The 144,179-nt window shown below is 41.8% G+C and overlaps 2 protein-coding genes across 8 annotated transcripts; one reads left to right on the forward strand and one right to left on the reverse strand.

Moving 5' to 3' along the window:
• The first annotated feature begins 2,810 nt into the window (after nt 1-2,810).
• CLTA (clathrin light chain A) lies at nt 2,811-22,579 on the forward strand. 4 transcript variants are annotated; one of them, XM_020791358.3, is made up of 7 exons: nt 2,811-3,251; nt 13,588-13,625; nt 14,903-15,020; nt 16,297-16,408; nt 19,335-19,388; nt 20,972-21,007; nt 22,118-22,579. In XM_020791358.3, exons 1-7 carry the CDS (start codon nt 3,032-3,034, stop codon nt 22,287-22,289), a joined length of 750 nt encoding a protein of 249 aa, XP_020647017.3. In that variant the 5' UTR covers nt 2,811-3,031; the 3' UTR covers nt 22,290-22,579. The 4 variants fall into 4 exon arrangements, with proteins under 4 accessions (XP_020647017.3, XP_020647018.3, XP_020647020.3 ...); XM_020791359.3 differs by lacking the exon at nt 20,972-21,007 and having other exon boundaries at nt 2,885-3,251; XM_020791361.3 differs by lacking the exon at nt 19,335-19,388 and having other exon boundaries at nt 2,885-3,251.
• Nucleotides 22,580-31,967: 9,388 nt separating this feature from the next.
• GNE (glucosamine (UDP-N-acetyl)-2-epimerase/N-acetylmannosamine kinase) lies at nt 31,968-78,106 on the reverse strand. 4 transcript variants are annotated; one of them, XM_078384818.1, is made up of 12 exons: nt 77,939-78,106; nt 53,660-53,868; nt 50,892-51,343; nt 49,800-49,952; nt 48,933-49,145; nt 43,530-43,617; nt 39,997-40,207; nt 38,569-38,698; nt 37,406-37,627; nt 36,258-36,440; nt 34,737-34,853; nt 31,968-32,699 (listed from the first exon to the last, which is right to left on the reverse strand). In XM_078384818.1, the coding sequence occupies exons 2-12, from the start codon at nt 53,821-53,823 to the stop codon at nt 32,464-32,466; spliced, it is 2,169 nt and encodes a 722-aa protein (XP_078240944.1). In that variant the 5' UTR covers nt 53,824-53,868; nt 77,939-78,106; the 3' UTR covers nt 31,968-32,463. The 4 variants fall into 4 exon arrangements, with proteins under 4 accessions (XP_078240944.1, XP_072848021.1, XP_072848022.1 ...); XM_072991920.2 differs by lacking the exon at nt 77,939-78,106 and adding an exon at nt 77,789-77,932; XM_072991921.2 differs by lacking the exon at nt 77,939-78,106 and adding an exon at nt 67,898-68,026.
• Between the last annotated feature and the right edge of the window lie 66,073 nt (nt 78,107-144,179).

Here is a 144,179-nt window from a genome sequence, read left to right on the forward strand (position 1 = left end):
GCATCTCTCTCTCTCTCTCTCTCTCTCTCTCTCTTTCTGTCATGTTCTAGCACAAAACTGTGGCTAAAGTTTTGTGCTAGAACATGATTACCAAAGTGGGGCTCATGTATCCATAATATACTTGCACAAAGTAATGACATCTACATGTATCTTGGTACTGAGGCATCCTCCCTGCTGCTCCATGTATTAATCTGAAGGTGAACAAGATTCATTCACATATTTATGTAAGATTTCTTCCAAACTCTGTCCAAACATGTAAAGTCATAACATGAAACAGCAGATGCTGCCTGTTCCCTGCCTTCTCCTCTGTCCACCCACTTCAAGAAAAGTATTTAAAAGGGACATGTCCACAGGATAGAATGGATGTGTGCTGAAATAGCTGTACAACATTATTTCCAGGTTTCTCTGTAAATTACAATGTATTTTTGTATATATATTTTGTATATATATTTGTATATATTTCTTTGTAAATTTATTTATTTATTTATTTAATTTATACCCCGCCTATCTGGCCCACCGGACCAGTGGATCAAGGTACAAGAGAGCTTGATGGTAAAGGAGTAAATTATGCCATATGATCTTTTATATCAAAAGACACACCATAATCAGAAAAGTGGCAAATCAGAGAAAAGCTTCCTGTGTTAATTTTCTGATTGCAGGAAAGTATATATTTCTTTTTATACAATCAGCAATGTTATCACCTATCTGCAAAAGAAGCCGAGTCTGTTGCAAGAGTGGAGAGCTTACAGCCCATAAAATGTCTTGGACTGCAGCACAAGTAATCCCTCACAATTAGTCATGCTGACTGAGGCTTCCGGGAACTGAAGTTCAACATGTGGAGATACAAGGTGTTTATCATTGCTCTGTTCTGGCCACTCCAAGACCTTAGCATATCATTAGACTGAATGGGCAGTTCTAACCTAAGCAGAAAGAAACTGTTTGGGTGTATAAATATGTATTTAAATTGTTCAATTTCTTTTTCCGCAGGAACTTGACAGCATTTGTAGTCTAAAAATAATAATAAAGCTACCTTTCCACACCAGTTTTTAAATACAGTATACTTTAGGATTACAAGTTGCAGCACATGTGAGGAAGTTATCACCTCACGTTCAACATTATCATGAATAGAATCAGAACAAAGAAAGGGGTTTCTAGGTCATGGTTCTGGAAGGAAACTGAGACACTTAAATTCCACATAAAGGACCTAACTCAAACAATGTAAAATAAACCAATCACAAACTTAACTGAATGCAAATACAGATGTATTTCATTACTTAAAAGTTAAGAAATTTGGAACTGCTTTTGGCTCCTTACCCTCAGAATTTTCCCCACCAGTTCAACTCTTTTGTCAGGAAATTCTTCAGTTTGTAGCTTTCACTCCATCACTCCATTTTTAAAGACCCAGAAGTCCTGCTATTTAGTTTTAAAAGAGAAAACCTATTTATGAAAAGCAGCAGTTGGGATTGTAATGCATACCCATTGATAATAATCACCTTTAATTACTGCAAGCCCCTAACTAGGTTGTGATTTGGTTTAATTAAGCCTGTGTATGGTGATTGCTTCTGATATCTGTAACAATGGGGGAAATAAAAAAATTCTCTAAGGCACCACTTGTTACAAAAGAACAGCTGCCAATGAAATTCATTTTTGCATACATGGTGTGATATTAAACACAGCATCTTTGTTCTTCCACTGTAGTTGAGAAAGTGGACTATGACACACAATAGCATGATAAATCTGACTTAAAAGTCATGATTGGGAAAGGGGAGGTTCTGGCTCCTTGACCCAAGGGGGGGACACCATCAAGTAAACCCAATCTGTGTCGTGCCTGCCTCCTCTTGCTCACAAGTGAGAGGGGGGGCAGGGCAGGAAATGAGCAGCAGCCTTAACATAGCTTCTCATTTTTCCCTCCCCTTCCCAATCGATAGGGGAGCTGGATCCCATTAAACGACATTATTTTACCCCCTGGGACCGATCCCATTCCCCTTCTAGTAAATGCTATATGCACTTGCATTAAGAACGGAAGGTGAGCTCCCCCCATAGCAAATAAAACACCCTGTTTCTTCGGATTGCTACCCATCATGAAACAACTGCCTGAAGAGAAGTCATAGCTCTATGGCAGAGCCAACGCTCTGGCTACAGAAGATGTGGCAGCTCTACCTAAAAGGATCAGTAGACATCACGGTCTGAGAAAAGAAGCCATTTATCTTCAGTTTATTTGTCCATCCTTCGTTTCGCAGTACATTTGTTAATGGAACGGGAATATATTGAAAGAGCAAGTAATGCAAATGCAATTCCATATATGTATCTCAGAAATATACAGTATTCAGCTCCTACAATGTCTGCTCACAAGTAGACGACACTGAAGGCTGGAAAGCAAGAGGTTTCATATGCCAAATCGCCTCCCTACTTTCAAGAACCTGTATTTAATGACTATACAGTTCAAACCCAGGCGCCTTCAGCATTCAAAAATAATTTAATATGAACGGTAATAGCTTAATGAGTTAAAATAAGTTAACAGGATTCCCACTCCGGGCCTTCAGCACCTGCCCGCCACCTCTCCGGCGGTTTCAGGCCCAAGCCACGCCTTCCTCGCGACGTCATCGTCCGACCAGAGCCGGGCGGGGGGGAAGCCGCTCGTTAACGAGGGGAAGGCAAGGAAAGGAATGCGCGCAGATTGCCCACATCGCCTTTCCGGAGGCGGAGGGAGAAAGGGGAGGTCACGTGGTGGGCAGCCCTACCTCCCGCCTTCGCGGCACGCTGATTGGGTTTCGCCTCTCCTCCCTTCTCAGTTCGTTGGCGGCGTGGGGCCGTCACTCCACGAGTTTTCCGGGTAAGGAGGGGGGTCCGGGAGGAGGAAGAGGCGAGGAGTCGTGCGGGCCGCTTGATTAAAGTACTTCGAGGGAGGCCGGAAGTTGTCGCTGCTCCCGAGCTCGTTCAACGACTGAGGCTGCCTCGAGCGCTCCCTGTCCTCCTTCTCCCTCGAGGCCGTTGCTTCCGTTGGCTCCTCCCCTTTTTCCTTTCCCCGCTCATGGCCGAGTTCGACCTCTTCGGCGCCCCTCAGCCGGCGGCGGGAAACGGGACGCTGGGCGGCGGCGGCGCTGGCGCTGGCGGCGAGGAAGATCCGGCCGCCGCCTTTCTGGCCCAGCAGGAGAACGAGATCGCGGGCATCGAGAATGACGAAGGCTACAACATTCTCGAGAACGGCGAGGTGCCGGCTGGGATGCAGGGCCAGGAGGGGCTGTTGGCCGGTAAGGGAGCTCCCGGGGACAGGAACCGGGCGGACGGAGGGAGGGAGGGGGGAGTGGAGGAGCCACACGTGGATGCGCCTCACGTGATGGCGGGCCCGTGTGAACGGGCTGTCGAGGGCACGACACCACGCCGGAGTTCTCGTCGTTTCTCTTCGTCCCGGCTGGCGGTTTAAGCCGTCAGTCAGCGAAAGACAAAGTGCCGCCGTGAACGAGCGGTTACGCTGCGAGCATTTCCATCCAGCGCCTTCCACGAGCTCCTGAAGTTAGGCTTCAGGAGGGCCCTCCGGTCTCCGGTAGCCCCTCATGTAGGGGAGGGGGTTCCTAGCCCTCTCTTCGGCCCGTTGCCCGAAGCATTGGGGGGCTGCGTTGTGAAACCTGTCCGGTTTTTATTCGTTTCCCGGACCTAAACAACCCTTTGGAAAGACTTTGTGTGCATGAACTGATCCAGAGACGGACCCAAGGAGTCGCCCCCCCCCCCGGCCTCGAGGAATCCGCTCCCTTTTGCTCTTTTCTCCTCCCCCGTTTAAGTAAAAAAGACCGAATCCTAGATATTTACGGCCTTCTAATGATACCCCCGAGAAGCGGCGCTTCGAGGGTAGCGAGAAGGGGCAGACTCAAAGGGAACCGGACTCAAACGTTCCCCTTCTTATTTCCATCATCATCCTCTCGGCCACATATCTTCCTTTAAACTCTTGTTATTTGGCTCACCTTGTAAAAAGATAAGCTCCCAATGGAAGAGGCGCTTCCTCTAATAAGTACAGTATTTCTAATATGGATCACACCGGAAGCGCAGTGCTGGCGAGCCAGGAGGCCTTAGGAGCTTGTATGATGATGGGCTTGATTTGTTGTGTGTGTATGCTCATTGGGTGCAGTGTTTCTGCACCGCCGTTGTATTTTTCACTTGGCCAATAACACCTGTTTTATAAGGCATTTTAAATATCTAAAGTGATTGCAGGCATTCTCAATCGATCTTGCACAAAAGCGACCAGAGATAACTGCATCAATGTGTATATAAAGTACAGTACCTTGGTATTTTGCTGTGTAGTGCATAAACAGGGCTCAAGCTATAAAGTGTGTGAGATTTTTCTTAGGATGAGGACTTTCTAGGATATTGTGTGAGTGGCCAGGGCTGTACAGTGTTACACATCTATGTTCACACACACTGATCCTTGAGATTAGGGAGGATTTAAAAATTCTGGCTTTTAGTTCATGTGCAGCAGTTCTGCAGAACATGAGAATGATTCCCAGCCACCTTTTTTTTATTGCAGCACTGGGCTCTCAGTCAATGCTCCATAATATACATTTTGATAGTGGTGGTTTTCAATATTAGGAGAAGATACGACATGGCTCAGGCTGCATAAATGTCCACAGAGAGGCCAGCGTAAGCTGTGTCATCTCTGCTTGTGCTTTAGGCACTTGTCGGTAGATGGCTATGAATTAGGCCTTTCCAGTTTATACTTGAGACAATTGCACAAGATCCTGTAAGGTCCTTGGTACTGTACTCTGTGTAATAAATGTCCCAAAGCCGGGTTCCTTTCCCTCATCTGGATCCTTAAAAACATTACAGATTTATATAATTTATGTTCTACAGTATGCTCAGGTCTTTCAGTTTGTTTTGTTCATATAATTCTCCTTAAAAATAATTGCAGAGCAATAATTCCACATGTCTTTTAGCTTTCTGTTCACTATCTTGGGGCACAAAGCTCAAACAAACAAGTGCCCTTTTGAAAGCAATGCAAGCTGAGCAGATCTAGGCTGGATTGTGCTTTACATAGGAGTGACAATCTGTCTGCTTCTGAGTACACAGCAGTGTTCTGTTGTGAATTATTCTTAACAGCTTTACTGTTGTGTGTTATCTGTCACCTTCAAAGCCCCTTTTTATTGATTGAATTGCTTATATACCCACATGTGAAAATGACTTAAATGCCTTAGGCAGTACTCCCCTGTGTTCTCACTGAATTTTTAAGGAATATATATTTACTATCCTGATATCCTAGCCAAGAGTATTCTGCCCTAGTAGTCTGGGCAGGGAAGGAGGAGAACAGATGGGGGGGGAGGGCTGGGAGTTACACCTACTGCCAACATATGGCCCTTGATAGATTAACCCTGAGAGAATGCAATCATTGTTGGTGCGTGTGTTCTCACTCTTGCCATAAGATAAGGTTGCTAGCCCTGTGCAAGGAATTTACATTGACTGGAATAGATCAATATTAAGGATAATTCCTTGGCAAGGGAGTGCCATTGCCTCTGGGCCCTTCACCAAGACCTCCACCCAAGCTTGCTTTTGATGCTCTGCTCCAACTGACAGAAGAATTGTGTTGGGGGCAGTAAGACCCAGGTGGAAAGGTTTTAGAGTTATTTCTTCTCTTAAACTGTGTTTTGCCCCATATCCTTTGTGTATTATACATTTAGGTTTTAGATATGCACAATTCAAATCCTCTAGGTAACAACCAAAAGACCACCAGTAGTGAATAGTTGGACAGTGTGACTTAGCCTGCGGTGCAGATGTTTGTGTTCTTAGTGGAGGATTTTTAGTGGGTGGGGAGTGTTTGGGGATTTTTCATGTGTGTGCATGTGGGTCTGGTCTCTGGGTGTCTTGTGAATTTCATTGTATGGGTGTACACTACTATGTATATACTTACAATAACAATAAATTTATTTAAAAAAAATAAAAATAAAAAAACAAATTTAAAAAGGCAAAACATGGTTAAAGACTGTTATATTTTAATATGAGCTTTCGTGGACAAGTACACTTCAGACATAATAAGAGAGATATTACATGGCAGATATTTATACATAGCATCAAAATAGAGAGATCATGGTTGGTTGGTAAGAGTCATTCAGTATTAGAGGGATAATAGCTGCTTTAATATGCAGGTGTATTCCATTGAAGCTTGTGCTGTAGGATGTAAGAACCTCTGTCATGAATAACTTGTAGAATTACATGAATGTTAATTATACTGAGGAGACTGGCCTTTTACATTTGTTAACAGCCTTTTCTTTATAGGAGGTTGTCAGGGTAATTAACACATCACAGTCCAAATCACTGCCCTACTGACAGCACTTTTTGCAAAATGCTACTGGAGTTTTGTTTATCAGGGGTTTGCTTTGGCTATTTTGTTAACAACTGAGTTTAAGAACTCATTTGTCACTTTAAAATCCAGATGGCAAAGTAACCTCCAAAGAGCTGTTGCATGTAATTCGAATTTTGAAACTGCACCCACATTTTTAGAACAAGTTTACATACATCCTGTAACACAGTTGATGAAATCATATTCTGTTAATGCAGGGAAATGTTGAGTCTTTCTAGCCTAGAGTGTATTTGAGTTCAAAGCACTAAGAAAGAAAAAAAGAGAAATGAAACCAAATGGCTTAAGAAATCCATTGTTCTTATTTTGCTACAGATACACTCTCCGAGCTAAAGCTATGGCTGTTAATTATGTAAAATGCTAGCTATTGTGGCAGTTGTCTTGTAAAGGGGGTTCAAGATGAAATGTGGAAAAGTGCACAAGAAAGGGGCATTCTTCTTTCTTACCCCCTGTAGGTTTCAGATTCTGTACTGGGGTTCTCTGGTGAGCTTGGTCCAGGCATCTCTGAAAAATAGTTTGCACATCTATGAGAGATTGTAGGCTTGGTTCAAAATTGAACTTCTGGTTAATGCAAAGGAACCTTTAGGCCTTATAGGCTTGGCTAGGGCCACTTGAAAACAGAGATGGTCCCAGTGTCTGCTGAAGTTTGTGGCAGATGTGCCAGGGTACCACAGCATGGAACTGGCTTTCTGAAGACAAAGCTTAGAAAACTACTGTCTTTTTCTCAACTGCAGCTTACAGAGTATTGAAATGTTAAATGTAAAGCGCCATCGCTTGCCTTTAAAAGCTTAAATCTTTAGCAGTAGGATTTTTTAAGGAACTCCTGCTTTTCATATGCTCCGTTCTTAAAGATGGGTGGGTAATATGTGGCCTGCACTTTGGCTCCTCAGGCTGTTTTGGTAGTCCCCAGTACATCCCCCACCTGCATTTGATGCATCTGCTGCCAAATTGCTGCTGCTGAAAATCATTAGGGAGCCTTACTCGTAAAAGTACCTTTCCCCCTTTCCTTCTGCAAGGGAAGGAGGTGCTTTGCCCTGCACTGTTAACAGGTGCTCTAGATCCTCTTTGGCCTCAGTGGTCATCACAACAGCTGCTGAATTTCAGCAGAAGCACAGCCTATCTGTGGTTTTGAGGGTTGGGATCCACTGCAGCCCCCATAGTCTTAGATTTTGTATTTTAAGATCAGCCAGGGAGACCCAGATGCTCCTAGTATGTATAAGTATGCAGAAAAGGCCTTTCTCTGTTGTGGCACTTTTAAGGGATGGAAGAACTCTGAATCCAAAAAGATTTATCAGCCCCCTCATTAGTCTAATTTCTCTTCTTGTTGAAATTTCTTCTCTTGTATAAATTGCATGAATTCTTCTCTTTTCGTTCCTGTTCTAGCAATCACCTTGACAGGAAAGTTTTTCTTCTGTCATCAGTGATTTTTCCAATTCAGTTTATTTAACCCAGAATATTACCATAGGAACAGTAATCTGCGCTATGCTGGGAAAATATTTTATGTACATTAGTGTCTGGTTTTAGTGGATGGAACTGCACTGTCAACTTGCCACTGTGACATTTATCCCAAATGTAACAATGATTTGAGAATATGTGGCCACATTTTCAGAAATGGGGTTGGTTTAAAACAAAGATTTCTGTCTTCAGCTGGTTCTATTTGATGACCAGGAAAAAAGATGTACTTCTAACAACAGAACTGCTGTTCTACACGCACACTTGGACATAAACCCTGGTTAGCTTCTGGGGAAACATGGATAGGATTAGTGGACTGTAAGTATTTTATTTTAAAACAAATGTTAGTGCTTTATGTAGTGGTTCTTTGTCTGCGTCAGATACAGGTAGACTTTTTAGAATATTGTAATATAGCATAAATTGGCATTCTAATATGTTTGCATCTGTAAATTGCCTTTCCACAAATACCCACACTGATCTTTAAAAGGATGGAGGAATGCAGTAAAGATAAGGTTCCCCTTGACATTTAGTCTAGTCATGTCCAACTCTAGGGCACGGTGCTCATCCCTGTCTCCAAACCGTAGAGCCAGCGTTTGTCCATAGACAGTTTCTATGGTCATGTGGCCAGCACAACTAGACATGGAACACCGTTACCTTCCCACCGTGGTGGTACCTGTTTATCTACTCCCATTTACATGCTTTCGAACTGCTAGGTTGGCAGGAGGTGGGACAAGCGATGGGCTTATGACTGCTGGTCTTCTGACCTTGCAGTACAGAGGCTTCTGCAGTTTAACCCGCAGCACCACCACGTCCCTTAGTAATGATAATAAAACACTAAAATTCTAGCCCCCAACATTTAGCATGTCCAATGAGGTGCTTTTCTAATTTGTTACGTACATGGAAATTAAAATTCTATAGAAATGTTGAGCTGTGGATTAAACTATTTTATATAAAGCTGCCCAATTTCTTTCCTAATGCACAGGAAAATTAACTAGTTGCATGTAGGCAAACTGCCTCTTTGCACCCTTGGTAATTTAAGCACTTAAGCAGGGAGAGCAGCTGGGGATTTGTGGATGGATTTACTTTTTATAACTCTCTGAACCATCTTATTCAATTTGATGTTCTTGAAATGTTTACCTTGTCACAAGCTCTGCCCTTGTCTGGAAGGAAATAGGGTGTTATGGGAGTAGTTGTGGCAGCCAGATGTCTACTTGGAGCTAAATACAGTGTGAGTAAAATACTATAGTAAAAATGACTGGTTTAGGCATGAGAATCTGTGATGAAGTGGCCTGGAATATCCACAGGAATCTGATGACTCACTCTCAATAACCTATCTGGATTACTCTGAATTGTTACATAAAAGCATCTCCACACATGTAAGGGGGGCTTTTCCAAGCATGATACTAGGTTATAGATTGCTCCCTCTCCAAGTATCCTTTTCAATGTTGTAAGGTAAGGTAAAGGTAAAGGTTCCCCTTGACAATTTTTGTCCAGTCGTGTTCAGCTCTAGGGGGCGGTGCTCATCCCCGTTTCCAAGCCATAGAGCCAGTGTTTTGTCCGAAGACAATCTTCCGTGGTCACATGGCCAGTGCGACTTAGACACAGAACGCTGTTACCTTCCCACCGAGGTGGTCCCTATTTATCTACTCGCATTTGCATGCTTTCGAACTGCTAGGTTGGCGGGAGCTGGGACAAGTGACAGGCGCTCACTCCATCACGTGGATTTGATCTTACAACTGCTTGGTCTTCTGACCCTGCAGCACAGGTTTCTGTGGTCTAGTCCACAGCGCCACCACGTCCCTTTTCAATGTTGAGCATTCTTTATCTTCAGTGTATTCAAACCTAGCTAAGCCAACAGATTGTCTGATTGAGCTGTCTAGAATAAATTATGCACCTCAGTCTGAGTAGATTATAAATCAGAGGTGGGGAATATGTGGCCCTCCATATGTTGTTGGACTACAGTTTCCAATATTGCTTCCTTTTTGGCCAGAGTAAATGGGAATTATACTAGAGCAACATCTATAGGACCACATGTTCCCCACTCCTGCTATAGATGCTAAAATTCACATATCTGTACATTGCCCTTTTATTTGTATTTTTTTTTTTGTTCAGATGAAGTCAGAACTAATTTGAACAGCTAGATGGAAGAAAGCTCTCATTTTTAGCCACAGCTATAATTAACACATTTTATCTTGTCTCCTATAGATGCTGACATTTTCCTGCCTCGTCTGACATGAGTTGCCTTGTACAACCCAAATACTGCCTGTTATACTTTTATTTGTTTTCTGTAATGGCATTCTAGGTTTTCCACTGCAGACACAGTTGAACAATGCTGCTTCTTTTTTCTTATTTCAATGAACCATTCAGGGGAACAATTTCTGCATAGGCAGATTCTTCTCTACTGTGTTATCAGCAATATGCAATTTGTATTATATTTGTATTTTTTTAAAGTTTGATGAATTCTCCTCAGTCGTGGAAAGTTGTTTTTCTTTGCTCAGTATTGAGTTTCTTCTGACTTACAATAGCCCTTATAGGATTTTTGAGATACGAGATGATCAAGGACTGGCTTACCTTTGCTATGCTCTTAATTGTCTGTGGCTAAAAAAGGGATTTGAACTCATACCTCTTGAATCCTATTCCAGCACTGTAGGCATGGTACCACACTGGTTCTCTTAAAAGGCAGTGGGCAGTTCTTTTTAGTACTAGATTACATTAGATATTTTGAATAAGAGAGCCATAATCTTATTGTAGGAAATTGAAGTTAACAGTTGTCAGAGTTTGGTAGAAAAAGCACCAGGGCCCAGTCCAGAGTAAGACCACAGGAACAAGGTAGAACCAACCCCACAGCCCAAGCAGAGACCAACCAGCTACCAGCTGGGGTTTTGAGTCCATACAGCAGCCGGGTGGAAGGATGATGCAAATCATGGTCAGACAGTCCAGGGGTCAAAGCCAGGAGGAACCGTAGCAAGACAGCAGGGTCCAGGGATGCAAGGAGAGGCAAGGCAAGAACCACCAGCCAGGCAAGGCAGGAATCACCAGGCAAGGCAGGAACAAGGAGGCTGGCTTGCAAGGCAGGAATATCAGCACAGCTGGAGAGCTTCATCACTGAAGCAAAGGCCTGTTCTAGTATAGCCCAGTCCTCTGCTTCCATAGGCGGCACTCCTGAGGAGCTGGGCAACAGCTGCAGGGAAAGGGCCCAGTCCTGCAATCTTTAGAGCAGTTCTTCCCAGGGAGATGGGGCCGATCCTGCCGGCATCTAAAGATGCAGAGTTCTGACAAGTCCTGACAAGTTTCCAATGATACAAGGAAATGATTTTTTTTTTTTGCCATTAATAACCTATTCTTTAAACATACAGAAACCCAAACAACAGGAGAATTACCGTGACCCTGTGTGGAGTTTTGCACATAGCATTTAAAGTCAGAATGCACATGAGCCTTGTTCTTCCACATGCTGCTCCTTCTAGTGTGCTATAGTTCAGTATTTGATGGGTTAACTCGCCACAGTTAGGTAGCAGTTTGCTGGTTACTTAAATTTGTCAGGTTGGAACCAAGACTGAAACAAAACTGGCCTTGAAATCAGGATTTGAAGCTAGTTTCACATCCTACAAAGGACACTTCCTTGTTTAGACACTAATTAAATCTTCAGGTTTGACCCAGTAGCAAGAAGAGGCATACACAGGGACAGTGCTCTTGATCCTCTTAAGTCATGGTGTCTCTGGATGTTGTAATTGTCAGAATTATTTAAGGGAAGATGAGGCTTCCAGATCTAGAATAAAGTGGCACATGGGCTTTTATGTTGTCGAATTTTAATGTTTTATAAAGTCTGAGATAGATATGCTGCTCGTCCCTGATAATATGAAAGGAGACTATCTCCGTCCTTTGAGCTTGTGCATCCCTCCCATTATTGCTCTCTTTCATCTTCCCAAAGCCATCTGTCAGCTTCAAGTAGACAAATGGTGGCTAGAGATGGGAAGGCCTGGAAAAAAAACTGGATCCCCCCCCCAAGCCATTTTATATGGCTTCAAAATTTCCTAACATTTTGCATCTTTACTTGGGACAGATGTGTGAAATGGTTGCTTTTTATAGGTAGACATGGATAGGTTGAGCCCTCTGCCCTGCCTCCCCATCCCAGTACACATAGCAGGCCACTAGTTAGTGTCTTTGCAGTTCCTGACAGTCCAGACTATCCGTTGCAAACACCATGTGCTTCTTGTATAATTATTAGACAGCATTTTAGGTATCTGGTTTCAGAGCCCAAGGTTGGGAGTTCAGTTCCCACTGTACCTTCTTAACAGGTGCTGGACATGTAGATCCATAGGGTTCCTTTCCAGCTCTGCAGTTCTAAGATGGTGATGATGATTAGCATTATTATTATTATTATATTGCTGAATTGTTGTTTGTACTGGCTTCATTTTGACATTCCAGTTCTCATAGTATTTTCCATAACAGGAAGACTAGATGACATTAACATTGGCATTTTGAAAGGTGATCAGTGATTGGTAGAAGCATTTGTTCCTTCTGGCCACTCTGACAGCTGCTAGCTTGTGCTTGCTGTTTGATGGTGAAAGTGAGTTGGGCAGGAAAATCTATATTTAACATATCTTTTCCTTAGAAAAAATTGAAGGCTGTATTCCTTCAGGGGCAGTGTCTTCCTTCTATGTCTCATGTCATGGCATTTTAGAAACATGATCAGCAATTGTTAGACTTGGAATACTAAATAATTAAGCACAAAGCCTCTGCCACTGAAATATATATGATGATAGGCTTTGTATTACTGTTTTGTTTTTCTACGTAATACAATTCTAAGTGGTCCATATATTTTTATACATTATAAACATGTACTTGAGCTCTACAGAGAGTGGTGTTTGAGCTTGATGAATAGCATTCATTAAGCTCTTTCTAAAATTGCAAAATAATATGACAAAATGTAAGACTGTATCCTTGTAAGATATTTATCAATCTTTATTGTTTTTGTAATACATTCATATCTTCACAGTACTGTAACTCCCAAAGCAAGACTGTGCTGTAATATATTCACTCCTTTTCTTGTTATACCCTAAAGGAGTGGTTTCCAACAGGGACCCTAGAAGTTCTGGAACTACATTTCCCAGAAATCCTGGCCACTACAGCTAGTGGTGAAAATTTATGGCCATTTTAGTTCAAAATATCCATGGACTCAGGGTTGGGAACCACTGTCCTATAGCTTTCATGGCTCATCCTTAACCAATGGGATTACTGTGTAGTTTACTGGGACTGAAGTTAGAGAAGAGAACTTCTGAAATTAATATTCATGTCAAACAATTTTGTGTGTTCCACAATCATGGTGGTTTTTACAGCTGATCTGAGAACACCACTGTCTGAATTACAGAGCTGAGCTTTATATAAATGCATGTTGCAAATCCCTATTGGTGTTGTGTCTTCGTTCTTGCCTTTCCTCTATCTTAAAATTGTATTAATTTTATTGTAAATTGTTGTTGCTGTAAGCCGCCTAGAGTGGTCCTATGTGATTCAGATAGGCGGGATATAAATTAAATAAATAAAATAAAATAAATAATAAATAACCTGTGAAAATATGCACACAAAAATGTTGTGGGTTCCCATTCTCTATCAGCCTAACTAGTTGAGTTATTTCTCACTTTCCCACTTGAGGAGTTCTGAGGCTGGTATACACATAGCTTGGCAATACCTTAGTTTTCCCATTCCCTTTTATGTATCCTTTGAACTGTGCTTATATCTGCAAAAATGCTTTCCTGCTTAAAAAACAAAGCTAACCATGATCCATTCTTCTTCTACAGATTCAGTAGATGGAGTAACGAATGGTGATGTCTACCAGGTAAATAGAAGTCAAGTGGTCTGTGTTGAAAAGGTCTAGTAGACTAGCCACTGGACGTCTTGTCAGACAATGAAATCCTCCATCCCCCACTATGTCCCAATCCTAACGTTCCACCACAGTTGGCAGTTGATTTTCAAAGCTGAAGAGCCAGGTGCAATATAGCCTTAACTCATAAGGCCTATGGAAGTTCTCTTTTTGCTGTGAATCTCAGCAGCCCCTCCTCATTTTCTGGAATTCCAGTTTACACATAAGAATGAGTAGCTGAGGTCCAGGGAGGGCACTCTTAAAAACTGTTTTTGCTCTGCTGAGGAGCTATTATCTTGCCTGTGACTCAGTTGAGGAGAAAAAAAAATAGAATGGATATGATTTGAATCAAATTGATTTAAATCATGATTAAATTTTTTAAAAATCAGTTTTTGGCACTAAAATTTGGTTTTATCCATCCTGGAAAAAAAAGAAGCTAACAGAAAGATACGGGTTTTGGAGAGTGAGGTTATCTGGGAGGCCCCATAGACCAGAATGGACTTTTTGGATACCAGTTGCCTGTTCCTGCCATAAAACACAGGGTGGTTACTACATACCTGTCCTATTTTAGGAAGCTATGGCTGACTTGTGGTATATTCTTGATTTATCAAATAGGTTGGTAATGAATATGCATGCATGATGGAAAAACAAGTCTTGTGGTACCTATAAAACTAACATGCTTTGTATGGCATAATTTTTTTATTGGACTGTAGTGCACTTTTTAATGGACTGTAAGTACCACAAGACTTTTTGTTCCTTTTGCTGCAACAGACTAACCCAGCAGTCTTTTTAAAAATGGGGTGGGGGGCAGAAGGTATCAGTCACATAATTAAATTGAATCATCCCTCAGCAATTAGGTGTCAGTTTTTGTAAGTTATGTTTTGTAACTACTTAAATGTAAATGAAATCAAACTGTCTTATTTAGTGAATAATTCCACTGCTTCTATTAATCACTTCATTATCTGGACTGGCTGTCAGGCAGGTCCTTTCCTTTTCTCCCTTTTCCCTTCCTGTCCCAAGACTTGACTGACACCATTTTCTTCTCCACTTATTTAAAATCTTGGTTGTTGTGAAGCAGAGATCTTAGAGGAGCCTCTCCATATTAGTGATCTCCTTCAGTCTTGGCCTACCCATCTTGTTTTTAATTTTTGATACTTTTTTGCTTTTAAGTTTCTCTGACAAAAATAACACTACCTTAGAACTATCTACCAAAGCCTTATTAAAATGCCTCCATCTTGGTTGGCCTCCTTCAGGAGAGCAATGGACCCACAGACTGTTATGCTGCTATTTCACAAGCTGATCGTCTGCAGACAGAGCCAGAGAGCATCCGCAAATGGAGAGAAGAACAACGGGAGCGTCTAGAAGTACTTGGTAAGGGGCACTGGTACATTTAGCAGCCTGAGTTGCTAATAAGGGTTGTGCTTTTAATTATGTCAAGATGGATCAGCAGTGTCACAGGCAAGAGTACCTTCCCTTGGTCAAGTGGCTGTAGCATCTCTAGATGCTTGAATGTGCTTTGCCTTCTTTTTTACTGTCTTCACTTACATGTGGAGCTGTTTTCTCAGAGCCTCTTTTGTAGTTCCTACTAGGGAGTAGAGAGCCAAAAGGATTCCCTTCTTGTAACTCACACAGGAGGTATTTTTCTAAACATCCTCAGGATCTCTGGCCTATAAAAGGCCAATTGTAAAAGCTCTGGTATGCTGTTTTATTCCCAAGGCTTTCATTTGGCTGTCACTTATGTGGGTCTTCATCCCTTAACAGTTGAGTTAATACCATGATTGTGAAGTGCATAGTCTTGGATTCAGGGAACCAGGCACTGGTGTTGGGCAACAGCTTTTCTTCAAGCTCTTGGTAGGCCCAATTGTAGCAGGCTTTATGTCGGAGCTCCATCCACAGTGCCGCCTGAGGGGGATTGCATAGTCTGCATAGAAGGAGGCCAAATCTCTTATGGCCCCAGTGTATAACTTTCTGTGGGCAGATTTGTTTTGAGAACAGTACATGAAGTCATAATTCTTAACCAGGATACATCAGCCTCAACAACCATGCAGATAAGCACAGTTACTTCTGTTTTGCATAGTTTTCTGTCTCTTTGTTATGTTGTGAAGATGGTAAAGAGCCATTTGGTGCCCTGAGTCGCTGTCCTTGGTGACTCTGGTCTGCTTTTGATATTTCAGTATGCATATGTTACTTCAAACATCTTCACAGTCATAAAGGCTGGAGGGTTTCCATTTCAAAAAAAGAAAAGAAAGCTGATTTGCTCAGGAAACAGGAGTTCCATGGCTAATATTGCAGCCTGTGCTTCTGTGGAATTACTCTTGAATTGGCTGTGCAGCTTGATTCCTGCCAGAAGTGGTGTGGAGGCCTAGAGGAATGGGTGAAAACTGATGACAGTGTCTGGCCATGGAGCTTTTGTTGGTGAATCAGCTCAGTGTGATCAAACTGCTCTTGCAGCTCCTCCTGATCTTGTGTTTTTATTAATTCCACCGGTGCACCGATAGAACTGTGGCTGCAAGCCCTATCCTTGCCCTCTACATCCTGTGTGCCTTCCAGAACCTGGCTCACTTGTAGCTTGGAGTATTAGGTATACTTAGCCTTTAAGAGAATGCTTGTATATAAGCCCCATTTTCATATCTGTACTTTTTTAAAGATGCCAACTCTCGAAAGCAAGAAGAGGAGTGGAAAGAGAAAGCAGTAAAAGAGTTGGAGGAGTGGTATGCAAGGCAAGATGAACAGCTACAGAAGACAAAAGTAAACAATAGGTAAGAAGAGTTTCCAGCGAGGAGGGTAACCCCGTTTGGGAGGAAGAAAACTGACTGCCCATCAGCTTTCACATTGTTGGCTTTCTCCATGGCTTGCAATGCTGCCATGGTGCAGGGTTTGTGCAAATTACAACTAGGAAATGAGGAGCCAGACACTGTAATACTCACACAGTCTTATCATAGGTGTCTAGTGTGAATCCTCTGCACACCTCTTCACTTCGTTTGCCTTCCATCATCAGTTTTAGCTTTGGCTTAGCGTAACATCTGCAGAGATGGCAAACATAGTTAAGGAGAAGAAATATTCTCTCCCACAAATCAGTTCTGGTTTTCTGGCAGAAATAAGTTGCTACCCAGATGTAATGCTAAGTTATGGATGAAAGAGGGAAGGTGAGATGGGGGGTGGTGGAGAAGCACCCCTTGCTGAACTTGGCTGCTGATTCGCTGGGAGTCGGCATGAGGGATCATGTGTTGATGAAATTCCCTCTTGTCAGAATTAGGCGAGTTGGTCAGGCAATCAGACCTTTGGCTGAGGTGATGTAGGCCGAATCAATATCATCCTTGTGGACTTACTGTATTTTGCAGAGAAAGGGAATTAGTTTGCATGCTGCTTGTATAGTCAAGGAGGGGGGAGGAGCTAGATTATCCTGCCAGGTGTCAAAATGGATAACAGTGTGCTTCTCCAGATAGCCATTATGAAAGCTGTATTTTTCCTAGTGGTTATTTTTCCTCACTTTATAATAAAAGAGCACTTATCAGTTGTGCCAGGGATTCTGAAAAAGGAAGAGGCAGCATGTGGCGTTTAGAATCCAGATCAGATGACCAGAATTTATCCTGCAGTCCAGTACTACCCCAAAAGACTTTTAAAAACAGTGTCCTATGTCACCTTTTTAAATACAAGCCTCTCCCAATGATTTCGTAGAAGTTATTTTTATCATACTCTTGAGCCAAAAAAGTTTTTCAGAATACTTGAACAGGGCGGGTTGTTTTTCCAAATGCGAGTTGAGAGGCTCAAGTCCCAGGGGATGTGGTCCGATCCTTCGGTTTGCTTAAAACAGCTGAGGGCCAGGATCCAAGGAGCTGCAACCATAACTGCTGATTAGACTTGTTGAATGCCAAGGTCACAGGGTTGCATTGTAGGTTTTGCTGCTAGTGGTATCAGCATTTAAAACATTTTGAGCAGCCTTTTCCACACATACTAAATGCCCTGAGCGTAATTTACAAGCCAGCCTCTAGTCCATTTCAGAGTGAAATGCATTTAAGGCCATTGATTTCAATAGACGTCAGTATAGTGGACAGAGTGGCAAACTAAGACTTAGAAGACCTGGATTCAAATCTTTGCTCAGTCATGGACATTCATTGAGAGATCGCAATGGTAAGCTGCTCCTTAAATGTCTCACATACTTTGAAAACCTTGCTAGGGTTGCCATAAGTCAGAATGGACTTGACAGCACTTAATATATAGCAGTCATTTAATATTTTCCCACCGGTTAGTTAATAATTGGGATATATGAGCAGGGTTTAGTGAAGAGGATGTACATGTTTTCAATTTTGAAAAATGCGAATTTTGATGTGTTAAACCAGCCCTTTGAAAATATGAAGTGCCATCCTGAAACTTTCAGGAGCTGTAATTCTCCCTTTTTTGTTGGAATAAGAGCAGGCTGGTGGAAGGCTTTGGAGGGCTGTACTTCAACCACCAATGTTTTACTGTATTTTTCGCTCCATAAGACTCACCTTTCCATAAGACGCACCAATTTTTTAGGAGAAGAAAACAGGAAAATATAAACTGATTTCTTCGCTCCATAAGACGCACAGACTTTCCACCCCCCTGTTTTGTGGGGAAAAAGTGTGTCTTATGGTGCGAAAAATACGGTATCTTATATTTAATTGCACTTGTTTGCCACCACAAGCACTTATTGAATGGAATGGCTGAATAAAAATGTAATCATAAATAAAAACGCACTAGATGTTGATGCTATAAAATCAGCAGGAAACGAAGTCTGTGGTGTGTCTTCTTATTACACTGAGCTGATCTCTGCTCCTGTCCTTTTTGTCTTTCCCAGTTTTAAATAGCAAACGGTGTTAACTCAGCGCTCACATTTGGGAAAAGGAAATAGCTGTTTCCCCCCCTCTTTTGAAAAGATATGAACTGAGTTCAAAAGAGAAACCTGTCATTTTTTCCTCAGAATTATTAATAGTGTGCATGAGATTACTTCTTCTGTCTTCACAACTGTGCTGTAGACACATTGGAAACTCAACCTGCTCCTCACTTGTTCATTTTTTGCTTTAGTTACAAAACTTTTCTACCTATGAAATGCTAAAAGGAGAACATGACTAGAGCACATAATGGCCACCTTTTAACTGGTCAGATCATGTGCCTGTTGCAGGTGAAAAGCTGATTCTTTACTACTCATGGCTTTTGGAGTAGGAACCAGCTTTGTTCTTTGTTGCATTTTCTTTCTAGAGCATCCTCTCCCCCCCTCCCCAATTAGAGCTTTAACCAAAGCACTAATGCAAGCCATAGCTAATGCAGACAGGTTTCCTTCATTAGCTGTGGTTTGCAAATCCACTGGAATTATTGATTGAGCAGGACCCTTCTGGTTTTGCCTTGGTAGACACATAATGCAAAAACTTTGTGCATGTCCTGGAAGGGATAGATAGGGTGGTTGTTTTCAGGAGGTTGGCTACCAAGGCCTGCAAATTATGGTTTGTGGGGAGCCGTTGTTTCTTGACTACGCTGCTTAGTGCTTAAAATAAGTGTTTTTCTTCCCTCTTACTTGGGCATGTCTCGGTATTTCCAAGGTTGGACTAATCTATTACATGTTTAACATATTAAACCTAATACAACTTCAGCTGTGTTTCTTTCTGCTTACTCTTCTCTTTTTCTCTCTTGCCTGCTTGCCTCTTCTACGGACAACTTGCCACCTAGGGTAGCAGATGAAGCTTTCTACAAACAACCCTTCGCTGACGTGATTGGTTATGTGTATGTTGCCTAACTACTGGCTCTTTGTCTGATCCATTATCCATCAGTTTCCGTTAATACTTCTAATCTCTGAGGCTTATTGCAGTCAAAGTAGCCCAAAACCAACCCACGATGGGCAGAGATGCATGTTCTGCTGCAAAGACATGCCTTGAGTTTTTAGGCTACAGGAGACACTTTAGTTCTCATACATGATGTGGGGAAGGCATGTGATTAAAAAGTAGGAGGTTATGTAGAAGCTCTGGGATGACTGGCTAGAATTTTGTCAGGCACTCGTGGCCTATGGAACAATGCATATGTCTCTTGAATTCTTGTGCTGACATTTAATCCAAGGTATAGTGGAGGTAAAGGTGAAACTACTAGTCAGAGTTTCAGACATTTGGGCAAGAGGTTCCTCAGTTGCTAGTCCAGTTCCCTTTAGAATATTGAATATAATCCTGAGGGATCTTTGTGTACAAGGTTGCTTAGAGTCTTGACAGCCCAAGATAGGATTTGGGTTAACACAGCAAAGTGTCCTTGATTCTTAGCCAGAAGAGCAGCCTAGAAAATAGGATAACCTGTGGAAATGGACTTTCTTTGCTGTAGGTATAGTTGTGCAGTACTTGCTGCCACATCACTGCTGGGCTGTGGCAGCTTTTTTTATGGAAAGTACTCCTGTCCAAAAGGAAGTTGACTAAGGTGTGTCGGCAAGTCGGTACTTAAAAACTAGAGTTGTGCTTCCCCATTGGGTTGAGTAAGTTGATATTTAGAATCGGAAGAACGGCGGCGCTCAATTCTTTTTGACGTCAATTAATGTCTTTGTTCAGAAAGAGTATGAAGGCAATAGGGGAGAGGAGAAAAGACTGGAATCAGACCCAATCTTTTACAAATTCTTGCCATGTATGAAGTACACAGGGTTCCAGTTGGTGCTAATGTAGATGCACTAAAAAGGGCATCATGGGGGGAGGGGTAGAGCAATCACCTCATCAAATAGTCATTGTCACAAAATAGTAAGAAGTGAGAAGAAGCAAGAGCAAACAGCAACTGTTTTCCTCTTACATTTGGGTGACAAGATCAGGAGACAGAGCATGCTTTGTCTCAACCTCTACTTTGCATGATATGGCACCATCTCTCTCCGAAGAGAGCTGATGCTGATCAAATTGCATTGGGACTGGAACCCTGACCCTCCACTCCTATACTACTTTGATCAGAGCCTCTCTGTGCTATTGGGAGTGTGTGTGGCAGCTTCTTCTTGGGCTCAAGTTAAATGTTGTGCTTGGCAGTGTGGTTGATTGATGATCTAGAATACAGTAATCTCAAACTTGTGAAATGCTGGATGTACAGGTGGTGTTTGCCTTTGCTCTTTGCAGATGGAATTGATGTGGAAAGACAGGTTCCTGTAGCCAGGCTTGTGGGGAGGAGGAGGAGGAAGAGGAAGACACCTGCAGGGCAATAACTGCAAACTGAAAGGGGCAGCATGTTTCCTGTTGACAGTACTGCAGAGTGCATGCCTGGCCAGCTTTATTTACCATCTGCATTATGCTCATTTTCATTTTCTATATCTGACTTAAACTCTCCTTTTTTTTTTGTTTCTCTTCACCTTTAAGCACAAACATAAACCATCCTTGCTACAGCCTAGAACAGTTAAGTAAACTCTTCACTGCCCCTTAAGTGTCTTGTCCCATGAAATAGCAGTGTTGTAGTGACCTTTGTCATTAGTGGTGTCTGTAAACTCCAGTCCATCCTTGTGATCTGTGCTGAACCTCATGAGATCATCTTCATTGCTTCCTCCCCCTCCCCATGGCTGATTGTTGGAGTAGGTGGGAGTCCTGCCCTTCCTCACTTCATAATGATAGTTGTTTTCTGCTTCTGCCATGTCAGGGTCTGAAGGCCTCACTGTCTGCTTTGCTTATGCATTGAAGAATAAAATTTCTTTTTAAGTTCAAGCAATCTAGCAGCATAACATTACTGAAAGGATAACACTAATTCTAAGGCTGATCCAAGTGTATGGGTAAAATGAGCAGGCCGAGTTATCCTTGAGCTGGCCTTTGTTGATCTCTTCTGCTGCAGTGGATGCCATTAAGTCTATAGCACTTGCAGTCATGAGGGCTATGCCTTTTTTCTTTGTTGCTTATCTCCTCTGCTTCTCAATAGAGTTTGGAATACAGACTTACACAATGATTTATGATACTTGGAGGATGCTTCCAAGTATTGAATGTGACATTTGCCCCAGTGCAGTGCTTTTACTTAAATTGTTAGCTTTTCTTATGCAGAACCTGAATGCATGTGTGGTTGGAGGCTGGGAGGTTCTTTACCTGCTGTAGTACACAATTCTGTGCATTGGAAGTACAGTAATGTTTGAGCTCAGCACTTTGGGCCTCCAGCTATACATCGTCTGTTTACTTGATTGGATGAGTAAAGCAAACCCCTTCATCACCCATAGTCCTCTGTATCTGCATAGGGTGCTCATGTTCTTAAGGTAACTCTAGAGTTAGCTGTGTATCTTATTCAGAGACTGAGACTTCATTGCTGTCTTGAAGCAGACACCTGTATTCCAACATTTTACATGGCACTGTTATGTTCCTCTGCACCAATTGCCCCTTCTGTTCTGGGGTGGAGGGGTTGGGAAGCCCTCAGGGTGCTACTGAGTCTGCTCTGCCAGCCTTTAGAATAAAAGGAAACAGGTTGCTTGTGGGAGAGAGGTTGGGAAATGGACACAGTTGAGATTAAACATGGCGTCGCATTGCTTCTAGGGCAGCGGAAGAAGCCTTTGTGAATGATGTCGACGAAGCGTCCCCAGGAACCGAGTGGGAACGTGTGGCTCGGCTCTGTGACTTTAACCCCAAGTCCAGTAAGCAGGCAAAGGATGTGTCCCGCATGCGCTCCGTGCTCATTTCACTCAAGCAGGCTCCGCTGGTTCGCTGAAGGGAAAGCACACACGCGACACTACAAATGCAATATCTTTAACTTTACTCAGAGAAGCTGTGTTTGCAGTAATTGGATTAATTATGTTTAAATGTTTTTGTTTTTTTGGACCAAACCTCATGATGTATTTCGAGTTTGATCATTGTTTTGTGATTGCATGTTCTTCCCTCCTTTGTGTCCTCTTGGTCTCCAAACTGGGAGGCAACTTCCAGAACTGTAGTCTCTGTGCTTCTCAGGCACTGAGATGCCACTCGCAGCTGTACTGATATTAAAGATCTGTTTAAACAGCATTCTTGTACTGAAACTTAAACATCCAAAAGGACTTCTTTATCGCTTTAGAAGGTACAGACAGAGCAGCTTGTGGTATGTATGACTACAATTGGTGCTAGGTTTAAAGAATCTGGCTCTTGCAGCATAAAAAGAAACCGAGATGTCTCTTTACTGTCACAAGTGGTGCAGAATCTCTTCTTTCCCACGTGTGGTTGTCTTTGCAAGAGGCTTGTTCCGGGAAGGTGGCTTAGGTGTTGTACTACGTCCACCCACTCTTCCACTGTTCTCCACCTACCACCTTAATTTAGAGAATTTGGGGTTTTATCTGTCAGTTTGTGGAAAGTGGTTAGTGGGGGAGAGTGGTTACCATTAGGGGGAGGGGAAAGCCTTAAACTCCTAGAAGAGGTGCTGAAGGGGGAAATTCCTTTAGTAGCAGAAGCTGCGTATGAGGCAGTATGATAGGAAACACTAAGTGGTCAGCTTCCCATTTCAGCTCTTAAGGAACTGGGGCTCCTGGAATCTGGCAACATTGATGTTGAATATGGTATAATGTTGTTAGTGTGTTCTCCATAAAAGCACACTTCTTCAGAGAAAGGCCTTCTGTCAGGTCAATCCCCTTCCTGGACTCCAGAGGCAAAGCTGATTAAACTCATTTCTGAAGTCAGGATTCCTCATCCCAGTTTTTCAGCATCTTCTATGGGACAGGTAAGCCACCAGCAAAACGAAGCTACTGTGCTCTGTTCTAAAGCAAAGAAAGCAATTTCTGGCTTTAGGCAACAGTTAAAACAGAGAAAGGACCTGTCCTGAATGTGGTTGACCAAAGCAAACAAGCTCCTCTCTATCTGGTCGTCTTTTATGTCTTCAAGCAGGGAAAGAGCTGTGCTAAGAAGGAGTACAAGGAGTGGCTCAGAGTACATGGATGAGGTAATTAAATGTCTCTGATACTCTCACAGAACTGAAAGGGACCTTGCAGGTCATTTAGTATAGCACTGCTCAATGCAGGAGGCAACTACAGTCTTGACTGGGGGCTTTTTTAATACAGCAGAAGACAATCTTGTGTTTTTCTCCACTGTTCTGTTGTAACACAGATCCTAACATCTAGCTCAGTAGTTCCCAACCTTGGGTCCCCAGATGTTCTTCTTCTGCTCCCAGAAATCCTGGTGAGCACAGCTGTTGGTGAAGATTTCTGGGAATGTTAGTTTAAGAACATCTGGGTAGCCAAGACTGGAAACCACCAATCTAGCTAAAGCCTACCACTTGCTTCTTTGTCTGCCTTCTGAAGCAATAGGGCAAACCTGCTCCTCCTTCTGTCCTTGAGATAAAGACAGCCATTTCCTTTCTTAACATCTCCAAGTGAAAAATTTTGAACTATTTCCAGATGTACAGGGCCTTGTAAATATAGCAGATGTCAGAGTATTTACATAGTGGTCTCTGTGGAATGGGATCCTTTGATTTAACTTTCAGCAGCTTCATGTCAGCCTTTGCAAAGTGCTTGCTTGTTTATAATACCTTTTCTCTGAAAATACCTAAGTAGAGATGTGTAAGTTTGGCCTCTGTCTCCTTAGATTTCTTTGGAAATCTAACCTAGCTATTTTGTTTTGCAAACAACTGTTTCTTGTCCACAATACAGGTTATGCATCAAAACAATAAAGTGCTCAGGCACACTCTTTCAGAACAACTCTAGTCAAAAATTTTGGTAGTTTATAAACCACAGACTGATCTTAAATTCTTTGGTGTGCTCCAGTAGCCAGTGGATATTTGCAATGTTATCTCAAAATCTCTTCCTTTTTAGAATGCAGCTTGACTCTCAGGCTTTTCTTGCACCATTGTAAGGTTGCATGACTTTGCTTTCACAAGAAATTAGAGCAATGGTTACAGCACCTCTTGGCATCTCATTTCTTGGAGACTTGAATGTATAATGAACGTTTCCCATCCCTGGGCCATTGTTTCATTTTTCCTATATGTTGACAGATTTTTGTTAGGATTTTAAAAGAGTCTGTGGCCTAAAATAGTTGGTGTTCCATCTAACTGGTGATTTATTTTTTCCTAGCATTTTCAGAGGAGCTTTCACTTCACTTTCTAGAACTGAGGCTTTTCACCATAAAGTGATCAGCCACAATATTAAAATCACCCATCTAATATTGGTCCCCGTCATGCTGCCAAAACAGCACTGTTGCATTGAGGCATGGACTCCACAAGACCTCTGAATATGACTTGTATCTGGCACCAAGACATTGGCAGTAGATTCCTTAAATGCTGCAAGTTGCAAGGCGGACCCTCTGTAGATCAGATTTGGTTCCAGCACATCCCACAGATGCTCAGTCAGATTGCGATCTGGGGAATTTGGAGGCCAAGGCAACACCTTGAACTTTTTGTCATGTTCTTCAAACCATTTCTGAACAATTTTTTCCAGTGTGGAAGGGTGCATTATCCTTCTGAAAGAGGGCACTACCATCAGGGAATATCATTGCCATGAAGGGGTGTATGTGGTCTAGGTAGGTGGTACAGTTTGAAGTAACATCCATATGAATGCCAGGACCCAAGGTTTCCCAGGATGTTACCCAGAGCATAACACTGCCTCCACTGGCTGGCCTTATTCCCATAGTACATCCTGCTGCCATCTCTTCTCCAGGTAAACGACACCCACCCACCTGGTCATCCACATGATCTAAAAGAAAATGTGATTCATCAGACCAGGCAACCTTCACCTTCTTGCTCCATGGTCCAGCTCTGATGCTCATGTCCCCATTTTAGGTGCTTTTGGCAGTGGACAGAGCTTATCATGGTTACTCTGGTCTGCAGCTATGTAACCTCATACTCCACAAACTGATGCACTGTGTGTTGTGACACTTTTCTGCCATGGCCAGTATTAAATTTTTCAACAATTTGAGCTACAGTAGCTCTTCTGTGAAAAAGCTGAGTTTGGGATTCTGACCCTATTTCTGTCACCTTTAACTTTTTGCTTCCTGCCTGTCCTTTACAACTTTTAAGTGTTTCTTCCATCATCTATCCAGGTTTTTATTTTCTTTTGATTACAGGAATTGTCTTTTTTTTTGTTTCATTCCACAGTTCTTCTGATTCACTATCAACTAACTTTTGTAATGTAAATCTGTCCCTCGTGTGAACTTTAAATTTATGTTGTTTATATTTTGGCATTAGGATTCTTTTAGTGTTCTTTTTCAGTTTTACTCTTGATTATCAGTACCACAGTCTGCTCCTGGTCCTGTGTTGGCAGAGAGCTGCTCTGTTTCCAATTATGTAGTCTATTTGATTTCTTATTGGCCATCTGATCACATCCATGTGTACAGTCATCTGTCTGGTTGCTTGAAGCATGTATTTGCAATAAATGGATTGTTGACTTCACAGAACTCTGGGTCATTCTCCTGATTCATTTCGGTCCCCTAAACCAAATTTTCCAATGTTTGGTTCTGCTTTACTATTTTTCCAGTCACCTATGATTACAAGTATATCTTGTTCTAGTGTGTGATCAGTTTCCTCCTCAATGCTTGCAGAAAAACTTTGAACCTCAGTATTTGACCCATTCCATTTCTTCTGAGTTTGTCATTTCCAGAGTAGAACACTTTGTAGTTTCAGACTGAAAATATCCCAATCCAATCCTTTAGTTCCCTGCCACCAAGCACTGCAGTGTTTATATGATCCATTTCTTGCTTTAGTTTCCAGTTTATTTCGATTTGTAGTTATCTTGTCCGATGGTCCAGTTTTATGTGTCGTGCTGCATTGGATTTTGCATTTACTTCTGTGCTATCAGCAAGTAAACATCCTTTTGGTATTAATCTAGTTGTGGCATTAGGGACAGTGCTGCTTGTGCTTGTCTTTTGCTCTTCCCTAGTGCTGATTGAATGCTTTCTGACCTGTGAGTCTCATCTCCCTGCACTGTCTCTTGTTTCATAGTGGGCTGTTTCATCATAGGGTTTTCATAGTAAGGAAAGTTCAGCAGTTTACCACTGCCACCTTCTGTATATTAACAAAACTTGAGTTTCACTGTCATTATCTCGTCCACCAGTGTCACTTTCAGCTACCACTGTTGCCCAGTAGCTGCTTCCTCCATCACCATTGGAACTCTCCATTATTTTATGCTGTTGTGGCTGTTACCCTCAAAGAAGGTGGATGCATCCTAGTCTGGTGTCTCCTCTGTGACCTGCCTTGGGTGACGCTCCTAGGTGTTCAGACTTATAGTAGAGTCTGGCCTCTTGACTGCATTGCTCTCGGCTTCACTTACACATTCAAACCCCTTCACCTTGTTAAGGTGTGTATCTGCTTAGAGGTTAAGAAACTTAGGACATCAATGATGACGGCAAAGTTATGCTCCAAATTTTAACTGTTATAATTGCATGTGATTGAGAAGTATACTGTACAATGAATTTAGTCTTTATTCTGAGGATAACTGTTTGTTCACAAATAATAATATATGCCAGCAGTGAGAGATATATCACTGTATCTTGCAAAATAATGATTGTTTACTGCATCTCTTGCTGACCTGATTAGGGCTTCAACATAATTTTGAGTTATCTCTAGAAGTAATAAATGGAAAAACTGTTATCCAGTTATTAGAAGAATTGTCTTTTGCAACAACACTTCAGTGCCACTTTAGCACTGGGAAATAAGGAACAAAGTGTAATATAATAGTTTTTTGCAAGTTCAGATTAGCACTATCAAACTGGACAGAAATTATGTTTTTCCCCCTTAAGCTTTGTATTTTAAAAATGGGAAGGGGGGTTATTACAGATTCAAAACTATTTTAAGTCTCAAAATTACTAAGGATATTTGAATAGGGTGATTAATTAAAATCTTTCGGCTAGTCATCTTTCTGAGTCAAAAAATTGCACATCTCCTTAAGGGCTTTCAAAGACAAATCAAAGCATACTGATAGTACGGCAGCCGAGTTATTATATAATTATTACTCCTAATGATGAACTTCAGTATCTCTGAGGCTTGCATTTGGAAGCATGCTGGGGCTCTGCACTTACTTTATATACAGTGGTGCCCCACATGACGATGATAATCCGTCTCATTGAAATCGCTCTTTAGCAAAATCGTCATGCGAAAACCCTTTTCCCATTGGAATGCATTGGAACCCGGTTAATGCATTCCAATGGGGAAAATACCTTGTCGCCCAACGATCGCCCATAGGGAAGCCATTTTGTGAGTGCCGATCAGCTGTAAAAATGGCTGCCCTGTGAAGCATGGGTCTAGAAAACACAGGACAGCCATTTTGCAAAGCCGATGATCAGTGGAAAAAATCGTTGTCTTGCAAACAAACGGTTTGCGAAGCAGGGACCTAATCCAACGTCGAGCGAAGATCCCCCATTGGAATGACTGTTTTGCGAATCGCTATAGCGATCGCAAAAAGTCATCATTATGTGGATTTGTCGTTTAGCAGGGTCGGCGTCTTGGGAGATACCACTGTACTGAACTTGAGGGACTTGTGCCCCTCAGTTTGCAGAAGAATACAGGCACTTGCACACAAAGGTAGCATTTTCACTTTCCATATATTTGTGGCTATATTCTATATATGAGCAGGTGACAGGAAATGTAATTTGTGTATTTATAAATACAAAAGCCACCCTCTAAAAAAAAACAAAAAACAGCCTGATGGATTATTGAGTATGCTGATCACTTCAGATATTCTTGGCACTTATCCTGGAGAAGGGTATGTGTGGCAGGGGATTTGGCAGGAAGGATAAGTGCTGAAGGAAATACAGTATACCACAAAAGCCACTCGAGCAACCTATATGCTTTTTATGACGTTTCCCACTCTGAAAACAAAACTTGGAGCAGAGAGTAGTAATTAGGAAGATAACATGTGCAGACAGCTGCTATGCAAAGTGCTCCTTTTGGGCTCAGAAACTCAATGTCAGATAATAAGGTGGCAGATCTTCACTTGTTCAAAAATAAAGCAAAATGTGCTGCTTATATATCACCCATAGTGCTTAAAGCTCTCTCTGGGCGGTTTATAATTATGTAGGCTACATATTGTGACCCCATCCCCCCAGTGAGCTGGGGATGTAATTTACTGACTTGTGAAGGATTGAAGGGTGGAGTCAACCTGAGCCTGGGATTGAACTCAGGTTGTGAGCAAAGTGTTTACTGCAGTACTGCAGTTTAACCACGATGCCACAAGGCCTCTCTTTAAGTCTTGCCAAAACAGCAACTGTTCCGGGATGAACAAGGAGTGACCCCATGCCATCCAGGTTCACTGTTATGCTGTCTTGTACCAACCTCTTCTGCTAGTCTCCTTCTCAACTTTTTTTAAAAATCCTTTGTAGTCTCAAGCAGGCAACCAAACCACAATGATTACTGAGACTGACAGATCCTGAAGCTGAGGGTCCAATACTTTGGCCATCTGATGAGAAGAGAAGACTCCCTGGAAAAGACCCTGATGTTGGGAAAGAGTGAAGACAAGAGGAGAAGGGGACGACAGAAAAGCTACCAACATGTATTTGACCCAACTCCGGGAGGCAGTAGAAGACAGGAGGGCCTGGTGTGCTCTGGTCCATGGGGTCACGAAGAGTTGGACACAACTAAACAACAACAAACAATGCTGGAATGTTTCAATGGCTTAAGTACTGCTGCATGCCATGAACTATGTGGTTGGAATGTATCCTGCATAATTTCATCTCTTTCCAAGTAATGAGAAGAGGGGGATGGGAAGAGATCATTTCCTGCTGGTTATAAGCATGCCTGGGACTGCAGAGAGACACATTAGATCCTAGCAGTAAAATACTGAAAACATGCTTTAAATGGCAGAGGGAACACTGTAAAAATCCTTCCTATGCTGTTTTTTAAGAGAACTTGTTTTTCAGACCCAGTATTATTAAAACTGAAGTCTAGTTATTTCTCAGTAGGCAAAAATCATCCATGAAAGATCATAAAACTACCCCAGGCAATTAATCTGTCTGATTAATGTTGTCTTTACAGCAGCTCACTATGGGTAATGAACTTCTGGCTCTAATTCATGTGTCAGAAGAGGAAGCAAACACTCAAAGTCAATACAAAATTCAAATATTCAAGTCAGAAGATCCAGTACACTTCTGTTTTATATTAGTACACTCTTAACAACTGTACCATTGCTCCTGTAGCTTTTAAGGCAGTAGTTTTCATGCACTCTAAATTTCATTTGTGTTCGTTCAGTTTTACTCTTCTTACACTGCATTTTAAAGAACATGCCTCCAAAATGAATTCTGAGGAACAAGACTTGCATCTTGACTTTTCCCTGCATGTCTTTTTGTATGTTTCCGCATTGACTTCAAAGTGTTAATGCTTACATATAAAGCCCTAAACGGTTTAGGACCTCAATACTTGGCAGAACGCCTACTCCCACCAAGATCTACCCGTGTCACTCGTGCGAGCCAGGAGGTGAGGCTGAGGAGCCTAACGCCGAGGGAGGCCCGGAAGGAAAGAACTAGAAACCGGGTCTTCTCGGCGGTGGCATCTCACCTCTGGAATAACCTACCTCCGGAGATTCGCACTGCACCCTTGCTGGGTACTTTTAAGAACCAACTAAAAACGTGGAAGTATAGGCAGGCCTTCCCTTCCAGTTAATTCCTGTCCTCTTTCCTTTTTTCTTCTTCTCTTTATTTGATTTATTTTGTATTTTTCCCATTGCAAAATCATTTAATTAATTACCGTATTTTTCGCACCATAAGACGCACCTTTCCATAAGACGCACCAATTTTTAAGAGAAGAAAACAGGAAAATATAATCTGTTTTCTTTGCTCCATAAGACGCACAGACTTTCCACCCCCCTGTTTTGTGGGAAAAAAGTGCATCTTATGGTGCAAAAAATACGGTAATTGTTATAAATTTTTCTTGAACTTGTTATGTTTTATGTTGTAAGCCGCCTAGAGTGGTCGAAATGACTAGATAGGCAGGGTATAAATACTATTATTATTATTATTATTATTATTATTATTATTATTATTATTATTATTATTATTATTATTATTATTATTATTATTATTATTAATAATAATAATAATAATAATAATAATAATAATAATAATAATAATAATAATAATAATAATAATAATAATAATAATAATAATAAAGCCCCTTGGAGTCTGGTAAGGCACAAAGCTGGTTCACACTTCAGGAGTTAAGTCTGGCTGTCTGAAATTATGAGCCCTTCCAAATGATAGTTTGGTCCTCAAACTCAATCATTAGTACAACGTCCAAACTCAGCCTGTCAAAATGGAAATTGAATAGGATCCTGCTGAAAAGCAGCAGTAGCTCTTTTCATTTCATAAGTTACTGCCACAGTCAGGTGGAGAACTGCATCCTCAGATAGACCCAAATGCCTCTCCCATGCCCCTTTCATTCTGAGGACATGTATCCAATATACCACGTACCCTACTAGGACTCAGGAGACCTAAGTGCATTCCTGCTCTGTCACGGAGACTCATGGGTGGAACTGCTAAAACCATTTCTTTAAACATCTCACCTTGAAAGCCCTGTTATGGTCACTGTAAATCAGGTTCAACTTGACAGCACATAACACAATCCCCATATACTCCCTGCCCCTTCCTGATGAGTGCAGTGTAAATATGAACTGTGCACTGGCACATGTAGTGATGTGAAAAGAAACGCTTAAGGAAATACAGCCTTCAGTAACCAACTTAAGTGAAGCTACTGGAGGGTGAATCACAAAGCAGCCAATCAAAAAACGTTATCTGTTCAGACCCATAATGAAAAGCATGTGTATTGGCACATGGAACTGTATGGTTAAAATTGCGTGACATCTGTGAAAGACATTTGCAGGCAAAATCCTGTTGCATAAAGTTACACCGACATGAACCAGAACCGGTGCCAAAAATAATTCAAATAAATTGGAAGGTTCCTATTCCTTGCTGTCAGGTTTCAAGGCTCTGTAGGACTCTCTTTTGCCCTGGGAAAGCCTTGGGGAGCCTCAGCATAGGAGAACGTTAACAGGAAAAAAAATCACTGCTGGTTTGCCATTGCTCAGATCTGGACTGATTTAAATCAAAAATTTAAACTAATTACTTCCAGCACCCGATCCAGTTTATACCAGTTTAACTTTATGCAGTAGGATTTTGTCCATTATATCAGATTTATTTCAACAGTAAACACAAAGCAGATATTTGCATATCAAACAGAAGTGGGAGGACCTGTCTTTCCAGCCAAATGCCTAGCAATCTGGATCAAGAAGCCTAAGGCGCCTAGGACACACATGGTGTTTGAAACTGACAGTATGGCCCCCTAAAAAGCAAGTGAAAGATTAAATGAAACCAAGAACAGGAAGTGTCCTTGATCTCCGTAGGAAGTGGGTTGCATTTAAAAGCAGAACCACAAGTGAATGAGAACAGCAAGTATTTTGATCCTCCTCTTCATTCTAATGTGAGGTGTATGCTGTCATACGTCACTGAACTCTTTGACCCAAAAACGATTTTTAATATTAATTTAACAAATAAATACATGGATCAGCATTACACATCACGAGACCTTCAACAATTAGAAGGCTGTAATCCCCTTCATCAAGTACAAAATCTAGGTACCCATTTTTGTCTCGGCAGCAGCAACAATAGTTACATATATCTCTAGAGAAAGACTCTGTTCATCAATAGTCCTCCATCAAAGGCCTTATATATCAGCTAAACCAGCAGCAAAATCCACAGAAGGATAAGTAAGAAAATGTAGATATTTCATCTTTATTTTTAGACAGCTGCTATATCAAACCCCTTAGTTTTAAGTTTGTCTTCCTGTGAGGCACCTTTCTAGTGTCTTGTGGCTTTCCAGCATACAAATAGGACAACATTTTAAAAAAAATGAGCAACAGCATATTTAGGGTAAAGAGGTTCCAAAGGATCTGTAGATCTACCTAAAATACCAACAAGAAATTTGTAACCATTTCTACTTTGCCGTATATTTAGTATATCCTGCGTGTTGTATAATCTAAAACCATGCTAGCAGCTCCAAGCAAGGCAGGATCTGTCAGGTCTGAGACAACCACATCCACCATCTGTGCAGAGAACAAAGCCCGCTGACGGATCACATCTTTGACAATGCTGACATAGTGACTTGCCAGGACACCGGAAAGTATCACAAGGGAAGGGTTAATAGTGTGCAGGATATTCACAACGCCAAGGCCCAGAGCTGTTCCTGCTGTGAGGGAAAAAGGAAAAAACAAACATGTTGGAATTTGTTACGAGGCATTTCTCTTACATAAAAATGGATGAAAAAGTTAATATGGTCTATACTTCTGTCTCACTGGTCCTGTCTGATCAAATAATTTGCACGGTTTAAAAAACTACAAAAGGTGCTTACCAAAAGCTACAGTAGAATGTGGGCCACGATGACGTTCCCACCTTTTCCAAAATTATTGCCAACTTTATTTTAAGAGAGGCATAGTCAACAGATCACACCTTAACATTAAGAACACTACTTAATATTGTGATTAAAGAAAAGAATTTTGTTTTATATGACATGCAATGATTCAGGAAACAACAATTCCTGCTTGGCATTATTCCATTTGTATAGAGAATACATTTAATATATTCAGCAGTGTCCTAGAGCAGGGATGGGCAGGCTTAAAGGATCTACATTTTAAGCAGAACTCTTGAGATCCACCCAAATTATTTCCAGGTGTATATGGTACTGCAGCCTACACCTCCTGATAACTTCATCTATTGTAAATCTAGGTGTATTGTAGGTTCTTAAGCATCTGTTTTAAAAAGCCAGGAAATTCAGTCCTTCAAAAGTTACCCTTCTGGTTTATGAAATGTGGCATGCTGCTTCTCTGTCCATATTCAAAGTGCTAGGAAATGGTCTGACACTGCCTTGCAATGTTGTGCCTGCACTGCAAGCAGGAAAAAGGATGCCAAGCTTCACACAGTAAAGACCAGCTTGAATGCTGATGGCGTCCGTATTAGTAGTCATTATGGTCTAGGAGAATTCTTCCCTACGTGCACTACCATTCACAAACAGACACCATGCAAGGGAAAATCACAGAACTTTTTTTCCCCATCAGTTAACCAAGTAGGACCCAAACATAAAGCAATGATCATGACTGTTCTTGGACAAGTTCTCTAGGTATTTATTGCTCGCCTGCAAAAAATCAACTGACTGATCATCAGGTGCTCTGATCAAATGTCTGCTTGCGGTCACTAAATCACAGTAGCTGATTCACCCAATGATGTGTATGTGTGAATTGGCCCTTGATCTGACTGCATGTTGGCGTGGAATAGGGGATGCTTTGACTCCAGATTTCAGTTTCCGGACTTTGTGACTTCAGAGAACAGAAGTGCTACTTCCTTGCATCTCTATGAAGAACCCTTCCTCCTATGAAGCTGACTATGGGTGGTGGCAGAACTTGAGTTTGGGAGGTGCTACTACTGCTCTCATTTTTGAATGTTGGTGGGATGGTGTAACAGCCAGAGGACTGAGCAAGGAACAAAAGAGGCAACAATAGGGATATGCTCCAAATTGCAATAGCCTCCCATCTGTGCAGGTAACATCCGCTGTCTGAAATATGTCTTTGCTACTTTGAAATGCAACCAACTTTTCAGATGACAAATATGCCTCAGCATTACTCTGCATCAACCATTCTCAACCTTTTTTTTTTTTTTTGGCCACGGCCATAAACACAATATAAAAAGCAATATAGTCTGGATCAGGATTGTATAAGTTGCATAACAAACTTTATAAGGTGGTATGTGAAGAACTGCTTTCCAATCTGTGCCCCCCTTCAAATGTGCCAGGGCCCTCTGGGAGGCCCCATTAAAAACTGCTGTTCTAGAGCAGTGGTTCTTAACCTTTGTTACTTGGATGCTTTTGAACTGCAACTCCCAGAAACCCCAGTCAGGACAGCTGGTGGTGAAGGCCTCTGGGAGTTGCAGTCCAAAACTCCTGAGTAACCCAAGGTTAAGAACCAGTGTTCTAGAGGATTCATGCTCGGGGGGGGGGGGGGAGGAGAAAAGGACTGGTATCCTTGTCCTCTCCAACTTTTCCTCTGTTCCTTCCAATTAAAAGTTAAAATGTAAAGGTTTTTTTTTGGGGGGGGGGGAGAAGACTCTATCTTCTTTGCTAATGTTACTAATGTTACAAAGATGGACAGCGCTACTCTGACTGTGACGAAGTCATCGTGTTTTGATTAACAGCCAGGATTCTAAGAAAGCTTTCTACCTTCATTTTTATCCTTACCTGTTCTAACAATATTGTCAGCTTTTGGGTTTCCCAGTTTAGCTGCTTGAATCAGATGTGCAGCAGTGACTGTTTCTTCCTTCTTTACTGACATCCCTCCCACTAACAATAAATCCGCTGTGCAAGAGAAAAAAGGGTGGGAGGGAAGAAGGCAGTAATGATTAAAGAGTGAAAAGTGGTTAGCTGTTTGCAGTAATTCACTAAACAAAATTTTTGAAAAAGTCAGAACATTACCTTTAGGTATAAAATCTGAGGTGGGCTGTTAATGACATAGGTCTTGTCACTGGCGTAACTGAGGGATGGGAAATATGCGGCTCCCCTTATGTTCTTGTACAGCAACCCATAGCAGCCTTAGTTTGCATAGCTAGTGGTGACGGATTTTGGAAGTTACAATCGAACAACATCTGGAGGACCAGAAGGCCCCCCCCCATCTACCCAAATGGAGTGAAATCTACTGTGTTGTTGCCCTTTGCTTTAAGTTACTATTTGTGTGAAAAATCCCACTGGCTTGCTTGTGAAATAATTTTATCTGCATATATATAGGAAAAAGTTGAATTCGCCCAACCAATTTTAAATTCCAGCTAATTTCCACATGATGTGAAGGTATGATCTTACACAATACAATGGATTAATTCTAACCAGTCAGATACTACTCTGGCCAGTACTCACATCCTTTGCTATTCTTTAGGAGAGAGATTGTCATTCTCTTCCTCATAAAGAGAACTACTTTTGATATCCTGCCTGGTTAGATTTATACCCCACCCATCTAGACCGAAGTTTACTCTGGGCGGCTAACAATAAATGGAATCAAAACAATATAATAAATAAAAACAACAACAATAGTAATGTGGCACAAGATGGGGAAAAGAAAAAAAATTCAAGTTTTTAAAAAGCAAACTGGTATTAGAATTTTAATCAAGTGATTTAAAGTGTTTTCAATTTTATTGTAAATTAATAAGGATTTATTTCAATTCAACTTCAACATCTGTAATTTTATTATGTTTTAATTTTCTGTTGTTTTTAATTCTTTTATAAGCCACCTCGTGTCCCAATTCTGAGAGAAAGGTGGCATCGCAACACATGCGTCTGCTTGCTGATCCCCACATACAGGCTTGCCTAAAATACCGTAGCTATTTTAAAATTATTTTGCCTTCACTACTAGGAGCAAAATTAAATTGGAAGAGACTGCTCTTGAAAAACGTATAATTTCTTCTTTCAAAATAGAGCATTCAGTGGTATATTGACACGGTAGTTATTTAAAATTGGACTGGGAGTATGTAGAAAATGAATGAATGAATGAATGAATGAATGAATGAATGAATGAATGAAAACAGATAGCCAGCACAGCCAGTGACAAGGGATGATGGAAGCTGAAGTCCAACAGTATCTGAAGGACCACCAGGGGTTTTTTTTTTGTTCCTGATTTAAACAAATCTGTTGTAGAAGAGCTTTTCCAGCAGCTTACTTGATAATCATCTAATGTAAATAAATATGAAAGAGCAGGTTCAACAGTGTACATACCATCATGCAATTTCTTTGCTTCTCTCTGTAAGGCAATTCCCGAAGCATACGCTTCTATACATCCATGGCTCCCACACAGGCACTCCGGTCCATCTAGAGCTACCACAATGTGCCCAAGCTCAGCAGCACAAAAAGAACTACCATGGATCAACTCGTTCTGATGAATGATTCCACCACCAATACCTGAAAATAATAGCAAAGGGACATCATGCAAACCTCCCAAAACTGTGTGCAAAATCATAACTTGCAAATGTTCTATCAATCAAAGCCACATAAAACAAAAATGATTTTCTTTTCTTTGCTACTTAATGCACAGAGACCAGCATGCATTTGTTTCCATCTGGGAAGTGTGACAAAATGACACTGTAGGGCCCTATTTCTACAAAAGCCAAGGTAAAGGTTCCCCTTGACATTTAGTCCAGTCACGTCCGACTCTAGGGGGCGGTGCTCATCCCCATTTCCAAGCTATAGAGCCAGCATTTGTCCGAAGACAGTTTCCGTGGTCATGTGGCCAGCGCGACTAGACACGGAACGCCGTTACCTTCCCACTGAGGTGGTCCCTATTTATCTACTCGCATTTTTACATGCTTTCGAACTGCTAGATTGGCAGGAGCTGGGACAAAGGATGGGAGCTCACTCCGTCGCGTGGATTTGATCTTACAACTGTTGGTCTTCTGACCTTGCAGCACAGAGGCTTCTGTGGTTTAATCCGCAGCAGCCCCATGTCCCCTAAAAGCCAAAGGGCACAGTAAAAACTAGCTTTTGGAAATGACAATGCCTGCAATTCCCTATTTCAAAACTGAACATTTTGAATATTTTCTATGGCATCTGATACATTCGTCACTATTTCAAAGTCATTTTCTTCCATTCGTAAGGAAGCAGAACACAGTGACTCTTCAGACAAAAGTACAGATCTAGACATCTGGTATTAAACCCAATAAACCACTATTCCACTATGAGATACAATCTGTGGCCTTCATATCATCCACTTCTGCAAGAATAATGCAGCTTGGAGGCAAAAGGATGGACTTGGAGAGGGACTCCACCACATCCTGCACTACTGAACCTCCTACTATTCCTCAGACAAGTGACCAATGATTTCAGTGGCCTGATTTTCCATTGGATTTTGCTTGTGAGCACAAAAATACCTGTTCCAGTGATGAGGGTGACGAAGTTTTCCACTCCTTTCCCATGCCCAAATTTTCTCTCTGCTAGAGCCGCACAGTTGCCGTCATTGTCCACCCACACTGGTAAATGCAGCGCGTCTGATATTGGCGTCCGTAGATCAACAGAGTTCCACTCCTGAATAAGTTTTGTGGAATGAAGTACAACACCTTCTCGGGGATTTACCCGCCCGCCTGTAGAAATGCCTATGCCCCCAAGGACATGTCAAGAAAGGAAAACAACAATACTCGAATGAGTTAATTTTGACTCGAAGTGTAGGAACAAAAGTAACATTTAAACAAGACACTTGTCAGCCTGCCATGCAGAAACAAAACAATCAGCTGGGTCTTTCTGAATTTTTGTCAACACGCATCAGTTGATCGCCTCAACTCAGGAAAGGACATGTGACGTTTGGTAGCTTACTAATGTATAATTTCTCTTTCATTTTGCTTGCTATAAGGAGATTTCTACAGGATTTTCATTCCATGCCAAGTTCTGTGGATTCATGGTTTGACCTATCCTTCAAATTTCTTGCCCTCAGGCAGTATTTACATGCACACAAAAAATAGAAGAATAAAGGGGAGGTGCGAGACTGGAAGTCTCATGACAGCTGTCTCTTCCCTTTCATTTTAACCCTTAGTACTACAGTTCATAGGCTAAATCCAAATAGTGGAATTATCGGGATGCTGTTTTCCTTCCCAGGGAAGTACTCCATGACACAAAAAAAGTGCTGCAGGGGATTCACCATTCTTCCAAAGCAGTATTTTAGGGTGTATAGGGGCGGCTGTCCATTCGTTGTTTACAGAACACAGGGAAGAGGCTGCCCCCTCATTTCTGGAATAAACTTCCACTTGCCAAAGTACATGATTGCTTACTTTGGATATAATTTTTGCCTAACAGCCTTGAGGAAACATCTACTAGTATCTATGTGTTCAAATGCAAATTCTGTTATGAAGACAAATAGACATGGACTTCTAGAATTGCATATTAACATAGAACAATAATACACTTTGCAACTTATATCCATAAACAGTTGCCCTTAGTTTTGTCCTATTGCCTGCCACTTTAAAAGCCAAGCACTAAAGTGAACCTAAAATACACAGGGCAGTAATGTTTAATGGTTTTAGTGAGGCAGACAAATACTTACCCACACCCAGAATTCTGCAATTCAGATTTACTGCTTCTGAGGCAGCCTCTACACACATCTGAAGGATCAGTTCTATTCTGTCCTCATAGGTTTTGGGGTTGAGCTGTGTGTATTTCTTAACTATTTCACCCTAAATGAGAGGATAACCCATTAAGTTCCTTTTTAAAAGCAGAGATACCTGTGCTGCACATAAAAACAAATTCTAAAATTCATACTGGGATGACACCAGTAGGATGGTGACCAAAATGCCAAAAGAAGGAGGGGGCTGCCAAGAGCTTTGATCTCTTCATTTTAAGAAATAAAGAAAAGCATTGTGGCACTTTAAATGTCTGAGGAAGCAGACAAGTCCACCAAAGCTCACATTAAAACACAGCAGTCAGTCTTTAAGGTGCCACAATGATATTGTCTTCTTTATTTTTCTTTTGGTTTTGCCTGACAGGTTAGCACAGACTAACATGGCTACCTCTTCTAAAACTCTTCTATGGCAGTGCCTGTCATCTGCATTTTTTGTATTTATATTAAATTAACATCTATGATTAACATGTACTTTTCATTTTAGAAACATTTAATCCGGATTGGTTTTTAATCTATTACTAACCACACTTCTACAGCAGTCGTGGTTACCATCCCAGGCAGGGCAACTTTTATTCTGTTGAAGAATCCTCATGACTTTTTTTTTCCAGTTTTGCTACTACCGCTGGATATCAGTATTAATCCAGGAGGTACCCGAATGTGAGATCTTCATTCTGTCCTGTAACAATGCTTGAATAGTAGCTGAAGCTAATTCAGCAGGATTTCTAATCATGCTGGCCAAAGTCCTATTGCGTTGTTCTGCATGCGGAAGGCAAAAGACATAATATTCATTTGCTTCTGGCTGGCAGTTAATGTCTCCCCACCGAGATGCTCGAGTGCATGTCAAGTCAGCCTGCGCCCCCCCCCCCAGGATACCAGCAGCAACTCGCTTACTGCAGACTAGACAGGACAGAAGATTACGCTGTTTGCCTTCTGCATGTGTAACAAAGCAACAGGATTTCAGCCACTGTTTTAAAACAAAAGTGCACAATCCTTTCTGGTTTACACGGACGTTGGAGTATTGTTCTGTTTGTATGTTTATTTCACACAGAAGTGGGGACTGTGGGTCAGCAGCTGTTTACTGGAATGGATTGTTGAAGTTTCTTTCTCTCTTCCACCTCAGAACTACAACATTGTGACAGTGGGGATTCTATTCACCTGTCAGGGGTCAGGTTAGGTCACACCTACATGCCAACATCTTCAAAGACTTGCCATAGGTTCAAGTAAAGGAATCTGCATGTACATATATTTTATGTGTAATGTGGCTCACATGTCTATTTACATCTGGCAGTGTAAACCACCCTTGCACCCACCTCAAAGAGACACCCACCTCTTGCAGGACAATTTTATGTTTACCTTCATGCTGACAATTGCTACCCGAAGGTTTGTTCCACCAAGATCCACCGCTAGCGCACTTTGGGTTTCTAGGATATGGTCAATGTCTTGGGAAATGTTTTCCTTTACAGGAGGAAAGCAGAACTTCTTCTGCAGGGGCTCTTGGAGGTCGATGGACTTAAGGAACTTTAAGATTCTTGGAACAGCACTCCCATCTCCGTATATTTTTGAACTGTAGCACCCGATGGAAGCAACAGCAACATGGAAAACAACAAGAACACAGCTTACAATCCAAGCTAACACAGGAAAGATCACAAGAAGGATAACGAGAATAAACATTATTGGATCAGAAAGTATATCATGTCTTTGTTAGGCGCTTTCAATAACTAAAATTTCCGCACATGCAGTAAATGTGTATTTGGAATGTTGGATAAAATGCCATCAAAATTAAGTATTTTAAAACCTGATATATTTCTAATGAAATGGCAAGATTTAAGGAAACGTAAAACAAGCAAGTTTATATACTATGTAAAAAAAACTGCATGGCAACTTATCTAAGCAGTTATCTATTCACTAGTAGTTTTTCACCCATTTGGCAATAAAATAAAATAAAATAAAATAAAATAAAATAATAATAATAATAATAATAATAATAATAATAATAATAATAATAATAATAATAATAATAATAATAATAATAATAATAATAATAATAATAATGTGCCATCAATTCCAATTCATGGGAATTGTTTCTAGGGTTTTCTACATACAGAGTATTCAGAAGTGGTTTACCATTCCCTTCTTCTGGGGGCACCTGGGACTGTGCAGCAAGTCCAAGGTACAAAGGCTGGTGGTTCTCCTCACTGGAGATCTTTTGGCTCCACAAGCTGATACCTAACTCATTGACCTACCCAGCCAGTCATAATACATATTATTTCTACTGATGCTTACATGAATTACACTCTACCAAAGAAAGACTGTGATTCTATATATACTCACACTGCCATTAAATTCAGTGGGATCTACTTCCAAATGAGCATCTATCAGACCTGGCTATAGGAGAGACATATGATAAGCCTTTAGGCTAAATCTAAGTGAAATGACACACAAGAAGAGAAGTAGTGGGCAACTTCCAAAATCTTAGGGAAGTTAAATTAAAAGATTTGGGGTATACAGTATTTGTTAGATTTCTATCCAACAGCTAAAAATCCCTCAGACTTTAAAAACACGAGCATAAGAATCTGTTCCGCCTAAGCGTTCCATGTATTGATGAAATAACTCAAGTTAATTGTCAGCCTGAACTGGATGGATGGGGAGGATTTACTTATTTATTTTCTTACTTGCTTGCTTATTTGACTTCTATACCACCCATCTGGCTACAAGGCCACTCTTGACAGTTTATACGCAATAATATATTTACACAGAGCATTCAAGAATTCAAAGTGTGGAAAGTATGTTATTTTGGTAATCCTGAAAAGTCATTTAAAAAGTATTACATTCCTCATATTGGAAACAGAAGCTATGATTGAGATAAAGTAGCTTGATATCCATCAGCCGGCGAAGCAGGCCTTGGGATGAAGTCACACAAAATCTTCCTAAGCATTATCTTGATGAATCAACAGCCATCTTGTAATAACTGGATCATAGATCAAGTCAAGATTAATGGCTGAATTTGCACAGCAGAATAAGAAGCCCACTTTATCATTGCAGATGGTGGAGTTGTCCTGTGTTTTAACAGTATTCAGGGGTCTCCTCCTCTGGCCTGCTACATCTGGGGTTTCTGGAAGCTAAAGCCACTATTAGGAAACAGATCTGGGATTCAGTCCTCCAGTTCAGCAGAGTGTGGGTTCCGCACTACTCACAGCAAGATCAGAAGAAGGTCTTTATCCCGGAAGATTATCTTTGTAATTTAGAACTCATTAGACATTAGAGAGCTATTACCCTGGCCCATTTCAATGCTGTGCCATCAGCCTTCAATGCTGTGCCATATGCACCTTTCCTTTAAAAAGAGGTGTACGTATCCCTTAAGACTAAAATTTTTGCCCTTACCAATCTGGCATGGTAGCAACTGTGGAAGACATCCTTTTATATTGGGCATCTGATAAGAATTCCCACCGTCAACTCATTTCCCCTTATTTTAAAACATTATCCAGGTAGATCCAACAAATTTCATTTTTCTCTCCTACCCTCGGACTCCTCAAGTGAAATCACAACCAAGGTCACAACATTTTGTGTAGCGACATATACAACATGGAAAGAGATTACCAAATCACTGCATAAACTGGATTAGGAATTAATATTCAAATGTAACCTAAATTTCAGTTTGCTTTAATTCCACTGTAAATACTATATATTCTGGTGTTGTATTTTATTCTTGCGTATTTAACATGGCTGACCTGTGGTTGTAATAATACAGTTAAAGTGAAAAGTTAAAGTACTCAAGGGTCTGCTGGCATTCAGGTCCTAAAGTGCTCAAAGATCATACATATTAAGCTTTGTATCTTCAGGAAAATTTGGTTAGCATTCTTCTCCCACTATCACCACTGGAAGGCTAACACTAGGAGATATAGTCAGATCATCACAGAAAAGGCATTCGCCAACTGCCATTTATTATCTAAGCCAGAGCGTGTTCTACCCTGTTCTGACTAACACTTGATTACCAATTAATAACTGTTTTGTTATCGTGCCAGAGATGCATTTTTTTCTGTTAGAAAATAATTATAATTCTAAAATTGTATAATTATTCTATTCTAAAATTATTATACTATTTATTATGCATTTTTCTATTACAATATATATACTACTGCAATATAATGGGTAAGATACGTTGCTGGCACATTCCAGTTGTCTTCTGTTGCAGGCATTTATTTATTTAACTTTATTTGCCATGAGCAGAAAGTACACAGAAAAACAGTCTGCCTCTGAAGGGGCAACAACTGTAGTGCCTTATCTGAAGCTACCATACTTGGGAGGAGGTCTGAACTGCACAATTTCCAGCTCTCCGCTCATTCTCATAGCTACTATACTCTGTTAGCTTAGTTCACAGCAGCTCTTCCCAATACCTACAAATCAGAACACTGTACTGTTGGGTTGAAGTTAGGCGGAAAGATTACAAGCAACCACAGCGTTATCTTAGATCAGTGCTGGCAAACCTATGGCACACGTGCCACAGCTGTCACACAGAGCCCTCTCTGTGGGCACACGAGCCATAAGTTGCCCTAGAGAAATACTTACCCATCCTCCGATCCTGGATTTCGGCACTCCCCTCTGCTCATGCAGTGATCCAACAGAAGGGTACAACGGCAACCATTACCGGTATAGCCCAATGGGGGATTGGAAGACTGGTAAGTATTTCTTTGTTAATACCACTCATGGGGGGAAAAACACAAGCATTTAGCCCTTGCAGTGCAGGACCAGTTGTTTTTTTTCTAAACTAAAACCTCAGCATTTGGGTTTTAATTGCTGTATTGGCACTTTGAAAGAAATAAGTTGACTTTGTGTTGCAGTTTGGGCACTTGAGCTCATAATGCATTCCCTTTCATGATTAAACTTACCAAGGATACTGTTTCCCAAACTGCAGTTGCAGGGCTTGCAGTATTTTGTCCTGAGTGTCAGCATCACGAACATGAAGGACATTTTCACCTTAAAGTTAATAATAATAATAACAACAATTAAAATGATGTAAGATAAAACTCCATTTGAAAGAGAAGACATGAAGAGTATTTGCTTTTGAATGGCCAACAATACATTCCCAGCAATAAATGGTTAATTTGGATTGCTGAATCAGCACACGTTTTCAAGTAATGCTGCAATGATGAACTGGACTGCAGGTAAACATGTCGGCATAGTGATTTGAAATAAGTATGCAGTTGTTTTACGGTATGTGTATCTCACTTTGAAAGCCCTATTAGGGTTGCTAAATTGGTTCTGACAAAATACACACACATGTATGTAGCAGCTCACTGTGTATATTTCAACTAATTATTAATTACAGAACTGAATATGTACAGGGTATACATATTCTATGAAATCATTGTGAGAGCAAGATTGCCCTTCAGCCTATCTTGTGTTTGCTAGCTGGGGGTTGCAAAAGAGAACATAGAGTGAATCTTAGTAATATGACAATAAAATGTTATTCCTTTCAAAAATGGAGAATAACAAACACACATGGTATATGTATAAAGTGGGTCTCACAGAATAAGAAAACAGTTCCTCTTTTATAGCTCTAAGTGGAAAATTCCAAAGTACAAACTGACCATAAGCAGGATACATAACTACTGAAAAGCAACTACAACAAGGATAACTTTCTTTGTTAAGATGTTTAGATTATGTGATCAGGAAGTGTTTTAACTATTATAACACCTCTGTTGGATCTGACCCAGTGAATATAAACTTTCTGGATCCACTCTGATGCCCATTTATGGACACTTCCATGTTCTCTCTCTTCCCCCTCACCACGGCAAAATCTGTTGCCTACTGAAATAGGATTTTAAAAATACAGAATACTACACAGCAGAAAGGAACGAACACAGCGAACAGGATTCCTCCTCATTTTTCTTCACTTTCCAACTATTCTCTATCCTCCAAATATGTACACATACAAACACGTACTTCTCTGCTCTATAATTAGCTACAGCCTCAGTGTCTCGCGGACCGTGTGTGGCCCTTGGGCCACACTTTGCCCAGGTCTGCCTTAAGTAGACAGATTTAGTCCTCAAAATCCATGATAACATGAGACCTAAAAGGGAGGTTATTTATTTATTTAACGTATTTCATTTGTATGCCACCTTTCTCCCAATTAAGGGAACCAAGGTGGTCCACAAGTTATTAAAAAAAACACAATCTAACAAAATTTACAAACAAATTATTTAAAAAGCAATTAAACATGTAGCAGTATTAAAACAATTTGCTGAAATTATTTCCCCCAAAAAACCCTTAAACACATTAAAACACATCTAAATAAAAACGTTGTAAAGCACATAGGATCAGAAATTGCGCAATTTGCTAAAAGTATGTCTACACAAGATTAACTTCACCTGTCACTAGAATGATAAAAGGGGAGAGGGGACAACCTAGCCTCCTGCATTAGGGTGTCCCACAACTTAGGAGCAGCCACAGAGAAGGCCCTCCCTCGCGTTCCCACTGGAAGCTCCTGTGAAGGTGATGGGACTAAAGATTTTAAAGGTTGAGAAGATGCATACAGGGATATACAATCTTTCGGTCAGCCTGGAACCAAACCGTGTAGGGCTTTACAGGTCATAGCCAGTTTTATGAACTGGGTCCAGAAACTGACCAGCAGCCAGTGAAGCTCTTGTAACAAGGAGCTGTATGCTCCCTGTAACCAACTGAGGTCAGCAGCTTGGCTGCACCATTTTGAACCAGCTTAAGTTTCTGAACCATCTTCAAATGCAGCCCCATGTAGTGTACATTGCAGCAATCCAAGGGTGTGTGTGTGTGTGTGTGTGTGTGTGTGTGTGTGTAACCAAGGCATGCATCAATGTAGCCAAATCAGGCATCTCCAATGCAGCTGGTGCACCAGCTTTAGCTGTGCAAATGCACTCCTCCGGGCCACCACCGAGACCTGAGAATCCAGGCTCAGGGATGAGTCCAGAATGACACCCAAGCTGTGGACCTGAGTTGTCAAGAGGAGTGTAACCTCATCCAGTGCAGGTTGAATCCCTATTTCCTGATGGACTTTCGGTTGACCACGAGCAACTCTCTCTTGTCTGGATTAAGTTTCAATCTGTTTGCCCTCATTCAGTCCACTACTGACACTGGTTTAGAACAGGAACAGCTTCCTTGGAGCTAGGCAGAGATAGAGTTGGGTGTCATTCTGGTAACACCGAACTCCAAAACTCCAAACAACTCCTCCCAATGATTTCATGTACATGTTAAATAGCATGAGGGATAAAACAGACCCCTGAGGATCACCACAGGCCAGTGGCCAGGGCATTGAACATGAGCTCCCCAGCAATTCTTCTTTCCAGGAAAGACCAGACTCACTGTACAACTGTGCCTCCAGAGACATGGGCCAGAAAGATACCATGAATGATGGTTTCAAAAGCTGCTGAGATACATTCCCCCACCCAGTTCCCAGTTTAGGTCATCCACCAAGTGACCAAAGCTGTCTCTGTCCCATGTCTAAGTCTGAAGCCAGATTCAAATGGATCTAGACAACCCACTGCATCCAGAAACCCTTAGAGCTGAGAAACTGTTTGTTTTCTTTCCCCCTTGGCTCTGGAAATTAGGAATGAAAGGAACTTTTTTGTATGAAAACTGCATTCTCTTATTGCCTCTCTCCACCACTATCTTCTTACATCACTTCCAACACAGATGATGGGTCCAAAGAGACGAAATTAGATTTAGGGGATGTGACCCTAACGGCCAATTCACCCTCACCTTTGGGCCCTATGTGGAAGAGAAGCAAAAAACCTTCTATCCTGCCACATGTCAGCTGAAGGCTTGCCCTTGCTTAATGCGCTTTGCTAGCAGGGTTCTATGGCGTTGGGGCATAGAGGTGCCTATGTAACACAGGTACCTGGATTCATCTGTCTCTATTTGTGTTCAAGAAAAATTGGAAAAAACAAGGTTTTCAGCAGGAATCACACAGCCGATAGATTATGCTCTGTACCAGACTAAAAGTCTAAAAATCAAGAATGCGCACAAAACTTTAGCTTGCAGCAGAGATATTTTAATTTAGCTCACAAGTAATTATTACTATGCCAGCTCTAGAACCAAACCAGCAGACTATTCTTGATAAAGTAAGGTGAAGGTGAGTGGGTGATTTGCCAGATAAGTGGAGAAGATGCTGAGGAAATGATTGAGATGGTCTTTGGATACCAAAGCACAATGGGGAAAACTTCAAGTTTCAACAGTTCCAGGGAGTGAAACACACTCTGAGTAGTCAACGGAACTCAAGGAGAGATGATTACTTTACCCCTGGAAATGTGAGGTTAGCTTCACTTGGGATGCTGTCATGGAGAATTGACAGCATCCCAAGTGAAGGCTGGAAATCGAGAGCAAAGCAATACAGCATCTGTTCAAGTGGAGATCCTGTGAAGGACACTCCTCAATATAGGCATAAGGCACAAAGAATGCAAACAGGTTCAATAGCCTGGCTTGAAGACTACATTTAGTAAAACATACTAGACCAAGTGCTAGGGTGATGCGAACAATATGCACAGGTATAAGCTGCCGTGGCTGAACTTTATAGTAATAAGTAAAGGAGATAGTCATTTTCTTTGTTGTTTTTTTAACTATAAACACAGTTTCCCCTACAAATTAAAGTACCGCCCCACTGGATGCACAGATCCACTCAGTCTGAACAGAATATACCAACTTTATTACAGTGGTCCCCTGCTTGACGAGGAAATTGCTTAACGATGAGGTTTTTGCAATTGCTTTTGTGACCGCAAAACAATGTTTTAATAGGGAAAAATCGATTCACGATGATTGGTTCCCTGCTTCGGGAACCGATTTTTCGCTTTACGACATCAAAACAGCTGATCGTCGGGGTTCCAAAATGGCCACCCACTGTGCAAAATGGCTCCCCGCTGTGTTTTAGGAAGGATTCCTCACTTAACAGGCACCGGAAAATGGCCGCCCTATCAAGGATCTTCACAGGACGCTGAGGTATTTCGCCCATTGGAACACATTGAATCAGTTTTCAATGCATTTCAATGGGATTTGTACTTTCACTTGATGACAATTTCGTTCTACAGCGATTTTGCTGGAACGGATTATCCTCGTCAAGCGAGGCACCACTTTATTATAAACAAGAGTTCGGTTTAACTCACCCAGAAACATGCAGGGAAAGACTTTTCCAACAGTAATGCACACAGACAAATCAGAAACAAGATACGTAGTAACTGTTCTTTTTCTATCTATTAAAAAAGAGAACTTAACCAAGCAACAACTAACACAAAAGTTGTAATTTTGCACATACATTAAATATTAAATATGCTAATAATGAGACAAGATAACACTTTACATCTTAATGTGCACGCCTTCAGCCCCTCTCAGCCGTTCCTGATATTTTATGCTTTTATTATCAGCAACTCACTGGTAGGAAGAAAAATACTCCTCCTTGTCTGTATGTACTCCCACTGCAATCCTTTTTGGCCGCTGGGAGAACTAAAGTGATTGAGAAGCTGATAGCTGTGTTGAACCTGAAGAGGATGAAAAGTCTGAGGAAGTCCTGCTTAGGCTGCCAGGCAGGATCTGTGCCTGGGAAAAAAGGGGAAATAATTTTCTAATTTCCTCTTTCAAAGTTTCTGGATTAGAATGCAAACTGGTCTCTGATGCACTGGGCAGAAACAGATACAGATGGCCCATGTTCTCTGTGAAGAAAACTTATATTTCAGGGCTGATTTCTGTGAGTGTCTCAAGAGGAGTTTTTCTCACCTCCCACAGTCTAGGAAAAAAGAAACTCTCTTTGCTCTGCGCTTGATTGGTCGTACTTAAGCACAGATTCCTTTGAAGTCTGATTTCACAAATACAAAAGGCTATCACATCTCTGCAGTGCTAACGTGCTTTCAGCAGTAAAGGTGGGCTGTCTATATCATCTGTTTTTCCCCTGTACACATCCAGTTTCTAGATCATCCACAAGTACTGTGGTATTGGATCTTTACCTTTTGGAAGCAGAGAAACTATTTTAGCTTAGCCTTATGGATGGCTTTGAATTACTACAAAACATATTGCTGTTTTGAAAAAAATACATCCTAAAAATAGAATTACTATTTTTTCTAAATATGAACAAACCTGGTCTAATCAGGGGAAAAATAGAGGAAAATAACTCAATAGCACACACATATCACTCACAAACATATGGGGTTATCAGCAGAAGAGAATACATCAGATTTCTAATGAGAAGTGGGTTCTATTCTATGGAATGCAGTAAGGAGACCATCAGTCTTTAGCAGGCCATGGCCGTGTTTTCTGAACATTTTAAAATGTACCTGTTTCTCTTCCTATCTGGCGTGTTCCAAGATTGATGACAGGAGTACCAAATGCCCCCACTTCTCGCACACCACAGCTGCTGTTCCCAATCATACAACCCGCATGAGCCACTAACTGGATGAACTGGTCAAATGGAACGTGCTTTACTGCTCGGAAATTGGGGTGGTGTTCAACGCCTTTCTTCCTCATCACCCGAACCATTTCTTTGCTACCTGTGGTAAAAGAAGCAACAGATCCCTGAAGAGTAATTCACAGAATGTTGATATTGTAACTGTTACTTCAGGCAGCAGCATCTCAACACATGAAGAGTGGATTTGCTGTTTACAAAGCTTTGCCACAGCTGTGCATGGTGGCTCTCTCTCACTTCTGTGGGTTAGCCATGGACAGAGGGGGAAAACACCCTGCCACTGAATTCAACTGATGCTATTTTTGACTATCAGCCATGTTGCGTTTCAGAACGTCTCCACAGCTGAAGTGAAACAATCCAGCAGGCACAATGATCTATCTCACAGATGTAGGCTGAACAAAACGATTTAACTACAGGCTCTTACAACACTTACGTTATCAATGTTAACACCACAATCGAAGAACAAATACACATTAGGCATATTGATTGGTTTCCTTTTGAGAGTAAAACCATAATTAACATTGCCCTAGATAAAACAAATTATTTTTTTTTAAATACTCAGTATTCATAGACCGTAACAAATGCCTTTGATTTTAAAAAGCCAAGATTAGAATCTGGAGATTGAATTGGGGGATGATATACAACTGCAGGTATTAATTACGTACGATACAAAGATAGGGCTGGGAAGGAGCTGCAGTGATGCTATCCCAAGATTTCAACTTGTACCTGTCTCACTCACCTGCATCAATATTTGGGAATAAAACCAATGTCCTCTTGTTAAAAGAGATGAGGGCATCCAAAGTCAATTCAAACATCTTTATGGAATGTTTAATATCTGTAGTCACCGGGTGCTGTAACGCAACTATATAATCCTTGGGCTTTACATCCTCACCTGTGAAATCAAATTAAAAATAAACACATCTTAAATTAAACATTAAAATAATTCTTGGGTTGGAGAAGTAATAACCCTGAAAATATTTCATTCAGAGAAATCTCAAGGTTCATTATGTCACAAAATTAGAGAATTTCCGCTCCTGAGTCATTAATCATGTAGCCCCATCCTGCATTATTATCCAACACAAAGGAGAGATCTAATTAAATTTTAACAGTGTGTTTAATGAGGCCACTGATTTTATAGTACATACATTTACTGTATCTCTTTAGATTCCTGACAACATCCCCCTAAAATAAACAGCTTTTATTTTTAAAGACCGACAGACACTTGATTTTTCTGTTTATACACTTTACAATGATGGGATGAAAAGGAGGGGGAGGTTTTCCTTACTTTATCCTTAAGAAATGAAAATGAAATACTACTGAGCAGTTTGATGCTGCAAATACATGAGTAGATTTAAAACATAAAGACTTTTTCTCACATATCAAAGAAATAAATTGTTTCATTTTGAGGATTACAATAAACTAGAAGTCTCTCTGAAATATCTGCTGTTGCATTTTTATTGCACACAAAAAAAGTGCACGGCTCTATGTTCCTTGTACTGAATGTAAAATTTTACAGTATTCCATGAAAATTAGATAGCTTTTGCTCCTCAGTGTCTACTTATCTTGTCTGCACTGAAGAATAGCACCAATTTATATTCTAAACCACGGCTGCACAAAATATAGCTCACCAAGCTATAAACAAAGTGTAGCCTGCTTGCCAATACGGCGGTCGCATCAGGTACCAAATACAGTAAAAACTTTTTGCTGTGTGTCTGGCACAGGGGAAAAAAAGGATTATCAAGCAACTGCAGGACGTCATATAAAGATACTGGACAATACTCAGCTTCACAGGTCGCAAGCTGTGCTACTTACATCTTTACAGCACACTTACCTAACCACATACGGATAACACTCATGTAGTCCTTATTTTTGGCAGATAATAACTTATCATATGAAGGACAGCCTGCCAGGAGAATGCGGTCATGGTCTTCACACATAGATATTAAATGCTGCTCTGCGCTTCTTGTACAACAGACATGGTAATGAGCCAGCTTGGTTATGGCATGCCTGATGGAGTCATCTATGGTCCCACTAACTTCGCCTCCTTCAATGTGAAGAATTCGAATGTTCATTAAGGCCGCAGATGTAGCCAGTGCTAGAGCATCAAACCTGTCCCCATGGACTATCATTATGTCCGGCTTCAGGCGATTTAGGACATCTGGAAGCTTGACTAACGCAAGGCCTACTGACTCTACCATGGCTGCCTCATCTTCTCCTCTCACTATCGTGTGTAATCTAGTATGAATGTCAAAGTCGTCTTGCTCAATCATACGGTATGTGTTACTAGAAAAAAAGAAAGGGAAACATTTTTAGATAGTAATGCCACAACCTTCATATAATTGTGATGGATCCAGACAATCACTCTTACAGCAGATCAACTGAAACTAATGGGACTTTTGTTATTTATAAGCAATCAAAAGTAATTTTTTTCTCTCTATGAGACTAAATATTTATTTTTATGTCTGACCATTGATTTTTCCTCTTCACACTGTTCCCGGATTCCCTATAGCTTAGGTGTTTTGAACCTACCGTTTCCATAAGTTTGTGATTAACATCTCTCCCATGTATTACAAAATATGGATTGAGTTACTTATTTTTAGCATGAGATTCCTCAACCACCATTATTAATGTAGTATACTCATGCACACATCCACACACACATTTAATGTGCATGTGTGAAAACATCTGTATACATAGTTAAATTAATGCAACATCCTTTTATAAAAAATATTGGGGAAAGAAGGTGCCTCTCAGATGTGCTTAAACTTCTAGGGCTTATTTTAGAACTGAATCTTTTGAAATAGGAGCAATAAATTGTGTCATTTCCAGAGTAAAGGGGGCATTTAATAACACAGCAGCCACTGCCTTGACAAAAGCACAAGCAGGAATCTAACTAATGCTGAAAACAGGTAAATTTGTCTGGTACTTGATGACCAGATTCTCCCAAAACTTTTTTTTCCTCTATGTCATTTCACTGGATACATTAAATCACAGGAAATAATGAATGCTTCCCTGTGAGATAGTATATAAAATATCAAACAAGTTGTTCTCAGATGATCAGCTTTGCCAAAAGGATTCTGGCCAAGTGGCCAGTGGCCACCATTTTACTTCACTGGTACAGAGCTGAAACGTTCTCTATTACTGACTATATTTCACAACACAGAAATGAAAACAAAAATGTGTCCAAATGAAACCATGGTGAGGTGCAACAAAAGCAAGAATAAACACCTAGTTTTGCTGGTGATAACAGGATGTAAACAAAAGGGAGAGATATAACATAGGGTAGAATTCAAAGTACAACAGGAAAATTTAGTATTTTTCCAACTTTAAAAATGAAGTAATGCACATTTATTTCCTCTGTATAAATCATACTATTTTTTCTTCTTTTAACCCAAAGTGCCAACCAAAAAGACTGAAAGCCAGCAAAGCACTCTCTATTTCTGTCTTTCCAATTAAGTGAAACGTATCCATTTGTACTCCATATTTAGCCAAATTACTCCCCCCCCGACATCCTGCCAAATTAAAAGTCACTGCCAGGAAATACTCCTAAACCTTGTTATTTGTCAGTATTTGCTACTATTCCTTTACAGCATGGACGAGCAAAGAGTAGCCAAGTGCTGGACTTCAATTTCCATTGTTATTCACCAATGTCTATAGCTGAAGAAGCTGCTGTCCAGCAACATCTGGATGGCTACACTTCACCTACCCTGCCTTAGAATGACAATGTTTTTCCTGCACAACTCTCACATGTTTCTACTGTGTTGGTATTATTGTCTCAGCTGTACATCATGGTCATCAGATACATGGATGGGAAAACTCTATGTACTCTATGTACACTATGTCGACATTACCAAGGAAGCCTAAGAGGCTACTATATAGTGGTGCCTCGCTTACCGATCGCTCCGTTGAGTGACGAAATCGCTTTGCGACGCTGCTTTTGCGATCGCAAAAGCGATCGCTTTGCAATGTTTCCTATGGGGAAAAATCGCTTTGCGATGATCGCGCGGAAGTGATCATCGCAAAGCCCCCGTTTTCGGCCAGCTGATCGGCGGTTCCAAAATGGCCGCCGGGGAAAAAATGGCGACCGCTGTTTTGCCTCGCTTTAGAGGCACCCAAAATGGCCACCACAATGGAGGATCTTCACATAAGGTCAGTTTTTAAGCCCATAGGAACACATTAAACACGTTTTAATGCATTTCTATGGGCTTTTTAATTTCCCTTAGCGACGAAATCCCATAGCGACATTTTTCCTGGAACGGATTAATGTCGCTAAGCAAGGCACCACTGTATAAAGAAATAAAACTGCATTCTATGCAAATTAAGGGACTGGTATGCTACAGAGAACAAAAACAGTGGCTCCTTAACTACCAACAGCTCACCACTGAGATTTATGTCACTGCAGTCATGCTGGCATTATGTATGTAATAAGGATTCTGGACTCCACCAAGGGAGTTGTATCATCAACAGCTCCAAGAAGTGCTGTTTGTTCTGGACTGATCAATCTGGAATACAGAATTACCGTATCTGAGGATGCCTTCCTCTAACTTCTTTACCATTCCAATTTATGGATGTCGGAAGAAACAACTTGATAGAACTTACCCATAATCATCAATCAGGTGGGATCCCAGAACCACAACATCAAGCTCAAAGAACTGTGGTTCTGCTTTAATACCAAACATGATCGGAGCCAATTTGGAATAATCAGCTCGGTTGCAAGTAGCAACACAAACGCGGAGTTTTCGGTTGTTCCCATTTTTCTCCATTACTTGCTTTTGTTTCTGTTTAGAAAGGTTCTTGAAATAAAGTTCCTGAAACAATAACATATATATGTATCTTTTACAACTGAATACATATAATTGTACAGGCATGAATATATACAGTGATTACACAAGCAATAGCACACTGGGAGGCAGTGTGGTATACTGTATACTGAAAAGAGTACAGGACTTCTGAACGCTGCTGAAGAACAATAGGCAATAGTGATGACAGACAGGTATTTTGCAGAGAGCATCATATCCAAGTCAAATACCTAAATTGGGTTTCTCCATGAATGGACATGTCTGTCATAATACCATCACTTCCTGGGAGTTGGACAGCTTCCTGGGAGAGGTAGTTCTTTGGGGGAAGCCCTCTATGGAGCCCAACAGGCAGCAAGATTATTCTCCAAGGAAGCTGTGCAACTTTCAGGATGCACCAAGGAAGTTTTCTTATTTTGGTGAACCAGGCTGTGAGCAGAAAGACATCACTGTGCCGTCCTCCAATGCATCTGCTCCTGACGAAGACCGCGGTTGTATAGAAGGGGTGCTAGTGGAGATAGAATGAGAGGAGAAAGCAGAGGGGAAGGTGACGGAGGTTTGCTTGGCTGATGATACGGGGGCGGAGCAGGATTTGATTGCTTGGGAGGAGGTCTTAAATGTGGGGGAAAACGTGCGGGCTATTTGGATAATGGACAGAGCAGCCGAGGAAAGGAAGGATAAGGCAGTACAGACAGACCAAGATGGTGAACATGGAGAGACATAACTGGACTGCTAAAGGAGTTCCCTAATCTCCGCACTGGAGGGGGTCTGCTACCAGATCCCGTGGGAGATAATGCAGCGAAAGGGGAACTTGAGCCATTAGAATGGACAGTGATCATGTACCGATGCAACCAGCGTGGGGAACGGAGGGTGATTCGTTCCAGTCCCTCTTTAACTTCAGCAGCCGCGCGAGGGGGACTGGGCGAAGCATCCCTGTTGTGGGACGATCTGCGCGGTTCGGACCACCCCTTTGAGGCCGATGACGGATCGCGGTTTGGGCCAGCCGCAATGTGAGAAGTAAGTGGACGACACCAGAAACAAGAGTTCGAAGTTATAAGGTTCTTCCAGAGTTAAGTTTAATAGACCCATTTGAAGCTGTTGAACAAGAAGTGTTGAATAATAAAAAGAAATCTGTTAGAGTTTTAAGTCAGCCTCCGTCCCTCATTTCCACACCTGCCGGGGGGATGCCCATGGCGGGAGAAGGACTCGTTCACACAGGCTAAAGGAGGCACCCATGTGGGTAAGAAATGCTGGTCTGCAGACTTAGGTTTTTGGACTGCATCTCCCAGAATTCTGCCTGGGCAATTCCTTAAGAATTCTGGGAGTTAGAGTTCAAAAATCCAAAAGTTATTATCCTTGTTTACATTCATAACCCATCTTTTTACTACTAGGTGGTTTTCAAGGTGGTTTACAATATACCTTAGTCAGCAAGAGGGCTGGCTATGAAAAAACAGCAGTGGTGGGCTGTGGGAGGGTAATCTCATTGTACCTTGTTGTTTATAATGTTGCCAATCTTAGGACACTTCAGTTATGGATCAAAATAGGTATGAGATAGGTGGAAAGGCTGCCTGAATTCAGGAAGTGATTCCTCAGCCACAAAAAAAGTTTTAGAAAAATACCTGTGTAACTTTCAAAAAATTAACCTTTTTTCATTAAAATATATCATTCTATTGAGGACGTCCCTGGGTGGGGTGAGAGGAACCATATCTGAGTTTCAGAGGTATTCACCAGTTTCCACCAAAAGATTCTGTGCACATTCCAGAGACATCTTACACATCTGAAATATCACTGTTCTTGAAGTAGGACGTTATTATAAAAACATGACCAAGACTAACTTACAACTGAAAAGTTTGGCCTTGACCCTTGATTTAACCTGGCAAGAGGAACACAGTATTCTTACCAATTTCATATTGATTCTCTAGGTTGACCCTCTATCTCCTATATGCACAAATGGCATATTTATCTTTTTTATGAACTAGGATAAAAATGTATCATAAGACCAGTGGGAAATCCTCAGGTGCATTTAGAACATTATCTGGGCAGTGGGTGTGTGTGTGGGGGGGGACACCACAGCATTCTTTCTCACTTATGTCTTTGAGTTATTTCATATGAATTTTATGTTTTGCAACCACATAGCTATTATGTTTGGCCTTTCCTTAAATACAGGTTTACTACCATGGCTTCAATACAGCCTGTTCCTTTCTCAAGTTCATGCTGCTATTCCCCAAAATCCCCCCCAAAAGAAATAGAATAGTAACACTGTAATTCCCAACTGGATTACACTCTGTGCATGGTTCTCATTTAACAGTAGCAAAAATAGGATTTCCTTTAAAATTCCGCATAAATCAGAAGGTGCTCTCAGTATGGGATACCATTCCAGATATCATAAGGTCTCTCTCCAGTCTCCAAAAAATTCAGTTTTAAGTCAAAGATAACCCCCTAATTAACCTATACCCTTCTACACTCATTAATCATTTTCAATTTAAATTTTTTTTTGTAAAAGGAGTTTCAAATCTGACATCTTCTATCTTCTATGCTTTGCTACGTTGGAAGGCATCCACACAACTTTAACTAACCAATAAGCATTCTTCTAGAGCAGTGATAAAGCTTTTTGAGCCTGAGCGCCCAAACTACAACACAAAACCGACTTGTTTATTTCAAAGTGCCAAAACTGCAATTAAACCTGAATATGAGTTTTTAGTTTACAAAAAACAACTGCTCCTCCACTGCAATGTTTAAATGCTTGGTTTCCCCCCCCCCGCTAGGGCCGGTATGAACAGAGAAACACTTAGCAGTCCTCCAATTTCCCATCGGGTTAAACCGGTAATTGCTGCCATTGCATCCCTCCACTGGACCACTGGACCAACAGAGGGGAGTGCCAAAATCCGGGATCGGAGGATGGGTAGGTATTTCTCAATAGTGACTTATGACTCACATGCCCACAGAGAGGGCTCTGTGTGACAGCTGTGGCACATGTGCCATAGGTTTGCCATCACCGTTCTAGAGCATTTCACTAAATACATGCATAAATGCGTTTCAAGAAGCAAAAAACTTAATAGGGCAGAACTCTGACTTTTTGCTGCCCAATCAATGACAGGCATCCATGGTGATAATTTTTTCCTTCATATTAACACACTTCTGTTTTTTTTTTTCAAGTCTCCTCCACTAAAATAAAAAATAATCAAATTCCAAAACAGATGGATTAACTGTCCCATATTTACGATGTGAACTGCTTGTACTAGACATCATGTCATACAGTAGCCATAAAATAATTTTCCCCTGAAAGGAGATGAAAACAGTTACACAAGAGACTACAAAAATCTGGAAAATAATTTCTTTTCCAATTTAAGCAAGCCACTGAGCTAATCTCGTTACACAACTAATGTACTCACTTTTTTTAAAACGAAAAACACACTGAAACTCAAGAGAAGCTTTCTTCAGGTTTGTTCACAACACATTTCCCATTCGTCATGGGCTACCAGTACCTATGAATTACCGTCATTTTATTTGGAGCAAAGTCCTTCTTTTCCACAAAGCAAATTTAAAAAGCAAGAGAAAATTTAACACCCAATAAAATAGCCTTCTATTAACACTTAAAGCTATGAAAGCAAATATTATTTTGGAAACATTTTCAGTCATATTCTTTCCCTTCAGTAGAAAGGCATCTTACCTTTTTCTTCCTTGTACACCACAGTAAAAGATTAAATATTAGCTCTTACTGATACTTGCGTAAGATTCACTTCACCTTCCCTTCCACAACACTGATCAGTGAGTCATATTTAACCCATAAATCACCTCATCAACTAAGTTTCATAGTTTCTCAGCTGAAACAAACATGCAAAACAATAAAACAGAAACGAAACACCACCTTCTAAACAGAATTGTATGATTGTGGAAAGTTAGGTCAGATTGGAACAGCAAAGGATTACAAAACTGGAACCGCAACTTCAGATAGCAAGGAATCTAAGTCTCTACAAAACTGAGAAGCATTAGCTTGACAATGAAGTGGAGTGTGAAAACAAGATGCCTTTCTGTAATTTGATTACTGGCGCTCCCTTCCAGCCTCCACAGTCTTTTCATTTCTCCCTCAAATTTCAGTTCTCCTTCTTTCTTCCTGGGCACCTCCCTCCAACCTCAGCGCTTCTCTTCCTCACCACCTTTGTATTGCTGTTGCACTTGGTGATGTAAACACACCAACTCTGGTCACAGTGGTTCTAAAAGTGATTTCTGCATTTAGGGTTTAGCTAATAAGGGACGTGGTGGTGCTGCGGGTTAAAACGCAGAAGCCTCTGTGCTGCAAGGTCAGAAGACCTGCAGTGGTAAGATCGAATCCACGGGTCGGAGTGAGCCCGTCACTTGTCCCAGCTCCCGCCAACCTAACTGTTTGAAAGTATCCAAAATGCGAGTAGATAAACAGGTACCACCACAGTGGGAAGATAATGTCGTTCCGTGTCTAGTCACGCTGGCCACGTGACCACGATACTCTACGGACAAACGCTAGCTCTATGGGTTGGAAACGGAGATGAGCACCACCCCCTAGAGTTGGACACAACTGGACAGATTGTCATGGGGAACCTTTATCTTTAATATTGAAATGGTTGTAAAAACAGGAAATTGTATAGTGAACCGCTGTTGTGTCAGGAATGTCCTGCATTATTGTTGCATGTCAGAAATTAGTAATGTCAGAATGGTTGCCAGTCACTACGGCACCAGACCTAATTTACACAACTATTGTGCTGATAATGGGAGAGCTGGGAAAGACAGCCATGTGCTCCTTTGTTTTTGCTGGAAGAAAAGCAGGATATAAATGGAGCGAAGGAAGGAAGGAAGGAGGGACTTTGAAGATGTTAAGGCATATTTCCTAATTTGTTAACCGCCAATACAGTGGTGCCCCGCATGACGATGATAATCAGTTCCATAGAAATTGCTGTTTAGCAAAAACATCGTCTTGCAAAAACCATTTCCCCATTGGTATGCATTGAAACCCGTTTAATGTATTCCAATTGGGAAAAATTGTCGTCATTTTGCGAAGATCACCGATAGGGAAGCCATTTTGCGAAGCGCCGATCAGCTGTTAAAATGGCTGCCCTGCAAAGCATCGGTCCCGAAAACACCCGTTTTGCGAAGCGCTGATCAGTGTTAAAATTGTTGTCTTGCAAGAAACGGTTTGTGAAGCAGGGACCCATACATCGTCCAGTGAAAATCACCCATTGGAATCACTGTTTTGCGAATTGCTATAGCGATCGCAAAACCTCATCGTCATGCAGATTCGTCGTTTTGCGAAGTCGCCGTCTAGCGAGGTACCACTGTATATTTTTTTGACCATAATGATCATTATGTTATATTGCAGTGCAGCTACTGTACAGGCAACTGGACATTTTTGAACGTTGTACATTAATCTCATTTTACACCTCAACTTTCTTGAAATACCAATAGTTTGGATATATTTGCAGAATGGAAACTGCAAGTTTGATGAGTTAAGTACACTCCCATGGCCTGACTGCACATTCTATAAAAGAAGTTGTTTCCATCTTTTAAAATGTGCAGGGCTATCATCGCATACATTCTTCTTCTTCTTTTCCCGTTTACTTTACTGTCAACAATTAGCTCTATCAATCTGTACTTTTTGCTTCTTTCAATCTGTACTTTAGCTTCTTTCATTTTATCTATTTTACGATTTCTTGGTCTTTAGTCCTACAAAAGTGGTCACTATTCCAAACTAAATGAAACAATTTGTGCTAACTTTATGGCACTATATTAAATATAAGCTATTGATCTTGCAAAAATTATACATGGTGCCTCAACTTATGAACATCCATCCCAACATATGACCATTTCGAGTTACAACCAGCTGCAGCCACAAAATTTTGCTTTGACTTGCGACCAGAGCTTCAAGTTACAACCAGAAAAAGGCAGGGAAAAGGGGCAGGGAATTCAAATTGCTAACTATTGGTGGCGAAGAGGCTGCTTCTTTATAGCTATTTTGCCCCAGCAGTTAGAGAGAGTGCAGTCGGTGGAGCCTTCGGACTGCCTGGTAAGGTGCTGCTTTCTACTTTTTCAAAACTGTTCTGGGTGGGTTTTGCAGCATGGTTTTGGGCTGGGTGGTGGGATTATGTTTCTATGCTTTGATGGGTCTTGCGGGGTTTGTTTGCTTTTTGCCCTCCCCATTTCTGATGGGTCTTGCAGGGTTTTTTTTTTTTGCTTTCTTCTTTGCTTTTTTTGCATTTCCGAAGGGTCTTGCACGGTTTGTTTCCTTTTTCCTTTACTTTTTTTGCATTTCTGAAGGGTCCTGCTCAGTTTGTTTTCTTTTCTTTTTTCCCCTTCGGCTGGAACAGATTAATTGCGTTTCCGATGGGTCTTGCAGTGGTGGTGGTGGTGGGTTTGGTGATTTTTTTCTTCGGCTGAAACGGATTTATTGCATTTCAACGCATTCCTATGGGAAATTGTGCTTCAACTTTTGACCATTTTGAGTTACGACCGGAGTTCCAGAATCAATTAAGTTTGTAAGTTGAGACACCACTGTAGTTGTTTTGGCCTGGAAGGGCAGCAACTATAAATATGTCAATCATGCCTAAACGATGCCAGCTGTTTTGCACCATCTCCAGTAGTAGATAACAGAAGGGATACTTAAAGTTTGGCAACCCATCATTATGAAGCTCATTCATAACAGTAAACAAGTAGAAGTCTCCAACACAATCAAATATAGAAAAATACAAAGAGAGATCAGTGAATTTCAAATACATAATGCTATTGTTCAGCATATCACAGTAGACGTATTTTTGGAATAGTCAGTCCAGGGGAAGAATGCACCTGTTTACCTCTACCAGCCCCTAAAAAGTAGAGAAAATGTATCAATTACCCTTCTTGAAGGGATTTTTTTTTGGGGGGGAAAGGCTCAGATCAATCTGAAAATCCCTCTATTAAAAAACAATTTCTTCTGGGTTTAATTATTAGTGGGAAAAGAAAGCTTTCACTATTTCCATCTCAATTCCTTTTTTTAAATAACCTTTCTTTCTTTTTTGGATGTACATAAATACTGTAATTAAAATTTAGAAATTGGAGAATGGGTTTTTTTATTTTTATATTTTATTATTTTTTTGCCTCAGCGATTTGTGCAACAATCCCAAACCTTTGGTTGAGTCATAGACAAAACTCGGGAGAGGCAATGTTTATGGTTTCAGCTGTCACAAATAATATATTCTACACTCATGGCACAAGTTGTGTTCCAATAACTTATTGTAAGTTAATATTGTGATCTCTTTATATCACTGGAGCAAATGATTGACACATATCCAGATATTCAGAAGGGAATCGCTTCTAGAGTACATAAACTATTTATGAATACTTTACACAGAAGGTTCTTTGGTATAGAAGAGATTTAGGAAAGAGATTTAGCAAGCCCAGTTACATGGAGATGTAGAAATGTGTAAACCACCTGTCAAGTCTGTTTCAGCTAATGTCCTCTGGCACACTGTCAAAGTAATTTATAGCTTGTATTATACTTCTCCGAAATTAATCTACATGAATAGAGATCTGAACTCAAGGTGCTGGAGGGGTTGTAATGCTAGTGGGCTAGCAGCATATATTTACATATGCAGCAGGATTGTCCTCAGGTGTCCCTTTTTTCTTTTTGGAAGTGGGTGTTTCAAGAGACAGAAAGAAGAACCAACCAAATGATTACACTCTCTTCTGCACTGAGGCTTCTTTCTTTCAGTTCAACATGGAAACTAGGCTATCTTTTGCTTGCTATCCAGGAGCCTGGCATCTAATCTTTTGAACTAATGGAATAACTAACTGGCCATAGGTATGAGGCAGATGTAACTGATAATAAAGAAATACAGTGGGGTCTTGACTTAAGAACGGCTTGAGTTAAGAACATTTTGACTTAAGAACCGCTCTCATAGGAAAATATTGACTTGACTTAAGTTCTTAGATTTGAGTTAAGAACTGAAAAAAAAACCACGTGGGAGGCAGGGAAAGTGCAAAATGTGAACTTTCAGTTAACTGTTGGCCAGTGAAAAGGGTGCCTGTCTGCTTCCTCACTCCTCCCAGCGTTTAGAGAGTGGATTGGGAGACAGTCTTCAGACTGCCTGGTACTGTACTGCCTGGACTGTATTTTCCGTGCCTTCCCTGAACCTTTCTTGACCTAAGAAAAAAAAAAAGAAACAAAATATCCCCCTCTAGTGTTTGAAGGCGGAATAGCAGCTTCCCATTAGTTTCTATGGACGGAAAAGAGCAGATACGGATCAAATGGTTTTCAATGCATTCCTATGGGAAATGCAGATTTGACTTGAGAACTTTTTGACTTGAGAACCGCCTTCCAATATGGATTAAGTTCTCAAGTCAAGACCCCACTGTACATGACATTTGGTTTCCATTTACAGTACTCAATGTTACAACCATGGAGATAAATACTACATAGAACTTCCAGCTCACATTAAACTTTGGAATGACGCAGCACACATAATATCCTCAGTACATAGCTTTTGAAAAGGATTTTTTCTTCATTAATATGTTGACAATCTTACTCTGTCCTCAAAACATTTGAATCTGCTTTCTTGTGTGTCAGCCTATATGGGACATATGATTATAAATACCGTATTTTTCGCTCTATAAGACACACTTTTTCCCCACAAAACTAGGGGTTGGAAAGTCTGTGCGTCTTATGGAGTGAAAAAAACAGATTATTTTTTCCCTGTTTTCTTCTCCTAAAAATCTGGTGCGTCTTATGGAGAGGTGAGTCTTATGGAGTGAAAAATACAGTACTTAACTAGTGGTAAAAAGGATTTAATTTCAAATGCACACTTCCCCCCCTTTCTTCTTACTTGTTCTTTTTCAATAAACAATGGGTATAACCATGTTTCAAATAACACCAAATAAAATGTGTACTGGTAGAGTAATAACTGTATTAGGAATAATCAAACAGAACACACTACATGGCCAACATTTAAGATGTTGAAAAAAAAGTTACAGGTACTCAATCTTCCTCCAGAAATTACAGTGCACCCTCTACTTAAGGAATTAATCCATATTGGAATGGTAGCTGTAAGTCAAAAAGTCTGTAGGTCGAATCTCCATTGACCTACAATGCATTGAAAACTGATTAATCCCACAACTGGCAGTTTTTATTCTATTTTTGTTCCATTTTTGTTTTTTTCTGGTCTGTAGGTCGATTCTCCGGCTGCAAGTCGAATCTAAATTTTGCAGCCAGAGAAGTCTGTAACTCGAAAAGTCTGTAAGTCGAGCCGTCTGTAAGTCGAGGGTCCACTGTACAAGGCAAGTCTTCATTGTGAGACAGCTCAAGAAAGACACCCTGATGTATTAGTAAGGTGTACTTCTGAGTAACCTGCACAAGATTAGGGCTTTTAGCACTTGAAGTTCTAGCCTCACAGAATTATAGATGCAATTCTAATTGAAGTTTATATCAAGACTTCAATTTTCTTTCCATTTTTCTTCCACTTTTCTGTCTGGCAAACACATAGTTAACAGAAGACATTGCTACCTTTTCCCGCTACATATACTGTTTCTCTTTTTTAAAAAAAAAACATGTGCACTGTAAACTTTGTTGGGTATGCATCACTGCAGAAAGGAATGCTTCTGGGCAAACCTGCATAGGATCCCAACATCCCTTTTTCATTTCTCTCCCTCTCTTCATCAAATCGTTGGTCACAAGCTGTGATTTAGCCACAAAATTATCTCATACTTGTCAGGCCTTTTCCCAATTCTCATACACTGTTAGAATGCTGAATGAAGAGTTGCATATCTGAATTACGTGATGAGATCAACATTTATATGCACATAGCATAGCAACCTTTCTGCACCCATTTGTCTGAGGTTTTGTAGGCACAGATGGCCATAATGCCTTATTATGCTTGATCCAATCTGAAGCAAGTGAACAAAAGTTATAGGCATTTTGTAAACATTTCCAATGATAATCAATGAAAATTATAACGAGATTCTAACTTCAAAATGTACAAACAAGCAACTTTGCTTTTAATATATATATATTAAAAGGTAGGTGGGTGGGGTGTGTGTGCATGTATGTAGGCAGGCGTCTGTGTGGGAGCGGGTGTGAGTGCATGTGCACATGTTCCTTTTGCCTTTGAACATCTCTCTTATTGGCCCAGTTCTTCCTGGAGGTTGGGGACCCCTGCTATGAAGAACCATAATCATGTGCTGTAGAGTAAATTCTGGCTTATGGGGACTCTTTTCAAAGTTTTCAAGGTAGAGAATGCACAGAAGTGGTTTATTATTCCCTTCTTCTGGGAGGCGTCCTGGGACTGTGCAGCTTGCCCAAGGCCACACAGGCTGGCTCTCCTCACAGGAAGCACAGTGGGAATCAAACTCCCCATCTCTGACTCTGCAGCACATTCATAAATCTCATTAAATCAGATCAGGAATGATAAGTTTGTTTGTTGCCTTATGTTTTTGCAATGTAACTACACCCCCTTTAATATTCAATTTTCCCGAGAATTCTCTCTGCCCTCAGCATTCTAAGAACTATCATCCTGACACTACCACCTCTGTATAGATTTTGGAATCTAAATATTTTTTTGTTACCAATGACGGGAGAGGTTGAAATATCTCACTAAACAAGTTTATGTTTATCTTAGTTTGCTCAGTCACATGTTTGTCCAGAAATGCTCACGACTGGGGGAGATAAAAAAAGACATTTTTAAATGATATATGGGATGGATTGAATTTGTGTTAATAAGAGGAAAAGGTAAAGTCCCAACACAAGGATCAATGCAATTCTGCAAAGGAGGACAATGAGAAGAAGAGTGGTGGGGAGCACAATTATTATAGTTTGTCCTTTTTTATAGTTTGTCCTTTGGATCCTGTATTTTGTAAAAATATAAAAATAATTAAAAAAAAAAGAAATGCTCATGACTGACTGCATTGTGGTAAGGATCCAGAGCCTTGGTAAATGAAGCATTGTTTCATTGTTTTCTACATTAGACAGAAATTCACAGAAATAAAGTGCTCAGAAATTCACTGCATACTGCAGAAAACAACCACATAACAACAAGCAAGCAAGCAACAGAAGACAGTTTACCAGCTATGGCACATCCCATAATCCCCTAGTTTGAAACAGGGAGTGTGACAGGGTTGGACTTGATTATCCATAGGGTCCCTTTCAGCTCTGCGTTTCTAAGATGATGATGATCAGTTGTGCAGTGAGACATGAAACTGACAGCAAGCAAATTGTGCAAAACATACTGTTACATGCTTGGTTGATTACTAGTTCCTATAATCACAGAAAAAATAAATGATGGAGACTGGTCTCCTGTCTCTTTTTTTAGCCTGGCTGTGGTTTCCTTATGGATCCAGATAGATACTGTCTTAAAGAATTTAGGGTTTTTTCAGATGACTGCAAAGGTGACCACCTGATTGCATCAGAAAGCTTTAACGGGGAATTGCTCCAGCCCAGCCCCAAAAGTATAAGGAAGCCCTGCAGGTGGACCAAAGAGGTCAAGCTAGTGCATTGATGAGAGCTGGGCTAGAGTGTATTTTCCTGGGTATCATGTGATCGCCAGGAAATGGATTGCACTGGACCATTCCACAAGTAGTCCCAATTGTGATCTATCTTCCCATGTGACCAAACTCTATTAGCCTTTCTACAGCAATGCCTTTAAGCAATGTTCAAAACCTGTAGCTAATGCTACAAGTGGCAGCTAATTACATTCTGATGCATATTTTACATATTACAGCAGTCTTGTATACCCAGAGACCTTTGGGTAGTGTGGGCGGCATATAAATTAAATAAATAAATAAATATAAATAAAATAAATAAATAAATATAAATAAAATAAATAAATAAATAATATGTAGTGAAAACTGATACATGCCCCAAACATCAAGAAGAGTTTGGGCTGATGGCAGTGTATGACAGCAGGAGAGGGGCCGTGGCATTCTTTCACAAAAGATTAGATTTATCTCCAATTTCAACTAACCTTTAGACAAGCATTTTATTCTACCTTGCTTTCAATGCTTTTTGAGATAGAAATATAAGTGATTTTTTAAAAATCTGTTTTCATTCTGCTATTGCTTAAATTGGTTTGATTTTGTGAACCATCTTGGGGTTCTTATTAGACTCAAAAAGTAGTACAGAAGATACTTTACAGAGCTATAAATTTGAGAGCTGGACCATAAAGAAGGCTGACAACCGAAGATTTGATGCTTTTGAATTGTGATGCTGGAGGAGACTCTTAAGAGTCCCCTGGACTGCAAAGAAGATCAAACCTATCCATTCTGAAGGAAATCAACCCTGAATGCTCACTGAAAGGACAGATCCTGGAGCTGAGGTTCCAATACTTTGGCCATCTCATGAGAAATCTCCCTGGAAAAGACCATGATGTTGGGAAAGTGTTAAGGCAAGAGGAGAAGGGGACGACAGAGGACGAGATGGTTGGATAGTGTCATCGAAGCTACCAACTTGAATTTGACCAAACTCCAGAAGGCAGTGGAAGATAGGAGGGCCTGGCGTGCTCTGGTCCATGGGGTCACAAAGAGTTGGACATGACTTAACGAATAAACATCAACATTTATTTATGACATTTAATTTCTGACTAATCAAAAAAATTCTGTATGGCATAAAAGCTAAAATTTAAAATTAAATAAATAAAATAAAAAATCTGCACAGACTAGTTAATAAATTGGAAAAAAACACCTTTCAGGAACTTATGAGTTGAAAAAGAAAAAAAAGGAAAAACTAACTCCATTGATACTTCTAATGTCTCAGTTTTCAGTGAAATGGTGGGATCAGCTTAGAATGGGGACTGATTTGATAAACTGTATTTCTCAACCCTAGTTTCCACATACACTGCCTAGGATACAATAAATAGACGGCAGCCCACTTCATCAGATGCATGAAAAATAGCTCTTTAAAATGTACACACACTTTTCCTAAGGATTAGATCGCTGCTTTAGCATAACCTGGTCACAAAACGTCACATTACTTCCTTCACTCCACCTCCGTAACTGCCTGTCTAGACAGTACAGGTTGTTGAAACTATTAGCTTTGCATCTGTGTTCTAATCAGCCACAATTCTATCTACCATCATCATATTAAATGCCTTGAGTTCTTTAGTGGGAAAAAAAAGAGCAAAATGGAAAGGCAAACAAAAGTGGCTTTTTAAGTGACACCTAGCCTGTGCAGAAGCCAGGTTAAGCGTAGAGTAGACTATGTCTAAATGAGCAGCATATAAGCTCAATAAACAAATAAACAAATAAGCATGTGCATTGTCAATATGTAGATAAACTCATCCTCCTACGGCTGGTGCAGGGAGGGTTATTTGGAAAGCAAAGGCAGGTGCTTAAGTAGCGGTCGTGGGAGCCGTCTCCAGGCTTTTCGGCCTACAATGCCCATCATCCCTGGCCACTGGCCAGGGATGATAGGGGCTGCAGGCCAACACATCCGAGGGTGCCAGGCTGGGGGAGACCAAGCATCAGACCCTTGCCTGCCCACCCAAAACGCCCCAGGGTGGGTCACCTGAGCCAGGTCTCCCGCTCCCGCTCCCATGCAAAACACCGCCGTGGGGACACCAGATGAGCCGGGAGCGGAGGCAGCATTGCCAGCTAAGGGGCTGGACTCGAGGATCCGTAAGGTACCTTCCAGCTCTAAGATGGTTAGGAGGATGATTAACAACGCTTCGTTCCCGTTCTAGGGGCACTCGCGAGGAAGAAAGGAACTCCAGAAGCTGCAAAACCCCTAAGACACACGCACACACTCCCCCCTCCCCGCTTTCTTTCGCACACCCGGAAGAGGCCTCGGGGCAGGATTGCAAACCCCCCCTCCAAACACCCTCCGGGCTGCCTCGCCTCCCCCCCCCAACCCTTCCAGACGACGTGGCTCTTTTCTCCTACCACAGAGGAAGGGGAGGGGAGAGCGGGAAAAAAGGGCTGGCACTGCGCTTGCGGTCCGTCTCTCTCTCTCTCTCCCCCCCCCCCGTCCCTGCCATAGAAGGCCTCATGCAGCGGGTGGAAACACAAGTCTATGGCTTTCCCTCCCCCAGTTCCCCCCCACGCCCCATCTCTGTACCTTGGCTTATTCACATGGGAGGGATCCGTCCTCGCTTGCTTGCTTGCTCGGCCTGCAGGAAACCCCCGCCGCCGCGGAGGCAGCCGGGGCCAGCTCGGGGGGGTGGGGGAGGGAGGTGCTGGGGTTGTGGCGGCGTTTTTTCCGAGCGAGGTGGAGGCGACGCCGACGCCAGAGGAGCCCGGCTCCTTCCACCGCCAGGTCTAGCGCCCGCCTTTCGGGCTCTCCCTAAGGTCGCAGAAGACGTGATTTCTTCCTTCCTCAGGGGGGCCCTCAGACTCTCCAGTTTGGAAGAGCAAAGCTGTAAGGGCCTAATTTTTGCGCTTGAGCCAATACTATCTGCTACTACTGATAATAATATTGCACCCCATGCACTTCTTCACTATAAAGAAGCACAGAGGGTGGGTGGGAGCGGGCAGCCCAGAGCCAGAAACCTACACAAATGCAGCTCCTAAGCTGAAAATCCCCAGTGCTGGCACCATTGTGGCTATATAAAACCTATTCATCTGTGGAGGGAAGCACTGACAGTGCAAAGCACCCTTTTTCCTAACGGCATGGTTTGCTTGGGATTGTAGTTACTTATTTTGGTATGCGCGAGGCAAGTTTATAATGTGGAGGATGGTCAATTCCAGAAAAACTGGTTTTTTGGGGGGGATGCAGGGATCAGAGTGTGATTGCCCTGAGAGCCAGTATGGTGTAGTGGATAGAAAAACAAACTAGGACTTAGGGGCACAGGATTCATATCTCTGCTAATCTATAGAAATTTACTTAGGAGTAGGAGCAGTAAAACCACTCCTTAAATCTCTCTTGTATCTTGAACACCCTATAAGGGTCATTGTCAGATGTTACTTTAAGGCAAATAACAGGGATCAAAACAACTGTTCTTAGTTTTTGCTATGTAATAGATAATAATCTACTATGGCTCTAAACTGGGGAAATAAAAGGAGCAGTGGGAATATTTGGAGCTAGCTAGCACCCTTTAATTTGAGGCAACTGCTAAACGTTTTTAACAGCAGAGTTGGTACATTACTGCTTATTCTCACTTAATTCAGTGGGACTTCCATACGTGCATTTAGGATTGCAGGCTAATGAGAAGTGATAGGGGCAGTTTAGAAATACTGTATAGGAAGTTGCCTTATACAGATTCAGACCGTTGGTTCATCTAACCCAGTAATGTCAACTCTGACCAGCAGAAGCTCTCCAGGGCTGTCTCCTAACCCAATGGAAGACTGTGTTTGCCAGTATACCTGATGTATCTGCAACCAGTTTTTAAAAAATCGTGGTTAGGATATACAAAACCCTGCAATGCCTTCATAGAAAAGATCTGAGCAAATGTTTTTTCTGTTCTGGTGCTGCAGGTCCCTTGATACATTTCTCAAACACATACTTTGCCTATGTCCAATGATAGGCTCATTTTTGGAAGATGTGATACATATTAATTTTGTACTGGATCACTCAGAATACAAGTTTCAGCTATTAAGCCCAATATAACAAGGCTTGTAAGTGAAATGCAGCAGCAGCCTACTCATTATATGAATATAGCACATATGTTCCCTTTTCCTGTCACCCAATTTGTTTTTAATTAGGTACATTTTTTTTACAAATTATATTCGTGTCATATTCTAGTTTTTGTTTACATGTGAATTTTGTATAGGTGTGTCATAATGATTTTTTGTGCTTGTAATTTCAGTTTATACAACATGAATTAAAGCCAACTATTATTATTATTATTATTATTATTATTATTATTATTATTATTATTATTATTATTATTATTATTATTATTATTATTATTATTATTATTATTATTATTAAAACATTGACTGGTTTTATATACAGTGGTGCCTCGCATTACAACATTAATTCGTTCCAGCGAAATCGCTTTAGAACGAAAACGTCATTAAGTGAAATTAAAAAGCCCATAGAAACGCATTAAAACCCGTTTAATGCATTCCGATGGGCTGGAAACTCACTGTCCAGCGAAGATCCTCCATAGGGCGGCCATTTTTGCTGCCTGTGCAGCGAGGAATCTCCCAGAAAACAGCGGGGAGCCATTTTGTTTACCCGGCAGCCATTTTGAAACCGCCGATCAGCTGGAGGAAAATCATTGTTTTGTGAAGAATCGGTTCCCAAAGCAGGGAACCGATCATTGCAAAGCGAAATTCCCCCATAGGAAACATTATAAAGCAACAGCAAAAGCGATAGCAAAACATTTGTCGTAATGCAGTTTCGTCGTTAAATGGAGCGATTGTAAAGCGAGGCACCACTGTAACAGATACAACTTTTAAACAAAAACCTAAACATCAATGTAGTATATTTATTTTATTTTTATTTATTTATTTATTGCACTATTATTATATAGTGGATATAAAAATTTACACAGCCCTGTTAAAATGTCAAGTGTCTGTGATGTAGAAAAAATGAGACAAAGATAAATCATTTCAGAACTTTTTCCACCTTTAATGAAACCTATGAACCAATTTAGTTGAACAACAAACTGAAATCTTTTAGGGAAATAAAAAAACTGAAATAATATGGCTGCATTTGATGCATCACTTACACTGGACCCTCGATGTACGCACTTTTCAAGGTATGGACTTCTCCGGCCGCAAGATTTCCAATTGACTTGTGGCCAGAGAATCGACATATGGACCAGAAGGGGGAGGCAAGGAAAGTGCCAAATTCAAATTTGGCGCTTTCTCTGCCTCCCCCTTCCTGTCCATAGGCCACTGTGCCTCCGGATGCCTTTCAGGGCTTCTCCACCACCATGGGAGGCATCTCGGAGGTCCTCCCCGCCGCCGATCAAGCCTCCAAAGCACGATCGGCGGTGGGGGGACCTCTGCAGGCCTTCCCCGCCACCATGGGAGGCCTCTTGGAGGTCCCCTCTCCGCCGCCTTTCGAACCTCCGAAGCACGATCGGCGGCGGCGGAGGACCTCCGAGAAGCCTCCGACAGCCGCGATGCGGCAGTGAGGGTCCTCCGAAAGGCCTCGGGCAGTGGCGGGGAAGCCCTCTGAGGCCTCGGGCAGTGGCAATGGCGGTGGCAGTGGACCCCTGGAAAGCTTCCGAAGGATAAGTTCTATTTTAATTTTTTGTGGGGGCGTTTTCTTACGCCGGTTACGAATTAAATGGTTTTCAATGCATTTCTCTGGGAAATGCATATTCGACCTACAGACTTTTTGACCTATGGACACCATTCCAATATGGATTTCCGTAGGTCGAGGGTCCACTGTATAAAGGATTTTTTTTTATTCTTTGCCTTTTCTCAACCAGCCCTTCAGACAAGGCAAAGCAGGTTGGATGAAAATCAGTGATTTTTAAAAAAAATCTATTTGATTTAAATCAAATTCATCCTGAGAAAAACACAGTATTTTTAAAAGGCTCACTTTTGGCCTCTTTCACACATCTGTGAAATGGTTTACTACAGTCTGAAAAAAATATTATTCCCTCTATCCCTCTGCCAAAGAATAGAGGAAATGTTCAGTTTGCTGATATCTTGAAGTTGCTTCGTTATTAAGCCACTTAATGATACTGTATTGGAAATTCCATCCCGAAGGAGCCAGACCAAAGAGGGTCACTTGAGCTCTGATATGCCATTTGGATGCAAGGATTGCACCATATTGTGGCACATTGCATTTCTAACTGGCCCAAAGCAAGCCTGTTTAGCCTGTACTAGCTTGCCCCAAAAGGACCCATTTAGACAAGTCCTTAGTTACTAATTGTCCTGTGTGTATTTGTCCAGTCTCACAGGTGTACAATGAATCCACCTGCATAGGAGTGGGCTATCAGTGACTAAATATTTTTTCCACTGTAATTTCCTTCCAAATGAAGATGTTTCTTTTCTGGGGCAAAGTTAATTACTGTACTGTATATACAATCTCCTTAGGTGGCTCTTCCGTGTTTGTATAAGTAGCAGGGGGAAGTAAAAATTGGGGGGGGGGGAAGGAAGAACAAAAGACTGGTGACTTGCAGGAAGGGACTGTACTTGGGGATAACTGAAAGGCAGGGTTTGTTTATAGTACGTCCTGTGCAGATACTGTTACAGGAAGTATGACTGTTTTGACACAGATAGGGCACTTACGAGCTTGGGAAACTTCCTTGTTTAATCAAGATTTCTCCTTCCCTTTCTATGAGAAATTTCTCACACCTATCCCATCTACAAACACAATGGATTTAATGTAGATGTGATTATTCCCAAATGGGGCTGGGGGCACTCTTGATTATCAAATAACAGATTTTTAACAGCAGGAGAGATGCTCAAAGGTGCTTCACTGTGCATAAGTGAAAGAGGGATTTTTTTTTAAAAGAGCTCAGTACTATTACCCTTGGAATAGTGTAAAGTTATGCCTGCAGAAGTTCACTGAATGTCATACTCAGACTATATGTTTGGTTCTTGTACACCTAGTTAGTTTCAAAATTGACCACACAACTAACCATACAATTGACCATGCTACTAACTGCTCGCTGACCCTGCAACTGCATTCTGCCTTGGTGCAAATTTTGCAATGGCTTGTATAGCTTCAAGTTATGAAAATGTAGCTATGCATGAGGATTTTAGCAAGTAAATCCAAGAAAGCCTATATCACATGACTGCTGTGCATAATTCTTGGCTTAGGTATAGTGTAGTACACAGATCTGTGTAGTTTAAGAGAAAGGACAGTGTTACAGCGAGCACTTCAGATTTTTAAAAAGGGAAAGGTCTTGGTACATATTAACTCAGGGCATGTGTTCACAAGAGCAACTTGGTAAATAATGCAATTGACATAAAGTCAAAAGGTTAGCCCATAAATTAAATAAAGCACACACACCTAGATGAAATAACATTTTTCCAGGTGACTGCTTAGCTGCAGTTAGATTCTGCCTGCACAGTAGGGGGAAGATTTCTATGATGTGCCATTTCTCCCCCTACAACCTTTGTTTGAGCTTATGGGTGGATTTGAACACGTTTATGAGTTCTGGTGAGAAAGGCCAGACTACGGTATGTACTCATAAACGTGTGTTTAAACTATATACGTACATAGTTTCTTTATATTCCTTTCTTTTCAAGAAAACATAACATAAAAGTTTAAGGTCCATTTGGTGAGAATCCTGTTGGTAGTCATGTAAGGTCTGAGTGATGAATGCCTCTTTGGAGCAGGGTAAGATTCTGCCCTGCCTCCAGGAGTCAGTTGTAAGGCCTTGACTTAAAAAGACTTCCCCAGACCACACAGTAGTGGACACTTCCAATATGCCATTTTCATGTAAGGTTCTGGAAGAGGTGGTGGCTTCTCAGCTCCTGGGTACCCGGAAGAGACAGATTATCTAGGTCCATTTCAGGCTCAAGGTCTTCTTATAAGACATACTGCTTTCAAGGCCATGAAAGCAGTATGTCTCATAAGAAGACAAGAGGAACTAGACAAGAGCATATGTCATAGTAGGTTCTGCTGGGCATCTCTGTGGCTTTCTGTACATTAATACGGTATCCTTCTAGGCTGCCTGTCTGGGATGGCATTGGGAGGTACTGGTCCTTCCTGGGAAGTGAATTCAGAAGATGGTGCTGTGTGGCTGCTCCTACTACAGCCAAGAAGAAGCTAAATGAACCATAGAGGTTTTGTTTATGGCCTGAATATTGTGATGTTCTTGCCTGGCACTCTGGCATGTCTCTCCCTGACAAGCTAGAATAATGACCTACAATTTGTTATTGGTTTATTTCTCTGGCCTTTCAGGGAAAAGTCAGGTCAGGTTTCAGGTCTGGATATCATGATAAGCAAGCCACAGATAGGAGGTCTGTGGTCTGTTCATCCTGGCCCCTGAAGTATTTGGCAGTATGTGTTAGCACAGACCTGGGCAAAGTGCGGCCCGAGGGCCACATACAGCCCGCGAGCTGCTCCTGTCCAGCCCGCGGACAGTTTTGAACACCAAAACCATTTATAGCTTTTTGTTTAAAGTTGATCACTTGCTTATCTTTAACATACCGCAAAAAACCCTCTTTAGTATTTGTGAAGATTAACAAGTTTAAAATAAAAACAATCATAACATCACTGTTTCGTTTTATTTTTAAGTAAAGTTGGTTCGGCCCCCGAACACAGTTCAGATTTTTCATGTGCCCCCCCCATAGAAATTAATTGCCCACCCCTGTGTTAGCATCATGTTTGTAAATGAAAAGTCAGAGCTTATAGTGACATGTCATCCTCGCCATTGTCAGTGGGAGGCTATTCAGAGCTAAACACCAACACCATGGTATGGTATTTTTAAAATGAACAGCAATGAGCCTCAGGATCAACATTTCTCCCTCTTGCTGTGTTCTTTAAGATTATAACTGCCAATTCTCAGGAATACTGACAAGTATTTGGGTCGAAGTCCCACATCTGAGCCTGAGTCTGGCAGACCTTTATCTAGGGTTATATGTTATGCCTCTTGTTTGAAGAAAGAGATGCATAACACCCCTCTTTCAGAGGACATCTAAGACTCTCTATATGCTGAATTTCAGGGGTCTGGCTTATCAAAGAGTGTCCTGACAATTCTGTACTTCCATTCCTCAGATACATTCAAAGTTAAAGGTATCTGCCTGTATCATCTCTCAATTCCCTTGTGTTCCATCTTCCTTGCCCTGAAGAGGGCTATTTAGACAGGAAAAACTTGATTTCTCTCGCAGGAAGGGTCACTAGTGGCAGAGAGAATGTTTACTTCCATGGAATGTTTACTCCTACGGTATTTCGATGGTAATACAATCTAAATACCCCAGGCCTCCTTCACTGATAGGGATCACCCAGGAGCTGATGGCCATAGGGAGGGCTCTTACCACGGAGGGAAAACAGATGCCAGACGTGATCACAGCTGCCTCCATCCTGTCACATGCTCATTTCTTTCTCTTGCAGTTCCTATCACCACTTGCTGCATGTCCCTTTCACACCACAGTTACTCTTCCTCCCTCCTTCCCCCTCCTTCCTTCTTTGCTCTTAAATTAATTGTTCCACTCGTTTTGAAATCCATCACTCCCATGTGGGCATGTGATGGGAATCGGCTGACCAGGGCTTCCTTACGGCTGTCTGTGTCCATGCTGGCAGAATGTGGGGTGGGGTGAATGTGATCATTCATGGTAATATCGTTCTCCCTTTCCATCATGTTCTCATGTTATGGTAGCCTTAAGGAAGGCACATGATGAATGAGACATATGAAATGTATCACAATGGCAGAACCCAGCCTTGGATTCTAGAGCCATATACTCCCAGTTTTCATCCTGTTTTACCAGCATGTGCTGTCAATGCCACAAAGAGAGAATTAAGAGTAGATTTGTACTGGCAATTACAAGCCTACTCAGATTAAGCATGATTTAGCTGAGGTGCAGTGAAACCAAGGTTCTGGTGCCAAAATAGAGGAAATAGCTGGGCAGACTGAAAGTATGAATGAGGACCTGATCCAGAAGAAGGCGTACCCTCACACAGATAATGACGCCCTCACAGAGATAAGCCACTAGGAGTGCAAGAAAAGGACACATTGTCATAGCCCGTCACAGAACACATCTGGCAGAACAACAAAGTAGAGTGTGATAGGAAACCATATACAGTACCACCAAACCACCAAAGTGTCTCATCACACTGTGCCTTGTTAGTTGATAAACAGTTTTGGAAGAAAAAGCCTTTCACAGCAATTCATGGCAGATCATAAGCATACACTGTGTATTTTTCAACCCCTTCAAACACGCTGTGAGCTAAAGCATGAGAGCCCCTTTCATTTGTTTGTCCTGACAGTTGATGTCCGGTCATTCTTCCTCTCAGTGCTACATTATCATCTTGGGTAGCTCAGTTCTAATTGTGCAACATTGCCATCCTATGGTGTTTCTCTGTGTATGTGAGTAGACTTGTAAGTAGAGGTAATTGCAGAGACTCCCTGGGGAGACCAACTTCATCCCACTGCACCCTTGGGAAATGGGGGGCACTTCTGATTTTGTGGGTTTGGTCTTTTAAGCAAATCTCCTCCCCTTACAAGATTTCAGAGGAATGCACATTGCATGCCAAGAGACTCCTGATAACAGGCCACACACATACACACACACACACATTCCACCCGTCCTAATGATATGGATTTCAATCACTTCAAATAAACAGTATTTTAGTATTTGAATGGGACCTTGCTTGTACATAAGCAGGTGCTTTTCAATTGTCAAGGTGAGTGTATCGGGGCCGGAAGCACGAAGAGTGTATAGATATGACTCAGATGCCCCAGTTTCATTGTTAAAAGAGAGAGAGAGAGAAAAGTCTGAAAGGGAATCTTTGATCCAGACTTACAGATCCATTCAATTGTAGCCAGCAGGGATAATGATAAGGAATCATGAGAGCTGAAGACCACAAAATCTGAAGGGGACCCAGGCTGCCCATTCCTGCGTCCCAAGTTTCCAGTCCTCTGCACATTTTAATTTGACATTTGTCCAAGCAAATGCAGTTGCCCTCTGAGTAAGGAGACCTTAGGGCAGGACTCTAACTATGACATTAAACATATTCATTATTTCCAAGCCAGGGTGGGACACTTTCAGTGGAAACTTGTAATAAATTAACAGCTATTTTCACCCAATGCTTACTGCTTCTCAAGTGGGTGGGGGTGGGGGTGACAGGGAGACAGAATCATGTCCAACACTCATCAAGATCATTTGCTATCAGATAAACAAGTGGTGAATTAGTGCCACAGAAAATTCAGATTCTCATAAGACAATCATCTACATCAGCCGTTCTCAATCTGTTTTTGGCCACGGCCATAAACACAATACGAAATAAATATAGGCTGAATCGGGAATGCGTAAACCACATTGTGAACCTTATAAGGCGGTGTGTGAAGAATTGTTTCCAGTCTGTGGCCCCTTTCAAATGCTCCGGCTCCCCAGGGGTCTATGTGGCCCCCACTGAGGATGGCTGACCAACAGGTCTGCTTGGCACTGGGGCCCTCCAGCTGGCGGCTGGCATTTCGGGGTGATGGTCCCTGGCCTGGCTGAGTAAAAAGAGCAGGCAAGCCCCAAACCCATCAAAGCTGGCCTGTCACCCTTTGCAATAAGTGAAGTGACACCCATTCCCATGTGACCGAGAGGGGCTTTAAAAACACACCCCTTCATGGGCACAGGCGATACACAGGAAAAGGGACAGAATGGCTGCCTTCCGGAAACTGTGGAAATCCACAGCATTTCATGCATCGGAAAGACTCACTTTTTCTAGCTCTCCTTTTGAACGGAGGTGGGCGGAAAAAGAGCGTGGACTGGGGTTGCCAAGGAATAACCCGGGACCGGTTTCGGCAATAAAGCACGTGTACACCCGCGGACCCGGAACAGAAGTCCCTAAAGCAGACGGCCACTTAACGGAAAGTGCTCCTTTTGTGCTGGACGGCCTTGCCATCCGATCTCACCGTCCCCGTAAAGAGGGTTGCTCCTGAGCAGGTGGAGAAGGGCTTTTGGGGCCTCCAGAGGCAAGAACCGTGCCCCCCCCGTCCGGTCATCCCATTTCTTTGTGGCTTTTGTGACTGGGGCAGGGCGATCCGTGCCTCGGCTGCGCGTGTGCATGTGCGGGGAGGCGATGGGGGTCCCTGGCAGGGCTAGCGATCCAAAAGCAGAAATCCTGTCACGACGCTCGCGATCTCCGTTAAGGGTGCGTGCGTGCGTGTGTGTGTGTGTGTGTGGATGGATGGATGGACGGTCGCGCCACGACAAGCGAGGGAGGAAAAGAAAGAAAGAGAAAGAAAGAAAGCGAGCGGCGCCTTGGCAACAGCTCCCCCTTCCTTCAGCCTCCCCGCCGCCCACCAACGCTTGCGCTCCGAGGCGCTCTTGCTTTCTGTAGGTCCCCGGTCACCCCCCCCAACACACACACACACTCCACCCCACAGTTTTCGGACACAAAAGGCCGCCCGCCCGCTCCACGGGTGGAGATCCGGCTTACGTGAGGACCACGCGGGCTCTGCGGCGGCCAGCGGTGATGCGCGCTGCTCCCCATCCTGTCCCGTGGGCGCCGCCGCGGTCCTAGGAGGTCCTCTTCAGCCGCCTGGAGGAAGAGCAGGAGGAAGAAAGCTACAGAGGCTCGGATGGGTACCTGGGCGCTCTTTCCACGTTGTAAGCCCGCCCTTTCGAAACCTTTTGCAAAGGGTGGGGAGGGAGAAAGAAAGAATCTGGATTTCTCCCCGCCAGGATTTCAGCTGAGTCTCTTCACCGGATGGAAAGACCGAGCTGGATGTTATTACTTTTCTACATCTAAAAATATGCATTCAGACACCCCGCCCCACTCTCTCAGGATTGCTTCTGCAGTAAATCCTTCTTCAGATAGATCAGCCTTAGGACAAGCCAACTGTGCACTTTGTAGTGTTACTATTCACAATTAGGCGCGTGTACTCAGAAATAAATTCCTTGAGTCCCAAGCAGACCTAGAAAGGGTTACCTAGAAAGTGTTATGGGGTGCCTACACTTCCCATTATCTCTCAGTCTTAAAAATTAACTTTTTTTTTCAAAAAAACCTATGGCCCCAGGTACAAAGACTATAACAAGCATAGCCACTAAACTAAAATGATATATCTGTGTTACAGATCTAGGACCATATGCCTATTTGTACTTATAATTATGCAAAAACCGGTAACTCACTGGGGGCCCTTGCTTCAGGTTTGTAAATCTTTTCCTGTGACAGATGAGAGTTGCTTCCGTGCAAGCAGGATCCATAGAAGCTGTAGCAGATTCCTTTTAAATGGGTATTTGACAGTTTATTTCTTACGTATGTGCTTCTTCAAGACTTCCACAAATTGGATTCCAGAACTGAGCAACTGTGTTGATAATACATAATTTTAAACTTAACACAATGCAGAAATACAGTTATTGGGTAGCAGTAATAAGAAACAGCAAATAAAAATGCAACCTCATGCCTTCAAGATTTATTGAACAAAAACTCCCACCCCACCCCCCAATCAAATTACAGGACTACACCCTGGCGAAACACCAGGTGTCACTTGAAGATAAGAAGCGAAATACTGCAATTATCCGAACTGTGCCCTTTCCTGTTAGAGATTCTGCCGCAGGAGATGAATGAATTCACTAATGCCAAAGCATTCATCTGGAGTCAGGAGGAACCACAGAATGGGAGGCCCTGGACATTTGAGTCCCCGAGGTTTGAGAAGCAACTGGCCTGTAAGCTCTGTCCTGTAAGCAGACCTGGTTTACCAGCACCTGCAGTGGCTACTGGATCATTGCACCAGAAACAACAGGAACACTTCCTCACTAAAATCTTTGCTTGATACCTGCACACTTTATTATATTTTTAAGGGCTAAAATAAGTGGTTTAGGTATCTCACTATGGAACCCAAGGTTGGGAGTTCGATTCCCCACTGTGCCTCTTGAGAGGGGCTGGTTTTGATGATCCATAAGGTCCTCTTCTATCTGGAGTTCTCAGATGTCCAGATGGTTTTCACCCTATTGTTGAAAAGAATGAAAAGTAGGTGCCAGGCAGACCATTTTAGGGAAAGTATGCCATAGTCCTCTTTTCGGTAATGATATAATATTATATACAGAAATAGGTGCTTGGAGTAGGGCTTAAGCACAAGATCTTAAAACTTTCAATGGGCTACAAGTGGTCTCTCTGGGCAGGGGTCCTAGTTAAGATTATCATTGGACAGCAGCCCCTATTAAGTTGCTTTGGGTTGCCACTTTGGCCAATTAAGTGGTTACACAGATGGGTTAAAATGAACTGGTGGCTGGAAGGTGTTCGCCCACAGTGAGCACCTTGACCACAGACTCAGCAGGCACCTAGTCACAGTCTTCGCTATTCAAATGACATACATTGTCCTCCTTGTTGGTAATGAGTAAGTGGCTGCTTTACCTCCACAGCTCCCTGCTTCATCCAGAACAATTAGCAAGAGCAGACGAATTATACAATATAGTTTTTAAAAAAATCACAGGTCCCATTAAAGCAAAATAAAAGATGTGATGCAAATTATTCTTGCTATAACTATGAGTGCTCTTTAATTGCAGATTTTTCTTGGATCCTTGGGATGGAAATGCTTTGTTTTATTTTTTCAACATGTGGAATACACGCAGCTATGTGTACACGTGGGTGATCGCACTAATAAAGGACAGGCATGTTGGGGAATATCTTGATCCTCTAGCTTTTATTTGTATGTAAGTATGTGCCATCAAGTCAATTCCAATTTAGGGTGACCATCCCAGAGTTTCTAGACATAAAAGACACAGAAGTACTTACCCAGTCTTATCGGCCACACCCACTCCAGCTTAGATCCACTGCCCCCCTGCCTCAGGGGGCACAGCAGAGGTTCAGATTCCCAGCTCCTGGCTTCCCTGATCTACAGAACTCTACTAGCTCAAAGACATTTATTATAGAAACATGTATATACTTTTAATGCATTGCGACTTGATTGGTTTTAACTCAGATTTGAACCAGATTTGGAGGATCCTTGTTTAACTCAGTATTTGTTTAACTCAGCCGCTTAGAGTGGTCTTAACCGACCAGATAGGCGGGATATAAATAAAATAAATAAATAAAAAATAAATAAAATAAAAAAATATTTATGCTAACCAACAAATGTTTCTAAATGCGCCTATACAAACATATTTCTACAAATCCTGGTGTAGCAGGAAAATCATTTTGGAAGGTTTAATCTCTGCTGTCTCCCTGCACTGCCTCCAGCCTATCATTAAAGCCAGGGAGGTATATCTATCTACCCTCCAACTTGTCATTTTGGTAGACTTCACGATGCCTGCATGGCTGTTTAGCGCATCAAGTCACACTTTTTGACTTGGAACATTGTTTCCCGCTCTCCATGGTTTGAAACAGCTAGCCTTGTATTGGATTTCTATGCTCTTTCAAATCCCCCTCCTCAGTTTTGTACCATCTAGCGGCCTTATGAAGACTTCTTTAGATCTTGGAAGCTTGCATATTTCATGTATTTATAATTGATCTTAATAAAGGTATTGACTCCTTGTGGATTTTGAAATTGTTATTTTGGTAAACAGCTGGATAACTCTTGTGAGTTAAATATCTAGCTGCAGAGCCAGAGGCTGGGAGTTCGATTCTGCACTGTGCTTCCCAGAAGAGCCAGCCTATGTGGCCTTGGGCAAGTTGCAGAATTCTCCCAGGAGACCTCCAAAAGGGCTAGTGTAGATGAGTCCACTGTCTCTGTTTGTGAGCTGGATACCCTGGCTTATCTTTTGCTTTGGAGTTGCTGTCACTGTAAATCCGCATGACACAGTTAATATGTGAACACAGAGCAGGACAGCACCAGAGAGGCAGAGAAGATGGCTTGACTTGAAGAAGTCATGGTTTTCTGTTACCGTTTGCTCAGAGCCAAGGAGAGAGAAAAGGAACAAGGAAGAAAAAAAGAGCAATCCTCCCCTTCCTTTTTCATGCCAATACTTTTCTAATGTGACAGTCTTGTGATCTGTGACGTGAAAAATGAAGAGATTGCTCTGCTCTGAACCAGTAAAGACAAAAACCCCTTTTGACTTCCTCCAGATCTAAATCTCTTTGCTTTAGGTCAAGATGGAGAAAGCAAGTGTTTTGTTAATGGGGTCAGCGAGCATGTTGTGTGCTGGCACTTATTTGGACGGAACTTGAAACACAGGTTTTTCTTGTTTGAATTTTCTGCTTTTTCTTCCTTGATGAGATGGATGATTGATAATCTCCCTCGGAATTTACTGACTCACTTTAACTCTTTGAAGTGTAACAGCCCTTTGTAATACTGTGTTTCCCCCAAAATAAGTCAGGGTCTTATATTAATTTTTGCTCCAAAAAACACATTAGGGCTTATTTTCAGGGAATGTTATATTTTACAGTCATGTTAATCTTCTGGTTGCTGCACAACGGTGGAGGGTGGGGTTTCACTTAACTAGGGCTTATTTTGGGGGTAGGGCTTATATTACAAGCATCCTGAAAAATCATACTAGGGCTTATTTTCAGGTTAGGTCTTATTTTTGGGGGGAAACAGGGTACAAGAACCTTATGGGGGCAAGGATTAGTTATTTGTAAGAGAAAGTGGGGAGGAGGTGGCTTGGGATCCAGTACATTAAGAGAAGTCAAGGGATGGTTGGGATATGGTAGGGGAGGATAAATGTTATCAGGATTCTTTGGGCTTGTCCAGACTGGAATATAGATTGGTACAGTATATGGATTACTGTTGACATCCAGACATATTTCCACTTAGACTGATCCATTCTGCCCCTTCAAGAGCTGTCACATACTTTCTTGGCATATTGCTAGACCATATATTCTGTTTTTTTTTTCAAAAAATGATTCATCATGATAATTATCTCCTTATGTACCCTGTGTAGACAGTTAGTTCACATCCAAATGGTGCTGTGGAGGTGACAACCCTGAGACATTATAGATGGGCTATGAAATTGAACGGGAGGCTCAAATTGTTCAGGGAGTCATCATTTCTTTGAAAGGAGTCCAGAAAGCAACCAGCAGCCGGAAGCAGGAATATAGGTCTACATGAACAAGGGGACTGGTGTTTTGCACAAGCTGAATTCTTCAAAGTGTCATCGAGGGCATACTCTGGTTTCTCTTCAGATTGCATAAATCTTTCGCCTTTTACTCATCAAGGCCAATCCTATAGGAACCTTCAGTAATCTAAGATAGAAGTTATAGAGGCATGAAAGACTCAGTAATTGCATCTCTGAAGGTGGGGGGGGGGGGAGCCTAGAACTATCATTGAAAACATTTTTTTTCAGAATAGGTCATAGTTTCTCGTGATCCACAAAGTCAAAGGCTTTCCTGTAGTCTATAAAGTATAAAGGCTTTGCTGGGTAGCTCAGTGGTTTAGGTATCTGGCCATGAAGCCAGAGGTTGGGAGTTCAGTTCCCCATTGTGTGTTCTGTGAGTACAGCCAGCCTGTGTAGCCATGGGCCAGCTGCACAGTCTCAAGCTACCCCAAGAAGAAGGGTATTGTAAACCACTTCTGAGTATTCTCTACAGTACCTAGAAAACCTTGGAAAGTGAGAATTTACTTGATGGGAGATGGTTATTATTATAAAGCATGGAACAATCTTCTGAAATTCTTTGGTGAGCTCCAGTAAGCAGCAGATAATTTGTTATATGATCTCATGTGCCTCTTCCTTTTCAAAATCCAGCTTGAACATCTGGCATTTCTTATTGCATATAAAGTGAAAGCCTTTATTGCAACAGTTTGAGGTTCACTTTGCTTACATGGAAAATGGGAGCAATGGTCCTAAAAGTATTGCACTCCTTGGCATTTCTTCTCTTAGGGATTGAAGTGTATATTGAACATTTCCGTAAATACACCTAAAAAATTAACAAAATTTTAAAAATACATCAGTAAAATGAAGAACAGTATTCACAGAGTTAGCAATCCCTTCTGCAACAGGTTAGATCATTTAATAAACTCATGTAAGAATAAAGAGACCCACCTCTCATCGCCTGCCTGCAAAAGGACAAGGAGGAGAGAAATTTTCACGGTCTGATAGTAGCCATGAAGAAAGTCTTCTTCTGCATTCCTACCAAACATATCTCCAGGGGTGATAGAACCATAATAAGGGTTTCCCTGGAAGATCCCAAAGCCTGAGCAAACTTGACTGACTTTGGCCACCATACCACCAACCTTGCTTAATCCATGGAATAATCTTATGTGATAAGGCAACTACCAACTGAAGAAAAAAACATGCGGAAAATAGAATTTGGAAGGAATCCACATTGGATGATGGTTTCTTTATCCCCAGGGCCATAGGGACCTGGATGTTTGTGATGATGATCCTTCTAGAGAAGAATTACACCAGTTCTGCTCATTAGGGGAATGCTACGTTTTTCTTTCTCTCAAGCAACCTGGCCTAGAAGCAGAGACACAGCTAATAGTTTCTGTGGCCGGGGTTTTGCTGACCTATTTGCTCAGCTTGGGTCATGTGAGATATGCATTCACAGGAAAAGGATGGAGGAGTGGTGAAGAATTCCTGAATCAGAGTATATGCTCACCGTATTGATTTGCAATGAGCCAGTCTGTTTTGTGCCCACAGAAAAGTATTGTGGTGCGTAGGTTCTCACCTTTCTAGCAACAAATTTTTGCACGCTAAAAGTATTAGCAACTTGGGTCAAACCCCAGTAGTCCCACTCTAGTAATGGCTCTGCTTAGAAGATAGCTCAGTAGTTTAGGAATCTGATTGTGGAGCCAGAGGTTGGGAGTTCAGTTCCCCACTGTGCTTCCTTGATCCATTGGGTCTCTTCCAGCTGCTGCTGATGTTGCCTTCATAGTGAGGATAAGGGGCAGGGAGGATGAAGGCAGCTGGTGAGGGACAACGGAAGCAAATCACACAAATGGAGAATGACTTTCTATAAACCAAGAAGGACTCCATGTTATCCCTATGTGGATTGGGGTTCACTTCCATCTGGCCATGATCTGGCCAGTCCATGGGCATTTATAGTCAAGATGATGGTGTCTCTTGGACAATGTTCCCTCTGATTTTCAGCCCCGCACAACTCCACCCCCATTTGACTCTGCCCCAAAGGAAACCCACAGGCTTGAGTTTCCAAGAGCTTAGCATGGCAGTTGATGACTGGACATTCTGGAAATGGCTCATTCAGTCATGGTCACCAAGAGTTGGAGGCAACTTGACAGCAGATAAACAACAACAATGTACACAGAAGGATACACTATATTTCATCAGTGCACTCTGTGCTAGCTATGCAGCTTTGCCCTTCACCCAAGACAAATTCCTGTGGATGCCCTTGATGCACAGTTTGTCCTCCAAGAGAAAACAATACCTGCAACATCAGCAGAAAGAGATGGAGGTTGCCACTGCCATTCCTCCCCCCCCCTTTCTGGTACCTGCTGGATGTGGTGGTTGTCTTAATCTGCCTCATGTCAGGGTTGGCCCTGCTCTACAGCTTCCGTTGCAGAGTCCTATCGCTGACCTTCTTTTCTTGTCACAACATTCCTGGACTGCTACATAACTCAGTGGTTTAGTTGTGAAGCCAGGGGTTGGGAATACAATTCCCCACTGTGCCTCATTGACAGGGGCTGAACTTGATGGTCCATAGAGTCCCTTCCAGCTTGGCAGTTCTAAGATGATGATGATGTTCATAAAGAGAAGAGATGTAAGTGAAGCCAACACCAACTTTTTTTAGAAAAGAGAGAAAGGCAGGATGAAAGGACCCAAGAGACAAGCAAATGCAAAGAGCGTCTCGTTGCTCTCCCTTTGTTCTCCTTCCTTTGTCTCCTTCTAGCTCCTACTCCCCTATCCCATTTATTGGTTAATTAAATGTAGAATTACAGTTTCCATAACAACCTTTATCAGAATAGCAGAACAAGATGTACACCCCCCCAATAGAATTAACAACCATGGGAAATCTCTACTATTTCGCTGCAAATACATCACAGCATAACATAGAGGGAGAAGATGAAGTTATGGTCTTCAGATAAGGAGAAGAAAAGCTATGCCCCACTTGGTGTCATTTGTTTTGGCTTTCTGTCTGGTTGCCAGGCCTGTACATGGATCAGGTTGGTCCACCTTCTCCAGCCAGTTTTGTTTTTAAAAGTTGATGTTGGGGGATGAATAGCTAGGTTTTGTGCTGACCCCTTTTTTGGATCTCTTTGGTTCCACCTCAGCTCCAACTGCAGACCTGTTTCAGGTTCCACTTAAGAATCATGGGGCTCCACTCCCCCAAGAAACATCCAGTTGCTAGTGTGTGTACATATGTATGTACACATTCATTCATTCATTCATTCATTCATTCATTCATTCATTCATTCATTCATTCATTCATTCATTCATTCATTCACGAGTTAACAAACCTCAGGGATAAAAGAGAACTTTACAGATTTATGAAGTTCAATAGCAAGGTTGACTCTGAGGTACTACCATGTTTCCCTGAAAATAAGACAGGGTCATATTAATTTTTGCTCCAAAAATGCATTAGGGCTTATTTTCAGGGGATGCTTAATTTTTTTCATGTACAACCATCTACATGTATTCAAATACACTCATGTCATCTTCTTCTGGTTGCTGCACAATGGTGGAGGGTGGGGTTTCACTTGACTGGGGCTTTTTCTGGGGGTAGGGCTTCTATTACGAGCATCCAGAAAAATCATACTAGGGCTTGTTTTCAGTTTAGGTCTTATTTTGGGTACTTCAGAATAGACTAGAAAATGAAAAATTGATGTGGGTGTGGCTTGTGCTTTGAGGGAAGGTCAGATAATCTCTGAGAAGGACTGTACTTATATATCCCCTTCCTCCCTTTCTTCTATTAATGGATTTTACAAGGGGATGAGGGAAGAATTGTGGAAGGGTAAGCCATCCCTTGCCAAAAGTTCCTCCTCTCTTTGATTCCCAGGGCAGCAAGTTGATAGACAAGATTGAAAGCATTTATACATCCAGATTAAGAGCTGGGCACAGATTTGGAATAAATCAAAAAGTAAGAAAAAAAGTGTGATTTTTAAAACCAAAGGTTATGGCTAAAGCTATACCAGCCTAAACAAGAAAATACAGGTCACAAGTCAGCTCCTGACTCTCACCCAGAACATGGATGTAAAGATGCATCCTTCCTGTACTTTAACTTCTACCCCAAGTAAATACTGCACCGTAATCCTGCTAGTCACCCTACTCCCAGCATAGTACTGTACATCACTGATGGTGTGGAAGAACTAACATGAAACCTAGTCTTTAATATTACCATCATGTACAAAGCAGATTTGCAGTACTACAGTTACATAATTTTTACGAGTCCAGTCCAACTTAATCCAATCAATAATTATATCTCATTATGTTTCTTTGACATGGTTCTAAGTAAGCAGATATCACCCCCATGTTTTTAAGACAAAGAGTGGAGTCCACCTCTTGGGTTAATTTGGGGTGAAAATCAAAATATGTCTGCCAGTGTTTTGAGTGGGGGTGGGGAGGGGTTGATCTGAGATCCCAAGTGCCAGTTGTGGACTCTCATTGTTTTGCAAGGTTGATGGATGAAGGCTACGCCAGCCTGACATAGCCCCCTCTCCCTGAAGACTTAAGACCATAGCAATACAAGGAATTCTAGATGTGGACACATCATACCGGATGTGCATCCTTGATTCTGCTATGTCACTTCCCTGTGTTGAAGCAACACTGTCTGTAAACAAATTGCAGGAGCGTTTGCTTTGTGAGAAGCCAGTTGCGTGTGAGCAAAGTGGCATTTGTCTCTCATCTGTGGAATAGAAGGTTAAGATAAGGAAAAGAAGGTGAATGTTGGCTCCTTCTATAAATGTAATGTTTACGAGCTAGTACACAGCACTGTTTCCTGGAAAGACAGCTAATTCTCATGGCCCACCTCCTTTCTTTATATAGCGCAAACACCTGTTAGTCAGAGGAAAGCAAGAAAGAGCTGCCAACTGCCTTGGTTTCAAGGCTGTTGCAGCTGTAAAACAAAGCTCTTCTGTGCCAGAGAGGTCTCTTCCTAAGATCCAAAGAATAGGGCAGAGTCCAAATGTAACTTTGAATCCCCTGGTGGCCACGTGTCCTTGGAGCTTGGAAAAACACAGCTCCCAGAATCCCCGAAACAAAATGGCTGGAAATGGCTATTTTGGCTGGGGGAAATTCTGGGAATATGTTGCTCCCTCCCTCAAGTAACTTCCCTAATGTCCATACTATACCAAGGGCAGCCCTCTATTTAAAAGGCCATCAGTGAACAATCCTCTGTCTGAAAACATTTAAAAGGCTGTACAGGTCAAATTGAATTTAAGCCTAAAGAACCATAGTAAAAAGGGCCTTGAAGTTGCCTGTCAAGAATTAGTGCCTGGACAAGAGGGTGGGCAACACACACATAAGTTCCTTAGGGTCAGTCTGACCCACTTCCTCTTCCCTTTCCCCCTTCCTCTTCCCCCTTGCTTTTACCTCCTCCCTGATTCTTGGCAGGAAACAAAGATACATGGCAACCTATATGAAATGTACAGGATTTTAATGAAGACCTTACACATAAATACTAAATGCTTTAAAAAAAAAGAGAGAAGAATTCATCTTTTAAAAAAGAAAGTAAGTGCAGAAGGCTTACAGTAAATCAGTCATCTCTTTGCACAATCTCTCCCACAAAGAATTCATGTATGACATCCAGAGTCACCAGATGGCACTGTGAACAATTTTTGTTCTACCAAAAATTGCAATGGAAGGAGCAAGTAGTTGCATGCTGATAGTTCATCTTACATATCATTGGTAATGCATCTCTTTATAATTTATATGTTTCTAGTGGTACATTCCAGGGTAGATTTTGGTGGCCAAGGCCCTGCTGTCCCTAAATAGAACGAGCAGCAACACAACAGGGGTTACTGAATTGTTACTGTATGGGGGTGAGGTCATTATGTCCACGGTCTAAAATCACTGGACTGTACTATGGATCCAATTATTCCAACAAATGTTTGTACTGGAGAATGAGGGAAACATAGATTGGAGAAATTTTAGTTTTGGAAAGGTCCTCAAAACAATACATGTGTGAATTCATTCATAAAATTCATGTTCTGCCTTTCCTCCAATGAGCAGAAGGGATCATATGTGGTCCTCCTCCTTCCCACTTTATCTTTATCTTGAAGGTCTGAGATTCTTATCTTCACAAGTAGCCTATTTCCTATGTTTAATGTTCCAGTGGCAGAGAACCTCTTTGTATAACGGAGATAGGAATTGTAGCGTTCATCCCTGCCCTCACCTGTCTGTCACAGCTGAGCAGTGGAACAGCAGCCAATGAGGGGACGGAAGGTGGTGCTAAAGGGGCAGGAGCTGGGATATAAATGGGGGTGTGTGATGTATGAGAGAGAGATTTGAGAGACTGGAGATTTGAGAGAAAGATTTAGTGAGTCTGTGGGCCTGTGAGCCAATAAGTCAGTGAGAGAAGGGTTCTGTGTGTCAGTGAGTGAGAGATATTGATTATCAACTTGTGATTTACCTATTTTATTTTGTTGATCAAATAAACAAGTTTTTAGTTTCAAAACAACACTTGTCTCCTTAAATAATTGATACTGAACTGAAGTATTGGGGGCAGCAACTGAGTAGAAGAGTGAGCACCTCCTGGAGGCCTGAGATAATAGAGGCTTCAGCGCGCTCGCTACAGGAATCCATCACCTTTTTCAAATGAAGAGCCAGTTCATATAATTCTGCTTATATTGTTAAGAAAAAGGGTATAGAAAGCAAATGGATGGAGAACTTTTGCTCCTAGAGATGTTCCCCACCAGCACCACTTATGAGAAGGCTTCCCCAGAGCTGTACTCCATGTGAGGGCATTGTGCCCAACTGGGCCTTCCTTGTCCTCTGTATGTTGGCACTGGCTGGAGGCCCCAGTTCCTCATTTGAGTATTTCCCTCTTCTTCAGCAGGTGTGATATCCAGTAGCCCAGATGACCAGGGACGAGGGGATTTATGAAGTCTTCTTTTGTTGGTCTGTTTTCATCCCACCAGAGGATTCCTCTGGTGAATACATGAATGATTCAAGGTTTTGTGCTACTGATCTACTGGGGTTGAAGAAAGAAAGTAAAGTTCCTATCAGACTTCTGGAGTGATTTGTACTCTAACCCTTCCATGACAGAGATATCAAGTTCTGCAAGGGTACCACTATACAGCCAAATTGTCCTGGGCTGAAATGGGCTAGATTGTCCTAAACAAGATCACTTTGAGATTCAGTATGTCAATTGAGGTGATCAAGGCATCCACATGCAAGGATTGGGTTGTTGGGGGTAAATAACCACACCACGTTTCAACTCATCATATTTAGCTCTTCTTTTCTTTAAAGAAAAAGAAAAAAACCTCAAAAAATATCCTGTTGCTTGCCCCTTACTCTTTCCTCTTCCATGTGGCAATGGAAGATTTCAATTTTTTCCTAATGATTCCCAAGTGGCACAGCACTGAATTGGCTGGCTGATCAACCAATCCAACTTATAAAAGCTTTTTTTAAAAAACCTTTGCATCCTCTTCTGTCTCCCCCTTCATAGGGTAGGGGACGAAGCTTTCAGTTTCCTAATAACAGAAGTGGCTTAAGCAAAGTGACAGCTTAAGCCATCTGGTTTTGTTTGATCCCTGCAGTTATACATGCTGGGATTGAACCAAAACAGAGTGATCCTATCCACACCAAAACAAGAGTAGCCCCTGCCAGAAACTGAAAAAGGTGTAGGTGGGCAAGGATAAGGGATGCTTTATGATTGCTCATATGTTATATGGTCACCCAGGTTGATTAATTAATTAATTTCAGATACTTGTATACCACCTGACTTAGTGACAAGCACTACTCCAGGTGGATGGCAATAAAAGGAAACATATCCCAACAACGCAACACCACAAAGAAATATTGCACAAATCAATTGTAAATTAACAACTATCAAGATTTTTCTAGTCTAAAAACATGAGAGGAAGTATACCAGCCCATCTCCAAAGTGGACCAAACCTTAGGATAGATCCTCCTCTGCTGATTTCAAGATGCAAATTTTGTGTGTATAGAGTGTTTAAATAATTAAAAGGCTTGTAGACAAAGTAGTCCTGAAAATGAAAGTGCTTTTAAAATTGAGGCTTGAAGAGTAGTCTACTACAGTTATTGCAAAACAGTTAGCCAGCTCTCCAGCCAAGCAAGGTCACTGTACCATAACAATTCTGACAGCTGAAGTTGTTTGTTTATTTATTTATTTATTTATCTATCTATCTATCTATCTATCTATCTATCTATCTATCTATCTATCTATCTATCTATCTATCTATCTATCTATCTATCTATCTATCTATCTATCTATCTATCTATCTATCTATCTATTTATTTATTTATTTATTTATTTATTTATTTATTTATTTATTTATTTATTGTATTTATACCCCGCCTATCTAGTCATTTCAACCACTCTAGGCTGCAGTGTGTAAATATGGAGGTGGTATATGCAAGTCTTATAGTTTGCAATCTTTGTCTCAGGCCTTTATTCCTTTAAACTTTGCAAAATTTTAATCAAAACAATGATGTTATCCCCATATTGGCAGCCTGCCAGATTCTAAGTTATAGACCCCTGGAATTACAAAGACTGCAGGAACAGCTGAATGCCCTATTGAAATAAAAATTACTTGGTGTACCAGGCTCCTGGACCTTCTAGCCATGCAGAAAGGATTGTTGATAGTTATAGAATCATAGAATCATAGAAAAGAGAAGTTGGAAGGGGCCTACAAGGCCACCAAGTCCAACCCACCACTCAGCGCAGGAATACAATCAAAGTATATCTGCCAGGCGATTATCCAAGTTTTTCTTGAATGCCTCCAGTGTTGCAGCACCCACCAACTCCTGAGGTAACTGGTTCCACTGTTGTACTGCTCTAACAGTTAGGAGGTTTTTCCTGATATTCAACTGAAATCTGGCTTCTTTTAACTTGAGCCCATTGTTGCGTGTCCTGCAGTCTGGGATGTTTGAGAACAGATCTTGCCCCTCCTCTGTATGACAGCCTTTCAAATATTTGAAAAGTGCTATCATATCACCCCTGAGCCTTCTTTTCTCAAGGCTAAGCATGCTCAATTATTTCAGCCTTTCCTCATAAGGCTTGGTTCCCAGTCCCCAGATCATCGTTGCCCTCTTAACTTGTTCCAATTTGTTAACATCCTTCTTGAAGTGTGGTGACCAGAACTAGACATAATACTGAAGGTGAGGCCTAACCAGTGCTGAATAGAGGGGGACTAGCACCTCATGGGATCTGGAAACTAAACTTCTATTAAAGGTTAAAGGTTCCCCTTGACATTTTTAGTCCAGTTGTGTCCGACTCTAGGGGGTGGTGCTCATCCCATTTTTCAAGCCGTAGAGCCAGCGCTTGTCCGAAGACAGTTTCTGTTGTCATGTGGCCAGTGTGACTAGGGAACTCCGTTTTACCTTCCCACTGAGGTGCTACCTATTTATCTACTCGCATTTACATGCTTTCAAACTGCTAGGTTGGCGAGGAGCTGGGACAAAGTGACAGGAGCTCACTCCGTCACGTGGATTCGATCTTAAGACTGCTGGTCTTCTGACCCTGCAGCAAATAGCATTAGCCTTTTTTGTAGTCACATCACACAGTTGGCTCATATTTAGCTTGTGATCTACGACAATTCCCTCCTTGCTCTTAGTTTTGCTATACAGGTATCCCCCATCTTGTAACTGTGCAATTAGTTTCTTTTTCCAAGGTACAGTACTTTGCATTTATCCCTGTTGAATTTCATTCTGTTCCTTTTGGCCCAGTGCTCCATCCTATCAAGGTCATTTTGAATTTTGTTTCTGTCTTCTAGGGTATTAGCTATTCCACCCAATTTTGTATCATCTGCAAATTTGACAAGCATCCCCTGCACTCCCTCATCCAAGTCATTAATAAAAATATTGAAGAGCACCAGGCCCAGGACTGAGCCTTGTTAATGAAGGAAACATAATAACAGCCAGAAAAGATAGTTCTCCACCCCCAAAAGGAGCAAAGGGTGCCAATAGAGTACCATTGGAGGGGAGAAAATTCTGCTGGGCTGGGTCAGGGTTGTTAAGATTTAACAATGTGATTTTATAATTGCTTGTGCACTAGCTTAGTCGATTAACTACAAAGTCTCTTAAGCTATTTTCATAGATGTGATTTAATTGAGTTAATTTTTATAACTTAAAGACTTTGCCCTTGTAATACTTTTAAAAAGTATTTTGTAACACTTTATTTCTTATTATTTCATTCATTCTTAAGCTCCATACTAATTTTTGTTAAAGCATTTTATAGTTTTGTTAAGGTAGTTACTTATATTTTCCATTTAGTTCATTAAGTGTCCGTAATCATATTCCTATAACATTTTATTGAAGTTTTTATAGGGTTTTATGGTGGGATAGTCAATCGATAAAAAACAACATAGCACATATATATCTGCATGCATGTGGCTGTTCAATAAAAAGAAGAAAAGTAGAAATTTTCTTGTCTGTCTTGCTTGGGGCAAATAAATTATATATTCAGAGAAAAAAATATACAAGGTGCAAAATATTCTGCAGGGTCGTACTTGGAAAGAACTCTTTTGGGACAAATGGCATCTGTGACGAACAGAGGGTTCTGATTTTATGCTGGAGGTCTATAAATTTCTGTAGGACTCTTAAGGAGAGGTTCAGGTGTCAAATTCCCTGACCTGACAATTACGCCTCGTGGCATAGTGGTTAAACTGCAGTACTGCAGCCAACACTCTGCTCATGATCCGGGGTTCAACCCCAGGTAGCTGGCTCAAGGTTGACTCAGCCTTCTATATTTCCGAAGTCAGTAAAATTAGTACCCAGCTTTTTTTTGTGGGGGGGGGGAATGTGTTGCCTGCATAATTAACTTGTAAACTGCCCAGAGCGTGCTTTAGGTTCTATGGGACAGTATATAAGCAGCACATTTTGCTTTGATATTTAATGCAGTTAGACAAAGGTCATTGCAGTTCAGTAGATAATGTAACAAAAATAATTAATGATGAAGTTAAAAGAGGGTAAAAACCCATACATTTCCTAGCCATTTGGGGACTGTCCATAAAGAAATTATATTGACAGTCTTTCAGAATTCATGACCAGGAACTTTTAAAATCATTAATAAAGCAACTACATAATTTCCTAGTGGCTACAACAAACAACGCTACCATATTTGATTTAAGACTGATGATTTTCCCAAGCTGACCACAAACATTAATGTGAAGAAGGAGCAGAAAGCATCCCAGATTTCCACAAATCAGAAGTAATTGTGTGCACATGAAAGGGAAGCTGATTCAAGAGCATGTGGTTTATGGAGCTGCATCAAGACTTTCCAAATAACTTGGAAAAGTTATTTGTTTCCAAGAGCCACTCCCAGAATTCTCTAACCAGCATGGCTACTCACAAGGCTAGTTGGGGGATTCTGGGAGTTGTAGCCCAAAAAAAGAATAATTTCCCCCAAGCTTGAGCAATGCCACCATAATAATATTGCTTGCCCACTCTGGCATCAAAAGCTCTTGACCAATGGAAGCCTGTCGGTAAACATTTCAAGGAGCTAGCGGAGTCTTTGTGCACTCTGAAAGCTTTTGATATTGGGTTTTCAAATATGCCTTTGGAAAAACTTTATTCCTGCAAGAAGACTCTACCGTTGCCTGAAACGGCATGCTTCTTTCAGTGCACAATGCAGGCAGCAGCTGCACATGCAGGTAACTGCTCATGCTAGCCAATATTTTAAGGTCAACACTTTTGTGTCAATATTTGCTCAACAGATTACCTATCATTTTCATTTTGGGTGGTGACCCATAGATATGAGTACACTGTAAACTATGAACATGGATGAATACCATTTTAGCACAGTCAGGCTTATCTTTGATTTTTAAATAATCTCTTACCTGTCTGTGGCTGGCAAGTATGAATGATTTCTAGCTAAGCAAACAATACAAACTCTTCTGTGCAGGTGGTTAATGAAGGTAAGTGGGCCACTAAAAGCTGAGACACAGAAGAGATTTTTGTGGATTTCTGTGTAAAACCGGTTTGTCTGTTACGAAGTACTGAGAAGGAAATAAATCCATCAAATCACAATTATTTTTCCGTATCAGTTGTCCTCATCTTGGCTATCATCTAGCTAGCTTTAAGGTGATGGTCAGCTACCCCTAACACCTACTTTATCACATATCCCCACCTCCTGGCTGGAGTACTGAAGCCAGGGGAAAGTTTTGTTTATTATTTTATTTAATTGTTTCACTTATATCATGCCTTTTCTGCCATGGGAGCCCTCCTCGCCCCTGTTTTATATTTACAACACTCGTATGAAGTAGGCCAGAAGTGAGAGGGAGAGGGAAAGGGAGGTCCTAAGTCACCAAATATGTTCCATCATTGGCTGGGACTAGAACTCAGATCCCCCAGACATTCTAAGCATTAAACCACCCAGGTGGTCTCATAATTACCTTCCTTTTAAACCAGTGGTTTTTTTAAGGTCAACACTTTTGTGTCAATATTTGCTCAACTGATAACCTATCATTTTCATTTTGGGTGGCGCCCCATGGATATGAGTACACTGCAAACAAGGAACATGGACGAATACCATGTAGTGCAGTGATGAGATGAAAAGTGCAAAGCAGAATAACCTGTATTAAAGTATCAGATCAATTTACAATTAAGCCAGATTAGCTACAGTTAGCCCTTTATAAACTCTGTACAGTATGTGACCTTAACCTGTCAGCAGCCCTCTAGTTGAAGCAGGAAGCATTGCATCCGGGCTGGCACTAGCATAATCAGAGTGAAATAGCCACCCGAGGAAGTAGATTTTAGGTGCCATAAAAGAACAGCAAATTTTTAGCTTTGGGGCCAAATCCATAGTGTACTACTGTAGATCATGCTAGAGTAGGTGCATTAAATTAATGGGGATTTAGTGAGTCATCTCCTCCAAAACTTCCATAGCACCTAATCTAACTATGATTTACGATGCTAAAGTAAGTCACAATTGGAGTAGGTCTATTCAAACCAATGGAGTTGATTTACCCAATCCCCACTGATTAAGTGTTCCTACTGTAGTGCAGTTTACTGGTTTTAAATATTCATTTGCTTTTGACTAATGGGCATCACAAGATGTGCTTGTCCTTCCTTGCAATGGATCCGTTGGGAGCTCTCAAGGGCTATATTGACATTGCCCCCAGCTTTGTGTCTCCTTTTTTTCTTTTCTATAATTGGGAACACTGATTTCCAAGTCACGTGTAAGCAATTAACAACAAACAGAACTCAAGTGGAAGCCTTCAGGGTTCCATAACATTGCTTTGATTTATTGTAAGTATTGGGAGCAGTATAAGTATTGATTAATAACAGCCGCCACCACCACCATCATTACCATAATCATGAGTGTCATATCATCATCGTCATCATTAATTACTATAATATGAAATTTTGTGAATACACCCCCCCCCTGCTTAGATTAGTACCACATGAGCAAATTGAACTGTATGGGGAGAATTCCGGTTTGGCTCCTTTTCAGGATTTTCTTATACACATCCGTCTAAAAGACCCCATTGCTTTCTGTAGGCCGTAGGGGCCAAGATCCAGAGCTACAGATCTGTATCCAGTGCTGGTAGAATCAAAATTCCCCACCTCCACCTTGACTGCAGCTCTCCATGGAGCCACAAACTTGCTCCAGAGAGTTTGCCAGTGTTACAGGAGAAATGTTTAGGGCACACTGTGTGAAGGAGGCTGATTCTGGCAGAAGCAGTGGGATTTAACAGACGTTTGTCGCTTAATCCTGGTCAATACTCTCTCTCTCTTTCTCTCTCTAAATGTCTATCAGATTCCACATTGGCTTTTCAGTGCAATTCTATAATGCTTACTCAGAAGTAAGGCTCACTGAATGGAATAAGGTTTACTCCCAGGTAACAAGATATACATAGGTTCCCAGCCTAACTTTGTCAACCCCTGTCCCATGGATGCTCTGTTCCAATACTTCATGCTATCTTCTTTCAATGCCTGGCATTTCTCCCTACTGTCTACAAACGCTTATTGTCTTTTTCTCATCAGTGTGATTTGGAGGACTCACCTGAACAATGTTCTTGTTGATTCTTTAGAATTCTTCTTCAATAATTTGAGTCAAAACTAAAAGTAAGCAGCTCCTACCAATTTGCATTAGGTGCTCTCTCACAGTGGTATGGTTTAGTGCAGTGGTCCCCAACCTTGGGCCTCCAGAAGTTCTTGGACTTCAACTCCCAGAAATCCTGGCCAGCAGAGGTGGTGGTGAAGGATTCTGGGACGTATAGTCCAAGAACATCTGGAGGCCCAAGGTTGGAGACCACTGGTTTAGTGTCTCTCCAATATTGCAGGTCCAAATGGGGTAAACTTGGAGTTTTGCCTCTGATTTAAGCAGAAGTTTTTCATACTCCAAAAGTTTTAGTTTTGGGCTCAATAACTGGAGATAACCATGGATTTCTTTACACAGTGCTTACCCACACAACTGTGAAACTAGACAATATTGGGGAGATGTATTGCATAAGGTAGTGGGGCTTGAGAGAAATCCCCTTTTCTGTTTAAAAATGTTCAGGAATTAAAAAAAAAAAGAATCTGCTTCTGGACAAGCTCCCCTGTTTCTGTAGGAGTCTGTTACTTCCCTTGAGGGCACACAGAATCCTCCAGTCTTTGCTTCGGTGAATGATCCAGTCACATTCATGGGCTGAACTGACAAAAGCAGACCAGAAATAGGGTGCGGCCAGAATAGGGACTCATTACAGAGGGCCAGTGGGCACCCATTCCATGGGTGTGCATTGCGGGCTGTCACAGCTGTCACCATTAGTTTGGTATATTTTTCTTGGCATGCTAGTGTATCCCAGCTCAGAGAACACAAGGATAATCTGGCACAGTGCTTTTAATATACAATTACATATTCAAGCCTCCTCCTTTTCCGCATTTTTTGTGTGATTTGTTCCGTTTTGACTGTAAACCTTCCAGCGGAGATTTTGTCTTTTTTTGTTGTTAATATACCATAAAAGGCTTAGTAAATTTTATGTGCTGTACAAACTTAATTTTAATAATGATTGTTTCATGATAGGCAAAACGCTCTCTCCCTCTGTCTCCCTGTCTCTCTCTCTGTGCATTTGTTTGCTGGCTGTTGCAAACCATAATTTGTGACTGCTGTGGCCGCTTGCAAAATGTAAGATGTGAACGCTCCCCTTTGCACTGCTGGGAATCAGGGAGGACTTGAAAGCCCTGTTTGACGTCAGCAGTGGAAATCAATAAAGCTTTTATCTCATCTCACTGTGGACTGGGCCAAAGGCTCCATCTGGTGCCAATGACCTTTTAAAAATGTATGCATGCATGCTTCTGTATGAAGGGAAAAGAAAGCAGGGGGAAGGAGACACTCTCTCTCTCTCTCTCTCTCTCTCTCTCTCTCTCTCTGTGTGTGTGTGTGTGAAGGAGGGAGGGAGGATGAGCTATTGAGCAAGCCAACCTCATCTGATTTTCAACTGTGCCAGAGTTGACCTCCTGAGGAACAAAAGGGTCATTTCCAAACCACATCCAACTTCATGTGAGAAGGAACCCAAATACAGTATAAGCAAGGGATGAGCGCGGAAAGAATTTAGCCTGCATTAATGGAAGGACTCTCTAAGGTGTTCCCTCAAACATATTCTGAGAGGGTGAAAGATAGGAGATGTCTGGGACAAGATTTTCCACTTTTGAACTCCGAGGATGGCTGGTGCTTGAGCAGGAGCTGAATAACAGTTTGGTTGTTCTGTAGATCCTGTTAGTGCCAAATAGGCAGATCATAATGAGGGATGTGCCTTGCCTATCCAAGCTGCTCCTTACCTGCCTGAGGACAGTGCCAGTGCCCCCATTAATGCCCTTCGTCTCTGGCTCCGTCCCACAGGTGCCACAGAAATACACAAATGCTCCTAATTTGCTTTGTCCTGATATGTTTTCCAAAGACAAGGGAGATCTCTAGCATGTGTCTTGGTTTTATGCTTAAGCTACACATTTTGCAGAAGTTAGCACGATAAGTTGTGGCTTGTCTTGTCTCCTCTCTTTCTTGTCTCCCACCACCTCCGCCTCAGTTTTTCTACTGGCTCTTTTGTTAGCTCCTGTCTCAGGCTGGGCAGCTGGATAAACCAGCCGGGAACAAGCCACACTTGTGGATTTAGACATTCTGTCAGCCGTCGTTTAAACAAACCAGACTGTGCAGACCAACAACAAAAATAGTTTTTTAAAAAAATGTGGCTGGTTAATAACATGACTGGTTGGATAGGTCAGTGAGTTCATGTGAGTGCTACCAGTCCGACCACTATAACTCTGTTGGTCCAGGTTCCTAGTATAACCAGTAGCCATCTTTACTGGAGCAAACCTAGAGGTAGTTACAGTATTGGGGTCCCTGGTCCCCTCTGTGGCATTCCTGGAGGGTTGCATTATTCCTTAGATCTCACTGGCCACCCAACCGTCCTAGCACAGAGAGATGGGAAGGGAAGATGGGTCCAGGAGCTGGCCTCAGTCCTTTCAAGGATGGTCAGTACAGGTGGGTGATGGACCCCTGAGTGGGCTTTGTTGTTCCTCCCAGGGCATCTACTGTCTCTCACCCTGGTGCTTGCAATGTCAGTGCTGCAACTGGGTCAGGGTAGATGCTGCTGCTCTGTTCGGCTAGTGAGGAAGCTAAGGAGTTGTTGGCAGCAGCAGTCTCTCTGGAATGACCTGCACAGAGGTCTCTCTTCCACTGCCCCTTCCTTGACCAATTAAGATGGGCTCAAGGATTTCTTGCTTGGGGTCCTCCTCCCAGCTGCATTCCACTTCCCCCAAAGCACAAAACAGGAGGTGTGAAGCCTGCACTACTTATCCCCCAAGTTTCTTCCTTCTGTTTCTTCCAAAGCCATGGACCCCTCCCTTTCCCCCTCCCTTATTCCTCCCACCACTTCCACCTTCATCCTCTGCAGGTGCTTCCCATCAGCCAACTCTTCAGGGGACACCTGCCCACTCTGCCTTCTATCCGGCAGGTAGTGGCTCCCCCTCGGCTCCCACAAGGGCAAACAGCCTGTCTGGTGCATCGGTGGCAACCCCCTTACAGTTAGATATCAGGCTGCCAAGCCAAAGGCTAGGTGTTTGATTCCAGGGAAAAAACTCAGATTAACCCTGGGTAGGCTGCACAGTCCCAGGGCACCCCCAGAAGAAAAGAACTGTTAGTCTTTACCTAGGAAACCCTGAAAAGGAACACCCTATTATTAGTTAAACAGCTGTAGCAGAGATAGGTTTCCATAAGATGAGCCAGATGTCAGTGACTCATCTCATGGGTTGTCCTGCTATAGAATCAGTGGCAGTCCATGACCTAAGGAGGGAGGAGATGAGCCTCACCCTTTCCCCTAAGGGTGAGGCCTTTGAACTATGAGCTGCCACTGGCTTTTACTTCAGAACAATGGACAATCATTGCATTTTAATTGAATAAAGTGATGCCTTTATTTTAGATCTTGCCTAAAAGGGGGGGGAAAGGGGGGGAGGGTTGGGACCAAGAAAAAGACAAGGAACAGAAAGAAAAAAATCAGGATCCAGACATGCCACTGAAAAGAAGAGGAAGAAAAATAGTGTCTTTACTAGGCATGTGGACTATCTTCAGACAAGTGTACAAGACGAGACTCAGTCAAGGATATTTGTGTGATTCTAGGGTGACTCCTGGGCAGGGCAAAGGGCTAGTCTTCCATCCTGAGGAGAAACCACACCAGAACAGATCTTCCGTGTTTTATTTTGCATTCATAAGGTTAATGATGAGTGGTATGAAGTGAGGGCGGGCTGAATAGTTCAGTGAGTTAGGCATCTCTCTGAAGAGCGAGAGGTTGGGAGTTGGGTTCCCCACTGAAGAGCCAGACTGAATGGCCTTGGGCAAGCTGCACAGTCCTAAAGTGCCCTCGGGAAAAGGAATTAAAAAGGGGGTTTAAAATGCTGAAGTTGGAACCAAAATACTTGGCCCAGCTGCTGCAGCAAAGGAAGTAGGAAACGGAGAGTTGAAACTTGAGCAAAAATCAGAGCTTCTCCTGGAAACTCCAACTGCTGAGCAAACTCGTTGAATTCAGCGAGTATTTATTCCTCAACCATCCTACCACATCGTTATGCATCCAGGCATGGCAAGGGGATGTTCTGGGGTTTTTCTTTCTTTTACTTTTTAGTTTGTGTATGTGACTGTGAGATGGAGGGCTGAGTCTATTTGGGTAAACCGAGTGAGTTTACTAAATCATCACCCCAGTTATCAGATGGAGGACTCAGATCTTCTGTTTAAGGCCATACGGAGAGTTGTGTGCTCACACGCATAGCCGGTGCTTCTTTGTTTAGAGAACTGGGTTGTTACATTCAATCCACAGCTGCCCAAGCTGCAACCATAAAACAGCAACCAGACTACATCCTGACTTGCATCTAAGGAAGAAGTGCCTGCAAATTCCATCTTGTCAAGAACTTTTGGACTTTACATCTATGAGTAACTTTCCTGGCAAAATCTATCTTGCCATGAACTTCCAAGTTTTTCACCCTGATATAAACCTGATGGTGTTTTTAATCTACAAAAGCGTGTGCACTGTATGATGATTTTTTTCAATGGTCTGTAAAGGTACTGTATTGCCTATTCTTGCATTTGCATTTTATTTTGTTTGGACCACACGGCTACCCTTTATTTCCATTAATCTCTTCCGGAGGCTTCGATTGGAATGATTAAAATACTGCTAACAACTGTCTTTCTCCATCCCCTAACTTTCTGTTATTCTTTTAAATTCCTACTGCTGGCCTTGATTTGCAGAATCATTTCTTTTCCTGGCTGTGGATGCCTATGTCAGTTCCAGATTGGGTGGGTGCCAAATGCATAAGCCTCTGATTTGGGCTAATCAATGAGTAGGGCATACTTGAGCAGGTCAGCCTACTGACCAAATACATTAAGGAGATACCTTCCACACATACGTTTGTGGCAAGCAGAAAGACAGAAAGAAAATAGTCGGAGCTCTGCCTACAGACTGAAAGTCCACCACATTCCCAATGATTTGGGTGTTTGTTTTTTTAATATGACCCCAAAGTATACAAACACAAATGCCTGCAGAAACCCAAGAACAAATTGGTTCAAACCAATTCCAAATCAGCTTGAGCACATCTGTCCCAATGTGTACATAAATACTAGGATACACATTGGATGTGATGATATTTGCACATGTCTAAGTATTGCCCTATTAGGAAGAAGCATGTGAATGATAATGGAAGAATGGTTGCTGTTTGGGCTTTGAGTGGGTAGATCCCACCGTCAGAATGTTGAGTAGCTCCACCCCCTAAGTCATAGCTATTTGCATTTCCCCTCATTCACAGGAATGCTTTCTTTTTTAAAAGACTCCTTACTTTGATGTTTCATCCAGCGGGATCTCCAGGTTAGCAAACTTAGTGCTAACTCTTGTCATAATGCTTATTGCAGATTTCTCCATCACATGAAGAAGAAAACACCACAGGTGCACATTTGGATGTATGCACCCCACCCCTCTGCACACGTGTGTGTGTGTGTGTGTGTGTGTGTGTGTGTGTGTGTGTGTGTGTGTGTGTGTGTGTGTGTGTTAATGCAGAGATGGACAACCCTAGCTACACTAGAACCTTCATTTTAGTGCCCCAGGATTCTTTGGCATTTTTATTGGGTCAGACACATAAGGCTATTTTATTAGAATCTTGAGCTCTAATGTCATTGCTGTGAGAGTGGTTTTAACTTCTGTGACTACCTGAGGTGGAGAAAACCATGTTTTCATTTGCTGGAATGATATCAAAGCTGTCCAATCCTGCCGTTTCACAGCCAGAGTTCAGAATGATATTTTTTAAAAAGCAATGTGGCAGGTTTTATTCACTCCTTTTTCAAGGGAAACACCCTTGGCATTATTTTTAGTTAGTTTTAAAACCCACCATACAGTTAAAACAAAGAAAGGGCTGCAAGTGCCCAACAATGACCTTCATTCCCCCACCTACCTCCCGGTTTTAGAAGGAAAAAATAAATAGTACTCATCACATTTAAAAAGGGACAATATTGCCAGTCATTGTGTTATTCTGTAAGCCTGCATGTCTTTCTTACCTCTGTCACTGTCCTCATACAGTGTCAGTAGCTAAGGTCATCATAATGCTTTCCTTTCAAAGTTTGTTCTCATCTTTCCAATAGCTGGTTTCTCCCATACAGGCAGGCAGAGTGCTCCTATGATAACTTTTGAAGGATGGTGCTGACACCAAGTGGCGATTTGGACAATTTGCTGTGTATTTTTCCTGCGAAAGACCCATTTGCTTTGCACAACATGTCTCTGGTTGGATTGTTTGCAGTGGTTACTTTGGCCATGATCCTGAAACAGAATGTTTCTGTTTTGCCACTTCTCTCAGTAGATGATGTGCCCTGTCACTTGAGTGGCCATTAAGCTCTAGGCTTAAAAAAAAACTAAAATATCTCTATTTTACTAGGACTGACCCTAAATCTGGAGGCCAATTCAGCCTTTAATCCCGATAAAGACTGGAGCAACTTGGTCCACAGATCTGAACTATAAATTATAATTAGACAACAAAATCATTAAAAACAAACAAAAAGGAGTCTTATTCCCCTATAGGTACCATAAGACCCTTTGTTGTTTTTCTTGCAAGAAAACACTGCCTTGAAAACAAAAATTCCAAAACAGCAACAACCTGATAAAAATAGATGCTGCAGACAGTGAATGGAGAGCTCATCATATTGTCTCTGCATGATCTCACTCTATGGACTGGAGACCTGCATGTGTCCCAGAACGCTGCCCATTCTGTGTTCTTTCCAACCCTGCCATGGACACACAGAGACAGTCATCATCTCTTGGTTTCACTTTTGTCTAAATGTTGTCTTAGTTGCATTTATTTGAACTAGAGCAACGGACAAATTCATGTGAGGTGATGGAAACAGGGCTCCACCACAGTGAATCAAATCCAGATCGGAACACTTCTGAAATGTTGTTCTTCAGAGGGCCTGAGGAAGGGCGTATCTCTGAAAGCTGATACATTTCTCACCAAACTCTTCACATAAGGAAAGCAAGAGACTGGGGAGAGATCATGGGAGGGACAGCAGGATATGTTATTTCATAATGGATAACTCCACCTTCTATAGCAAACAGTTTTATCAAGACTCTTCAATACTACTGCTTTATGTGACAGATACTGGAAGTAATAAATCATAGGACCAAGAATGTGGATTTTCTTCAGAGAGAAGTTGCAGAGTAGACTGGATGAAGGGTATTTGTTACATTTTTGGCTGATGACAAGCCCTGTGGTGGCCATGCTGACAGATCATGAGAGTTTTCTCTAGTAGTATTGGCAATACAGCAGTGGCATGAAGAAGAAGCACCACAGGAGAGAGAGACTGACAGCTGAAACAATCAGTGAACCCCCAGAGGGCTTCTGGACAGTCCAACCAGTGAGATGCTGGAGAAAGTTCAGGGTGAGGCCGCTTGAGTCTACATGAGTGCCTGAAATGTAAGCACACCAAATGCTCCATTTACATTCTAACATATTGCCAACTTGGAAAACTCAGCAGTGGCCAGAGAACTGGAAAAGATCAGTCTACATCCCAGTCCCAAAGAAGGGCAGTGCCAAAGAATGCTCTAACTACTGTACAATTGCACTCATTTCAAACACTAGCAAGGTTATGCTCAAAATCCTACAAGGTAGGCTTCAGCAGTATGTGGACCGAGAACTCCCATAAGTACAAGATGGATTTTGAAGGGGCAGAGGAACTAGAGACCAAATTGCTAACATGCGCTGAATTATGGAGAAAGGCAGAGAGTTCCAGAAAAACATCTACTTCTGCTTTATTGACTACGCAAAAACCTTTGACTGTGTCGACCACAGCAAACTATGGCAACTCCTTAAAGAAATGGGAGTGCCTGAACGTCTTATCTGTCTCCTGAGATATCTATATGTGGGACAGGAAGCAACAGTTAGAACTATGGCTGAACAGTTTTGTTTATGGCTGAACCAAAGGTTTGGGAGTAGGATTGTTACACAAATCGCTGAGGCAAAAAATAATAATTAAAAATAATGGAAAAAAAAACCCTTCTCCAGTTTCTAAATTGTAATTATTTATGTACATTCAAAAAAAGAGAGAAAGGTTATTCAAAAAAGGAATTGAGATGGAAATAGTGAAAGCTTTCTTTTCCCACTAATAATTAAACCAAGAAGAAATTGTTTTTTAATAGAGGGATTTTCAGATTGATATGAGCCTCCTCCCAGCAATATCCCTTCAAGAAGGGTAAATGATAAATTTTCTCCACTTCCTTTTTAAGGGCTAGTAGAGGTAAACAAAATGGGATGTGGTGGCGCTGCGGGTTAAACAGCAGAAGCCTCTCTACTGCAAGGTCAGACCAGCAGTCGTAAGATCGAATCCATGCGACGGAGTGAGCTCCCATCGCTTGTCCCAGCTCCTGCCAACCTAGCAGTTCGAAAGCATGCAAATGTGAGTAGATAAATAGGTAGCACCTCGATAGGAAGGTAACGGCATTCTGTGTCCAGTCGTGCTGGCCATGCGACCACGGAAAATGTCTTTGGACAAACGCTGGCTCTACGGCTTGGAAACGGGGATGAGCACCGTGCCCTAGAGTCAGACATGACTGGACTAAATGTCAAGGGGAACCTTTACCTTTACCTAGAGGGAAACAGGTGCACTCTTCACCTGGACTGACTATTCCAAAAAGACGTCTACTGTGATATGCTGAACAATAGCATTATATATTTGAAATTCACTTTCACTTTGTATTTTTCTATATTTGATTGTGTTAGAGACTTCTGCTTGTTTACTGTTATGAATGAGCTTCATAATGATGGGCTGCCAAACTTTAAGTATCCCTTCTGTTATACTACTGGAGATGGTACAAAACAGCTGGCATCATTTGGGCATGATTGACATATTTATAATTGCCGCCCTTTCATGCAAAACAGCTACAGTGGTGCCTCGATTTACGAACTTAATTTGTTCCGGAACTCCAGTCGTAACTCGAAATGGTCTTAAGTTGAAGCACCATTTCCCATAGGAATGCATTGAAATGCAATTAATCCATTCCAGCAGAAGGGAAAAAAACACACCAAACAAACCAACCACTGTAAGACCCATTGGAAATGTGATTAATCCGTTCCGGCCAAAGAAAGTAAAAAAGAAAAGAAAAGGAAACAAACTGTGCAAGACCCATTGGAAATGCGATTAATCCGTTCCGGCCGAAGGGGGGGAAAGCAAACAAACCATGCAAGACCCTTCAGAAATGCAAAGAAAGCAAAACAGAAAGCAAAAAATCCCTGCAAGACCCATCGGAAATGGGGGGGGGACCCCAAAACAAACAAACCCTGCAAGACCCATTGGAAATTGGGGGAAACCCCCCCCAAAAAACAAACAAACCCTTCAAGACCCATCGGAAGTGGGGAAAAAATCCATAACAAACCAACTCTGCAAGACCCATCACAGCATAGAAACATAATCCCATCACCCAGCCCAAAACCACACTGTAAAACCCACCCAGAACAGTTTTAAAAAAGTAGAAAGCAGTACCTTACCTTACCAGGCAGTCCAAAGCCTCCTCCGATCGCACTCGGAGGGTGAAAGAGATACAAAGAAGCAACCTCTTCGTCACCAATAGTTAGCAATTTGAGTTCTGCACCTTTTCCCCCTGCCTTTTTCTGGTTGTAACTCGAAGCTCTGGTCACAAGTCGAAGCAACATTTTGTGGCCGGAGCTGGTTGTAACTTGAAATAGTCGTATGTTGGGACGTTCATAAGTCGAAACACCACTGTATGAGGGTTGAATCAAAACTGTTTATGGTTTGTATGCTGAAATAATGAGGAGATACAATAGACTTGTAATTAAATGTAGTACATTGCTCACATAATTGTGAACGAAAGAGGTGGTTTTCTTAAGAACAATAATGCTTGTTGCTGTGATTTGCATTTACAATATGAATTAAACATGCAAGGTATTCATAATACATGTGTTTTGTGAATAATATAAATATGCTTCTTGCAGCATTCCATTATATTAAGATAAATACAAAATTATGTTTCTTTGTATATGTGCATGCAGAAACACACAAGCGATAAACAGATGTTTTTTAAAATAACACGAACAACACAGATAAAGAAGATTGGACACTTAGCAACAAGTAGGGCAAATGAAGCAGGTGTACAGGTGTGTGTGTGTGTAGAATAAGTGTCACTATTTAAAACACATTCAGACTTACATGAAATAACCCAATGGTGCTGTTACGTGCCATTCAGTCATTTTGACTTATGGCAATCCAAATAAGGTTTTCAGGGTACGCGAGATGTTCAAGGAGTGACAAACTCACTATTGCTAGCTTGCCACCAATTTCAACAGGCCAGGAATGGTTTGAATTCCTCAATCCTAACCCACTTCACCACTCTGGCTTCCAACCACGAATAAAGGAAAGAGAAGGAAAAAGCAGGATGAAACAAAAATCTCCTAGGTCACACTATAAGGGGAAATATATACACTATTGAGAGGACACATATTTAGCTCAGACAATAGTGAATGCACTTACTGTATATCCCTAGAGGTCTTTTGCTCCGACTGCAGCTAACAAGGCTAAATCTGGCAAAAAATGACAAAGCCCTTCATGAGATAATTGAATATATAATTTTGGTGACCTTGTACAATCGTTGCTTGAAAGTGGTGTGATTGTAGAATGGTAGTCTGGATATGGAAACACTGATTGGTTCAAAATGGGGAAAGGAGTACGACAAGGCTGTATATTGTCCCCCTGACTTATTTAACTTATATGCAGAATACAGTACATCATGCAAAAGGCTGGACTGGATGAATCCCAAGCCGGAATTAAGATTGCCGGAAGAAATATCAACAACCTCCGATATGCAGATGATACCACTCTGATGGCAGAAAGTGAGGAGGAATTAAGGAACCCCTTAATGAGGGTGAAACAGGAGAGTGAAAAAAATGGTCAGAAACTCAACATCAAAAAATGAAGATCATGGCCACACCTCCCATCACCTCCTGGCAAATCGAAGGGGAAGATATGGAGGCAGTGACAGATTTTACTTTCTTGGGCTCCATGATCACTACAGATGGTGACAGCAGCCACGAAATTAAAAGACACTTACTTCTTGGGAGGAAAGCGATGACAAACCTCGACAGCATCTTAAAAAGCAGAAACATCACCTTGCCAACAAAAGTCTGAATAGTCAAAGCTATGGTTTTTCTGGTAGTGATGTATGGAAGTGAGAACTGGACCATAAAGAAAGCTGACCACCGAAGAATTGATGCTTTTGAATTGTGGTGCTGGAGGAGACTCTTGAGAGCCCCCTGGACTGCAAAGAGAACAAACCCATCCATTCTGAAGGAAATCAACCCAGAGTGCTTACTGGAAGGACAGATCCTGAAGCTGAGGCTCCAATACTTTGGCCATCTCATGAGAAGAGAGGACTCCCTGGAAAAGACCCTGATGCTAGGAAAGTGTGAGGGCAAGAGGAGAAGGGGACGACAGAGGATGAGATGGTTGGACAGTGTCATCGAAGCAACCCACATGAATTTCACAGAACTCCGGGAGGCAGTGGAAGACAGGACGGCCTGGCGTGCTCTGGTCCATGGGGTCACAAAGAGTCGGACATGACTAAATGACTAAACAACAACAAAAGTGGGATTCTGGTTTGTTAGAAGCCTCAGTGGGCAAAGGCAGTCCCCCTATTGATCATTTTACCTTGATGGATACATACTGTCTGGCTTCCCCCTATCTCATTTTAGCTATTCAGATCTCGATATCAGTCTATAATACCGAGACACTTTTGCTTTACTGTGGAACCAAATCCAGCCATCTTGCTTTGATCAGGACCTCACAAAATCAGCTCAAAATCAAGCCAATTTGGTTCATGTTTTACCGAAACTTGATGTACAGTCTTACTTAAAAATACGGGAAGAAATGTGAATTTCGGTAACTGTAGCTTCTCATTGTGACAAACCCAGACCTACTGGGATCTGCCACACGTTAACTAAGCTGCCACCAACCATTCCCTATAAGAAGTCACACAGACCAGGGATGGATTTTTAACAAATAAAAGAATAAGGTTTATTTAAAACAACACACAGGGAAAATAAAATAATCAGGTGAATAATATATAGTAACGTGGCTTAGTCTCATTCATACATGCATACAGTTTGGTTCACACAGAACCCTTAACTTGAAGCACAGACCCTGAACCTATCAGTTCTGGCTAACCAACAGACACCTGAACCTATCAGGTTGGTACTCTGACACACAGTAGTACCCTGTCTGACACACAGACTCCCACACCAGCTTCTTCTTCCCAGCTGCTGCTTCTTCACATCCCAGCGTCTAAACTTCTCCACACACGCATCACATATATATACAGTACAGCCCCTCCTCCTGATGTCCCGCCTTCCACTCCCCATAGGATGGAACTTTCCCTCCAAACCCATGACAGACAGGTAACATCAGTGCTGTATGTAACACCTCCCCTCTTTATAAGTTGTTTTGTAGGGGGAAAGCTAAGGTGCTTTTTCCCAAAAAAACAACCTGGATAAAACACACAACAACAGTTATACATACCATATCATACTTACTTATACTTACATTCCAAGTTAGCCATAGCAATTAGGCATTTAAACATTTACCATATACATTACATCAATTTACCTTTATTCATACAAACCAAGTTCAAAAAACAGGTACATTTAACTTTTTGTCACCAACATATATACATAGTCCATGTTTCTTTCGCCGTCTTCATTCTTCAGGTCTTCTTGACAAGGCGTCAGCAACACAGTTCACTGACCCTCTGACCACCTTCACTTCAAAGTCATAGTCCTGTAGGTTTAAAGCCCACCTCATAAGTTTGCTATTGTGGGTTTTCATTGTCTTTAACCATTGCAGTGGTAAATGGTCAGTGCATAGAACAAAATGTCTCCCCCAGATGTAAGGCTTGGCCTTCTGGATCGCGTAGACTATGGCCAAACACTCCTTCTCCACGGTTGCCAAATGTCTCTCACCTTTTTGAAGTTTCCTGCTCAGGTAGGACACTGGATGCTGGTCACCATTCTCATCCTCCTGGCAAAGAATTGCTCCTACCCCGCTGTTAGACGCATCGGTGTAGATGATGAACTCCCGGTCGAAGTCTGGAGCACGCAGCACTGGATAGTTGATGAGCGCCTGCTTCAACCTCTGGAACGCCTCCTCACAGTCGCTGGTCCACGGGATGCGGTTATCAGCCTTCTTCCTCGTCAGATCGGTCAGCGGAGCCGCAATCTCGCTAAACCTCGGGATGAACTTTCTGTAGTAGCCCACCAACCCAAGAAATGATTTGACTTTTTTCTTGGTGCTGGGTCTAGGCCAATCACGAACAGCTTCTATTTTGGCCTCCAGGGGTTTTATCACTCCTCCCCCTACCATGTGACCCAAGTATTTTATTTCTGGGCTACCCAGCTGCAGTTTGCTCTCTCTGCAGGGCCCAGGCCAAAGCACTTCCTCCCCTGGGTTAAAGTGCCTCTCCCTGCCTTCCTGGTCTTCCCAAGCTTTCTTTCTGACCTTTTGAGCTTGCAGGGTCTCTGTTGCTAGCTCTAGGTTTCTCTTTAGGTCCTTCCTTAAAGAGTCTATATATGTCACAACGTCCTGTGGGTCATCCTGGGTGATGTGCTCCCAATTTTGTTTGATCAAATCAAGGGGCCCTTTCACCCTTCTCCCAAATAAAAGTTCAAATGGACTGAACCCGGTACTGGCTTGTGGCACTGATCGATACGCAAACAAAAGGGATTGCAGCTTCTGGTCCCAATTGTTTGGATTCTCTGCCAAGTAAGCCCTAATCATACGCATTAGAGTCCCATTGAACCTCTCAGTTAACCCATTACTTTCAGGATGATAGGCAGTGGTTTCCTTGTGCTTAATTCCACAGATTTGCCATAACCGTTTCATGAGCTTCGATGTGAACGATGCGCCCAAATCTGTGATTATTTCTGAGGCAAATCCCATCCTGGACATATACCCCACCAAGGCATCTGCCACTGTGTTAGTTTCAATGTTAGTCAAGGGTATGGCTTCAGGGTACCTCGTGGCATGGTCCACAATGGTGAGAATGAACCTGTTCCCCCTGTTTGTGGCCTTGGGCAAAGGTCCCACAATATCCACCCCTATGCATTTGAACGGAGTGTCAATCACAGGCAAAGGGCACAACTTTGCTTTGGTCCTGTCGCGGCTATTCCCCTGCCTTTGACACACATCACATTGTTTACAGAACTCCCTGATCTGCTTCCCTATGTCAGGCCAGTAAAAATTCTGTGTGATTCTCTGCTGTGTTTTGTTCACCCCTAAGTGCGCAGCAAACATGTCAGAGTGCCCCCTTTGTAAGATCATGGGGCGATACTTTTCAGGTACCACTAACTGACTTCGGATCCCATCTCCCCCTTTTGAGATATTCCTCAGGGTCTCTCTATATAAAATCCCCTTTTTCTCCAGAAATCTCACTGGGGTTTCAGGTGTTAGCTGGGCGTCAGTCACCTGTTCAAAACACTTTTGGAGAGTGGCGTCTGCCTTTTGCTCTTGTCCAAATCTGCTGTCTGTGGTTAAGGTTTCCACCACAGCTTCTGAACTCCCCTCTGCTTCCGTCTCTGGCTCATCATTACCCCCTTGAACTGTCCCCGTGGTGGCTTGTGAACGTGTAATCACTAGCACCCGTTTCACATGTTCAGCCAGGTCATTTCCCACGAGCACGGCTGCTGGCAGAGTCGATGAAATCGCCAGCCGCCAAACTCCCCTCCAGCCTTGAAAGTTCACAGGTACCTCCGCTACTGGCAGGGAGATTACCTGCCCCTCAATCCCTGCCACCTTCATGCTCTCATTTGGGATTACATACTCCCTAGGAATAATATCTGGATGGCACAGGGTCACCTGGGAACAAGTGTCCCGCAGCCCCCGATACTGATGTCCAAGTATTCCTACGTCCACCCCTGCTGTCTCAAACAATTGAGAATCTGTTCTCACCAGCAGGCAGCGCCTGACCTCTACAAGAGGACCATTTTCCTCAGCCTGATCAGCAGATGTAGCTGTTCCAGATTGAGTAGCCATGGCAACAGGCTCCCTCAGTGACAATGAGCCTTGCTCTTTCTGGACACAGAACACAGCTTTGGGCTTGGTCCCACTCGAATCCTGAGGCACAATTCCTTTTAGCTGCTTTAATTTCTCACACTCTGAGATTAGATGGCCCTTTCCCTGACAGAAATAACATTTTCTGGTGTATTTTGAGTCTTTCTCCTCTTGTTTTGGTTTTCCCTCCAAAATCTGAGGTCTTGGTTTCATTTCTGAGGGCTTCCCTTCACCATGGGCCCCTCCCCCTTGCTGGCTTTTCCCTGGTCCCTGAGAGTACTTGCTGTAGGTTTCTTTAGGTTTCCCCACAGATTTCTCCTCACCTAAGGGCTTTCTTATCTGGTAAATAAAATCTGCAATCTCGGCGGCTTCTGCCACAGATTTCGGTTTCCTTTCCCTCACCTGGAATTTCAGTTCCCCATGCAGGACTGAATAGAACTGTTCCAGCGCTATCAAATCTTTAAGCTGCTGAAAGGTCTCTGTCCCCTCCTGAGATAGCCATTTCTCTAGCAGCCTCACCAATTGAGCCCCCACTTGGGTAAAAGTCTGCTCTGGTTTCTTTGTGAGGGACCTGAATCTTTGCCTCAGCTGTTCCGCATTTATCCCATGTCTTGCAAACACCAGTTTTTTAAACTCTGCAAAATCTCTCATCAGTTCCTGTGGCATCTCTGAATAAACCTCAGCCAGGCTACCACTGATTAAAGATCGCATGATGGTCATCTTCTCAGTTTCCCTCACTGAGAAGTCCACAAACGCTCTTTCCACTAAGGAAAAGAACACCTCAGGACAATCTCCCTTGTGGTACACAGGGAATTTCTTCAGGTCAGCCTTAGACAATTGGCCTCCCTCAGAATCCCTATTGTTATTATTGTTCTGGTTCATCAGTTCCAATTTTCTCAACTCAAACGCCATTTTCTCTCTCTCCAATCTTTCTGCTCTTTCCATTCTCTCTCTCTCTAATTCAAATTGCCTTTGTTTCTCTCTTTCCCTTTCCTCCATTTCCCTCACCCTCAGTTCATGCTGTTGGGCTATGAGTATTTTTCTGAGTTCTGGGTTTTGTTCTCCCGTGCTGTCACCCTGCACTGAGCCAAATTCATCCTCAGAACCTTGGTCAACCTGGGGGTCTTTCACTTCACCCATTTCTGCCATCTGGCTTCGAGTCAAGGGCATAATCCCCCCTCAGAACAGGCTGCTTTAAAAAGTCAAGCCTCAAAATAAAACGACCACTTTTTTTTTCTCTCTCTCTTTTGCCTCAGTACAGCCCCTCCTCCTGATGTCCCGCCTTCCACTCCCCATAGGATGGAACTTTCCCTCCAAACCCATGACAGACAGGTAACATCAGTGCTGTATGTAACACTCATGACTGTTGAAATTCCACCTTCTTATTCTATGTTATGAGTATATGGGCTGCATCCTGGATTTTGGCATCTGTGCTCTGCATGTAGCCATAAAATAAACAGAACAAATAAACAGAAACTCTGCAATCAAGCACACAGAAATTCTGTAGCAAAGAAACTCTATTCTGGGTCAAGCAAAGTAGAATCTTGAAGCTTTCAGGATTTTTGCAAGTTGAGCAAATATGCTCTAATTTCTGAAAGATATTCTGATTATGTTGCTCACGGCGTAGAAAAACTAGAGTCCTTTCACCACTAGCGGTTCTTTGCAGGCTATCCTCACACTACAGAGCTGTCACTGAGCATCTTCCACACATTTTAAAGCCTATTTCCACAACACGAAGACTAAACACCGAACAAAAACTAGGATTGTCAAGATCAGTACTGCACCCAGTGATGAAAGAGGACGTGATTTTATCATGTACAACAGCTGCACAGAAGAGGAACTTTCGGTAGGTACAGCATGCATGATTAGCTGTACCTGGAGAAATTTTCTCTTCCAGATGGCTATTAAAGGAGCCCTATTCTCTTTTCTGATTCTCACCCGGGGCCAGTCGCTCTTATAGGTTTGTCCGCCGTTGGTAGTACATACAGTGTGCTCCACAAATATAATGTGTCTCACCATGAGCTCCCTCATGGTGAGACACATCATATTTGCTTTTTCTACCTGCTTTTGTTTGCCATAAAATCCCACACAATGCCTGGCAACCATAAAAGGTTTTCAACATATGTGAGATATTTAAAGAGTGATTTTTGATGGCCCAGCCAGTGCAGGTTTGAACCAGGTCTCCTGTGTCCTGGTCTGTTTTTATTTTTTATTTTCTGATGACCCTTTTCCTTTCACTGTTCAACTCAACTCTTTCTGGTCTTTGTGCTCCATTTATGCCTGCCTGCCCCACGGAAACCTGAGCCTTTCTTGCTTTTCTTCTGCTCTTTAATTTAATAAGTGTTGTCCTGTCTTTCCAAAGACTTACCTTCCTGGGCTCATTCTGCAAACCAGGCCTGAGCCATTGGGAAGTTTTTGGGATGTGGATCTTATCATGCTTAGCCATGTTGGCTGGGGCTGGTGAGAGCAGATCGGGTGGCCACAAGACCCCAGTTGGAAGGACAATTCTCCATCTGAACGGATTCCAGTAGACAATCCACCTTTTGAAAGTGCCCTCCCTTTGAAGGCCTGTACAGTTCAAGTCTGGTTTAAAGATAGTGGCCAAGATCCAACTGGGATTTTATATCCGCCTGGAGTTTGATTCCCCTCTGTACCTGCTGGACGTACAGTCAGCCTGTGTGGCCTTGGGCAAGCTGCACAGTCCCGGGATGCCTCCAAGAAGAAGGGAACAGTAAATCACTTCTGAACATTCTCAACCTGGAAAACTTTGAAAAGGGTCACAATAAGTCAGAATTGATTTGATTGGACATGGTTATTATTAACACAAGCAGCATAGGTTTTGGAGGTAAACTGTCTTATGTTTGTTGGTGTAGCTTAGAAGATTTTGAACACCTGGCCACAGTTCTCCCCACCTGAATGAGATGCACTGTAATTCTGTTTATATCGTAAAAAAAACATTTCTTCTCGTGCATCTGTGCTTATACATTGGCATATGGAACTTTATGCACGTCAGTGTCCTCTTTGGTCTCTTTCTTCATGATGGGCAAGTGGCTATGCTAGTTTACAATACAGTAGGACCCCCATATCAGTAGGATTAGTATCCGCTGATTCCCTTATTCACAATCGGAAAATACTGAAAATATTAAAAGAAAAATCCAAAAAGAAAATATAATTCTAAACATGAAGTTACCAGAACTGGCCACTAAAGGGAGCCAGAGACCATGCTATGTACAGTACAGTGGTGCTCCGCATGACGACGATAATCCGTCCCATGAAAATCGCTGTTTAGCGAAATCGTCGTCATGCGAAAACCCTTTCTCCACTGGAATGCATTGAAACCCAGTTTAATGTGTTCCAATGGGGAAAATACCTTGTCGTCCAGTGAAGATCACCCATAAGGAAGCCATTTTGCAAGTGCTGATCAGCTGTAAAAATGGCTGCCCTGCGAAGCATGGGTCCAGAAAACACACGGCAGCCATTTTGCGAAGCCGAAAAAAATCGTCATCTTGCGAACAAACGGTTCATTAAACATGGACCTAATCGATGTCCAGCGAAAATCCCCCGCGAGAATGACTGTTTTGCGAATCGCTATAGCGATCGCAAAAAGTCATCGTTGTGTGGATTTGTCATTTAGCAGGGTTGTCGTTTAGCGAGGTACCACTGTATAGTGTTTGCTACAATCCATGTTTTTCAGCATCCACAGGTGGGGGGGGCTTATAACCAAACCCTCATGGATACGGGAGTCCTACTGTATCTGGAGTTGTAAGTGGTCACCTCAGTTTATAACATTAACTTGTGGATGTGTCCCTTTGAGACTCAGAATGAATAACTCAGCACACTTCCTTCTGCATAAAGGAATCATATCCATACTTCCGTCTAAGAAAATAAGAAAGTTTATTAGAGAAACACACTTGGAATAGGAAAAGAGAGAAGTCATAGTTCCAGTTAACAAAATTGGAGATGTCAAGAGCCATGACTGCCTCTTACATTTCTAGAGAAGGTAGGCAGGATGTCTTCTCCTTGAAGGGACCAAAGAGAGGTGTGAGAATGAAGGAAGCGACATCAGCAACCCTAAGAATAGCAATCTAAGGTCAAAGGAAGGTCAGCATAGGTCAGAGTAAATAAAGGTCTGGAGAACCTGAGGAGATCCTCTTTCTCCCGTCTTCTCCATGCAAAGACATGTCTCTTCCTGATTGTAAACAGAGTCATTTCCAACAGCTAAACATGCCTGCTAGAAGTGTAGTGTATGTATTCTCTTGAGACATAACGGCCACCTTCTCAGTCAGTCTCCTCAAGGTCAAATCCCTCCAGCAAGGCAACCACTATTCTTTTGGCTCCTGAAAATGCATAATGCACACAAATGTTTTATTCTGATTTAAGCCTAATAGAGAAGTCTGGATACAGTATTTTTATTCTTTCAGCTAGGCAACAAAAGGAAATTGTTTTTCATGAAGCCGGTACTCTTAGGAGATGGAAATCTGCTGGACAAAACACAATGCAGGGATTTTCTTGTTTGGAAATGGTATTTGATGGTAGAGGCTACTCTTTAAGCTGTTGTGATGAATTCAATCCATGAAAGCCTGAGGTATGGCCGTCAGTGTAGAAAGCTATTAAAGTGACTTCATTTCTCTGCCCAGTCTTTTCAAATTGCTTAGGCTTTCCCCAACCTGTTTTCTTGAGGATTCGCAGATGCCCGGTGTGATGGAAATTTGCTATGACAACCATCGCACTCCATTGTGCATTTATGTATAAAACAGCAGCTATAACAATAAACTCCACTCCATTAGAGTCCTGTTGTTGTTTTTCCTTCCTCCCAGTACTTTGGGTGGTCTGAGACGGATCCACAAATTTAATTCTATCCCCAGAGGACTTTCTCTGCTATCTCTGGTGCTGCCAAAGATGGCTTGTGATGAGGCAGGAGGCCCACCCCCCCTAAATTTTAAGACAAGGGAGAGCCCCCCAGGCCACAGACTTTCCATGATCAGCACTTACGTTGTTCTCTTGAAACATGAAGCAAGAAAGTGAAGTAAATTAGGCATAATCCTATTGGCAAGAACTAGGTGAAGCATGCTTTGTGTGGTTCCTGATACGATACCATACTAAATCCAAACTGTGCATTCAAATAAACAGAATTATTTATTTATTTATTTATTTATTTATTTATTTATTTATTTATTTATTTATTTATTTATTTATTTATATCCCGCCTAGACCACTCTAGGCGGCTTACAGCAAAAAACAAACAAACACAGAAATATATACAGTATATAAAAACAGTTTCTACATGTACAGTTTAACTCTTCTTACCTGCTTCAGAGTCCTTGGAGGGTACATGCAACAGTAGCTGAATATGCTAAACACCTCAAAGTCTAGCTTTTTCAAAATACTTTGGGAAGAAATTAAGGGTGCAATTAGGTAGAGAAATAGCTCACATTAAGGACCAGTGCAAGCAATTTTCTGGTGATCAGGTGACGTACGGGCAGTCACGAACCAGCCAAACTCTGCTCTATGCCCATAGCTTATTTAAACTCATAAGTCCATGTGTAAAATCCTGAAATAGGTTTGGGAATACCCTTAACGTAAAGGTAAAGGTTCCCCTTGACATTTAGTCCAGTCGTGTCCGACTCTAGCGGGCGGTGCTTATGCCCGTTTCCAAGCCATAGAGCCAGCATTTGTCCAAAGACAGTTTCTGTGGTCACATGGCCAGTGTGACTAAACACGGAAACGCCATTACCTTCCCACCACGGTGGTACCTATTTATCTACTTGCATTTTTACATGCTTTTGAACTGCTAGGTTGGCAGGATATGGGACAAGCGACGGGACCTTACTCCGTCATGTGGATTTGATCTTACGACTGCTGGTCTTCCAACCTTGCTGCACAGAGGCTTCTGCCATTTAACCTGCAGCACCACCAATACCCTTACTGGAACACAAAATGTCCTTTTTAGTATTGCTCAGCAGGTACAGAAAGATGGACTCCCGAGAAATTGGAGTCCCTCCTGAATGGTTGTAAATCTCCTTCCTCGGAGGTAAGATCCTGGCCCGGCTGGTTGTTCACGATATTTTCCACACCAAAACAAAATAGGAACACAATCCATGTGGAAAACAAATGAAATGAAACAAAAAACAGGAGTGAGAATATCATTTTAGACCACTGAAATATCATTAAAATGTAGGCGTTCAAGTCCTGGAGGATTCCAGGGTTCAGTCTGATAGAATTATGTCCAGTGCCTCTTTGCAACTAAACTATGTAACATTGTGTTAAACCATTTTAACACTGTGAGCTTCCTTGTGTCCCCTCGCTAGGAGAAAGCTGGCTTAAAAATGAAACAAATAAACAAACAAATAAAATGAAACCACACTATCCATATAGACATGATTCTCTGCTACAGTGGTGATGACTTGTGGGTTCTTGCTTCCTTCCTCCTCAACTTTACATTCCTATAAGGAGATGTCAGCACTTATAGCATATGACCAATAGGAAGGACTAGGCCGCATGCTAAGTAAGGATGAGAGAAGGCAGACATTTTCTGGAAATAATTTCAGAGCAGGTGGCACTTGCTCCAGGCTGAAGCAAGAATAATGGATTCAGCAGGGTTAGAGGAAGCAAAGAGTTCTCCCTGTTTTCTATTTTGCTATCAGATTATGCACCTGTAATCAAGATACTACAGTAGCTTAGGTTCAAAAGGGGTATTAAAAATATGCCATTAGTATTAAACAATTGCTGGCTGGATAGCCGCCTAGAGTGGTCTTAATTGACTAGATAGGCAGGATATTAATATTAATATTAATATTAATATTAATATTAATATTAATATTAATATTAATATTAATATTATTAATATTATTATTATTATTATTATTATTATTATTATTATTATTATTAATAATAATAATAATAATAATAATAATAATAATAATAATAATAATAATAATAATAATAATAATAATAATAATAATAATAATAATAATAATAATAATAATAATAATAATAATAATAATAATAATAATAATAATAATAATAATAATAATAATAATAGTTCAGTCGTTTGGGTATCTGGCTGCAGACCCAGAGGTTGAGAGTTCTAGTCCACGTTTGTACATCCTGGGAGAAGAGCCAGCCTGTGTGGCCTTGGGAGAGTTGTGCAGTCCCAGGAAGCCCCCCAAAGAAGAGAATATTTATTTATTTATTTATTTATTTATTTATTTATTTATTTATTTATTTATATGCCACCCACTCTACCCAGAGGTAAACCACTTCTGAGTGCTCTCTACCTGGAAAACCTTGGAAAGGTCTCCATAAGTCAGAATTAACTTGAGGGCACTTATTATTATTTAAAGAATTGCCGTAAGGGCCGAGGGCCTGATTTAGATTTTGTTCAGACTAATTTGAAGTTGATCTCATCTCTGAGTCTTCACGGTTCCCACCGAGTTGCATTTGTAAATTGCAATGTCTGTATCTTTCCCCCTCGTTTTGTGAGTATACCTAACAGTTGGACATATGGTGTATTTCTTAGATGGAGTTATGCTTGCTACACAGGAAACTAATAGGTCTAGCAGTTTCTATGCTCACCAGTTCTAAAGTTTTAGTTAAAAACAGCCTCAGTCCCTGGCCCCCTTTTCACGTAAGTACACGAATATTGAGGCCTTTGGAGTTTCATATTGATAGGTCAGGGATGGGGGGGACGCTAAGAAACCCTGGCAATCCTGGGAACTGAAATTCAAGAACTCCTGGGTTATCCAAGGTTGGGAACCACAGTCCTATGTTATGTTACCCAACCCAGGTGAGGAAGATACCTTGAATTTTTGTCTGAATATGAATTTAAAAGGACAATTGAAATTTGCAATTCTACAAGCAATTACTGTGTTGGTGCTGTTGCAGAGAACTTGGGTGCACAGGTTGCAGCATTTTGTTGTTATAATTGCTCATGTTGTCTGCTTTACATATCTCATGTTCATGCTCATGTTGTCTGCTTGTATAACTGAATAAACAGAGACTCGATTTGTAAAATTGCTTTTGCAAAGTTCATCAATAGACACCTAAGTAAACAAAGAATCCCATAGAACTTTGAAGCGTTACATGGAGGATTCATATACTCCATATAGGGGTTTTCTGTATGTTCTGTCTTTTTATAATCTTCTGGTCTGCGACCGTAATAAAGCATGATGCTGCTGATGAAAGTATTACATGAAATGGCAAACTAGAGCTCCACCAACCTCAGGAGAAACGTGGTAACAGCGCAACACAATTTTGCCGGTAGGCAGCTGTACTCTATGGCTAACTAGCAGGTGTGTGGATGTGGAAGACCAGTAGCAGCGGCTGGGAAGCCTGATGATGGTGGGGGCAGCATTGTGTCTGAAAGACTGGGGTGCAATTTGTGGCCACTCCCAATCTTGCAACCTGTATGTTTGTAAATAATTGTGTTCTCCCCAAACAGCAAATCCTTAGAGATGTGTTCTGAAATTCCACTACAAAGCAAAACCAGATATTGTTCCAAGGGACAGATTGCTGCAATAAATTGAGTTTTTCAAAACAGGAACTAATTTTTTTAATAAGCTCTACTGACCTTCAAGTAAGGCTAAGGCTTGTAAATGTTTCTTGGATGGGGGTGCTATGCTATTCACTTGTAACATTTGCTTTTACATACTTCCACTTTGCTAATGGTGACGCTGCAGGTTAAACCGCAGAAGCCTCTGTGCTGCAAGGTCAGAAGACCTGCAGTCATAAGATTGAATCCACGCGACGGAGTGAGCCCCCATTGCTTGTCCCAGCTCCCGGCAACCTAGCGGTTTGAAAGCATGCAAAATGCAAAAATGCGAGTAGATAGGTACCACCTCCGTGGGAAGGTAAACGGCATTCTGTGTCTAGTCACACTGGCCACGTGACCATGGAGGATTGTCTGCGGACAAATACTGGCTCTATGGGTTAGAAACAGAGATGAGTACCACCACCTAGAGTCGGACACGACTGGACAAATTGTCAAGGGGAACCTTTACCTTTTACCTTTACTTTGCTAGTATGTGTGTAGCTTTTCTACGCTTTGGCCCTATTTTGATGTATATGTGCTGCTTGTGTCCTGGGGTTTACTCTCAAAAGATGGATGAAATATAGTAAGCAACACAGACTACAGTGGTGCCTCAACTATTTTTTGGTGATTTTATTTTTTGCAGTCCCAGGGTGAGACTTGCTCTGTTTATTTTCAGGTTGTTGTTGTTGTTGTTGTTGTTGTTGTTGTTGTTGTTGTTGTTGTTGTTGTTGTTGTTGTTGTTGTTGTCGTTGTCGTTGTCGTTGTCGTTGTCGTTGTCGTTGTCGTTGTTGTTGTTGTTGTTGTCGTTGTCGTTGTCGTTGTCGTCGTTGTCTTTGCAGCCCCAGCACATTCCTATGGGGCTGGCATTGTTTTATTTTTATTTTATTTTTTGGGGGTATTTTATTTTTGGTCGGAACAGATTATGATTGTTAAGTCGAGGCACCACTGTATAACTAAAACCAAATATCCCCTGGAAAACTAGAGCCAAAACATGTAGGGAGTACAAACAGATAAAGGAAAGGTTACAATAAAATACTAAATACACAGACTCATTCAAATAAGCAGCATAATACATAGTAAGGAAGAGGGAAACTCAGCTGGGGAAAAATTAGTACTGTTAGAGTGAAAGAAAGGAGAAAAACAGCAAGTAAACACAGAGCTACGGCCATTCCTCAACAAAGCTCTTTCAAAGATTGATCACAGTGTGCTCGTGAGATACTTTGAGATTCTGTTCAAAGATGAACCCAGAGAATTGAGGGTAATGGATAAGCCTTACTACCTAACACATTGAGAGTCAGGCCTAATAAACTGATTATTGTTCAAACAACAATTTACCAAGAAAGGTGAAAAGACGATTAGGCTAGACTTTTAAAATCAACAAGACAGTGGATCTGGAAGTGGAGAGACAGAGACAATCAGCAATTCCCAAAACACTCACCTCAGTTTTTCAGTGTCCTGTTATTCACAGTTCAAGAAAAGGAAGAGAATGAAGAGCTGTATGATAAAACTAAATCTGTAACTCCAGTGCCATTTACAATCCCTCTGAAGAGTACCTGATTGCAAGTACTCTTCAGATTCTTGTTCAAGACTGCAAACTAGAGCTATCACAGTGCAGCTTGTTGCCCTTCCTCCCACGTTAGCTGGTTCTGTTTTGGGACATTTTGGAGACACCCTCTCTCTTTCCTTTAGTAATTTGGACCAATCCAAATCCGATTTACACTGATCCAATTTACCTCAGGCTTGGCATCAATTGGCCGATTCATTTCAGGATTCAGATGAACAGATTGCAGAACCCTAACCTAATTAATATAGAACAGATTTGGAAATATGTTTTTGTCCAATTCACTTAAAACGATGAACATCTAACAATATCACTTGATCTACTTCTTCTTCTTCTTCTTCTTCTTCTACTACTACTACTACTACTACTACTAACACTAACACTAACACTAACACTAACACTAACACTAACAATAACAATAACAATAACAACAACAATATAATAAATATTGATGTATTACGCTGGGGTCTCTACTTAAGAACGTCTCTACTTAAGAACAATCCAACTTAAGAACAGCTCCATTTGCTAAATTTTGCTTCTACTTGAGAACAGAAATCCAAGTTAAGAACAGGAAAAAAAAAACTTTCCTGCTCTTTTTTTAACCTTAGGTCATCTTAGGTTAAAAAAAATTCTCCCCCTAGTGGTAGAGTACGTATTAACCAGCTTTGCATTAGTTCCTATGGGAACTAATGCTTCAATGTACGAACACACCTCTACATAACAAAAAAACAGCCAGAACGGATTAATTGGTTTTCAGTCCATTCCTATGGGAAATTTTGCTTCAACTTAAGAACGTTTCAACTTAAGAACACCATTCCAAAACGGATTAAGTTCTTAAGTAGAGGTTCCACTGTAGTTTCTATGGACGGAAAAGAGCAGATATGGATTAAATGGTTTTCAATGCATTCCTATGGGAAATGCAGATTCAGCATAAGAACTTTTCAACTTGAGAACCACCTTCCAATACAGATTAAGTTCTTAAGTAGAGACCCCACTGTACTCAAAATTAAATAAAACAGCATGCCTGGAAATTCTGCCAACACACAAAATATTTTATCGGTAACCCATTGTTTTCATGTGGCCATCAGACTGATTGATGATGGTCAGCAAATGGACAACAAGACTCCTGCTTCCTGTCCGCAGGGCACTCACTTTTCACTGTTTATGATAAAAGTAATGGTGGGGAAAGAAAGTTGCTAAAATGGTTTGGCAGTCCGATACTGCTTCTATGGGCAACTAGTCTAATAGGACAAATGGGGCACAGTCTCTGTCTCAGAATGTGTCATAGATATACGTGGTGTGGCTGTGGGGGGAGTGGAGCTCAGGGTGCTGATTGTGCTTCCCTTGTGCTGAATTATCAGCCTTACAGTGTGTGTGTGTGTGTGTGTGTGTGTGTGTGTGTGTGCGCGCGTGCGTGTGCAGGAAACAATAAGAAGTACCTCACCAAATTACAAATCCCAGAGTATCTATAGCTGTCCACACTTTGTGGGATGTTGTTACAAACCCATGTAAACTGGAGGCTTGCTGGGCTAGGGCCAAACAGAGAGATAATAGGTGGTAAATGGTGCCCCTGGGCTGTTCGTTGCTAATCTAGGAGGCATATTGAGCCCAATCATGAGTAGCAATAATGCTGTTAAATAAAACAATGAAATGTCTTTATTTTCTCATGTTCTTTAGTACATTTAAAGAGCAGAGTCAGAATGAGACAGGATAAAATTTCAAAGCATAGCAATAGAAAAGACAGAACTTTTTCTTATAACACCTCAAATTCTACATCTGCTATGGAAGATGGCCGGGGTGCAAGATAAATAACTGGTGAACTCAGCCATCTACACATCAGTTTTGAGCTTATAGTTCTTGGGACTGAAGGAAACAATAAACGTAAACCCTGCCCTAAATGGTGGCAGTGGCACAGAAGAATTTCCGTGATTTGAAACTCAGTTATTTACAGGAATATCAATATATTTCCAGCATTTTATTTCAGTATCATTATACATAAACAGACGCTTGAGATTCATTGACTGAGTGACCCAAACAGGTTGTAAAAATGTTAGGAGTATTTCCCCATGAACCAGAAACCTGAAATTGGGTGCATATCAATTTCAAGACACTCAGATGATTAGGAACATTGGAAATGCAGCTCCTAAGCATGTTCCCCTGAAAACAATTAGGGCTGGCCATGAAAGGATGGGAGTCTCCACTTCCCACTGTCTCGAAGAGTGAAACAAGAAGATTATCTGCAGGCCAGCAGTGCTGCTGGACAACAGTGGAGGGGAACCAGACCAGAAAGCAGAATGCTAGTGTCTTGAAGCTGTTCCTTTGTTGTAGCTATCCATGACCATTCAGGGTCCAAGCTGTTAGGACAGCATCATTAAAATTCACTATGGCCTGGCCTAAAAAGTAGCTGCTACAAGCAAAGGTAATTGGGTGGTAGGATTTTATGTAGACCAGTTTCAGTGGTTTTAAAGTTTTTTTAAAAAATGTTTTTCTTCTTTTTGTGTGAATACTCACCACTCAACTTTTCCTACTTTGTATGCTCTTATATCCTCAGACCTGTGAGGCTGGATAGTTTCATATTGCACCTTCAAGGGTTGACCTGATTCCCTATATTCCTGAAATCACAGGGGGTTATGATTACCAAATTATCAGGGAGAGAGGAAAGGGAGATGCAGCTGACTGTCCCCCATACCCTTGAACAGAATACTAAACAGCAGGAGAAGGAGAGACCTGTCTCACTCCTTGTTTGACTTAGTAGAGCAGGTGGTGGCAGCGAGATGAGGAGCATGACATGTGTCTGGAGAACTACCATAGAAGGTGTATGGAGGGCAAAGCCATCGTAATCTGGACAAATATTCTTCTTCTGAAAGAAAGAAAGGGGCACCTGAAAACACTGCTCTTAATACCCCACTTGTCGTGGAAGAAGAATCGAACAGAACTGTTAGATAGCTCAGTGGTTTAGGCATCTGGCTGCGGAGCCAGACGTTGGGAGTTCAGTTCTTCACTGTGTCTCCTTGACAGGGGCTGGACTTGATGATCCATAGGGCCCCTTCCTAATCTCTGCAATTCTAAGATTTTGTTGTTGCTGCTGTTGAGCCAAATCTGCTGTTTAAAAGACTACTAGAGAAGCTTGTTGGTATTCTGCACAATGTAGTCACTAGGGGGAGAAAGAAACATACAGTTTTGACTTGAATTGTAGTGGAAAAAAACATTAACACTGTAATGCTTGGCTATTAGCAAGCCAAATATTCGACTAAGGCAGTGTTGGGGAACTTGTGGCGCTCCAGATATTGTTACTGCAGCTCCCTACTTTCCTCATCATTGACTGTGTTACTAAGGGCTGATGGAAGCTACAAGCTAATAGTATCCACAGGAAGCAGTCCTGCACTCATCAACAGGAAATTCGAGTCTTGTCCTGAGTTTTCAGTTCCCGGCCTTTAAAAACTACTTTTGCGGCATGGAAACATTTTTCAGAAGCATTTAGTTCTACTTTCCTGTTGTCTTTCTGCTATGTCAGTTTCACTGAAACATCTGCACCATTTACCTCCAGCTCTGTTCTCGATTGGTCACATAGGCACATAGGATCCTTAGCCAGTTAACTGGAAATGTAATGATTCTTCTGCCGTTTCCCATAAATAGCTCTGCTTTCAGCCTGGATGTGCAGACTGTTGGCCTCTCCAAATCTTTTAGATTTATCAAAAGGAGGAGGTAACAAGTGGGGTGACAGAAGGCTACGTCCTGGGCCCAGGGCTCTTTAACATTTTGATTAATGACTTGGATGAGGGGTTGGAGGGAATGGTTAACGAATTTGCAGATGAAACAAAATTGGGTTGAAGACAGAAATAACATTCAAAAAGGCTCAAGCACTGGGTTGAAAACAACAGAATGACATTTAACAGGGATAATTCTACACCTAGGGGGAAAAAAATCCCAAATGCACAGTTACAGGATGGGGGATACTTGGCTCAGCAATACTGTATTTAAAAGAATTAAGGGACAGCATTTTATTCTGCAGTAAGCGGATGGACTTTTATCCACCAAACAGGCTTTTTAATCCTGACTACTGAGTGACTTTCTTCATCTCTTGATTGGTCAGTGTGACGTGCCCCTATGTTTCTCTCCACCACGCTGCCACCAGTTGATCTCTGTCAGCAATGCTTAATTAGAAAGATTGAAGTCCATGCTGAGTGTAAAGCTGAACAAAACAGGTTTATTGGTTACAGATCACATAAACAGGTTCTTTAAAGACTTAAGGTATTCAGTAGTTTAATAATTTGTTTCACTCTTAACGCTCTTAACACTCTTAACTGTTTCCCTTAACTCCTAACTCTGCCACTCCCTCTAACTCCCACAGACAAACTTCTACTTCAGACCCTCATCTCTGACTCTCACTGATTAAACTCGTATCTGACTCATCCCTCCTTTCTAGTTTCTCCTTGGCTCTGCCTCCCAACAGTTCCCATTGGTATATGCAAATAACCTCATAAAGGTAAAGGTAAAGGTTCCCCTTGACAATTTTTGTCCAGTCATGTTCGACTCATCCCCGTTTCCAAGCCATAGAGCCAGTGTTTTGTCCGAAGACAATCTTCCGTGGTCACATGACCAGTGCGCCTAGACACGGAATGCTGTTACCTGCCCACCGAGGTGGTCCCTATTGATCTACTTGCATTTGCATGCTTTCGAACCGCTAAGTTGGCGGGAGCTGGGACAAGCGACGGGCGCTCACTCCGTCGCGTGGATTCGATCTTACGACTGCTTGGTCTTCTGACCCTGCAGCACAGGCTTCTGTGGTTTAGCCCGCAGCGCCACCACGTCCCCCGCAGCGCCACCATACCTGAGCCAAAGCAGGGCGATCCCCACAGTCAGCTCAAGAGATGGGGCCAGAACAAACTATGAAGCAAGAAACCCTCCACGAATCAGGCCATTTTGTAGTTCATTTTGTGGCATGTCTAGGAAACAAGCTTGCCTAGAATGAAATGAAACCCCAAACTATTATTGGTATTGGTGATGGGCGATAACGTGGACATCCCAAATCCAATCTTTGCCAAGCATGGAAGAGGTGGAGGAGGGTCCTCCAAGTTTGAAAAATATTGGATTTTGAGAAGTTAAAGATCCCCCCCCATAGCAGGTCCCTGAGGACTGCTGTGGGGGGCTGACTAAAGAGCACTTTCATGAGTGAACCTGCTTTGGGGGGTTTATAACTTGGACGGCCCAAACCCAGTCTTTGCAAACGTGGAGGAGGGTGGGTAGGAGAGTCAGCCCAAGAGTCAGTCTAAGTTTGGCAAAGATTGGACTTGTGCTTTCTGAGTTACAGCCCCCCCTCCCCCAAAGCAGGTCTCCACAGGAAAGTGCTCTTTAGCCAGCTGCTGAAGAGCACTTTCCTGGGGGAACCTGCTTTGGACCTCCTAAATCCAGTCTTTGTCAAACTTGGAGGCAATGGAAGAGAGCATCAACTGAAGACTCTCTGTGAGTTTGGTGTCTGTGTAAATCATGACTGAAGGCACGAGGGAGAAAAAAAACCTTTTAAGAATTAGATAGTTTCCTTGGGCGCAAGCTCTTTCTTCAAGGTCCAAACTGTGTCCCTGAGTTCTTCTTCCTACAGATCAAGCATGTATGGAGCTCTAGCACACCAAAAAAGCCTCCAGTTAGGAGTGCAAGCTGCTGGAGACAGTGCATCAGTGGGTGCTTCTACTTGCTTCCTGTATGCCTGGACCCCTGCTTCGGAGTCCTGAACTGTGTCTGAATACTGAATGATGCCTTTTGATCCTCCTTGTGAATTGCTACAGATTGACCAGGCTTTGACGCTTGGATTGATATCGGATGGTGGGTTTTGATCTCCCTGCCCTGAATGTCTGCTTCGGGAGCCCTTCAGTACCTGTCACCTTTTCTTTGCTTCCTCCCCACCTTGCTTTGGGGCTTTCCTTGATGGGATCCAAAACTGTCTTGCACAGCACGGGACATGACACAAATAATCTGTAACAATAAAGGGGAAGCTGTCCAGCTTGGAGCCTCATAGACAAGAGGTCATAATAATGATAAAAAACTTGGTTATATTATATTGAAACTGTGAAATCATATTAAAGCATTATTACCATTATGGCTGTATATCTATCAACAGGGAAGACCTTTGTCAGTATGAGAAGGTGCAGTGGTGTGTACCATCGTTTCCTCTACGCCTAAGCCCATCTGTGTCTGTAGACTTCCATCTTTGTTGGGTCTTTATTGGAGTCTTTTTCTAGAGGCTGGTTCTCTTTCACAACTTTGCCCACCCAGCTCAGAAATAACAAGACAAGACACAGGTGTTGGGTTTAAAACTTGGGCCACAACTTTATTAACTCGTGACCCTAAGCGGGCAGCTGGTTGGGAGATTGTACCATGTAAACCCACCTCTCATCTGACAGCCAATTGTCAGAACCTGACCAAGAGATGGCCAAAATACAGTAGTGCCCCACTTGATGACGATAATGCGTTCCAGCAAAATCGCTGTACAGCGAAATAGTCGTCAAGCGAAAAAAACCACTGGAATGCATTCAAAACTGGTCAATGTGTTCCAATGGGGGAAATACCTCCTCGTGCAGCGAAGATCCTCCATAGGGCAGCCATTTTCAATCCCTGTCTTGCGAAGAATTGGTCCGGAAAACAGCGGGGAGCCATTTTGCAAATCGCCAATCAGCTGTTTTTAATCGCCGTCAAGCAAAAAAAACGGTTTCCAAAGCAGGGACCAATTATCATTAAACAAAAATTGCCCATTGGAACCATCGTTTTGCGATCGCTATAGCGATTGCAAAAAAGGCACCGTAAAGTGATTTCGTCATCACGCAGGGTCATTGTCAAGCGGGGCCCCACTGTATTGTCACCATGTGTCCATCCTGAACTCTCCCAAGCTTTTTCATTGCACTACCTGCAACTCCAACCAAAAGGGATTTAACTAACCGTTATTTACTATTACAATATAACCACACGCTGAATATAAGAATGGGATGGGCAAAAACACACACACATCCATGTGCCAATGAAGATGCAGGCCAAAAATTCCCATCTGGCTCCAGAGGCAACCAGCTAATCTCACTCTTAATCCAAGGGTGGGCAGGAGGGATTGCTGAAGAGGCTGCCGAAAGGGACTCAGCCTATTTGAAGGCTCTGTCGCTCCTCCCATTGAAGGCTTCATCACACCGTGACACTTCTATCTATGTGGGTGGGGAAAGCCTCCCCGAAATGGCAACCAGTGCCATTTGGGAGAGGTCATTGCCTCTCTTCTTATGCTCTCTGCCTGGCTTGACAAATGATCGTCTGGGAAAAGCTTATGATTATCCCAGCTGCCTCAGGCCAAGGCCAGTATGAAGACTTCGTTCATGCTAGGCAACTGGAGTGTGGAGTAAGATGTGATATCACTTTGCTGTTTAGTCAGATGCTTTGCAGTTACAGTATCTAGTCATCATTTGGCCAATTGTTAAGACAATATATTGTCTTATCATATCAGTTACTGAATTGCTCTTTTATCATTTTGCCAATCAAGTAGGAATGCATTGTGGTTTTAGTTGGTGTGCAGATGTCAACAGCAGGCAAGGTATATACAGGTTCCCTAAGACAGTGGTCCCCAACCTTGGGCCTCCAGATGTTCTTGGACTACAACTCCCAGAAGCCTTCACACCATCTCTGCTGGCCAGGATTTCTGGGAGCTGAAGTCCAAGAACATCTGGAGGCCCAAGGTTGAGGACCACTGCCCTAAGAGCTTTGTTAAGGGAGTCTCAACTATAGTTGTTGCTTGGGTTGCTGCTGTGCATCCTCCTAGAACCACCCATTGCTGCTCCTCAGTGGCTTCCAGCAGATAAAACATGCAGGTCACATCATATTTATTTTCCTTTTATTCTCCTACTTTGTACTTTGTTGCATTTGTGCTATTCTTTGCTGAGTTAATTTATACGGCTTCTTTTCATTATGTTGCTACTGCTGTTGTATTGCCTTACAGTACAATTGCTCATTCTGCACGATTTTTTGACTACGTCTCCCTGTCCCGCCTCCTATTTCACTATCTCTTAAATAAAGTTCTGTAACCATTCTACACTGGTGTGCTTGTTGGCACTTAAATCCAAAAGGCCCTACTACCATCCAGGCAGGATAACAAAAACAAACCAAACCGAATTTTAAAGAATTAAAATCAACAAATAGTTTCTAAGCTCTAAGACAAAATGGCAACCAGACCCCCTGGACCTGTTTATTAGAACAAGTGTGAATGCTCATGGTTTTGTCAGGCTTGGTCTCCTTCTGCCAGTGGTTCCCAACCTGGGTTGGAATCCCTGGCCAGCACAGCTAGTGATGAAGGATTCTGGGAATTGTAGTCCAAGAACACGTGGGGATCTAAGACTGGGAACCACTGCCTTCCGTTTACCTGTTTGGTGCTCATCTTCCTTGTATTTGCTTCAAAAGAAAGGCAGCTGGGACTCTAGGCTGCCAGCCTCTGTGCTGAAATCCTTTTCTCTGCCCTCAGGCACCTGACGTTTTTCACAAATCATGTCCTGGAACCTTTTGGTGCATAGGAAATAGCAAGAGGGACTCTTGCATGACACTAACCATCCACGTATACAGCTTTCTCTTTGCCATTTTGATCATCCAGTTAAACTGAAAAGGCATTAAAAATCCATTTGGAGTAGAGATGGTGAGAGAGGCTATTCACAGCTACAAAATAGTAGTCATAAAAACATATATTTAAAGAATAGCTAGATAATTATTTAATCTTCTTTATCACAGTAATGCAGTTCAAATTGCTGGCTAAATCCACCACAAACAATGTCAGACTCCTATTGTTGAAATGTTTTCCTTTGCTCTTCCCTCATTGTGTTTTCTCTCTCTCTGTATATGTATGTAAAGAATCCTAGTTTTTGCCTCTGTTTGAAGCTATATTCAATATTTGGCTCCATAGTGGCAGTATCAGGAGATGAATATCCAGAATCAGAGAATGACTAGAGACTGGGATTATCTTTTGGAACAGGGGACAAAATGCTTGGCCGAATCAGCAGCCACAGCTGGGAAAGCAGGCAGCCCTCGAGATGGGTTATAAAACTGGAAGATGCTGGAGCTGGAAAGCAAACGGTAACACCTCCAGACAAGATCACACTATGTCTCTGAGGCTTGACTCAAAGGCATTTAGTGCTGACTTGCCACTAAACTCCAAAATCTGTTTTTTTTTTATTTTTTATTTATTTTTTTGTATTTTTTTTTTTTTATAAGGGATAACAAAAAGGAAAAGGGAATTGGGATTGATGAGGAAGAGGGGAGACAATAACATACTTTCATCCATTCTGTACCTATTGCCATATCAAGATATTAAATTATTCTATTTACTCTTTTCTGCCTTCTAGATTCAGTTCGCCTTTCAATATGTACTGTTCACAAGCTGCCTGTTGATTCTGTCCACTTGTTAAATAGATCCCATCTTTCTGTTGCCTTTTGCAAGGGATAGTCCTTCATGACTTCTGATAAAATGTCCATTTCGGCTATTTCCCGTATCTTTAACTCCAAAATCTGTTTGTACAGGCAGCTCTTATAAACTTGCTACAGAACATCTTGTGACTACTGTATAGAAACTTACTCAGTGTGTGATGACGTGTCATTATTTAGAAGCCCTTTGTACTGTTGTATGAGCTGTTACTACTCATAATATCTTTCTACCTCATATATTTGGTAACTTTCAGAGCAGGGATGGGTATGTTGTGGTCTTTCAGGTGTCGCTAGAATGCAGTTTGTCTCATCTCTCATTACCATGATCAATGGTGAGGGATAATGGGCGATGAAGTCCAGTGACATTGGAACAAAGACACATTTGCATACCCTTGTCTTAGCTGGACTAAGTCTTCACAAACGGCCCCAAGGCATCCATATTTGCCTGAACCAATCAACACTCGGGAAAGGACATGATCAGAACTGGGCTAACTATGATGCAGTCTCCAACAATGTCTCAGGACTAGAGCTATGCAGAGGTCCCTTGTTTGATTTAGAGGCCAGTTTGAGGCTTTGGAATATGTTACGATTAGCTCCAGAGGAATGTGTGTCCCATCCAATTCAATTTATGCTTTAGATTGGAATTGATCAGTAATCTTCCCTTTGACTTGCATCTGTATGGGATTATAGTAGACATGGGAGCTTCCTATATGAATATGAAGCACGGCATCACAGGTGCCATGGAGGTCCATTCCCTTCCCCCCAGAACCATCCTGGTCTACTCACTGGGCTTCGTGTGGCGCACACAGCCAGTGCTGCTAACATCCTGCCAATCACAGAAGTAGCCCAACCAGTGCTTCCCTGCCTCTCTGCGCTGCTGACCACTCTGGCGAGGAGGTGGGATGATCAGTCTCTCTGCTCAACTGCTGACTGGTGAGCACTGCAGGGAGGTGGGGAAGCACCAGCTGGGCTACTTCTGCGATGGGCACAATGTCACCAGTGAAGCCCAGTGAGTGGACCAGGATGGCTCGGGGGGTGGTGGTGGCGGCGGCCCAAAGGACTTGGCCACATGTGGTGGCAATATTTGTATTCGTCTCCTCTGAATATCCCATCTCTAGTCTATAGATATTTTCATCAGTTGGGAAATAATTATACATTTTTCTCAAGAGTCTATTCCAAATAGATTATCTCTTTGCTACTGAGTCAGGTAATATCAATAAATGCAGAATCTTTTACCTGTTCAGACCATGCCTCATAAACAATATCAGAGCCACTACAAAAACAAAATGGGGGATTTAGGGATGTACTCAGCATTTTTTTAAAATATTGCTTTCATTTGAGGTTCTTTTGGAGGTGCCTTCTTCATTTTCCTTTTTTAAAATGCAGTGGTCCTTTCATTTTACATGAAAAGGAGAACCCCCTTTGGGTCATTTATTTAGTGTCTCCCTATTAGTGTCTTCTGGCACTCCAGGCCCACCGCCACAAAAGAACCCTTCAAAACGGCTCCAAAGAAAGCAAAGGCAAGGAACAAGGAATACATCTACTTCAAAAGCAGGAACAGTATATGAGACTCTGGTAGTGCCCACCTCCAGTGCCCACCTTCACCAGAGGCCACACAAAGCAGCTCCAGGCAAGATGCCCCATCACTAGTAGTCCTATGCACACAGAGAGAGAGAGGGAGAGAGAGAGAGAGAGCTTACCCACTAATTAATCCAGAAAGTATTATGCTAAACAGTTAGAAAAGGAAATGCACCCGTATGTATGCAGTGCCACCTACCCAGGAAAACTAAAACTCTCTCACAGCTGACTGGTGAACTGTCATAGTCATAAAGTTCATCCCTGGCCCCATTAAACAAGGAAAGTACCCCCTCCATACACAAAAGTGGGAATAACCAAATCTCTCTCTCTCTTTCTCTCTCTCTCTTACACACACACACACACACACACACACACACACATCCTCCAAAAACCCATGAATAGCAAACTGAGCACACAAAACCCAATCAATCCAATCAAACCTGAAACAAAAACTACTAGAATATGGGGAGATTCCTTCCCCTCCAGCACTTGATGTCTCATCTCCTTTTCTCTGAGTCTGGCAAACGGCAGCAAAAATAATCTAAGAAAAGAAAGGACCCTCTTCAAGACACACCACACACCAAAGAGGAAAAGAAAGAAGAAACACCAAGTAAATGGGGGATAGGATCCAAAAATGATCTCAAGGAGGTATGCTGGCATAGGAAATGCTGCCTGGCAGCAGCAAAAATAATCCAACGAAATGGAAAAAAGATCCCAAAGAGTGAAGGGAAAAAAGGGAAAAAGGAAAACAACAAAAAAGGGAATTGTCCAAAATGGAGGCACAGCAGGGAGGCAGCAATCCAAGGTGGAGGGCACCAGGAACTCAGCAGACAACAATCCCACATGGAACAATGACTGAAACAAACAGCAATCTTCACTAGGTTCCAGCCCCTTTACAGATTCTCTCTCTCTCTCTCTCTCTCTCTCTCTCTCTCACCCCCACACACCCCTACACACCATTCTGATTGGCAAATGGATGAAAAATTTGTATTCTCAAAGGCTTTGAAAAATTGTCAGGTGATTTGAGAGACAATATCATAAAACTTTAGTTTACTTCATCCATAAACAGAAATTATTTGTATTTGAAGAGGCTGTCTTTTGGCAATTGACAAATATTAATTACATAAATGAGAGCTTCTTTCTTGTTTTGAGGCTTTTGTTTAAACACAAATGGTAAATGTAAATGTAAAGGTTCCCCTTGACATTTAGTCCAGTCGTGTCCAATTCTAGGGCACAGTGCTCATCCCCTCCTCCAAGCCATAGATCCAGTGTTTGTCTGAAGGCAGTTTCCATGGTCACGTGGCCAGTGTGACTAGACACGGAACGCCGTTGCCTTCCCACCAAACTGGTACCTATTTATTTACTTGCATTTTTACATGCTTTTGAACTGCTAGGTTGGCGGCAGCTGGGACAAGCGACGGGAGCTCACTCCAACCTAGCAGTTCGAAAGCATGTAAAAATGTGTGGATACGATCTTATGACTGCTGGTCTTCTGACCTTGCAGCACAGAGGTTTCTGCGGTTTAACCCGCAGTGCCACCATGTCCCTTAAACACAAATGACCTATCCCTAAAGGAATTTATATGTAGGATTGATAAATTACTACTTCTTCATGAAGAGTTGGTACAAGACGTTAATAGAAAGAGATCATAGAGGTTCCCCCCGCAAGAACTTGAATATTCTTGGCTGATCATTTGGGTAGTACTTTCAGCTATCAAAAATATGATTGGTTAAAGTGAAAAATAAATGAAGATGTTAAAAAAGGAGAGAAAGCATATAGAATGAGAAAGGCAGGGCAAACATGTTTACAAGAAAGTATATCAATACTATGGGCAATCATGTAAATACCCATGATTTGGTCTGGTTTTGCATATCTGTTTCAGGATAGTGCATATGAATAAAAGATGTATTAGGTGATGGCCAGAATTTTATTGATGTTCATGTAAAGTTTGTATAAGTTGCTGAAGCTAACTAATGATGTGCTGGTGCATCTCTGTCACTTGGCTGGCCACATCCAGTTGCGCCACCAAGGTGTTCTGTGTGTATGTACTGTATGTTCTGTGCTGTCAAGTCAGAACTGACTTATAGCAACCCTAATTGGGCTTTCAAGGCAAGTGAGATATTTAAGAAGTGGTTTTACTTATTCTTCATTTTCATTGATCTGAATTTGCATCTCAATGGTAGAAAGACTAGATTTAAGATTCTGTGCCATGTAATGATGTGATCCTTGCTATGTGCTCTCCTGAAATTTAAAGAATAATAACAATGTAATAATTTAAAATCATTAAAAAACTTAAATTAAATAAAAAAAGGCAGATTGGAGAAATGCCAGCACTCATGCATCCTGCTAGGGCTATTTATTGATGTCAAAGACAATTGGAGCGGTTTGGGGTTTACAGCCTGGAGCCAGTCTATTTTACAGTTATTCTTAACCATTATCAATATAATTTCAGCAACTCTTAGGAAACCAGGTAGGCCAAATATTTCCAAGGGAGCTCTCTTGTGATGGTGTTGGTATGCTGTGCACATAAGCACTGTACATGGGGGATAATATATCAGCCAAAGTGTTTATTTGATGCCTGTTACACAGAGTGAATCCACTGTTTTCTTCTGATGTTTCTTCAGATCCGTCACCCCAATGGAGGGACATTATCTTGTCAGCCGGAATCCTGTCTTGGAATCCTCTCCAGGCCTGCAGGAATTAAATCGGCAACCCTTCACGTTCTACCTTAGTGATCTGTTACCGTGATTGGCTTAATCCTTTTGTCTCTCCAGGCAAGCTGATTCATCTGGGAGAGTTCCCTTCAAAATTAATCTTTACAGCATTCTTTGACTGTTTTTGACCAGGACTTGAGGGTAGCCTAGTCTGCCAGCCGAGCCTCTCTTCAGACACTTTGTCTGAAGGCCTCCAGGCAAAAACAGGATGTGGGGAAACAGCATTGTATGATATCTTCCTAATCCTGACTTTTAACTGACCTTGAAAGCTGCACATAAATAGAACTTTTGCATAACAGAGGCAAGGCAGGCAAACAGAAAAAGAAAATGGCATTCTGCTGTTACAGCTGACTAAATTCAGCTCAGTTCATTAAAGTTCCCTGTACAAGAAAAAGAGTATTTGGCATTCTAAGCCTGTATCCATCTTCAGAGTTAATTTCTAGGTCCTAGGGCAGATATTTCCTTTGACATTTTTAGCTTCTTGCCCTTCTCTCCTTGCTTAGCTGCTTGTAAACTTTGTCATATCCTTGCACCGGGTATCCTTTAGAGCAGGGGTCCCCAATCACCGGTCCACAGCCCGGTGCCAGTCCGTGGCCTTGGCTGGATCGGGCCATGGACACAGATCTTCTGCCCCCCTGCATGCACTCCTCCCACACCCACCTGCACAGCCCTTTTGTGCATGCGCGCGGGTGTGCCCCCCTTGAGCACCCCCACCCCTTCACGCATGTGTGCAAGTATGCGTGCACCTGAGTGAGCAAGCGCTACCCCTTCACACATGTGTGTGAGTGTGGGGGGTACCCCACCCCTGCGCGCGGACCCCATCCCCAAACTGGTCCACAGCATTAAAAACGTTGGGGACCACTGCTTTAGAGCATCTGAGGAAAAAAAGACATAATGCATAGAATATCTCAATAATAGTATTCAGGACTTGAACCTAGCCTTTTATAGCTGGAGATTGTGACCTATCGTAGAAACCTCCTTGGTTCTTATAGGTTTTAGCAAATAGCACCTAAGAGACAAAGTGTATACTGCAGATTAGAAGCTGAAATTTATTAGCATTTGAGGGATGTAATTCTGTCACACCTTTATTGCTGAGCAATCAATCATGCTTGCAGACGAAGCCTTGTGATGACCCGTCACAAAAGAGAGGAAGCTAGTTTGCCAATTAGAGCAGATGTAAAAAGTTTATTTGCAACAATCCAATGCTTCCAGCACTCAAAGAATTATGCATTCTTATGATAAGACATCCATAATGTATAGTTTGATCCTCCAGTAGGAATAAGTCAATATGCTGGGTTTCTTTTTGATCAGCTGGCACCCTGCTTGGAAGTAATATTCTCTCGTAATCATCCACTTGACCTTCTCCAGAGATAATTGGTGATGCTTCCACAAAATATAGTTGGCATCACACCCAGTTTTGTTTATGGTTTAAAAGAATACACATTTTACAACTCTTTTAAACACTCAATTGGTGATTAATTTCAGCATATTTTCAGTGATATACAGTATAGATAATGTATATAATATAGGGTAAAAATGGGGTATATACTGTATTTTTCCATGTATAAAATGATACTTTTCTCTAAAATATTTAGATTAAAATTTAGGGCCATCTTATACACAGAAGTAAGGAGGGGGGAGGGATCAAAGCACTTTGATCCCTGCCTTCCCCCTCCACTTTCTTGCGAAGAAAGAAATTCTGGGTTAGAAAAGTGGGGGGGATCCTTATATTTGGGGGCATATTATACACGGAAAAATACAGTAACGACCATTCAGTTCATAATTTCTTGTCACTTTTCATAGTTCATGCATTATTTGGAAAACACAGCCTCTAAGAATTCATTCACATAGTCAACAGTGACTGCAATGGTATCATTTACAATTTACAATTTTAATTTATATGTAGTAAGCACCAAAGAACTCTAACATTGCTCTAGTTTACTTCAAAAAAAGTACCTGCTCTTAAATGAGGGAACTAGTTACAGGGAACTAGTAAAAAAGGAACTGGAAAATAAAGAGCCAGTAGGGTAAAATTACTCCATTGATGCTTGGTTCCAAATCAAAACCATGTTAATAGAAGCTCCGCTAGAACTAATACCACAGATCAAGAGACTATAAAATACAATAAATCACCAGCATGGCACAAACAATATGAAGACAGTGTGTGTGTGTGTGTGTGGGAGCTCCCTTCAGAAATGGAAAATCTTGCAGTGGACTTTGATGAATATAAACAGCCCTGATGATCCATACAGTCCCTTCCAGCTCTGCAGTTTTAAGAGGCTGTTGATGATGAGATGCTGGCAGATAATAAGGGGTGCCGCAACGGATTTGAGGACCATATCACTAAAAGTGGTAAAGGACAGTTTGAATACACAAGGACCAGAAACCCTCTCCGGAGGCAGTTTAACTTTTGGACAACAATGAAATTTAAGGAGTTTGAAGAAGATTAAGGAGACTGCAAAGAAGCTTCATGAATTCTTTCCTTCTGTCTTCACTGTGGAAGGTAACAGGGCAAATTCTTATATCTGAGCTGATATTTCCAGGAGGGGAGAAAGAGGAACTGAGGCCAATTCTCATGGCAAAAATGAATGCTCTTGACCTTGTTGACAAGTTACAAGAAACAAACTATGTCCAAATGGCATCTGCCCCCAGACTCAAACCCATGTTCTCCTTTTGGTGCAAATGTGAAAGGCTATCCTTCCTGATCATCTTTCAGTAGCATTCTATTATCTAGCCTCACTCATGGGAATCAGTAGTTTCAAAAGTGAAAGACATCTTTGGAGTGCGCTTGGCAACCCTATTCAGCTTGCCTAAGCCTGTCATAAACAGCATGATCATAGTGCTAAACGATGAGTGAATGTGTATGAATTTGAAAGCTTTGCCGTGGTATTTGTGAAAAGATAATTTCTCTATTTATCTTTGCCAGTTTTCTGCTTCCATGGAACTACTGGCAGGAATGTGCATAGATAAGCTCAGAAGAAGCATTTCCTTCCAGGTTATTTGACTAAAAATAGAGGATGATAAAGGGGCAGCCATTCCATGCTGTAACAAAGCATTGCTAACTTTGCACTTGGCTGAACAAATCCATCTCTTAGTGAGATAGCTTTGACCTAGCACAATGCTTCATAGATGATTTCTGAACACAGTCTGTGCCTGTCTCATTTTCTTTCTCTCCAAACCAAAAATAAAAAAGTAAAAAAAGAGAAGAAAGAAGCAAGAGAAAAAGTTTGGCAATACCAAATTGCACAACATTGTTTGGCCTTGTTGAGATAGTTAGATATTTGAAAGCTACCCGCTTTGATGCCTACTGATTTCCCACCTAGTACATTTTCTCCAGTGATGCTGACTCAACATCTAACATGATTTCCTTACAAGTTCTGTTAGTGTTACAGGCAGATGTGGACAACCATAGCTTTCGCTGAACTTCCCTCATCGCATCCTCAAACATTCTGTACTGGCTTTGCTCTTTGGCGCTTCAACAACAGCTTGTTGAATGAGAATCTTTGACGTACCGTTTGTTTGAGCCAGTCATAAACAGCATGATTATTTCTCTTTGTATTGTATGGGAAAAGGTTTACTTGGTCACCTTGGGCGGTGTGTGTGTGTGTGTGTCATATTATTGGTCAAGCAGGTAATCAAGTTACAAAGTCTGGACCAGTAGAACATGCTAGTAATTCTGTTTGAAAATGTTCTTTGCTCCACTAACTTATCTCTAGGTAACATGACCCTTAAACTCCTGTTACTTTTTCAACATGGAACAGTCCTAATTTAATTAGCAGGAGTTTCTCTCATTATTTTCCAAAGATGGAAACAAACTACAGAGTTGTATGTTGTTACTACCTTGTATACCAATTCTCCAAGTGGTGCAGAAACCATGGGATTCAGATGGATAATTCTAGCCATGGTTTTGTTTCCTCTGAATGAAGCAACTGGAAGCTCAAGCCAAGTTTTTGATGTATCCTTTATTAACATGTATTCAGATAGAGCACAGGTGGAAGCCACAGTGTATTAACAGCCCCACAGATTTCTACTTCCCACATTAGATTTCTGGAGTGCCAGCGCCACAGACTGTGGGAGCTGGTGCACATCCAGACTGGCAAAGCATGATAATGAATAGAAGGTAGGACTCGTTAATTCTGGGTGGCTTCCTTCCTCCTCACTTTCTGTGATAGAGTTGGTTGCTTTAGGCTCCCCGCAAAAACCAGATCTTACCAAACTGAGCCTCACTCAGCCTCATTTAGTTAGCACATTCCTTATGGAAACAGGGTGTATTTTAAAGCCTTCTTTAAAATATTTGCTGGTCATTAAAAGCCGTTGTCGAAGCACAGTGAGGATCTATCAGACTGGCTCGTTATTCCTTCCCTCACCAGTTACCTGACTGTAAATCAGAACCACTTAACTCTAAGGACTCCTGAAAGGTCATTGAAACCAAAGCTTGGAAAAATCCAGCGAATTCAATCTGCATTTCTTCTATCCACTCTGAGAGGCATCGGCAGTAATTGCCTTACCTTTTGATTACTTCTTATCATATACCTGTTCAAGTTCTTCCCCCCCCCCCCCTTCAGGACAATATAATATTCTTCCATCTGTCCTCCCCTCTCTGCTTCTTTTCTCATCTACCTATCTACCCACATATCATCTCCGTCACTATGGGTGCTTTTATTAAAACACAGTGAAAGGAAATAAAAGAGCAAAATTAAACTGCACATCTTTTCTCACAAGAGGCTAGAAATGACAGTCTTTGGTCCATGAGAGAGAGAGAAAAAGCTGAATCATGCAGGGCCCTGGTTTTATAATTTCTGTTAATTCTGTCATAAAAGAAAAAAAATAATATATATGTATATTTTGGCCTTTTAAAAGCTACGCCAAACCATCACTATATAAAAGGATTAATGATAACAATGTTACTAGAACATGATTATAATGAACAAGCTAAATCCAGGGCTTTGAGGAAATTGCCATTAATTAAATATGTCTCCTGACTTTGATTATGAAGTGTTGGGAATGACTGGGTGGAACTCAGCTTAAAAGAAAGAAGATTTTTTTTGGGGGGGGGAGGGCATTGGACAGAGACAGGGGGACCTCTGTACTGTACCTGCTCTGACCTATGCTAACCTTCCTTCAACATCAACAAATATTCTCACGTTGCTGTTGTCCTGTGCCTCTCTGGAAGAGGATGGAGCACACGTCTCACTTTTTGCTCTTGAGAGGTAAAGGGTCAACCACGCTTCTCTGCTTCTGTGCCTGAGTTAGCTAGAAACAGGATTACTTTTACCCTTCCTATCCTAAACATATTTCTCTAATAAGAAATACTAGCTGCTTAGAATAAGAAGTGTGGGGGAAGTGTGCTCTCTTGACTTTTCTGATATTCATAGGCTGACACTGCAAGCTAACACGGTTCCCTGGAGAACGCGTGAAAGCCTGGACAGAGAGCAATCTGGAGTTTGCACACGCTAAAATAGGCTGAGGGAATCCTGGAGCTCAGCTAGCCGTACTACAACCCTCCTTCTTACAAGTCTGCCCACATAAGAACACCCTTGTACTCTCAGATATTATTGTAAGTAAAACATGTGGGCTTTGTAGTCCTTAGACTTAACTTGCACCACAGGCAGGACTCCTTAAGTATGCTAGACCCAGGCAGCACTCTCGGATGACCCTAAGACAAGTGTTACTGTTCAGGAAACCAATTGACTTTTATAATCATTATTTTATTTAAAAAAAATAAGCATGTTACTAGGTATCAAAACCAAACTAAGCCAAGGCAAGTAAATAAGCATTGTGTTAGTTATTTACAACTCTGTAGTGAGGCAAAGAAAACATGAAAAGTAGAAAAGTGTCCAAAAACCTTACAAGTATACAAAAAGCCATTAAAAAGAATAACAACAGTTCCAGTCCAGTAATTCATCAGGAAAAACAAAATAGTTCAAACATGTTAGAAAAAGGCTATAGTCCTCAGTGTTCATATAGAACAAAAATACTGTTGCAAAAAGAAAAATCCAGTAAAAGTCCCATTGTCCTTAGGAAAGAAAAATCCAGTAAATTTCCCATTGTCCTTATAAAATTACAAGAGCATAGTCCATGTGAAGTATTCCATAAGTAAGAACCCATAGAGAAATAATTCATTATCCTTAGGAAAAAGCCCATAGGTCCAAGGGTAATCCAGTATAGTGCAAGGATCAGTCCATGTAAAGATTGGTCACGATAGACTTCAGGGTGAGTCACGAATGACTGAAGAGTCGGTCTTGAAAGACCATGTCCATAGGCAAAAAGTTCCTTTTTCAAGAGTAACTGGCAAGGGCTTATCGCACCTTCCCACGATGTCATCCAATCAGAGTTTGTTACTAGGCAAACAGTCCTGTTGCACCACATGACTTCTTTCCCATACACACCAGATGTTATTTGGGTACTGTGGTTTAGCAAATAGTCACAACAATTTCCACCTATCTAATCACACCGAGTCCTTTCTCAGGCTCTCAGAATAACATTCTATCTGGTCGCCTAGAAAACAACCTGTCAGCATAGCATAGATACTTTATACAAAGAAACAAGATGGAACCTCTCTTGCTCATCTCTTAATTACAAACCCCATATTCCTTACAAGTTTTTAACTCAAAAACCCATCTCATCACAGACACCACAAGTTAATGTAAGTGTTGGGTGTGGCTAACAAAGAACCAGATATTTTCACTGTACATTTTTGTATTTTAATAAGATTTAGGATTAGGCTTCTCTCGGATTTTGTGTGGGTGTGGGTGGACAGAAGTTCTATGTTTTTAAGAACTTAATGAGAGACAAGAAATCACTGGGAGATACCCTTTTCTTCAGGCATCTTTTTTTTACTGCATTTCTGAAAACTTGGATAACTTATTTTTTGGACTACAATGCTTGCCTATAGTCTGAAAGAAAAAAAAGCTAAGATATTTTTTAGCTCTGCGTTCATACTGTGTATTGCTTACATGATAGAACAAGACAGCACATATGAGTTCTCAAGTCTTTTCTCCGTTTTATCTAGCCATTGCCCAGATCTGGGTATTTTCAGAAAATGTGCTGCATTTGCTTGAGGTCTGAAGGAGGCCATAAAACATTTTCCTTCTCAGGTAGCTGTTAAAGGCATTGAGACTTTGTCCATTACAAACAATGAGTGTATTTACAGCTTCTGGAGTGGTTCTAAATACTTGCCTTCAGGCACTGGCAGAACCAAGCTATGTAGAGATAATCTCCCCCCCCCCCAAGCATTAAAAGATTTTCACTGATGGTCAGATTGCTTCTAGGACCACGCTAAATATTTCTAATTTATGATACTCATTTTAAAATCTACCTATTGTGCCTAGTGGGGAAAAATGCCCTCCCCCCCCCCCGCTGAATTTCATGTTTTTGATGCAATCGTATTTCCTTGGCAACAGTCTTTCTTGACTCCTCCTTTGCCCTTATTCTTCTCACTGTCATTACATTTTGGCTTCAATTTGATAGGCTGAAGAGATCCACACAATTTTTTTCTTTTCTGTGACATCATCATCTTAGACATAATGGCAGGATGTCACCAGCATCCAATCAAATTAAATGGCAAGGTGGATGAGGCCAAGGTCAAGGAGGATAACAAAAGGAGGTGGGCAGCAATGGTACCAAGAGGAGCACAGTGAAAACACCCGAAAGCGGGCTTGTTGGAAACTGAAGGCGCTTTATAACCCTCAGGAGAATAAACACAAATTGAAATGAATTGTTTCAGAGCTGACGTGCTTGCTGACCTCTCTCGCTGTGCCTTGAAAAGTTGCCTGCCACAGACATTTAATCGGCAAAGCTTTTTCTTGAACAAAACTCCCAGAACTCTTTGGCCAGAGGCCACCACTGGATAGAAGAAATTAAATGTGGGGGCAAGATGGTTCTGTCACAGCACCTTTCAGGTCCTTCAAAAACTATTTGTCTTCACCTCCAGCAGTGAACAACAGCCTTAGCATATTTTTCCAATTTCACCATGATGTTTAACGTGATGCTGTCAGTCATCACTTGTGGAGAAAAAAACCCTCATGTTCCCCCCTCCCCCGAACTCCCAGGGTCTAATATTGTGTATAAACCTGTAGATTCTGAAACATCTAAAAATGGGAAAACCTCAATTTCTGTGACACGGCACTTGTTCCACTGAAGGAAAAAGAACTTTGTTGTTGTTTAGTCATTAAGTCGTGTCTTACTCTTTGTGAGCCGATGGACCAGAGCAGGCCAGGCCCTCCTGTCTTCCACTGCCTCAAATTGGGTCAAATTCATGTTGGTAGCTTCAGTGACACTGTCCAGCCATCTCATCCTCTGTCATCCCCATCTCTTCGTGCCTTCACACTTTCCCAACATCAGGGTCTTTTCCAGGGAGTCTTCTCTTTTCATGAGATGGCCAGAGTATTGGAGCCTCAGCTTCAGGATCTGTCCTTCCAGTGAGCACTCAGGGTTGATTTCCTTCAGAATGGATAGGTTTGTTCTCTTTGCAGTCCAGGGGACTCTCAAGAGTCGCCTCCAGCACCACAATTCAAAAGCATCAATTCTTTGGTGGTCAGCCTTTTTTTATGATCCAGCTCTCACTTCCGGCTTGGGTTTCATCCAGTCCTGCCTTTCTCATGATGTATTCTGCATATAAGTTAAATAAGCACGAAGACAATATACAGCCTTGTTGTACTCCTTTCCCAATTTTTAACCAATCATTTGTTCCATATCCAGTTCTAACTGTTGCTTCCTGTCCCTGGAAGAGAGACAAGATCTTTCTCAGGAGACAGACAAGATGTTCAGGCACTCCCATTTCTTTAAGAACTTGTCATAGTTTGCTGTGGTCCACACAGTCAAAGGCTTTTTGCATAGTCAATGAAGTAGATGTTTTTTCTGGAACTCTCTGGCTTTCTCCATAATCCAGCGCATGTTAGCAATTTGGTCTCGAGTTCCTCTGCCCCTTCAAAATCCATCTTGTACTTCTGGGAGTTCTTGGTCCACATACTACTGAAGCCTACCTTGTAGGATTTTGAGCAT

Source organism: Pogona vitticeps, chromosome 2, assembly GCF_051106095.1.
Source record: "Pogona vitticeps strain Pit_001003342236 chromosome 2, PviZW2.1, whole genome shotgun sequence".
In the NCBI taxonomy this organism is placed as follows: domain Eukaryota; kingdom Metazoa; phylum Chordata; class Lepidosauria; order Squamata; family Agamidae; genus Pogona; species Pogona vitticeps.

Excerpts from the sequence above, each read along its gene's own strand:
- GNE (XM_072991920.2), bottom strand. The coding sequence starts at position 77,842 with ATGGGGAGCAGCGCGCATCACCGCTGGCCGCCGCAGAGCCCGCGTGGT. Across the intron at positions 38,699-39,996 it reads TAGCAATTGTCAGCATGAAG|GGTGAAATAGTTAAGAAATA; the intron begins GTAAACATAAAA and ends CCTCTCATTTAG. Across the intron at positions 37,628-38,568 it reads TTGCAGAATTCTGGGTGTGG|GCATTTCTACAGGCGGGCGG; the intron begins GTAAGTATTTGT and ends TTGGGGGCATAG.
- CLTA (XM_020791358.3), top strand. The coding sequence starts at position 3,032 with ATGGCCGAGTTCGACCTCTTCGGCGCCCCTCAGCCGGCGGCGGGAAAC. Across the intron at positions 13,626-14,902 it reads CGAATGGTGATGTCTACCAG|GAGAGCAATGGACCCACAGA; the intron begins GTAAATAGAAGT and ends GGCCTCCTTCAG. Across the intron at positions 15,021-16,296 it reads GGAGCGTCTAGAAGTACTTG|ATGCCAACTCTCGAAAGCAA; the intron begins GTAAGGGGCACT and ends ACTTTTTTAAAG.